Below are 144,179 nucleotides of genomic sequence, written 5' to 3'. Positions count from 1 at the left end.
AAAAATGAACCGCTCCTCTCCTGCTCTTCCCTTGATTCTGATTAGCAACCTTCATGAAAACAACAAAAATTCAAATTCTCCTTCTCCACCTGAGCAGCCTTCAATAAAAAGGGGAAGAAAACATCAAAATCAAGAAAAGTATGAATGAAAGAAAATGCCAGAATTAAAGAAAATGGAAGAATGGGAAACCTTAGTCCTCATCAACATCGTCCTCATCGTCTTGGGGAAGACTCCCAAGACAATAGCTAAATACCAAGAACATTGCCAACAGAAGCACCTAATAACCATCAAAACTAAAGAAGTTGTTTATCCCAAGGGAGGAATATTCTGAATCTTGGGAAGGTACTGGATAAAAAAACATCCTTATAAATTGTTCTGAGTTTTTAAGGACACTTAAGATTCTAGGAGCATAAAGTCTTTCATAAAATTGTGGGTCAAATGGTCAAAAAGAGTCGTGAAGATCCATATGTTAGTATCTAATTGGGAAAGATTTTGGAAAAGTTAGTCAAAGTTAATAGTTTGAAAATTTTGTCACGTTAAATGTAAGGAGTGAGGATTTTAGAAATAAAATTTTGATTTGGAGAAAAAATTTAACCATCAAATAATTGAGATTAGGTTTTGAAAATTTGAATATTAAGTACATTACGGAAATTAATTTAATTATTATCGGGTAATTATCAAAAAAATCGTAGTAAGAAAAACTTTGTAAAAATTTATATTATATCAAATCGTTATAATTGATAATTAAAAAGAAATTGAATTTAATTTTATAACGAATCAATTTTATTTTTATAATTGGAATTAAACTTTATAGAATTACAAAACATTAAATGGAGTTGAATTGAAATTAAATTAAGAGTAAATTATGATATGTTAATTTAAAAAAATATATACAAAAGGGGAAAATTAATTAAATGTGAATTTTATGAATTTAACTTTTGAAATTTAGATGCGATCAAATAATTGGACAAATGAAGTAAATTAAATAAAAGTTATACCAAATGGTTGAGAATTTGATTTTTTTTATAAATTGAATGACTAATTAATTTATGGACTTAAGTTTTAGAATATTACTTAAATTTTTGTTGGTAAATAAATATTGATAAAATTACGGGTTAAGGGTTATTACAAGTTTCAACTTCTTGGTTATCGAAAAATTATTTTATGTATTTAATATTTTTATGAAATTGAATTTTGTTAATAGTTAATTATATCATGTTTTAAGTGAATTCAAAGTAAAAATGTTTTAGGTAATTATAGTCAAATTATACTTTTCGAAGAGTTGACTAGTAGTAAATTAAATTACGAATACGGTGGTATTTTTCGTGAGGTGGAATAATATTATAATTTATATAAAGTGAAATCGGTGAGGGAGTTTAAAAGGAGAAGAAAAAAAAAATAGAAAAAAAAGAAGTAGATGAAAGTTGCAAGAGAGTCATCGGCAAAGAGTGGGAAAAATGGGTCGCCGACTTTGGGATGTCGGTGGACCTATCAAATGATGTCCGTTTTACATAAAATTCTAGAATGATATTTTATTCAATGCGAGGAACACTTTTATGGTGTCCGGTTTTAGTTTCAGCGGTTAGATTTTTCATATTTAAGGTAGGGTGATTTAACTCTAAAACTTTGATTTAATATTTTCTTTGAAAAAAATTACATATTGTGTTGTTGAAAGATAATAGATGTTATTTGTAGTATTTGAAGTGTGATTATTATTGTAAATAATTTTATTTCGTGATTTACGATTTTTCTTGGAATTTTGGTAATGTTTGAGAAGATTAAATATGGAAAAAAAAATTGTATTAAGTATTAGGAATTATTGATGTTGTTGGAGATAAGAAAAATCAAGGTATAATTGTGTTTTGTTAATATTTGAATTGTTGAAAATTTTTCCCGGAATGTTGTGGTAGGTTAATTGTGTAAAATTGTTGTATTGATTATTAAAAATTTTAGAAATAAATAAAATGATGACATAAATTGCATTTTTGTTGATATTTGTATTAGTGAGAATTTTCTTGAATATGTGTGGTTATTTAATTAAAAAAAATGGTTATATTGGTTGTTGAAAATTATTAAGCATGTCAGGAATAAATAGAATTTATGTGGTCAAGGTTTAAAACTATGTTTTGATGCCATACAAATTAATTGTGAATTTTCTTTGATGTTTGTGGTGATTAAAGTGAAGAAAAATCGTTGTGTGGATTATTGGAAATTATGAAACATAATGGGAGTAAATAGAATTATGTCTTGAAAAATTATGAATGTTAAAATATGATTTGATTGCACTTCATATGCATCATGATTGTATGAAGAAAAAGAAAAATTAAAGAAATGGTTGTGTGAAATGGAAATGAGAATGAAAATATCCCAAAGATGACAAAAATGAAAAGAAAAGAAAAATTAAAAATGGAATGACCCCAGAGAGGGTGAATTAAGAAGGGAGTGAGATCCCTATAGTGAAAGACCCAAAATTTTACCCCGAGAAGACTCCGAATGGGAAGTGTATTTGGGTACGAACGAGTATCTTTCGGTGAAAACCCGAAAACGACAGTGCATTGTGTGATCACATGCAAGCATTTGCATCATGGTTGCATTTGGAAAAAGGATTTGTATTATTTATCAAGTGTATGTTTGAATATATTATTCAAGACTAAAATGACTCGTTTATTTTATAAATTTAGAATTGTTGATATGCTAGACATATGATTGAATAAGGAAAATGACAATTTTGATTGGTTTAAAATGACTCCACAAGTGCTAGCTACAGTAGTAAACCTAGTGCTGCATATACTTCTACTTCTGGTTACAATGGTTCAAGAGGTGGAATTGATGCTGAATGTGATAATGCAAGAGGAGATATTTGGGAATATTAACAAAGTCAATATCCAATCAGCCAATTTACCTATGAAAATGATTTCACACACTACACACGAGATGAAGGCCATGGATCTAGAAGAGCTACTCCAGACATATGAGCTATTAGGAAGCCCTATAGAGGAAGAGAACGAACAATGAAACCATTTAATGAGGAGTTACTTTCAGGGAGTTTTGAATAGATGAGTATAGGGACTCAATTTAGTGACTTCTCGAATAAGGCTAACGTCTACCCTCTTCATGTGATGAGTTATGGTCAACCTTCAAGTTCAACCAACGAAGAATATGGTATGCCAAGTTACTCCCCTTCCGCACAAATGTCATACCAAGTTCCATATCAGATGGAAGGAGGATTTGACATTAACACATGGGTGAACCTTGAATATCTTATCCATGTAAAGGCAATGGGCAGGACTCAAGAGACATATGCATGAAATGTTAGAATTTTTAACCAATATTATCGAGGCTCATTGAGTTAGTACCACTATTGTCTCCAACAACAAGATGAGGTTCCTTCATCTACCAATTCCATTGAACCACATCAATCCTCATTTTAGTACTAAAGAGACATTGCAATGTAATATGTACAAATTATTGATATTTAATTAAATGAAGTATTTTATGTAACTTTATAATGAGTGTACAATTACAAAATTAACATTTCTTATAGATCAACATGATATAATTACATCTAATATCGAATATTATATTATACATATATCAAAATCTTCAATAAAACAACTTTAAAATGTTTATTATACTTCTAATTACATTATTATGAGGTTTTTTTTGCATTTCCATGAATTTTTAACAGTTTTAAACCTACCATTTTTTTTTTCCAAAATATCCACCGATATATCCGATTTATCCACAAAATCGAAATACCGATATATTCGTGATTACCGATATTTTTATCCTTGATTATAACAATGTAGAAAATGGTAATAAAATATTGAACGACAACTTACAAATATGGTGAATAAGGAATCCATTTAATGCAAATAAGACACATGTTTATGCATGTGCCTTCTATTTTTACTTTTAAAATGCTTAGATTTTTAGTACAACTTGAACTACTTTCTTATTACTCCTCAAAAATTAATTAGCATGTCTTAACCTTCGTCAAAACCTCTCATCGTTATCTATGTTTGCAAATTGCTTAAATTAAAAAAATATGCAACCACGGGAGACTTTTAAAAACAAAAAACAATAAAGACAAAAAAAAAAGGGAAAAGACAATCAGATGTAGTTTTTGATATTGGGCCATTTTCATAATTTGTTGCAAAAATGACACGTGAATCTTCAACTACACCCTAAATCTTATACTAGATATATTAGTCCATGCTACAAGGATATGAGATGCTATTTATAACAAGAATGGTCTTAATTGTGAGTTATCATTTCTTCTTCTATATCATGATGGATAATATTATTTTTTCTTCTTTTATAAATGTATTTATTTTATTTGTTTATTCGGTTACTAAGCTATTTTATTAGAAATATTGGATTACCTTTAACCCAATTCTTTAATAAAATTAAGCAGACATTTGGTTATATTTTATTTTTCTTATTATTGAAAATGAAGTGATTACCTAGAGTAAAGTCAAATTTATAATGTGGAGGGGATCCCCTCTTCAAAGATAAGGTTCATCTAGTTTATTCCATAGGAATCAAAGGGAAGGGAATCATAAATCATTCATTTTTCTTTTATTTATTTGCACTTAGCATTTTCGAAATGAAAATGTAGGAATAGGCCCATTCCTTCCAAGACCAAGGAGATTCTACTCCAAAAGCAAAGAATAGGATTCCAATAGCTTGAAAATCTAATTTCTTTTTTATCCTAAATTACCTAGATGCCCCTCTCACTAATCCTAAATATTTTGAAAACTATTAAAACAAAAGGTGAAAATCATGGGTTCTTCAAAATCAGGAAGAGAAGAAAGAAAACGAAGGAAAGGAAAAAGACAAAAGAGAGAAAAATGAAGTTACAAAAAGGAGAAGGGGTTATGGTTTGAATGGTTGAGGTTGAAAGTTCTCACACCTATAATAATTTTGGTTTCTCTTAAATTGACTTCAAATGTGAATTTTTATTTCTCCTTATACTAAGGGAAATGATGTGTCATTGTGATGCTATTAATTCTATTTCACAGAAATGAGAAAACAGTAAAAATGTATTGTATGTATGGAAACCCGGAAAATGGTATATTTGATGTATGCTTCACAAAGAAACGAGTGGACTTGGGGAGGAGGTTAGGAGCGTCAAAGATATAGATAAATAGAGAGTGAGGCACCCAAGGAAAATGCGAGCGAGGATGAGAGCTGTGGCAGTAACGGCTCCTCATGCCCTGTTCTCGTTACCATCGACGCCATCAGCCAGCGCTAGCAGCAGTAGCACTGCCATTAATTTTGATTCAGTTTCACGTTTCCGGCGCCTGGGGTTGTTCAGATTCAGAGCAAGAGTCCGTCACCGTAAGCCAATTCTGAATGCCGCGTCTTCGGCGGGAGCGGTGGAGGTGGGGTTCAGGGAGATTCAGGAGAAGTGCAGCAAATGGCAGTGGAAGGGCCATACCATTAGTTATCTTGTTGTTCATCCTCCACAAGCTCGCTCAAGTGATCCCCCTGTTCTTCTTGTTCACGGCTTCGGCGCCTCCATTGCTCACTGGCGCAGGTTTCTTTTGCTTATCACATTTCCGCTATTGAATTTGCTTGCTACATTTTGCTGTTGTACGTCTAATAATTGGGTTTTTTTTTTTTTTTTTTTAATTCACAACTCCTGATTGCTTATTTCCTGTTTTTACTTAGTGACCTTAGTGGCCTTCTCCATGTTTCTGTACCTTCATTTAACTTGAATCATATCTGCCAAGGGACTACACAAGAGAGGAAAGACATGTAAATGAAAAGGAAAAAAAAAAAATCTTCCTTTGAAAATTTAATTCTTTCACAATGGGCGAACTTTGGCTGCAACTCATCTTGTTTTATTTGTATTGACTCCAACCACATGTCTTTGCTGCCATCACCTTGCTTAAACTAGCGCCACTAGTTCACTGGAGCTAAAATAAGGCCTGAAATAATTTCTTGGTCAATTTTCAATTCAAAGATGACAAGTCCTGAAATTAGCCAAGTCAATCTTGTTCCCAAGTGAACATAGTGCATATGCGATCCTGAGAAAATGTATTAGCCTAGGACTAGGGAATTCGAGCTCTAAACCATGTGGGTTGATCATGCCTGGTGATAGTAAAAGGTGGGGAACCCTCTCCTGTACACTCTGCCTAACTTACCTTAGAGGGCTTGAATAATTCCACTTTATCAAGGGTTGTGCAAATTAGAGAGCCAAATCTAATTTAAGCTATTTGATAATAGGTTAAACTAGTAGAAAAGTAAATATGCAGAAAAGTAAAAAAAAAAAAAAAAACTAGAATAGTGTGCTGGAATTTGAAGTATGTAAAAAATTAAAATAATTGGAAATGGATGATTGACAAGCAATTAAAAATTGCTTCCAGTAAAGTTGCTTCTAGTGATTTGAAAAACGTCTGGAGTCTGTGATTGAAGTCCTAAACCTTTCTGGCATAACCTCTAATCATATCTATAGCCTATGAAGAGTCTTGATTTTAATAAGTTGCCTAACAGGAAGCTGCCCCCTTTCTTTGGTGTTCTAGACCATGAAGAGTCTTATCTGAGCCTGACCATGAGTTCTATGGCTATTTTACAGCATGGATCTGCTATTTGCTGGCAAGGGTCTGCTAAGGTCTTAGACTCATTTCCAAGAGAAACAAGATCTCAATTCTGTTGTTTTTTTAAGTTTTATAACTTAGATACTGAAATTACCTTTCTTATGATTTGTTTTCTTCATCAAATAGCTCTCTACCTTGCCAATTGGAACAATCCATGTATCAATGATACATACTAAGTTTTTCACTTGTCCATCTGGTTTAAAAGCAGCCTGTTGCCACTTTTGCTTATTTTATTTTGCCTATAAAGATTCCTCTAGAGGAAGTACAGATTACTGTTGATGTCTAATTATGTTGTTATCGTGTTAGGCTAAACTTCACAGAATTCCTACTTCATAGAGGTCAAGTCTAATTAAAGTCATGAGTTGATGCTCTTCTTTCCCTTTACTTGTGCCATCCCATACATAAGGCTGTCCATGAACTTTCTAGCACAATGATGGTTCATGCCCTCATCTATTATTCTTATCCAATCCTTCTACACAAGATGTTTCAGAGTCTCAGACATAATGATTCATGATCATCTTCCTCATAACTAGAGTACCCTTTGCAGGTAATTCTGACCACATTTGCCAATGTTCTTTGGCCCTCGAAGTATAGATAAGACAGAAAAAAACAGATAAAATTATACATATCTGGAACATTACTCGCATCTGATTGCTTGGGCAAACTTTGATTTAGATATTTAAGAATCAAGGAACTATTTTCCTAAAGAAATGATCATTCTTTTCAACCAAGAATATTGCACTTGAGGATTTCTTTTTCTTATTTGTTTATTATGCTTTACAGAATCAATATTGAGTTTACATTTACTAGATTTAGACCCCCTTCTGGAGCTAAACTCAATTCTATTGACATTAATTATTATTCAACCTTTGCAAAAATGTGAAAAAAACCTTTTACTTATGAAATATGAGCGTCAATTATCTCCACACATATGGGAACTGGGCTTCTTTCATGTCTTTCTATCTTTCAAAAAAAAAATGGCATTGTTGTCTTCAAATGTTCATAAGGTGAGTGTAGGGAAGATCATCTTTGTTCAACTCTATTATTAAACTATTCAAGAACTTGATTCCTTTTCACCTTGTGTCTGTTTCAGGAATATTATGATACTGGCTGAAAGTCAGACTGTTTATGCCATTGACCTTCTTGGTTTTGGTGCATCTGATAAGCCATCAGGCTTTGCATATACAATGGAAATATGGGCTCAGGTATATCTTTGGCCAAACTTGAAGTTGCATTTTGTCCTATACATGTGCAATTGATGCCTTGACATTGCAGATCTTCACTACTGAGACACTGAGTTATTCTACAGTTAATATTGGATTTCTTGGATGAAATTGTTCGTAAACCAACTGTGCTGATAGGGAACTCTGTTGGGAGTCTTGCTTGTGTCATTGCTGCCTCAGGTATGCTCAATTTGTCTTGTGGCTGAAGGAAGAATCAGTCTTTGTTTGTGAAACAACCATTTATACCTGTTGCATCATTTGACACATGGTTTTCCTTGTGTCAATCACATTCCTCCAACTAGAATCTACTAATGCCTTGGTTCGAGGGCTTGTACTATTAAACTGTGCTGGTGGCATGAACAACAAGGCAGTTGTTGATGATTGGAGAATCAAGTTGTTGTTACCCCTGCTCTGGTTGTTTGATTTCTTATTGAAGCAACGAGGAATTGCTTCATCAATCTTTGAGCGTGTCAAACAAAGGTAGTGCTCTTGGTCATGGTTAGTTTTCCTGGAATGCAAGAATGTGAGAATCTCATGGTTTCTGGCTAATGCAGAGATAATCTGAGGAACATCTTATTATCAGTTTATGGGAATAAGGAATCAGTGGATGAAGATCTGCTACAGGTATGAATGGGCCCTCCTGTTAATGTGGTTTTGTTTCTAATGAACTTCTAGTTACAGTTCATTTTTACCTGAAAACTGCAGATCATTAAGGAACCGGCGGATGATGAAGGGGCACTGGATGCTTTTGTTTCCATTGTCACAGGCCCACCAGGGCCCAACCCAGTGCAGTTAATGCCAAGACTCTCCTTGCCTATTCTAGTCTTATGGGGCAACCAAGACCCATTCACCCCTCTTGATGGCCCTGTAGGTAAATACTTCGCTTCCCTGCCTTCTCAGCAACCCAATATAAGCCTCTTTATATTGGAGGGAGTAGGACATTGTCCCCATGATGACAGACCTGATTTAGTCCATGAAAAGTTGATTCCTTGGTTGGCTTCTCTTCCTACTTCATGAGAGTCGTTGCTTTATTGATAAAGTGTTCTGGAAAAGGAAATGCAAAAGATTGATCCTTGAGGACATTATCTTAGCAGCGTGTCTCCAACTAAATGTGTTTCTTGTGTTTACATTTAATAATTTTCTATGCTCCATCTCCTAGGGGCTATTGTTGTTTATTTATTTGATAGTTCCTGTCCCCCCTCTCCCCCCTCTCCCTCCTCTTCCTCTCAAGTGTTGAACTCAGTTTGACCTGGTTTAGTTTGCTGTCTACTTGAACCAATCTGTTGTCTACTCACAAAGGCTATAAGCTGCAATTACTTAAAGAGAAAAAAACTGGGAAAGGAAGGCAAGAGACACGTGTGTGAGAGGCATTTAAGCTAAAACTGAAAAAGATGGTAATGCCACCTTTGCTCTATGTCTGCCACTGTGGGTTGGGTTGCCTGCTAAGTGTAGGGTATGCAAAGGTCCAATTCAGCCGTTTCAATTCATAACTCCCCTCTCTCTCTGTCTCCACTACACCCTCCGCTTTTCCTCTAATCACCCCTCTCTATGCCTTGTCATTTATTTCGTCCATATCATTGTAGTTAACCTTTGCACCATCCTCCCAATGCTCACCATCCTCGGTGCATTCTCATGTATCTCCCCTTGATGCCGTGCCCATTCTCACTGTTGCTCCTCTTGATCATCACTTGAGAGTTCATTTCATGTGGGTCCCGTCAGTATATTGCCATGTTTGCTTTACTTGTTGCATCAAGTGATACGCAAAGATGCAGACCCGTCACCAGATCAGCATGATAATCATTGGATAGAGGCCAACCCATATGAGTCAACTTGTTCCGGGACGCCACTTGTTCTCAAACCTAGTCTACAACTCAAATTAGATGGATTAATGGAGGCTTGGGTTTAATACCAACAGTCCCAAAACCACTCTTCTCTATCTCTCTGTCTCTCAACCTTCACACAAGCCTAAACCACTGCTCTCTCAACCTTCACAACCCACAATGATGAATCATTCATCATCCCAATCCCAATTGCAGCAGCAGCAGCAGCAGCAAGAACACAAGATGAGTCCTACTAGCAAGCATTACATGGTTCTTCTGTTGATCACCTATTTTTCGCTCTTTGTGGGCAGTGTGTCTTCAACCCTGCTTTCAAAGTTCTATTTCATCCATAAAGGTTCGAGCATATGGGTGTCAACATGGGTTCAATCTGTTGGATTTCCTCTCCTCCTCCTCCTCATTTACCTGCCCCACCATCTCTTCAAATGCACACGGAGGCGACCCTTCACAAGTTTCACTCCGAAGCTCCTCCTCTTATCAGTTTTCATAGGACTCATGTTAGGCCTGAACAACTTTCTCTTCTCCTGGGGAACCTCCTACCTACCTGTATCAACTGCATCTCTCCTTCTATCATCCCAACTGGCCTTCAATCTCATACTCTCTATCATCATCGTGAAGCAAAAGATCACATTTTCTAACTTCAACTGCGTGATTCTTCTCACCCTCAGCTCCATCCTCCTGGCCTTGAGTTCCAACCATGACAGACCAAAAGACTTGACCCATGCCAAGTACTTCATAGGCTTCTTCTCCACCATAGGAGCAGGCCTGCTCTTTGCTCTCTATCTCCCAGTGATGGAGATGATCTACAAGAAAGTTTACTGCTACGAGATGGTGATTGAAATGCAGCTGGTGATGGAGATGGCAGCAACGGCCTTGGCCACCATTGGAATGGCAGCCGACCATGGGTTTTCAGAGATGAAGAAGGAGAGTGAAATGGTGTTTGATCTGGGTCCAAAGGCATACTGGTTGACACTGGTATTCAACATGGTGACTTGGCAGTTTGCCTTCATGGGAACCGCAGGGCTGGTGTTCTTGACAACTTCTCTGACCGGAGGAATCTGCATGACTGCCTTGATGGCCGCGAACGTGCTGGGAGGTGTCTTGGCGTATGGAGATAAGCTTGGAGGAGGGAAGGTGGTCTCCACCTTGCTCTGCGTCTGGGGCTTTTGCTCCTATGTCTATGGCATGTATGTTAAGATGAAAGAAGAAGAGAAAAACAACAATCAATCAGTACAACTGCCTGAGCAGCAAATGGTTTGATTGATCCATCCATTTTACTGTTTCCTTTGTTCAAGCCTTCCAGATGTAATGAATAATATGCATAGACATTTCAAATTTCCTTATCATTGCCTGCCGTCAACACAAAGAAACAATCTACGGATAGGGACTCATTTTCATATGACTCGTCCACATTAGGCTTAAAACTCCACCTTTAACCCTCATCAAGTTCATAGCCCGTTTGGGAGCGGATGCTTTCTCGTAAAAATTGATTGTTTATAATATTTAAAAAAATAATAATTTTGTTTTCTCATAATAAAAAAAATAGAGTGTTTCATCATTAAAGCAATTCTTTTACTACACATATCATGATTTTCAGTAGAAGCACTAGCACTATCAGTAAAAGCGCTTTCATGTCTTCACTAGGGAAATGATTTTAAGAGGCCTTAAAACATTCATTAATCATGAAAGTATTCTTTTCAAATATGTGGTATTTGATAAATTTTTTAAAATTTTAGATAATCACTTGATGTGGACCATCATTTGATAAATAATTTTTATTTATATGATATACTTTTATATCCAAACACAAAGCTTTTGTTTGTTTGTTTTTTTTTTAATATAAAATTCTATCAATGAAAGTGTTTGATGCTAAAAACGCTTTAATTAGAAATAATATAATGTCGTGACGCCGTTTTTCAATATGGGTGATGCCATGTTTGGATAAGCGTGAATTTGACTTTATTATATGGAGGTGGGGAGAATTGGCATAGTCTTAATGGGGGTGATTGTGGGTCATTATTATCATTTACTTTTTGGATTGCATTGAAGGGAAAGGAGAGGGAGATTTAGAAATGTTTTAATGTGAATAAGGACACAGTGGTTTAATGGGGGTGATTCCCTCTTAAATAAGTGGTGATATCATTTACTTTATTGCAGAGGAATTGATCGGAGGAGAGATTTAATATGGTGAGGTAACTTTTGCCCTTTTCCTTTTTTTCTTTTTTTAAATAAAAAAAATAAAAAATTGTTCTTTTGGGATAAGGATTGATTATTTTATTTAATTTGGAGAGAATATTAAGATTTTTTTTTCCTGTAAAATTCCCGACGCTTCAAATTTGAACCATTAATGTTCTCCAATGAAATTCAAGAACTTAATACCATGGAGAAGTGAACATGCACAATAAACTTCTTATTTGTTTATTATTTCATAGTTGTTTTTATCCTTTTATTTTAATTAACTAAAAAGGATTTCAAAATCCTTCCATTTTAATTAAGGCACTTTTTGAATTATGACATCCTTTTATAGACAACTTTCAATGAATGAGAAACACTTTTACAGTTCTTTTAAAGGGAATTTAGAATATATTTGCTATAATCTTAATTAAGAAAAACATATTTTATATGTAAACGCACGTCATTTTTGGAATGTTTTAATTTGTTAAAAATTCACCCAAATTTGAAAAAAGAGTGTTTTCTAATTATTATTTCTAGAGCATGAAAATAAAAGGGAAGATGATCATCCTATTTTTTAATTTAATTTTTATAAATATGATTTGAAGGCATTATTTAATGTTCATTAATTCCCAAAATATTTATTAAATGCTACTATAAAAATAAAGTATTTGAATCCAAATGCTTGAATGAAAATCTTATATTTATTACATTCTATGAGTTCATTTTCAAAAATATTATTTTCATTTCCAAATTGAAAATTTTTTCATTTCCAAATTGAAAATTTTTTTCTTTATCAAGAGTAAACATTTTATTATCATGGAATAAGGAAATACAAAATCATTGTCCTAATCATAACCATTATGATAATAAAAAAAATAAAAAATAAAAAATAAAAAAAAGAGAAAAAAAATGCGGATATAAATGAAAATAGACATTCTAAAATAAAGATGATGACATATAACATCATACTTAAACTTAGGAGAGTAAAAAAATCCCTTAAAAAGTTAAATATAGGTTATCAAAAGTTAATTTAGGAATTAGCTAGTACATAATATGAAATTAGAGACACTTTTTTCCAATGTTTTAAAAACCGGACCGGTGATCGAACCGGAAAAGTTACCGGTTCACGGTTCACTGGTCGGACCGGCGGTCGAACCGCTATTGAACCGGTGATGTAATAAATAATTAAATATATAATTTATATATTATATAAAATTAAAAATAATTATAAAAATTAAAAATATATAAAATTACAAATTTTAATAATGTTTGATTTTTATATTTGGTATATTAAATTAAATTAAATGATAAAGTTTAATATTTTAAATTTGATTAAATAGAAATATGTAATATTTAAGAAAGAATATATATTTAAGATAAAAAATTTTATAATATTTAATTTTATCATTTTGTCTTTGTATTTTATTGTTTTAAAATTATTGTATTAATTAATTTATATTATTTTTTATAATTATTATTATATTATTATTATAAAAATAAACATGAATTTAAATATTTACATTTTTTTTAAAGATTTTATATGATAAAAATTTGAAACAAAATCAAATTCCGTGCGTCCATGCCTCAAGAGGCAATGTTTTCCTCTAATGAGTCTTATTCCCAATCCCACATCGGAAGCACATGAATTTTATGTGCTCCATGTGCTCTATAAATAGCTTCCCATTTGCCTACAATTCCATGAAGCCAACAAGCTGGGCCCGGAAGCATGGCCCGGAAGCATGGCCCATGTTGAAGTTTTATAGTAAAATTAAAAAGGTCAGCAACTTGGGCTTCTTTGGGCATGGCCCATATAAAGTGTTAATTTTATCTTTGGACAAGGTCTAGGGGCCTGGAAAAAGGAAAACCTTAGATTGGGCCTGGAATGGGCCTTTCATGGTAAACAAAAAATTGCTTTTAAGGTGTAACCGGTTTGCAAAAAACCGGACGGTTTGTCCGGTTCGACGGTTCAACCGTCGGTTTGAACGGTTCAATCCCGGTTCGACCACAAACGGTTCATTGAAACGGACCGAACCGGAAAGTTCACCGGTCGACGGTTTGACCGGTCGGACCGGCCGGTCCGGTCCGGTTTTTAAAACCATGCTTTTTTCTTTCTCTTACAAATAAATACATCTTAATATTTTTTTCCTTCTATGCTTAGAGAAAGGTATACTATATTTTTTTTTATTGTATTTAGTAAAAGAGGATTTTTATAGTAATGTTTTAATGTGAGTAAATAATTCTCACCACTTTAAATCTGAATCATTAATATTTCCCAATGAAGCACAATAGGTACTATGATAATTTCAATATTTAAAAAACGGTATAATATAAAAATTTTTAAATAAGGGTATTATGACTCGATACACAAGAAGAATGGGATGGACTTCAAGGGTGCACTAAGAAATTTACAAAATTTGATTAAATGCACTTAAATGAAGAGTTTAAAAAAAATAAAAGTGTGGGGGCAAGATCCCACGTGTCCACCCACGAATACTGTCATGCATCTGTCCATGTGACATCATCCCAGCTAGGCCACATATCACCTTTTTCACCACTGCTTGGACATCCTTCAAGGCATCCGGAGACATCCTGTTCAGACCATTTGCATTGTTGAGCAGCCCACATCTCCCTGATGGCCTCAAATCTTCTCTGATTTGTGAGGCCCTGGTTAGCTAACACCAAATTGACTGATGGGATTCTTCATATCCTCATGTCTACTTCAGTAGACAGGCACGTCAAGTCTCAAGTCATCAGTAAGATTGAAAGAACAACAAACTGTGTCATGACACGCCATCTAACACAGCCCCCAGCTGCCCTGCAGAGGTGATGATTGCCCTATCGATAATGCGCAATCATCACCACAAGGGCCTGCTCAGCACTATTGAGCCCTTTTCCACATTTGAACACTATAAATACCCTACTGAAAGAAAACAGGAGGAGGACACTATGAGCTCTCTTTCTATCTCTTGGGGTTTCTAGTTCATCCCTGAAGGTTGACTTAGGCTTTGGAGGGTGTGTCCAAACAACCTATCCGAACATCTTTGTGCAGGAAAACAGAAATCTCAGATTCTGGTACCGGAGTGGGAGCTTTCACTGCCACGTCTAAGGGAGGAGTCCATCCTCAGTTGACCTAGCATCAACATTGGCGTCGTTTGTGGGAAACGAACGAAATAAAGATGTCAACACTTTCTAGAAGTCAACAGTCGGCCATGGGTAAAAACTACTTCAACTGGCATGAGAGTATGGAAAGACGCTAGCGTGAGAGCGAGAGACAGATGCAAGCCTTGCTCCATAAGACAAGGACACTCAGGGAAGAGAACGAAGTGTTGCCTATTCAGGTGTCCTCATCGGGCCCTCCTTGTAGTCAATAGCCTAGAAGTCAACGCACGAACTCCAAGCAAAACGAGGAGGCTACTTACCCTGGGAATGCAGAAATCCCCTATAATGAATAGGAAATGTAGCCTGAGGAAAGATCCCCGCCAACCTACCACGCACAGTAGGATGAGAGCTCTGATTCCACTCGCTTTTCAGCAAAAAGGAGACACGATAGGAAGTCCTAGCTATCGAACGCAATGCACACAAGGCTAAGGCCTCAAATGCTTGGCATGGGGGGTGGGGGGGGGGAAACCGCACTTAGTGACGGCCCAAGAGGCATGTCCTGGTCCTTCAGCTGCACCGGCCATAACCTATTGGCTCCCTTTTCTGCCAATACAACAACCAATGGGGGATTATGTTAATAAGGGTCTCCTCGGCTCTATCAATAGCCGACTGGACGACATGCTCTCCACGCCTTTCAACCCTCACATCATCAACTACGAACCTCCAAGGGGGGTTCATGGTTCCAAAATTCTCCACATATGATGGAACCAAAGATCCATTTGACCATATCATGCACTACAAACAACTCATGACCCTTGACATAGGGAATGACGCTCTATTGTGCAAGGTCTTTCCAGCCAGCCTCCAAGGCCAGGCTCTTTCATGGTTCCACCACCTCCCAATGAACTCTATGAATAACTTTCGGGAGTTATCGGAGGCCTTTGTGGGACAATATCTATGCTCAACATGCCATAATCAAAATATCAGTACCACGCAAAACATAAAAATGTAGGAAAATGAATTGCTGAGGGAATTTGTGAAGCGGTTCGAGCAAGCTGTACTCCAAGTGGAATCTTACAGCATTGACATTGTCCTACACATCTTTAAAAAGAGTATATGTCCGGGTACACCCTTTTTTGAATCTCTCGCCAAGAAGCCTCCAACAACTATGGATGATTTGTTCAGACGAGCAAACAAATATTCCATGCTTGAGGACAACGTCTAGGCAACTACCCAATAGGTCCTAGTCACCAATCGACTTGCCAGAAACAACTTAACCCGGAGCTCCAAAACCACGAGCCAACGGAGGCAAGTGGGTATAGAGCGAGGTGGACAACAGCAGTCAAACCAAGCCGGTCTCACCCCCCTCAACATTTCATATGAGAAGCTCATCCCCATGATCCGCGAACTATCAAATTTCAGATGGTCGGAGCCAATAAAGACGATTCCGGCTAAGAGAGATTGGGTTAGAAAGTGTGTCTATCACAAAGACCATGGCCACACCACGGAGCAATGTAGAAGCCTCCACTACTTGGTGGAGAAGTTAATAAGAGTCAGGCATCTGAAATAGTACATCCGCTCAGAGAAAAACATGGGAAAGTAGCCCGAAATCTAGCCACCACGACCCCCACAACTTTAGCGGCTCCTAGAGCCATAATTAACTACATTCATGGGGGACCCGTTGATGAAAAATACAACTCTAAGCGGAAGAAGCAAATGTTCAAGTTGTCTCCGTACGAGAGCAGGCTAGCTCCATTTAACCTGGTTTGCCTGTTGGGGGCACTCACCCGATAGATGGTGTAATCATCTTTCCTCCAATAGACCCCAATCGGGTGCTACAACCCCATGAAGATGCCCTAATCCTGACTTTAGTGATCAACGACTTTGACGTAAGTTGAATCTTAGTTGATCCAGGCAGTTCAGCCGACCTGTTACAGATGTTCGCATTCAAACAAATGGGATTCCCGCCATCTACTCTAGAAAATCTCGGATGAATACTATCAGGATTCAATGGAGCTTCAACCACTTTTTTGAGAGACGTCGTGCCACCCGTCCAAGCCGGGCCAATTATCCAGAATGTGCAATTCTCAGTGGTGGAAGACCTATCCCTTTTCAACACCATCATGGGGCCCACATGGCTGCATGGCATGAAGGTCATCCCCTCCACGTATCACCAAATGGTAAGTTACCTAACTAAGGACGAACAGATCAACCTCTATGGAAGTCAGTTGGCTATACGCCAATGTTATCAGGTAGCACGAGAGGTCAGATCCGCCAGTAATGGCGAGCCGCTTACGGAACCGACGGGTGTGATGGAGCAATAGAAATTACAAAGCCCGACGGAGAGAGATCCATCAGAAGCCGACCCCTTGCAAACCATACATCTCTTAAAAGAAAGTGACCACTTTACCTATGCCAGCTCTCTCTTAACACTGGAAAAGGTGCAACCCCTCGAAGGAGTGCTTCGTTAGAACAAAGACGTTTTCACATGGACCCACTCTGACATGCCCAGGATCCATCCTTCAATAGCCTCGCATTGGCTCAACATTATACCTTCATCACGACCTATCCGTTAGAAGGTCCGACGCTTCCATCCGAACAGGCAAAGGGTCATTCAGGCCGAATTAGAAAATTGCTAACAATCGGGTTCATAAAAAAGTTTGAATACCCGGAGTGGCTGGCAAATGTGGTGGTTGTGCGAAAAAAAATAGGGTAAATGGCGAGAGTGTGTCGATTACACCAACTTGAATTATGTTTGCCCAAAGGATAGCTTCCCACTGCTGCGGATAAACCAGATAGTGGATTCCACTACCGGTTATGGGATGCTCTCTTTGATAAATGCGTTCTCCGGTTACCATCATATTCTAATGTTCCAGCCAAACGAAGAGAATACCTTCTTTGTGACACCACGCAGGTTATACTGCTACAAGGTCATGCCATTCGAACTTAAAAACATTGGAGCTACTTTCCAAAGGCTAATGGCAAAGATTTTTAAGCTACTAATCGGACAGCCTATGGAAGTGTATATCGATGACATTGTGGTAAAAAACAAAACTAGGAGTGAGCATGCTCGACATTTAAAATAAACATTTCGTTTGATGAAAGCATACAATATGAAGTTGAATTCGGCCAAGTGCGCCTTTGGAGTTAACGCAGGCAAGTTCCTAGGATTCATGGTTACACAAAGGGGAATAGAAGTCAATCCAAACCAAATCAAAGCCGTCATGAAGACATTCCCCCCAAGTTCCAAAAAAGAACTACAGTGCCTCATAGACCACCTAGCTGTGTTGAGACGCTTTATAGCTCGTTTCATAGACAAACTAAGGCATTTTGCCTTGCGTTAAAAGGGGTCAGCACGACCGGATGGATAAGTGACTGCGAGCAAGCATTTAGAGAGATTAAACGTTATCTTACACAGCCACCCATTCTGAGTAGTCCTCAGCCTGGCAAAGAACTGTACATGTATTTAGCAGTATCTGATTGTGCTGTCAGTGCTGTACTCTTTCGCCACGAGAAATATAAAAAACAGAGGTCCATCTACTATGTAAGCAAGGCCATGGTTGACGCGGAAATACGATACTCCAAGATAGAACATATCGTTTTAGCCTTAAAGAGTGTTGCACAGAAGCTCCACCCTTACTTTCAAGTTCTTCAGGTAACCGTGCTCACAAATCAACCACTCAGAAGTATTTTGCATAAACCTGACCTGTCTGGAAGAATGCTAAAGTGGTCCAAAGAACTAAGTGAGTATGGAATCAAATATCAGCCTAAGTTGGCCATAAAGGGACAAGTCATGGCTGATTTCATAATTGAGATCCCTTAGAAGCCGTCTCAACTCGCAGGACCTATTGAAAAGGAATAGTGGATTCTCCACGTTGACAGAGCATCCCAAGTCTCAGGGTCTGAAGTGGGCCTCCTCTTACAATCACCAATCGAATAACAGTTGGAACAAGCTATCCGGATCGGGTTCCCAGTCTCTAATAACGAAGCTGAGTGTGAGGCCATCATATCTAGATTGGGCCTTGCTCTTGCTCTATCAGCATCTAAGCTCGAAATATGCAGTGACTCTCAACTAGTTGTTAGGCAAATTCAAGGAGAGTACGAAGCCAAGGACGAACGCATGGCTCGGTACCTTTCTAAGGTACGAAATACCTTGGATAAATTAAGCAAGTGGGTCATCAAGAGAATCACTCGCACAGAAAATGTGCAAGACAACGTCTTGGCTGGAATAGTTGTTACACTCCCTATAAAGGAAGTCATATTGTTGCTCATCCACCTCCAAACTACTTCATCAATTGCAGTTGCACTTGTATGCAACACTAGTGAAACAAGCGTTGGTTGGATGCATGAAATCGAAACCTACCTCCAGACAGGGGATCTACCTAAAGAAAGCAAACGAGCACATAAGATCCGGGTACAAGCTACCCACTTCACTCTGATTGAGGATAACCTCTACAAGCGATCCTTTGGGAGTCCGTACCTCAAGTGCTTAAACAACGCGGAGGCATAATATGTATAGGCAAAACTACATGAAGGTGTATGTGGCAATCACATAAGGGGACAAACCCTAGCACATCGTGCTCATTCGCAAAGGTACTATTAGCCCACTATGAAACAAGACGCTGAAGGCTATGTCAAGAAGTGTGATCGATGCCAAATGCATGCCCCCATTCCTTGTATGCCATCTAAGATCCTTAATCTGGTCACGAGCCCTTGGTCTTTCATGCAATGGGGAATGAACATAGTTGGCCTCCTGTCCGCCGCTACCGCTCAAAAAAAGTTTCTGTTTGTAGCCATTAACTACTTCAGCAAATGGGTAGAAGCAGAAGCTTATGCTAACATCAAAAACAAAGATGTTTCCAAGTTTGTTTGGAAAAACATCATCTGTCAGTTCAGAATCCTACAAGTTATCGTAGTTGATAACGAACCATAATTTGACAGTATTGCCTTTAGAACTTTTTTATCGGAACTGAAAATAAAAAATCCGTATTCCACTCCTTGTTACCCTCAAAGCAATGGACAAGCAGAGGCAACGAACAAAACCCTAATCTCTGCACTGAAGAAACGGCTCAAAAAAACCAAAAGAAGGTGGGTAGATGAACTATCTGGAGTCTTGTGGACCTAGAGAATGACACCCAGACGACCAACAAGGACAACTCCTTTTGCTCTTGTATATGGGATGGATGCAGTTATCCTAACCGAGATAGGCATGCCCACAGCCCCGGACAACCATTTAGGGCTAGAGAGATGAAAAACAAGAACTTGAAAGACAGTTGGACTGGGTAGACGAGGTAAGAGGAAATATAGCCATCCGAATGGCATCCTACCAATAGAGAGTCATTTCCCATTGCAACAAAAAAACTCAATCACACACATTTAGAGTTGGGACCTTGGTCCTCAGAAGGGTATTTGAAAACACAGCAAAAAGAAGAGTTGGGAAACTCCAAGTAAATTGGGAAAGACCCTGTGTTGTATCTAAGGTTGGAAATTAGGGAATTACCACCTACAAACACTAAAAGGAACACCCCTGCTCTGCCCATGGAATGTATGTAACTTGAAGCAGTATTATCAATAAATTGAACGAAAAGAAAGAAGCTTCAACAAGAAGACACAAGTAGAATAAAATGAATATGTATTAATAAGTGTAAAATGTCATTATAATCTGGACAAAGCAAGACGGAAGAATGAATAAGTGCAAAATAACAAATCACTACCCAGAGGGGCCAACAGCATCTGGATTTTTGTTTCATTGGGTCGGGCCACTAAGTGTCGTCTCTTCTTCCTCATCAGAAGGATAGTTGGGAATATCTTGTGTGATTTTGCTTTTCCTCATGCATCATTGGTAGCCGAAAAAGAACATCTCATCAACTTGCTTCTAATAATCTTTCTTCAACTCTTTCTTGTCAGTAATGAACCCAACTCGGAGCTCCTCAAACTCTTTTTTCTGAGCCTTAGATGCTGCCCGAAGCTCCTCCAGCTCCTTCATCAATTGGTCTTTCTCCTGTTTGACATCTTTGCACATGGCCTCTGCAACCTCTTTTTCCTCTCCCATCCGACGAGCCTCGACCTTCGTCGCCTGCATCTCCTCTTCTGACTCTTTTAGCAGCTTCTCCCCATCTGCGGTGGCTTTCCGAGCAACAACCAATTCGTTTTCTACCTGCACAAGCTGAGCACGAAGTTCTTCATCGTTATCTATCCGTTGGGTAAGAAATGTTCTCATGGTCTTCACGACCTCCAGCCATTTAAGGAGCGAGCTTCGCTGCCGCATCAAATTATGGATAGCAGTCACTCCCTGAAACAACATTGAACCGGTGTCAGAGTCGGACGCTAAGTAAACTTAGGCAAAGAGGAAGCAAACTTTACCACTTTCGTCGTCTCTTCGACAGTGTACTTCTGCATCGGATAAGTACAGACTCCGGAGTAACATGGGAGGGGCAAACCATGCCAACAAGGCGAGTGTCATCGGGCAGCTCAACAAAATGACGAAGGGTGAAAGAAAATAAGATATTTACGCCTGATGTTGGAGGCTCGAGCGCAGTAAATCAAGGAACTGTCTTCAATAACGACGTTATCTCCTCCCAGATTGAATGATAGACCGGAGCGTCTTTCTCATTAGCATCGCCATCCGGAGTGGCTACAGAGGTCCCGTCTTCCATCGAGAAAATGTCCTCAATAGAAGGACTTGCAATCAGTTCCTGTTCGGATCTCACGACATCAGAATGAGGCACTTACACCATAGGAACATCCAAAATTGGTTCCTCGTGAGAAACCTGGCGAGTCTTTTTAGTAGGTGGAGGTGTAGTCGGAAGTGCTTCAGAGAGGCGCTTACAATGCCTCTCCTTGAAACCGACCCTCAAGTTCGAGGCCATCTGGGCTTCTTCTTCTTCTTCTTCTTCTTCTTCTAGCTCAAGGATAATGTAAAGCACCACTGGCCCAAGTTCTCGATTCGGACTGTCTCCCACCAAAGGCGATCTGGTTGAGTTCCAGTTGGTACTGGCGTCTACAAAGAGTGAAGAAGAAGAAGGAGACGGAAATAAGTCCAAGGTCTACTCAGCATGCCGAGGAACAGACTTCTTTTTGGAAAGGGGGTAAGCAGTAGAGCTGGTGGCCGGACGACCCACGCTTAGCGCCTGCCTTAGAGTCCCATCTTGACATTTTTTTTCTCTTTGATCAAGCTGGTCCTGCCTTGCCTTTGCGTTTGCCGCCCGGGCTTCCTCATAAAAATGGAGATCCTTTAATACGTGGTGTTCGTCGGGCACCAACACTTTGGGCGCAAAACGAGGAAAGGTAGAGATAACATACTGCTGAGAGTCCTGGACCATTACTTGCAAATTCTGATAAGTCAGCAAGGTCTCATGATTCCGCTCACTAGTAAAAATCACAAATAACTTGTTCAGTCGGTCAAAGGAAGTCTTCTCCACCCAATCTACCAGCCAGTCTCTCCTCCTCTTTCCTGTAAATACACCAAGTGATGCGTATCAGCAACAATCCAATAATTATAAAGGAAGTGACAAGAGAACAACAATATACTCTACCTAGAATCCCTAACGAACGATGTGGTTCAAACCCTAGAACCGGATGCTCGTATGAGTCGGCCCAAGGGCCCAAAACAACAATGTGTCCCTTTGTCGCGCCCTTGGTAGAATTTGGAAGTCCGATCACCAACTGAATAGATGGCATGTGAGTGGACAAACTGGAAATCTCTTTCCCGCTCATCTTAATAGTATAAATAAACAAGATCTCCTACAAGGAAAGATCCAAGTGGTATAACATATTTAAAATGCTACACCCCATCAGTATCCTAACTACATTCAAATGGAGGAAGGCTGTGGGAATCTTTATAAAGTGGAGAAACTATTTGAAGAATGAAGGAAGAGAAAAACAGAGCCCAGCATTGCATTGCTCCTTGCTAAAAACAGTGGCATTAAAGAGCTTCTTCTCCGTTGACACTGGGTCACCGTCCATCAAGCGAATAGCAACCCCATACGGAATGCAGAAACACTCCCTAAACTCTCGTTCAGTAAGAAGTTCGATGGACTTCTCCGCATCTGTGCGTTTAACACCTTCTCTTGGTCAGACACCCTTCTTTGTCCTTACCAACCGCGCTGGTAGAAGCAACACCCCCTTGTGATGACATTCTGAAGTGGTGGGTCGAGTGAGATTTGCACGACACAACGACCGAACATTAGAAAGCAGTCATCCAACCCTCCTACTCATGAGCAGTACCTCAATTATACAAGGACCAGCCTGCCCGAGCCTAAGGAACATAGCTAGGCGGAGCCCTTGGCCCAGCCTGTAAGGCAAACCCTATCCAAGGGCCTTCCTCTTAACTATACCCCACAAGGGTCTTGACCCTAATAGAAATCAAACTACAAAAACCCTGGTCCTGATAAGACCATTACCAAACCTGCCACCAACGGCAGTTTCCCTTCTTAGAAAAGTACCAAAAAACCTTGCATTCTACACACCACAACACCTATATTGTACCCAATAAAGCTACTAACTCAAAAACAATCCCAACAAGAACTAAACATGCATGGGAAGTAAAAAGTCAATGCAAAGGGATAGTGGCTTATCAGAACTCAGATAAAACACTGCTGACAGAAGCTGAGCTCTCCTAGACCAAAACTAGTAAAAATGGCAGGACCACTGGGAAGATGGACGGCCACCAGAGTTGCAGTAATACAGAATACAAGAGCTGTTGGAGAAAGTGGGCAGTATGGCAACGGGAAGACGGTGACTCAAGATTGCAGGATGCAGAGTGTAGAAGGGATAATGGCAGGAGGAAAATGTTTAAGAGCAAGAAATGTCCTAGTGAAATCCCAAAAGGTTTGGGGGTTCCCTATTTATGGGAGACCAAAACCCTAGGGGTCCTAAAAGACATTCGTCATAAAACACACCCCGAAACGACACGTCGCCTAACAAAACGCCTCAATGGAAGTGTCCCTCATACAAGCAATTGACACGTGTCTCATTCACATTGGGGAGACTCCAGGGGACAATTTCAGCCCATCTACCCTTGCCCGAACACAAGTGCACATGCTGAATGAGGCATTATGGGGGCCAGATCCCACTTGTCCACCCACAAATATTGTCACGCGTCTGTCCACTTGGCATCATCCCAACTAGGTCATGTGTCACCTCTTTCACCACTGCTCAAACAACCTTCAAGGAATCCGGAGACATCCTATCCGGATCATTTGCGCCATTGAGTGGCTCGTATCTCCCTGATGGCCTCAAATCTTCTTTTATATGAGAAACCCTAGTTAGTTGACGCCAGATTGATTAATGGGATTCTTCCCGTCCTCATGTCTACTTCAGTAGATAGGCACATCAAGTCTTAGGCCATTAACAAGATTGAAATGACAACAAGTTGTGTCATGACGCGTCGTCTGACACAACCCCCAATCGCCCTACAGAGGTGATGATTGCCCTATCACTAATGTGCAATCATCACCACAAGGGTCAGCTTAGCACTACTGAGCCCTTCTCCACCTTTGAACACTATAAAAACCCTAGTGAAAGAAAATAGGAGGAGGACACTATGAGCTCTCTCTCTCTCTCTCTCTCTCTCTCTCTCTCTCTCTCTCTCTATCTATCTATCTTTTGGGGTTTCTAGTTCATCCTTAAAGGTTGACTTAGGCTTCAAAGGGTGTGTTCGGACAACTTGTCTAGACATCTTTGTGCAGGGAAGCAGAAAGCCTAGATTCTGATACCGAAGTGGGAGCTTTCACTACCACGTCTAAGGGAGAAGTCCATCCTCAATTGACCTGGCATCAACAAACAATAAATATATATCTAATTAATGGAAGTGTTTTCTACTCAATAAATATAAAAAAGCTCTCTAATTTATAGGAAACTACTTTGAGCACTTGAAACAACATAAAAAGATTTCAACCAGAGAGCTTTAGTTTGTTAAATTTATCTAATTAAATGCTTTAAAATTGAAACATATATGTTTATCATTTTAAAATTTTATTTTAATTCAATTTTTTTAAAAAAATTGAGAAAATGTTGTCCAGATGTGTAGTATTAGATGTCTGGAGAAGTGTTTAGAAGTATAGTAGCCAACTTTGTTAAGAGTATCCAAAAGCATAGCTAAAATGCCTTAAGGATTCCTAAAAATATAATGTTATACAATTTTAATATGTCCGAAACTTGGAACACCTTTAATGACACTTTTTTTTTTTAAGTTAAAAAATTGCAAAAATAAAAATTAAAAAAGAAAATTAACACATATCTCTATATTTCTTGTATCATTGAAGATTATTATCTGTTTGTTCATTGTGAGAAACAAAACTTTCTAAAAAAATTTTGTTAAGGTTATAGACATATTAGAAATGAATAAGTAAAGAAAAGAAATAAGAGGGAGATGAAATTAAGAAATTCTCAAGGCTCCCTCCAATTTTTTAAGTTATGAACTCTTTGAATAAAATTAGTCAAACAATTATAAAAGCTTTTGTTGAGTTTAGAAAAAAACATTTTGGATGTCACACTTAATGATGGAGTCATAGTAGTGTAAGAAAAAAAAGTGATCGATAGAAATAAATATGGCTCCTACATATTCCCAAATGATTAGCACCGTAAGCTTAGATGATGAGGTTTTTGAGATTAACAATGATCTCTTAAGAAAAGACTTCTATTCTGAAGCCAACAAGGAGAGAATAGATCGGTTCTTTAGCAAAGTCCCTAAGGTCTTTAGAATCATCTACCAAGAAGAATTTTATGCTTATTTAAGACAAGAAAAGAAAAATATTAAGTATTGGACCTGGTTTGAACTCTTCAAACAAGGGGAACACCCAGATTACCCCGGTAAGCGTGTTAATAATACATCCACCAAAACTAAAATATGGAAAACTTGTGACAATACTATCATAGAATCCATTCACCCTTCAGAAGCTAAGATAGAAAAGAATATTAATGAAACTATAATAAAAGCTTCACTTTTTAAGACTAAGCCTGAGAATAAAGGAACTGCTAGTGCAGCAGATTTTAGAAGAATCATGGAACAAAACAACTACACTAACATGTTTCTTAAGACTATAGGTGATCAACTCAACAAGGTTGAGGAGATCATTGAAACCCAAGACCACATTAAGACATTGTTTGTTAAGAAAGATAATAAGCCTCTATTTAAGCCATTTGAATTCTCTAAAAATTGCAAGAAAATCCTTATATTGATCAAACATTAATAGAAAGGATTAGCTAAAAAGTTAAAGATAGTTTAGTTGTCCCAAAGACACCTCAGACATCTCATAAGAGAATCAATGTTATTAAGGAAGAAATTAGTTCTGAAGCAAAGGCCAATGAACTAATCAAGATCTTTGAGGAACCACCAGATCAAAGAGTTTTGAGGATTATCCATAACCAAGAAGCCCATAAGACTAGGAATTTCTACCCTAGGCCAACATTTCCTGATATACAGTATGAGGAAATAAATCAGTATACTCAAGCTTCCTACACTAGTGGTACTATCTATGAATGGAACATAAATGGCATGATTGAGTATAACATACTCACTAAGCTTCAAGAAATGACCATGGTTAGTACAACCTATAAGTTAAACAATAGACTGTCTTATCAAGATGTAGCTCAGACACTTGTTGATGGGTTTACAGGTCAACTAAAAGGATGGTGGGATAACTATATCACATTTGAGGATAGGAATGGTATCTTAAAAGCCTATAGGATTAATGAGAAAAATGAAGCGGTTAAGAACGAAGAAGGACAAGATATAGAGGATGTAGTGGCTACTCTAATCTTCTCAATACCAAAACACTTCATTGGAGATCCTGCAAAGATTAAGGACAAGACTGCAAATCTCTTAACCAACCTTAAGTGTCCCAAGCTTCTTGACTTTAGATGGTATAGGGATGTTTTCTTAACCAAAGTCATGCTAAGATCAGACTGTAATAAGTCCTTTCGGAAAGAAAAATTCATCTCAGGACTACCTAGACTTTTCTATGAAAGGATTAGGATTAAAATAAGGGAACAATTTAATGGTCAAATCCCTTATGATAAGCTAACTTATGGAGAAATTATAAGCATTGTCACAACATAAGGGATTAACCCGTGCAATGACTTTAAGCTTAAGCAACATATGAAAAATAAACAAATGATCTACAAGAATGAGTTTGGTTCATTCTGTAGCCAATTTGGATTTCGCTAAAAAGAAACTAAGTTTCCCTCTAAGCAACGCAAGAAAAAACAAATAGGAAGAAAGCCTAGTAAGCAAAAGTTTTATCACAATAAAAGAGGTACTCATGGGAAGTACAAAATGAATGAAACCAAGAGATCAAGACACATCCAAAGAAAAATGAACAAGGAAACCCATAAAAAGTTAGAAGCCCCTTCACAATTTAAGCCAGTTTATTTTAAGTGTGGTAAGGTAGACCACTATAAGAAAGATTGTAAGATTAAAAAGAAAATTAATAACTTGAATATCTCAGAAGACTTAAAAGACATGTTGTACGAAGTAATGTTAAACTCCTTAGAGTCTGAATCAAGGATTGATTCAGATAATGAAGATGATAGTAATCAACTAGATAGTGGTGATGAGATTTCAAGTTATTAATTTTCTTTTTAACCTTACAATCTTTCTTATAGTGGCCTACCTTAAAAACTTAAAACAAAACCCAACTTCCCTTCTCGTGGCTCTGATACCATAGACACCCAGGACGAGGTAATATGCAATGAAAAAATAAATTATGTCAAAACTCAAAATCTCCTTAACTATAGTAATCAAGGATAAATTTGTTCTTAATATTGTTGCTTTGATTGATTCAGGAGCATCTTTGAATTGCCTCTAAGAAGAGCATTTTCATTTAGGTCTCTAATTAGGATGAAGGTTTGCTTAATGCAAATGTCCTGGTTACAAATGTGAGTATTTGACAACTTGTACTTAATGGTAAATCTTTTACCATTGGCTCCTGAAAGAGTTTGCCTAGTTTTCTCATAAAACTGGGTTGATACAAGGCTTTTTTGTAGGCAATTCAAAGTTGTTCCTGAATCAATCAAAGCAACAATATTAAGGATAAATTTATCCTTGATTACTATAGTTAGGGAGACTTCCTACCTTTGGAAAATAACCCTGCTAATAGTATTCAAGTATGCATCTGCCACTTCATCATTAGCTTGTGAAGATTCTAGAACATTTTCAAGGTCTTCCTGGTTATCAACAAGGTTTCCTTGGTTAAAAACAATCTTGTTAATTTGTTCTTAGAGATCTATAAAACCTAAGCTTGTGAATTGTCTTAATTCCTTAATTTACCTTCTTATACTGTCTTAATTCTTCTTAAAAGTCCTTAATGGTTAAGTCTTTGGGAGACTTCTGATTAAATCTTGTCAAGATTTCATTTAGATTATAAGGGCTTACTATCTTCTTAACTTTTGGCTTACCAATAGATTTCTTAAAGACTTCAAAAAGTTATTTCTTAACTTTTTCATTTTCTACTTTTCTTAAAACATCTAAAACTAGTTCTTGATCCCGACTTATGACATTTATAGTCTTAGGTTGGCAATCATAATTACCCTTAATGTAATCATCTTGATCACTAGAAGTCTGGCTTGAAATCTCATCACCGTTATCTAGTTGATTAATATCATCTTCATTATCTAAATCAGTCATTGATTCAGACTCTGAGGAGTTTAACATTACTTCGCGTAACATGTCTTTTAAGTCTTCTGAGATATTCAAGTTATTAATTTTCTTTTTAACCTTACAATCTTTCTTATAGTGGCCTACCTTAAAAACTTAAAACAAAACCTGACTTCCCTTCTCGTGGCTCTGATACCATAGACACCCAGGACTGGTATCAAAGTGCTCCAAATCCAACACTTGTGGTCATACTCTTATAGGCAAACCTTGTGATGATGGAAATAGGACCGTTTCCTTCCTTAAACTTAAATTCATGGGTCTTAACATGGAGGACAACCGAATCTAAGATGTCAACATCTCTTAATCTAACCATGAAATTAGGGTAACATTGGAAATAAACAAGACCATCATTTAATCATGCTTGGACTGCTCCAATAATAGAATCTCTATAATCAAGATGTCCATTATCCCTTAAACACATGACGATTGAGGTGTTTAGACCTATTCTTGTCAAACCATAGTTGCAACTTGAATCATACCAAAGTGTATGAAGTTGTAGTCACACTTATGTCTTTTTATGGATCTACTATCCAAGAGTCTTATCACTTGATCTTCCTGTTCTAAGCTTATGGTTTGTTTAAGTGTCTTAATGGTGTAGTCCATAAAGAACTTAAAGGTTCATTTTTTATAAATTTCTTGATTAGATACCTTGGGTAACTTCCAATCATCTAAATCATTTTGGATCTTAGGATAATTGATCTCTTCACTGTTTACTACAACATCTTGAGAATCTGTGGATTTCCTAGACATGGTTCTGAAAATCGAACTCATTTTAAGGTCTTAATCTAGAGCCTAATAGCAGAATGGCAAACCTAGTGAGTAATCACTCCAACCCTTTTATAACCTTAAAAACGCCTAACATCTACTGACGACGGGCTCAACCCGACAAGGATCATTTCAGGCAAACTGCTACTTTTCCTAAGATAGATTAAAAACTTAAAACAAAACCCGACTTTCCTTCCCGTGGCTCTGATACCATAGACACCTAGGATGAGGTAATATGCAATGAAAAAAACAACTACATGTGGCTCCGGGTGTCTATGGTATGAAGGTATCGGTATATATTGTTAAAAAATAAGTTTTGGAGAACAGATTTTGTTTTAGGATATATTTAGTTCCCAAAAAATAGTAAGAAAAGAAAAAAAAAATGTTAAAGAAAATGATTTTCTCATATATTGGTTTAATAAAATAAAAAAATAAATATAATTAAAGTTAGTAAAGAACATACATATTTCAAAATTATTTAACCTTTATATAAAAGATTTAAAATAAATAAAGTGAGTTTGAAGTAAGATATTAGACTCTAAATTTAATTTTTTTTTTATCTTTTTTATGTTTTTTCTATTTTTTTTTTTCACTTCCACATTTTCCCTGCAGTGTTCTGGGAATTAAATAAATATAGTCTTTGGGCAAGATAAAATTTGAGGGAAGAAGAAAGAAAAGATAGGTGTGGAAGAAAATAACGAGGCAGGGATTTTAGGTTTTATGGTAAATTTATAGGTGATATGTTAACAGGTAATTTTGGTAATTGGATTTTTACATTAATCCATGTGTATAAATAACCTTTTTTTCAAAAGGGCGGTACAAAATATAAAAAAGCCAAAGGCAATCTATCTCCATTACTGGCCACGAAAAATACACACTGCGCAACTCAACTGGTGAGAGCTTTGCCGCATTGAATTCCACTGCTCTTCCAATTTTCCAGTCAAATGAAGGTTCAGTAGCATTCAACTGGGATTTTCGGATTTATGATGATGATGGCAATGGGTTCGTTGCAACTCCTCCAATTCCACCCACTTGCATCGTCCTCTTCTTCTTCTCTTCCCCCCCTCCTCCGCCACCACCATCCGCCGTCGACCACCGTTTCTCGCCTGCTCCTCCATTACCACAGCCCTCCCATCAGGAGGAGGACGACGACGACTGCGCGGGGACCCGTGTTCGTGGGCAAGGAAGAAACTGAACTGCGTGTTTCATCCGACCAACAAGAAGACCCAAGCCCCGAGGACCTCGAATACGTTAGCCAGATTCAAAGAGTTACCTCCACTCCCTCTCACCAACCTCGCTTTCTATTATTGCTTTTTCCTTATTTTCTGTTTGTTTGCTGAGACAATCGAAGAATTTAGTGCATAGTTGTTAATCGTAGTAGTGCTATTAGTTTTGATCGATTGGGGTTCAGAGCTAATGAAATGTCTAACACTTAATTAGCTTTTAGTTACTTTTCTTTTCCTACATTTCTCAGAAAACAAGCAGAATTGTTACTCATGACCGCTTTGCATGATCGTATAGGTTTTGGAGCTTCTTAGGAAAAACAGAGATATGATTTTCAGCGAGGTATTTCTGTTTTTGTTTTCTTCTATTGTAGTCTAAAGTAAACTTTTTTTTGTTAAAATAGAAATAATATTTATATACACTTGTAACTTCTTTTGATAATACTAATTGCCATTTTGTCTTCCATTTCAGTTGATTATTCATCTATTCAAATATTTCGTGAAGCAGTATGATTTTATATTTCTTTTTTTATTGGTTCATTTCTATGCATTCCTAGTCACTGCTGTGGCCAAAGGATGAAAATATTGGAATTTCACAGAATGATGATTGGATTTTGCGGAAATATTGAAAATATTGACTGTAAATTTCGGGAAAAAAAATTTCAACATGAAAAAGAAAAAATTGTGACAAATTTGTATGAAACTTTAATAAATGGTAAAGCATTGATGATACATGTATTAAATTGGTTTTTAAAGAAATTAATGTACATATGATAAGTAGAATTAGAATGGATATTGGTATCAATACCAGGAAATGAAGTCTATATGACCATATATAAGTATTTTGATTTCTTCTCACTGCTTGTCATGAGTAGGAGATTTTTTGGATTTCTCATTGTCCTATCTTTGAAACTCTATACAACGTGTGTAGAGGAGGATGGTTAAATATTGATGGAATATTGATGCCCCCTCTTTTGATATTGGTACCCCTAAATTACAGATATTTTGATGGAAATATTGAAAATCTCATGGATGTTTTCATCCTTAGCTATGGAAATTAGCATTATTATTATTTTTTATTTTGTAGGTGAAACTGACGATAATGATTGAGGACCAGAGAGAAGTTGAGCGTAGGAGACTGCTTGGCATTGAAGATCCTGATGCTCCAACAAGAGAAGACTTAGTTGAGGCTCTAGAAGAAGTAAGTTCTTTCTTCTTCTCAGTTCAATGAATCTTCTAGGAAGGACCCAATGGCCACACAAAATAACCTTTTATTAATGACATGGTCAATTGATATGATCTAACAGCATAGCATATTGACTATAAGAATTTGTTAGATTTCAAAAAAAGCTTTCCGAGGCATTTGAAGTTCACACTCTGATGCATGCAAGATTTGAAAATTGTAGGTACTTTGTATTTTCTTTTTCTCTCTTTACCAGATTGAACTCAATGGTGTAAAATCATAATTCCATCTCCTTTTTATAAGAGGTACTAATATTATTATATAAAAAAATAATTAAATTATAAAGAAAGATAAGAGATCCTTCAAATAAGAAACATTCCTTTGTGTGCAGATGTAGCTGCAACATGACAAAAATCACCTTTACATCTTTCAGTCACAGAAAAAAAAAAAGGCTCTGCTGTAATTCATCAAATAAATTATCTCAATGCTTGAATTGAGGCAGAACAAGATGAATGAATTGAGATAGGTTTACAGATATTGGTGATAACAGTTCAACCAGTAGCACATATGTTCAGAAGGCTATCCTGTATTTATTGGTTCCTATAATTGCAATTGGCAATGCAAGAATTGTGAGTAAATAGCTACTAAGTAGGTGGCTCCTATAGTGTGCTCCACTATCACCCACGAACACAAGCCAAAATGAGAATCAAACGCAGTGCCCTTGAGCCAAAATGTATCTTCACCTTGTAACAAATCACATATTAGTTTACTAGTCAGGTTAAGTGTAAGACTTGCAATTTTCCCTAGCTTATATTATTCATGGATGTTAAATTTATGGTAGCTTGTTATATTCTTATCTATTGGCATTTGAAGGTCTAATTCATTTAAAGACAAAGATGCAGTTGATGAATCTTTTAGATATATTGTGGATTTTTCTTTGTTTAGTTTTTAATGTTCAACCCTAAACATGTGTGATCTTTGGGGAAATTTTCTGATATGATGATTGAGGTGGAATAGTTAAATTGGAAAGAATTATCCCTCATGATCGGTCAAAGTATGAGATATGCCTATCCAAGCAAGATTCATATGCAAACATTGAAAGAAAACATGGAAAGCTGGATGAGAACTTGGTGAATGACTATGAGGGCTAGGAGCTTAATTTTCCATGCCTTGAACTATTGTTGCATAGCATCATCAATGAAGATTTTAGTACATTTCTTAGTGGAAAAGGAAATGGGGAGTCATGAATATTGTAAGCCTGTATATGATGAAGCCCAACAAATTGATTAGACTTCACACAAGAGGTACTTACCATAAGTATCTCTAATCACCTCAGCAAATTCAGTAAAAAGTTTTTGTCCATTGGTGAGTATTCCCATTAGATTCTTGGATGCAAATAAATCCTTATTTGTCTATTCTTTGTTTGTGGTGTGGGAATTTCGAAGTATTGTATGTCAAGAGTATGTTGTAATAGCCTTCTCAACAATTTGCTGACAAGAGGTTTTGATTTTTGATGCTTGTGTAAGAGATAAGAATATGAAGGTATAGACCCGTGATAGTAAGATAAGATCAAGGTTGAAGTTTAAATTCTGGTTAAGCATTTTCTCCACAAATTGGAATTTCTTTATTGAAGTTATGGTATAAATCACAGGTTTTGCATGAGACAGCAATGATTAGATAGTTTTAGCGCTTTTGTTTTTTATTTTTTGGTTTATTTAAAAGAAATAAACAAGAAGCACGGGTCCAGCATTACATGGTTGATGTTGGATTTATTGCTCTTTGTCCTTTAATATGATGTAATTTTTTTTTATTAATTACGGATTCTCACAGAAGTTGGCTACTTTTCCAACTACTAAATGCTCTATAGCCTCTATTAACTGTTTGATGTCAAAGGCTAGGTTAAATTGTGAATAATTCCATATTACCAGTTGGACTACAAATCTGAGCAAGCTGAGACTCAGCTAATTGTAGCTCTGTTTTCTCTTATGTAATAAAAAGTGTCATTGGTGTTGTTTGAACTTTGAAGGGATTTTGGTCATTCCTCTCTTATTCTGTTATGATAGAGAAAGTACCAATCTAAATTGGAGACTTCGGTCTTCTTCTTTTTCTTCAGCAAGACCATGTTTGGCTAGTCAGGTAGGAGGTCCAGGTGAGATATAATTTTCCAAGGATATGATATATATAGTTAATGTTTGGTTTCTTTTTTTCTTGGAATAAGGATGAGATTGGAAAACACGTTCCACCTATTTTGGGAAAACATAGAATGAGATGGGATTCTCAATCCCTTGGATATGTATAGCGCACCTATTTGAATGGGATTTTCAAATCTCACCCATAGATGATTAGAAACACTGACTGGGTGACTTATCTAGACCCTTCTCCCATTCTATCCACATCCAAACAAGGGAGACAAACACAGTCGAAGTCCTTTAATGAATTTCAGTTGAAGGAGATTGTTATTATTTTGGATCCCCATCGGTTGTGTGCCAAAATCTGCAGATAATTTTTTGTCAACAATTGCTAAAATGTTTTTCTGAGCTCTGTTTATATAGAATCATTGTCAAAACATTAGGTTTTTCAAAACTAAAAATTTCCAGTATGACAAAAGAACTAATTTCCTCACAAGATTCAAAATAACCGTTCCTGGAAACTATTGAATAAATTCTGTATCTAACTATAAAAGCTTCATAATAAAATAGGAACTCCTAGGGAGACTAAGAATTCCAAGTTGAAGTATATACTAAATTAGAACTCTCAAATCCAAGACCGATCTAACATAGCTAAAATGGATAATGAAGTAAATGCTGAAATTTGAATTTTATTAATTTCTAAAAATGAATTGCTATTATAGATCCCATTGCCAGCAGATTTTGAAATCAATGATTGCAAAGTTGAGTCAGATGGGAAGAAGATCCAATACATATAACTAAGTACTCGATTTCTATTTGCATCTTCATAATGGAAAGAAGTTTCATTTGTGACCAGGAATTATGGTGTGATTCCTTATTTATGTAGGTAAATGAAGGAAAAGTCCCAGAAAATCGAATTGCTCTTCGGATGCTGGCTGAGGAAATGACCCAATGGCCTAATTTAGAGGTACCATTGTAGCTTGAGCAGATAATAATTATCAATGGTAAAAATGATATATTTTATACATGCTCTATTATAGGTAAACAAAACAATGTTTGCTTGATGCTCAATTCTAAATATAGATGAGAACTAAATTCACAAAAATCTTTGTCAAATATACCATAAAAGCCCATTCAACTACATAGGTAATTCTTTAACAGAGTCCAGTGAAAATTTTACTGCCTGTTTATCTCTTTCTTTCTCTCCTTCTAATTCATGTCCATGGGCCATTCTTCTTTGAGGTTGTAATTCATGTCAACATGTTTAAAGGGGTTCCAGGCCTAACCCTCAACCTCGATACCTAGATGAATTGCTGCTTTACAGCCCCAAAGATGTACTGTTAATTTTTTATGTGACTTCCTAAAACTTAAGAACACCTTTGCATTTTATTGAAAAACAGAACTGGACATGGAGATTTTATCATTCGAATTGATCATGTGATAACCACTCACCTGTCTTTCTGATTGATGTATTGTGCTTTGATCTGATCTTTTAGGTTCAGCTCTGAAGTGTCATGTAAATAGAACTGACTCTCAAGTTGTGTTAGTTCCCTCAGAATTTTCCTGCATGTTGTGTTTGTTGTATAGGTTGAAGCACCAAAGAAAAAGGTTAGCAAATCTCTATATGCAAAAGCAACAGACACTGGAGTTGACCCCCGAGAGGCTGCTAAAAGACTTAATATGGATTGGGATTCGGCTGCTGAGATTGAGGATCCTGATGTCAGTGATGAGACAGAAGTTCCTCCAGCTGTGGTTTGTTTCCTTAGCTCTCTAAAAGAATTTAAAAAGCATTCATTCATTTATAGGAGAATCAATATCCACATGGTAAATAGCTTTATGCTGTTAAGTTTTAACTACAAATGATCTTTAATACCATTTTACTAATGCTAATTAATTTCTTAAACTAAATACTCAACTCGTAGTCTTGTTGTTGAAAACTAAATAAAAGTGGAAAAGATGCAGAATGGCAACACTGAGGCTATGTTTGGTTTCCGAATACCACAAGGAAAGTAAAGAAAATGCTAAGAAAAATGATTTTCCTATCTTTAGATATCATGGAAAAAGGTGAGGTAAAAAAATACTTAGGAAAAGAAGGAAAATGCTAAAAGATTTTCTTCTTATTTTCCTTGGATAAAGGTGAGGAGAGTTTGGGAAAAGTGAAATCATTAGATATTGTTTGGATACACTTTTTGTTTTTTGTTTTTAAAAATAGAAAATGATAGTGACTCTTATATAAAATGCAAAACCCTTTGAAACTTATCTTACAAAGATGATGACTTTTAAAAACTGTTTAAAATTTTGAGATATTAAAAATTGTTTAATACCTCAAATTTTAAAAATAATCTTTTAAGTATATGAGTCAAGTTCATACGTTTTACATAAGAGTTACTATATTTTATATAAAAGTTATAACTTAAACATGAAACACTTAGCAATTTAATTTTCTTTTTTCTCAAAATTTTCATAGACAACCAAATAAGAGAATTTTGATAAATTTTCTCTACTTTTCTCCTCTCTATTTCCTTTCCTTCAAACTTTTTCAGGGAACCAAAAATGATGGCCACATTCTTCATTATCTTCTATCATAACATAATGTGACATGATTTCCTTGCCCTACTCATTGGATTCATAGTAGGGAGCTGAAGGCTACTCATGCCTTTTACCATGTCAATATCTATTTATAACCCACAGTTTGAAACAAGGAATTATTCTCTGGGTTTGTTACCAAGGATTCTTCTCTTGCAGGGATATGGAGCACTGTACTTAGTCACTGCTTTTCCGGTGATCATCGGTATATCTGTAGTATTGATCCTCTTCTACAATTCTCTGCAATAGAAGTTTTGTATTGCCATCTAGTGTTGAAGCATAATCTCTACGCTTTGCAAGTGCAATGGATAGAAGAGTTCCAATGGTCTTCATTGCAGTTGTTTTTGTACATTTCACTGAGACATGAAACTGATTGTTTCAATGAAGGTGTCATGTGCGGCAGTGGCAACAATTTTGCAATTGAGAAGCTTTTCTTGCAATGTCTATATGCTGTTACACTATGCATTAGTCACTACCACGTTTTGTACAGAAGCTAAGAATCTATTTGGCATTGCTTTTGGGAACAGTTTCAACCAGTTTGGATCTCTAATATGAAAAAAGTTTTATTTTGGATAATGGTATCCTCTTAATGCTACTCAAGGCCTTAAGTGAATATCGTTCCAAATACAGCATTTTATTTCTCAGGTTCCACTATATCATCAAAATGTACCATTAATTATGTGGTATCACATGTGCAGAAGGGGGTTTGGTCTCCTCGCTCTCTACTTTCATCACAATACTTTCTACTACTTGTTCTCATTTGTTTGTACTCTATTTTCATATGTTTTTACCTTTATTCAAGTACAATTTGAATGGTGCACTTCAAAGGTTTGGTATAGTATTAAATTGGTTTATTAGATTTTATGTATCTTAACAGTGTTCTTTTTTTCAAAATTGGAGTTTAAATAAAATGTTTTTGAGCTTCTAATGATCAGCTAAAACTAGGAGTGAGAATTAAAGGTTTGGTGTGGTATACATAAAGAAGGTACTTGTTTTGAAAATGGTTATTATATTACAACTTTGAAAGTATCCAAGAAGAAGGGAAAATTGCACTAATTAATTAATTAAAAATAAAGAATAATAAAAATTATATAAATCATTTAAAATAAATAAGAAGATTAAAAAGATATATATAAAAATAAGTTTTAAGTTTTAACAAAAAGAAAAAGGAATGAAATTATCATTTTATTTTTAACCAATATAGAATGTGTTGAGTAGGGACTAAATTTGGTTTTTGACCCGAAGTCCAGCCCAAGTTCGTTGAATTTTCTTTGGCCCAAGCCCCATCAAAGCCATAAATATTATAAAGGGAGAGAGAGTAGAAAAATACAAAAATAAAAAATAAAAATTCCATGAGGCCATTTTTTTATATTATACTTTTATTAATAAATGTAATTATATATTAAATAGTTGGGCTTTCCCGGGCGAAACCCAATATAGAGGGCCTGGGCACTATTTTATTTATTTATTTTTATTTTATATTTTATGCTACGGCCTCTGATCTCTGTTTACACAAAAGCTTTGTATGGTTCCTTCTCCAAACGCTGCCTCTCGGTCGACCTCTGAGTTCCAAGGTACCGTTTCAATTTCTGTTCCCAATTCAATAAATCGAATTCCACGTTGGATACAATCGTTTGGATGTTGAGAAAATGATGAAAATGAAAGAAAATTTGAATCACCATCCAGGGTTGGAAAATTCAAAATTGCACTTTACCTGGAACAAAGTGAGAAAGATAAGTAATCAAAATGTGATTTTCTTTTATTTTTCTGGTAACCAAACAAATGGTCGGATTTCACTCTTTATAAGTTGGGAATGCTATTGCTGGAAGCTTGAATTATGGGGTTTCTCTTTGAACAGCCGTGGGAGCTATTGCTGATTTGGATTCCTTAAATTTTTGTTAGATTTTTTTATTTTTTATTATTTTTATATTTGAGAATGTTTTTATAAAAATAGAATTGGGTTAGATACAGATAAAATATGGCAAATGTAATTGAACTTTTGAATTGTTAAATATTCGCCTACCATGATTCGGGAATACAGATAAATGCCACTTTTTACCTAAGATTCACACAGATGAGGGCCTCTCATTGCTGTATTTTCATTGGAAACCAAACAGTGGGCTAGGTTTTATCTTTGAATGCTTTTAACCTGTCAATGTCATTGTTGAATTTTTTAATTCTAGGATTTCATTCTGGACTACAACTCAAATTAGATTTTTTATAAAATTAATTATCTGAGAAGATTATCTTTTACAATTATGTATAAAACAAGATCTGGTTTGAATGAACGGTCACTAATTTTACCATGGAAACATAAATGTACCTATTATGCTGTTAATGAATCCCAATGTAAATGGAAGCCTTTTAAGAAAAGGAAGAGGAAAAAAATGTAAAAACTCTTTATCCTAGAAAAAGAAAAGGAAGAACTTTGAAGTGCAAAATAAATAAAATGAATTTAATTTTATCAATTATAACTAATAATAATAAAAAAGGTTGGAAGAATTTTAATGTGCAAAATAATTGAGAAGATTTATGGTGGGGAAATCAACCATTTTGTTCATAATTTTTAGGTCTTTATAGAGTTATCGCAGTTAAAAATCTCACCATATCAATTATCCTTGGTAACTCTTCTTTTCTTTCTTGGAACCTTAACTTTCATCGCAACCTAATTGAGAAACCTTGGAGGACTTATGCCTTTACTTGTTCTTAGCAGTTTTCCCCATTTGTCAGGTGATGTGAGGGTTTAGTCTTTATCCTTTTTCGGCTTCTTCTTTGTAAAATCATTATTTTTGGCTTTGTCCAATCTATTGAATCAAGTTCATTTTCCTTTAACCAATTTTTTATGAAAATTTGATGTCCAGGTCAAGGCCTTTGTTTGGCTAGGGGTGCATAAGAAGGTAAGCATTGATAACATGCAACAATTGAGAAGATCTTTCAAATTCTTTAGTCTTCATTGGTGCATCTTTTGTATGGGAAGTTTAGAGTTGATTGACTATCTCTTTTTACATTACTCGATTACTTTAGGGTTATGGCACAAACTATTCAGACTAGTTAGGATGGATTGGGTACCACCTAGGATAGATTGGGTACCACCCAAGATGGATTGGGTACCACCCAAGATGGATTGGGTACCACCCAAGATGGATTGGGTACCACCCAAGATGGATTGGGTACCACCCAAGATGGATTGGGTACCACTTAGGAGCACATGGGACATGATGACCATTTCATACATGGGTTTAGGAAATTCCATTAGAGGTAAGACCTTTTGGAAAATCACTTATCTCACATTGCTTCGGATTATGTGGCGAGAGAGAAATTATTTTCTTTTGAAGTAAAAGCTTCCAAGATCATAGATTCAAGAGCAACAAATCAGATGATTGATTGTTCAAAATTATTTTCATCATATACTCCATGTTCAGGTAGCCAAAAGGTAAGAAGCTAATGGGTTTTCGTCCTTAGTTGCAAGAAAGGGATTTATTCCTATTTCTAAAACACTTGTGCTAAATTTGATTTTACATGTGCCTTACCTTTCTTGTGATTTGTTTTCCATCATTAAGCACCATCGAAGACAATAATTGATAGCTGAATTCTTTCCTACTTATTGTGATTTCTAGAACTTGGCTTTGGGGATGAAGATTGACAATGCTAAAGAAGATGATGGATTGTACTGCTTTACTGATAATGTTGTTGTAAAGAGACAAGTTGAAGTAGTAAATAAAATCTCTTCTCAAACTATTGAGAATAAAATAATGTTATAACATTATGGATTAGGGCATCTTAGTTTTTATTATTTGAAAAAACTCTTTGCTTCATTGTTTAAACACAAAAGTCCATCTTTATTTCAATGTGAGGTTTCCAAATTGGCCAAGCACCATAGGTCTCATTTTCCTTTACAAACTTATCAAGAATTTGCACCTTTTGTTTTTATTCATAGTGATGTGTGGGTTCCCTCATGTGTTACTAACATTTCTGGAACAAAATGGTTTGTCACCTTTATTGATTATCACAATCACATATGTTGTGTGTATTTACTAAAGAGTAAAGGAAAAATTTGAGGTGGAAAAAACTTTTAAAGACTTTTGTGCTATGGTTCAAAACCAATTTCAAGCAAAAATTTGGGTGCTTAGAACAAAAAAGGGAAAGGAGTATTTTTCAAATATTTTAGGAGAATATCTTTTACAAAATGGAATCATTTCCTAATCAACATATTTTGACACATTACAACAAAATGGAATTGCTGAAAGAAAAAATAGACATTTATTGAAAGTTGCACGAGCAATTATGTTTGCCACTAAGGTTCCAAAATGTTTTTGGGGAGAAGCTGTTCTTACAACCTCATGTTTGAGAAATTGTATGCCTACAAGGATCCTAAATTTTTAAATTCCATTGGATGTTTTTCAACAATTCTATCCATACACTAAATTGTTTACTTCATTACTTCAAAAGCTGTTCGGTTGCACTATATTTGTTCATGTGCACAACCATCTCAGAAGTAAATTAGATCCTTGTGCAATTAAATGTGTGTTTTTAGGTTACTCTCCAACAAAAAATGGGCATAAATGTTATGATCCTATTTTAAAAAAAATTGTCACTTTTGACATTACTTTTCTTTTGAAAAAGAAGATTTCTTTCCTTAGAATTTAAGTGAAGATAAGTTTTGGGAAACTTTGCCTATTCCCACTTTTCAAACTGTGCCCTTTCAAACTAAGAAGGTCAAAATTAATCCATGAGGAAACCTTGATCTTATAATGCCTAGTACTATTGTTGGGAGACAACCAACAAAGCTTCGTGTATACTCTAGGTGACAAAGGTCAGAAAAAGATAGGTTAAGATTCTTCAAAGTAGGGTTGTAGTTCAAACCATGAAGCTAAGGAAATGGAAATGAGAGAAATCCATGAGCCTCTTGATCTTAATTCCTCATCTTCTATGGAGGATATAAATGATCTCAATGTGCCAATAGCTATTAGGAAAGGAAATCGATCATGCAATCTTCATCCTATATCAAATTTTGTGTCTTTTCATAGAGTCTCACCATCTTTCAAAGCTTTCACTCATAATGTAAGTGGGTTTTCACAGTCAAGTATAAAGCTGATGGAATTATTGAAAGGTAGAAGGTGAGACTAGTTGCAAAAGGCTACGCACAAATATATGGTATTGATTACCAACAAACATTTACACCAGTGGTTAAGATAAATATGGTTAGAGTCTTGCTTTTTCTTACAACTAATCTTGGTTGGTCTCTTTATCATCAAGAATGCACTTCTTAACAAAGAACTTGAGGAGGAAGTTTACATGCTACTGCCCCTAATTTTTGAGAACTCTAAAAGAAAAGGAAATGTTGTAAATTAAAGATATCTCTCTACAACTTAAAATAGTCATTGACAACATGATTTGATAGATTTTCAAAGTCCATTTAGGCCTTTGACTTCTCTCAAAGTTTGATGGATCACACCTTATTCTTCAAGCATTCTATGAATGATATATCCTCACTGGAAATGATGAAGTCAAGATTGGACAACTTAAAACATTGCTAGCAAAGAATATGAGATAAAGGACTTGGGTCCTTTACGATATTTTCTTGGATTGGGGATAGCTTGATCAAGTAGAGGAATTTTAGTTTCACAAAGAAAGTATCTGCTTGACTTGTTACAAGACGTAGGAATGCTTGACTACAAATTGGGAGCTGTTCCAATTGAACTGAATCTGAAACTTTGACCATCCGAGAAGAACAAAATAGTAGATAGGGAATGTTATCAACGACTAGTAGGTAAGCTTATCCATTTATCACACACGAGGCTTAATATAGCATTTTTTGTGAGTGTGCACACATGGAAGCTATATGTAAAATACTTGGGTATTTAAAAAGAACACTTGAGAAAGATCTACCCTTCAAAAGGGATGAACATTTAAAAGTTGTGGCATACATTGACATTGATTGGGCTAGAGCTGTTAATGATAGAAGGCCAACCTTAGGTTTCTGTGCCATGATAGGTGGAAATCTAGTCATGTAGAACAGTAAGAAGCAACATTTGTGGCGAGAAGTAGTGCATAAGCAGAACATAGGGTTGTTACTCAAGGAATGTGTGAACTTCTATGGTTAAAGAGGTTATTAGAGTTGAGAGTAAATATGGAAGCTCCAATGAAGCTTTATGATGACAATAAAGCTTCTATAAATATAGCCAACAATCTGGTGATTTTTCTCTGGGGAGGAGGGGCCTTAGAGCGGAAACCCCATTTGGTTTGGTGGGTAATAACTTGCTTTGGTAAAAGCAAGGGAGGGTTGGGTGTGAGGCACCTATCGTTCCTCAATACAACATTGTTGTGCAAGTGGAGTTGGTGTTATGTAGTGAATAGGGGGGGCTTTTTGACAAAAAGTCATCAACGGAAAATATGAGGAAGAGGATGGCGAGTGGAGATCCCGCGAAGTGAGAAATGGGTATGAGGTTGGCCTTTGGAAAGCCATAAGGAAGGAGTGAGACTTTTTGAGAAGGAGAGTGGCTTTTTCTGTGGGTAATGGGAGGAGGGTGAGATTTTGGTTAGACAAGTGGTGTGGAGATGAACTACTAGGGTCTTCTTTCCCTTTTTTATTTGCTCTAGCCACTTCCAAAGAGGCTTAGGTAGCGGATGTTTGGAGCCCTTCTTTTGGTGGGGGTTGTTGGGCACCCCATTTCTCTAGGGGGCTCAATGATTGGAAGGTGGATGTGGTCGAAAGTTTCTCTTGAGATTGCAAAGGTGGAGGGTGATCAATGATAAGGAAGATAAGTTGGTGAGCAGGAGAAAAGAATGGAAAATTTTCTATTAAAGCTCTATACAAGGTTTTGGAGCCAGGAGGTCCTTTGAATTTCCTTTTTGTTGCCATTTGGAATTCTTGGGTACCGCCTAAGATGACCTTCTTTGCTGGGAGGCTACTTGGGATAAAGTCTTAACTTTGGATCATTTAAAGAGGAGAGAGTAGTTAGTGACAAATAGATGTTTTCTTTGTTATGAAGAGGAAGAATCGGTTGATTACATTCTCATCTATTGTGCTAAGACACGTGCTGTATAACATCTTTTGTTTTCTATTTTTAGTATGTCTTGGGTGTTGCCCTTTTTAGTGAGATAAATGCTCTCAAGTTGGCATTGGTCATTTGTGAGTAGGAAAAGGAAAAAAGTTTGGCGGATAACTTCTTTGTGTCTTTTTTTGACAGTCGGGAAGGAAAGGAACAGTAGAGTGTTTGATAACAAAGAGCTTTCTAATCAAGGAACTAAACTTGTTTTCCTTTGTAATCTTTGAGCATGATCCAAATTGTTTATAGCTCTGAGCTTTTCCTCTATTGTAGATTTTGTGGATTGGATAGGGGCTCGTTGAGGAGTGTTGTTTTTTGTTAGTCCTCTTTCTTTTTTCCTTTTTTTTTTTGGTGGCGTTGTTGATGCCCTTTGTATACTCCCTGTGTACTTTGGAGCCCTTTTTTGGCGTTTCTCTTTTTAATACACGTTTTCTCATTACCTATCAAAAGAAAAAAAAAAAAAAAACATTTGACTACTTGACTAGCAAGCTAGGCATGATTGACATTTATGATCCCGTTTGAGGGGGGTGTTGAAAATTGCATTAGTTTAGGAGATTTGATTTAGTGAATTTCTTAATTTTAGGAAGCTAAATTTCATTATTTTAGGGAGCTAAATTTGGGATTACGATTTGCAATTCAAATTTAATTTATATTCTAGATTAGGTTGATAATTGTATAGTTTCCTATTTGAATAGGTCTTGTATAGGCTATAAATATCATATTGTACTCTTCAAATAATATAGAAAAATTACGGATTCAGTCCATATCTGTTTACAAGAACCATTAGCAACTTTAATTCTCAAACCATTGGAATAAGGTGAATATGTTGAGAACAAACTAGCAAAACCGGTGATAAGTTTAGATGTCCTAGAACTAATGATTGAGGAGACTTAGATTCAGCAAAAAGTATGTAAGGCATTCAGTGAGTTACCTTTTTGGGCCAATGAGCAAGAGGGTGATGGATTTTGAGAGAGCTGGGACTCATTTATCAACCTGTACAAGTACCCTAGTTGTTCCTTGCTGAATGGGTAAGGATCAATATATCCAGGTTGGTTTTCAGCTACTGCTTGCATTCCTCAGCCATTTCTTTCATGAAATATGTTGTTTTTCAGATTTGGAGGTTTCCAATGAAGTTTCCAGCAGGTCTCCTTATGGCTTGTTGAATAGTTGCACCACACCTTCCCTTTTTCTTCACATCTCTTTTGAATTTTTGGACTGCTAGCAGCAGTTGCAGTAGTAACCGAAGCTAAGTTTTCAGTTGTGGTAGAAATAACAGAATTTCCCATCATAACATGTCTCCTGCTTGCCTCTCTCCTAACTTCAGAGAACACCTCTCAGATCAAGGGAAGTGGCTCTTTGCCAAGGATTTGACCTCTCACTTCATCTAGTTCCTTGTTAAGCCCTGCAAGAAATTCAAATGCCCATTCCTTTTCCAACATTTTCTTGAACCTGGCACTATCATTAGCACAAATCCACTCAAATACATAAAATAAGCCTAATTCTTGCCAAAGTCTAACTTAGAGTGTTATAGTATGTAGTTACATACTGAGTTCCCTGCTTAGTCTCATGAATTTTGGTTTTTATTTCATGTAATTGTGCAGAATTTCCCAAGTCAGTTTATGTTTCAGTCACTGCATCTAAGAAATCATTTATTGTTGAAAGAAATAGATATGCCTGACTGAACTCTGGAATTAACCAGCCATGATATGATCATGGAATTCTCTGAATCCATGTAGAAAATGTTGGATCATCTTCCTTTGGTGCCTTGATTTCACCAGTCAAGTAGCCAAATTTCCCATGACCTTTGATGAACAGTTTAACTGATTGAGATCAGCAAAGGAAATTCTGTCCATTCAGCTTATGGGTGGTGATTTGAATTGTTGGATTATCACCAGTTCGATGAGTGGTATTCTGAAGTGGTTGTTGTCGAAGAGGCGTTGGCCTTGACTATCCAGAAACTTCTTATTCGATCACTCCAGACGTTTGATCTGCTCCCATTTTTCTTGGCTAAACTCTGGACAAACCAAATAGAGAAGAAGTTCTTTCTTTGGTTCCAACAATAAAAGGCAAAAAGGAAAGGACAAAAAAAAGAGGGTTGTTTTTTTTAAGTTGACTTTAGAGTGCGTTTGGTAGTGTTTCTACTTGAAGTGTTTTCTCTAAAAATGTTTTTAGGAAAATTACCTATCAAGTGTTTCTCCAGAAAACACTACAAGTGATTTTTTAGATATTTAAAAGTGTTTCTTAAATTTTGCAAAACACCTTTTAAACTAAAAGCTTCCTAGAATCACTACCAACAGACTGTTAGTAGGGAACCTGGCTCTGATGCCATGCAGAGAAAATCTATTGTCCTCATTCAGTAAAAAATAAATGGTGTACAGAGGTATTTGAAGAGTACATTAAATATACAAGAAAAGAAAACAACTGCACAGAGAAAATCTAGGCCTAAACAATAGGAATGGAATAAAATTTGAAATTTGAAATGTAGCAATGATCTATAAAATCTTTGTTGACTTATTCTCTGATTTAATTTTCCTCTAATTCAGCAGCAAATCAGACTTGAATCTACTCTTGATTTTTGTGACAATGATAGTGATGAGGAAGAGGAGAATATGGTTGTAAGGAATTTTATGGTTTCCTACAGATTGTAAAGGAAAATAGTAGGCCCTCAACAACACCCAGGCTTTCAAGCAATTGGTAAATGTTGAGGATAGGTTAACCTGCCCCAAAATAGAATGGTAGCCCTCTATTCCTTCCAACCAAAATCTGACGCACAGTTGGAAAAAAAGAATACTTACTCTCCATGAGGCTACCAGTGGTATAAAAAATCAGAAGCTTGAATCCTAGTATTGTATACTTATATTCCTTATGGTAATGACCACTTAATTCATTCAAAAAAATTGAGACATTTGCCTTAAATCTCAAGAATAGCTTACATGTAACTGCATCTTTTCTTTGTTTGCAGTGCTGCAGCCAAGAGATAATAATAACATTGATGAAATAAAATAAGAAGACAAAAATATCATTTGAACCTAATATATGTCATTCTGAAGCCGTGATATTCCACTTGTTGCCCGCTCTCGAGTTATGTGGTTATGAATTGTTTACCTTTCTTGTGTATGATGATGACATGCTTTGCAGATTGCAGAGATAAATCTTATCTGCATAGTGACCAGTTCAGGAATTGAATGTGTTTGTAATGATGCCAATGGCGGCTTAATACATTCTTTGTTCAGCCACAGTCCATCTGTTAGTGGTGCTTGTCTTTCTGAATCATGTTGTGCATAGATTTTCATATTATACTTCTTGGCATTAATATTGAAGTTAGAATTCTATTCTCTAGTTCTTCGTTGCTTAGTTCTTGTTGGAAATTAGGATTAAACTGAATGCTGTAGAGACGTTCAATCTCATTTTAGAAGTCTTTTAATGTAAAGAATTTTCTTTTGTTATGGCTTTAAATTTTTAGTTACATGCTTCCAGATTTAGCCCTATTCTCTAGCTGAATTCCTTTTGTAAAGCTTGCGGGTCCTCCTCTGTGTCGAAGAACCTGGTGAAGCAGTCTGCTACTCTATAAGGCCTTTCTCTTTGGTGATTGAAGAAGGGTGGAATATCCCATTCCAGCAATGGCTGCTCAATCCCTCTGGAGATTGTTTCTCAGAGTTCCAAGCTCAAGCCCAAGCTTGACAGCAGTAGCAACAGCAAGAAGAAAATTTGGAATGAGCTGTCGTATGTTATTCAGCAGTGAAAACAGCAGCAGTGGCAGTGGAAGCAGAGAATTCCTAGGGTTGTCAGACGAACAGTTGATGAAACAGTGCGAAATGAGTACATTCAAGTCTTCTGGTCCAGGTGGCCAGCACCGCAACAAACGAGAATCTGCCGTCCGTCTCAAGCACCTCCCGACCGGCATTATTGCCCAGGTTTCCCTTTTTTTTTTTCATTCAATCTTAGGGTTTCAATTTCCACAAATGACTAGCTTGGTAGATGATCCAATTAATGATTCTAAATTTAAGGAAACTGAATTACAATTTGAAATCTAATTATAATTCTCATTGTTTTTAAAGGCTGTTGAGGACAGATCACAGCATAAAAATCGAGCATCAGCCCTAGCTCGCTTGCGTACTCTATTGGCTCTAAAAGGTAAATTTGCTAATTTCAATGGGCATTTCCCTATATTTGGGTTCTTGGAAAATTTGAGGGAAAAGCAAGAGAAAGAAAATAAAAAGAAAAACTGAAGGAAAGAGAAAGTAAAAGAAAATAATAAATAAATTTAATTTAATAAATTATTTTTACATGCTTTTTTAAACCCATTTCACTTATTTTTCTTCTCCTATGTAAAGATTAAATAATTTTGAATGTATTAGTCTCTAACTAATTAGAATTATATTTGATTTTTTTTTTCAATGTTTTCTATTATGAACGAAATATGAGAAAATCATTTACCTTATCAATTTTCTTCCTTTATTAGTATTTTTCTAGAACCAAAATTAGGGTTCAGGTGTTGTGTTCTATGAACGTGAGATGACATTCCGTGTTATATTATTTGTAAGTCTCTAACTAATTTGAATTATATTTGATTTTCTTTCAATATTTTCCATAATAAACCAAACATGAAAATATTGTCTTTGTTACCATTTTTTTTTTCCTTATTGTTTTCCTAGATCCAAACATATTCAAGTGTTGCATTCTGTGAATGTGAAACTGTATTCTGTGTTATATTATGCTGATGGGTAGCTGTGTTATTGTTTTGAACTAGTCAGGAACAGTATAGATCTTGATACATATTCACCTCCTCTGGAGCTTCTTCAAATTCTTCCAGCAAAATCAACAATCAGAACATCAGATTGTGGTCCACAAATTGGCCCAAACAATCCCAAATTCGCTTTGGTCATTGCTAGCCGTCTTTTTTATTCTCAAAGCTTTAAAAGTTTCTTCCTTGAAATTCAATCATGGATTGTTAGAATCCTTGTTCATGTTTACCTTCTTTTGTGTACAGGGAATGCTAGCTTTGTTGGATTTAATTTTTGCAGTGGAGGGCTCTATATCAGATGCAGCAAAGTTGATGGGGTATATGATATTGACCTCTGAATTTACTTATTTGTCTGTAGATGGGCCATCATGAAATGATTTAACACTCCAAACAAGGGTCTTAAAAGTTGAGTTCCCTCTTAAAAGTTGCGGTCCCCTCAGTTTGCAAGTAGAAATATGTTTAAATATGTTTGAAGTTTTCTTACACAATAGGAAGCATCAGGATAAGGAGATCGATTTTCATTCGCAAGTTTATGGTAGCTGAAACTATGGAATGGTAATGGGACATGCTACTTTAATTAATGGCTTGGCTAAGGGGTTGTTTAAGGGGGTCCAGGGGTTGTGATGAAGAGATCTTGTCTCCTTATTCACTCTAGTGTTGGATGTTCTCAGAAGGTTCATTCCTCCCAGCTGCCATCCTACGCATAATTCAAGATCTTAAAGTGGATAGAGAGTATGTTTGGATTTCCAATATTGACAATTTGGATGGCACTATATTGTTCTCCTTGAGTGAGGAAGATAAAGTTGCTTATCAGATCATCATTCTACATATTTTTGGAGATGTCCTGGGGCTAAAGATGAAACTCAATTAAAGTGCCATTGTGGGGAGCAAAAATTGATAAGGATTGGTCAATTAGGGCCTATGAGATTCTGCATTGGCCAGTTACATACCCAGTTCTTACTAGTGGTGGAAACCTAAGAACTCATGAATTTGGGAACTTAGCCTTGGTGGAAATTTTTAAATATCTAGATGGTTGGAGAAAAGCATTTTTCTTTTATGAGTAAAAATTCCATATGCAGTTTATCTTGTTTACCATCTTTAGAATGCTCAAGAATATTATGGACAGAATGAGGGAATCCAAGTAGAAGTCTTCTGGACGGGCCTTGGGAACATAAGTATGGTGTTCAACCAATCAGTCGGATGCTAATCCAACTTTGTGGGAAACCTATCGCTATCCTTTGAAAGTCATTTATCGGGTTTTTCAGGAGTCCAGTTGCCACAAAAGATTCATTAATGGAATGCTTTTATGCTAATTACTCAATTTGAATCCACAAATGTTGATCACTTGCACTCTCAATCTAAGAACTCTTCACAAATGGATGCTCGTCTTGCAGATAAAATCGAATCTTGATCTGCAGTAATAATAATACAGTTTTAAAGATTGTGGAATCCTCTAGATTTAACTCCTCTATGTCCTCAAGCAGCACTCAAATTCATGAACAATAAGATGTAGGAGAGGAACTCAGGACAGGTGAAAATCAGATTCAGAATCCAACTTGAATTCTGCCATCTTTGGTTTATTAATTGATTGACCCATGTTTTTTTTTTTTTTTTTTTTGACTGGCCCAAGTCTCTCAAAGCTGAATTGATCAAGGAGTTATGTCTTCAATCTGTCCAAAGAATTGTGCTTTGATCTATTGAATCAAATGCTCTTATCAATCAAGCATCTGTTTCTCAGATGTTCTATTTCAACAGTTTTGAGATAAGATTCACTTAATTAAGATTGAAAAAGAGGCTATTGAGGATTTAACCATCGTGTGAACCTATGGTCTCTAGCTAACTTACCATGCCTACATGTGCATGAGAAGTTGTTTTTTATGGCCTTCAATACACATGCAACACACAATAAAGCATATTTGAATTGGGCATGCATGCTACAACTTCCCTAAATTTGTAACAAAATATGCCAACACTAGAAATTCTTTCCATAGTCTCTTTAAGGTTAACTCTTGTTTGGTGGATGACCTTTTGCTTATATAGTCATGAAATGTTACCCCTTAAAGTTGTCTTTATTGAATATTACAGATTAAGCACCGGGGCTCTATCACGTTTGATTCTCTCTGATGATTCTCTTCGGATGGCAGTGAATGAGCTGAGGACATCAAAGGTAGAACTCCTCAAGCTCTTTCTTTCTTCTCTCCTAAATAATAATTCTGGAATCATGAACTTCATGGTTGTGTTTCCAGATTCACTGTTTTGTCTAAATATCAGTAATAGGTCCACACTTGTAATTCCTGAGTTATGTTGTCTATGTAAATTTGGTCGACATGATGTCTGTCATCGGTGCACAGCCCCACCAATGAAATTTGAAGGACGGAAGGATTATGATCCATTTTTGATATATTCAATCCTCCTGCTGACTAGAAGTAAGTGATTAACAAGGAACTAGTATACTGAACTAGTATAGTTCAAACTGCCAGATTGTTAAAAGACACAAAACGCTCAGTTTTAGTAAGTTGCATTGGGTGATAATCTATATGGAATATTAATCCAATGAATTGACATGGTATTTTGCTCAGTCAGAAAATTCAGGAACGGGAACCCTTTCTGTACCCCAAAGGACATGCAAACTGTATGGTGATTGCTAGTCTGAGAGAATCCACTAAGACAAGCTTTACTATTTGAGGTTTTATGTCTTCCATATTCATGGAGAGGAACTTAAGAAACCACCTGGATTTAGTAGCTCCATAACTACTGAATACCAACTGTGTAGGACCTAAAAGAATCTTAAGAAGGGCCAGCAGAAAAAAACTGGGATCTAGCACGGCTTATTGAAGTCACTTGTCTCCCAAAATATAGATCTTTTAGAGCTAATTCTTTTGTAGTCTGTTGGCCCATAACTCTTGGGAAAGAGTTTGGTTTATTAGGACAGTTTTTACTGGTTAAGAATATTATGTGAATTTTGAAATTACTCTTTGATTATAAAATGCTGGGGTGTATTTTCTATTCCTTCCATGTTCTCTCTAGCCAATTATTTATTCAGAACTTACTATTTAAAGCACACATCCTTCTTGTGTCTTGCTCTCAATTTTTTTGGAACTAAACTGGCTAGAATGCTTGGGAAAGTTACCAGGAGCAAGACTTCTGCCACTGACACACTGAAATTCTGGTTAGATGGTGGCTTTTCTGCTCAATGAGTGAAAGAAAGATAGCTACATCTTTATTCGGTTTGAGTTTAGGATTTACATAATTGAAAGTAACCAACTAGGTTTTTGATGAAACCTAGAAATCACTGGAGGGAACTGCAGCATGGAGAATGTCTGGTCTTGTTGCTAGGCTCATTTTTAGTTGTGGGCTGTAGGGTGGGCTTCAGGCAGGCATCTCTATCTTTTGCATAGACTAGCTATGTGTCATTAAATACCAAGGAATTATTAGGCTCTGGGATGGCATGTTTTTAGGAGTTATAACAGTAAATAAATTAGTTCTTTCATTTTGTTGAAGAAGTATAAGAATGGCATGACAGAAACATGGAAACGAGAAGTCTCACGTGTTATGGAGTTGCAGTATCATATCTGAATTTCCTTGTTGGCTTGACACCAATTCATTAGAAGGAAAATAAATAAATAAATAAATAAAAAATTGCAATATGTTTGGAAATAAAAAAACCTAGCCTTAATATAACTAAAATGCATTAACTAATGAAAGAAATTTCACTTGCCTGGGCAATTAAATATAAAGGGTTTGCAAGTAAACGAATAGAGGACTGGTAAATAAGAGGAGTTTAAGTGATCGAAGATGTAGGGATAAATGGAAAAAGAAGCCAAAAGTCTATAGGAAATCCGAAAAAGGAGTAAGAAAAGATAAGTAATGGCATAGTAGCATCAAACTAGTAGGGTTCTAAGATTAAGGAAGAGAAACAATACACATTGTGGGCTGAGAGAACACAAATCCTGCATCATAGATGCTCGTCATTTTAATCTCCAGGCAAGATAAACAAATAACAGCAAAAACAAACACAGGCAAATAAGAGAGAAGATTTTCAGTAGCTTGGTTTTATATATGAGATTGTGACAAAGAGGATAGATCTCACTGGGATGGTTCATTGAAGAAGCTACTATTGATTTGAGCTGTGAAGCATTAGAAACTGTCTCTAGAGAAATCTCATTTCCTGACTAACTGTGAAAAGGATCTACTAATTAAATCAAGTGATATTCTGATATGAAGTCTCCCTAAACAAGGTAAAGTATTGAACAAGTTAAATATCGGGGGTTCAATTTTTTACATGTTTCAATAGCATCATTAATTAAACTTTTGAAGAATTTAATTCTCTCACCATGTCAAATTTCTTGCTTAGTTATTCTTTTAAAAAATTTCATATATCTTATGGGGTAGATTGACCCTTGGGAACTTTCTGTTAGTGCAAGTGAGATAAGTCTAAATATATATTATATGGTCATAAAAACAAGATACAAAAGAAGCACACAATATGATGAACATGGAGAGTGGTGAGAAACAAAATTAGAAATAAGATGTTGTATAGATGAATTAATCCCCTTATTAAGAGGTGATCAATGAATTTTGTCATATCAAAACTAAATTTATAGCCTAACTTAATCATGCTAAAGTAAAATTGCTTGATAAAAAATGGTTTTTAACAAAAGTTACAGTAATATAGCAGCTTTAGGTGTTATCTATTAGGATGATGAATGTGTTTGACAATTAAGAGGGAACATAATGAGAATTGAGATGATGATGAAAAAAATGAGATAGTGAATAATTATAGATGAAAGTTGAGAAAATTTGATTGTAAGTAAAAAGATAAAATTGACCAAAATTAGAGCAAAATCTATTTAGGAAAAGGTTCTTGGATTCCAAATTCACTAGAAATTAATTTCTATGGTGAAAGGGTCATCAAGATCTATTTTTCATCAAGTTAGGTTAAAGATCTTAAAATCTTACCTAAACTGATATTTGATTTATCTTTAAATCTAGGTTCATTAAAATCTCAAATTAGGAATCCTACTAATTTCATTCATTAATTATTCACAATTAAGCTCAGTTCATCTTTAACTACCTTCTAATAGATCTTATAATGAAACTACATGATCTCACTAAATCTAATATTAAGCATTCAGTTAATCAATTGAGATTTCATTATATTCCTTATTCAAGGCAATTAAAAGATAAAATTTCTTCATTATCAATCAATCAATTCAATAAAAATTACCTTTTAATTAATTGACTAATCCACCATGGATCTTGACTCTAGATCCTTCTTCCTATGAGAAAATGGAAATCTTCTCACTCATGTTTGTGAGATCTACTCTACACAACATGTTTGGCTAGTGAGAAAATGAAAGTAAATGTAAAAAAAAAAATTAGTACGAAAACTTTCTTACAAAAGATCTAAAAATGGCTAAAAACCAAAATATATAAAAGCTAAAAAGAAATTTCAAAAAATCTAAAAGAATCAAAATGAGAGTTTCAAACTCCTACTTATAGGCCAAGGTGAAGTGGACATTTGGCATCATCTCATTGGCCTTTTAGAATCTTCCAATTTCAAAAATCTGAGATTTGGTGCCAAAAATCAGCAATTTCACACAAAGGATCTAATTTTGCATGACCATGTGAAAACTAAAGTTGATGGGCAGCAAGTTGGAATTCTCTCTGGACCATTTGGCATCCTCTTGTGAGATTTCATATGATGGTGCAGACTCAAGTCCTCAACTGCTTGCAACTTCCCGCAACTTAACCTCCTCTGGCTCATTTGGCATGATCAGGCTAAATTTCGAATGACCATGTGAAATGGCTATTTCCTTCTCCATTTACTGATCTCATTCCTCCTTGTCCTGGTTTCATTACTTGCGCAAATTTAAACATTCTGTCCATCACCAACGTCATCTTCACTATCTTCTCATGAGCTTATTTTCCTTTATGCACATTTTGACATCAATCACACCTTAAAATCACTGGTAACCTTTGCAAGAACAATAATATGTGAATTGCGTGTTTCAGACATGATTTCTACCCAATAGGTGTAAAATATACAAAAATTAACACCTATAATATGCACTTTTTTAGTAGTAACCAAGAGTTATTGGTAAATCGTGGATATCCACCTTTGGAAGATTAGGAGGATCATCGATGGAAGGATTACAGCTAGGACATGGATTTTCACGTGTAGCTGAAGGAGCTGAAGAACTTTGGAGGTTTATGTCCTTAGTCAATGACTTGTATTATTTAGAATAAACGATGAACTATTAACTCCTCATATTGGGATCCTACCAATCTGCTTGTGATGATTCTTCATGACCCACAATTTAGCAAAAAAATTTTTGCTAGTAGACATTGTACTGTTTTATTTGCACATATAGTAAAGCATACTCAGAACCTTTATCCATAATAATGGAACAACAAGGCTATGAACAAAATTCATATTACTATATTGTCTTGTATACAAAAACTACGATTTTAAAAAAGATTAATGTTATTTGATGTTGCTATGACATGTGTGCTTTTAAATCATGAGTTGTGTGTGTCTCTTGTTATTCTTTCTTCTCTTCATTTAGTTTATGACTCATAACTTGGAAAGTAACTTTGACAGCATGGCCAATGATTGTTTCATGCATAATCTTTCTTGATGTCTGTAATTTTCCTCTCAAGAGGTCCTCAATCCTTTTTTTTCTTTTAAATACCTATATTACAAACATGTATGGCCATCTTTTCAAGAAATCTGTCTTCAATTTGGCTCAAATTGTTGTTGCCCCCATGGCTTCCTTTTGCTTTCCATTTCACCAAAATTAAAAAGAAAAAAAGAGTCTAGTTATTGAAACTTTTATTGGATATGTGCAGGGTTTGAAGCCTCTCAAGTAGGATTGACAGATTGGGAATACATGCTTTGGGTACAAGTTGCTGTTGATTTATGTTTTAATGTCAATATTCATAAGAGTACAGATGACACATCACCTGTTCTTCATGGGAACTGGTTTTGAACCTCAAACAACCATCCCACCTTCTGCATAAAAGGTGGGCTGGCTATCATTGTAATGAAAAGGAAGGCTTCTTCTCAACCATGTTTCAGAAAATTATAAAGAAAAAAGAATGTTGAACTCAAAACTCTTAGACATTTAGCAACATTATTTTATGAATTGGTCTATTTTCTTCCAATTTATCAGTCAAAATGAATAGAACAGTTCTTCTTAACCTCCTTTCTTGTTTTTAGTTCTTTTTTTTTTTTTTTCTCTCTCTGTTGACACCCCTCTTTAATATGCTATGCATTTAAAAGTGCAGGAGTGCAGAATATCATGCTATGTAGGTTTCAGTTGTTCCTTGATTGGGTTTCTTGACTTGCTATATCCTTCTCAGGGGATGTGTGATTAATTGAACTAGGGTGCGTAGTTCAGGGTATTGATGGGTAACACCATAGATGTAATGGCTCAGTTTCCCCAAGAAACTACCAAGTCAGTCCTTGCTTTGGAAAGGTTTGAACTTGTACCGTCACCCCATAGATTTATGTTTTTATGAATAGAGTCTGTACTCCAACAACACCAGCTCACCAATATCCTACCCTCTGCATCAACTGATCAATGTTGAGGATCTTCACCCAAACCGTTTCCCAGGCAATGATACCCCATGTTGGTCTGAGCAGCAGAACACTAAACCATTGAGTGGGAACAAGAGAAGGATTTGGGGAGATCACCTCTGTGAATGCACACCATGAAATAACACCATCTCAAGCTCTTGATCATTTGAGTCTTCTGACAAAACAAGGTCTCCTCTGACTTTTACTGCCAACCAAGATTCACCCAATCTGCTGCTTGAAGCTCCTCAAATAATTGTCCCATCAAAAAGACTTGGAAACTAATCTGTAAGAGACCTCTCTCCACACCAAACATCATGTTAAATTTTGGTTGCCCATCAATTCCCTAATGACATACTACTCAGTAGGCCTTTTTGTCTAAAAGCTCATTAGAGCTGATTATGTAAATCTCAATAAAATTGCCATTACAAATAACTGTTCTACTATGATTTGTTTGAATCTCCAAGAAATAGTGTATTGGAATTTGTAAAGAGAATGACATCTTAGATATCTAGAAATCACAATATAGAAAAGAGCTGAATTACATTGCATAGCTGCTTAATTGTTCTCTGTACTAGGATGACATCCCAATGGACTTTTGCGCTATGTTGATCTTTGTTGAAGTTTAAAGTAAGATTGAATTTCCTTTGTTTGGTCTGTTATTTCATTGATTTGTCATTTACATCACCAGTACTTCAAAGTCCAGAGGAAGGTTGCATTAAACAGACTGTCCGCTGCAAACTAATCCTGAAACCTTCATGAACAGGATGCAAAAATAGATACTGATAGAACCAGTAAAGAGTGACTTCACAATAGAATAGAGGTGTTACAGTTTTGAATGTTTTTAGGAAATGCTGCATCACTTGGGCCTTATTTGGATTTGGCTTATGAGAAGCTGAAAACTCTTTATTGAACTCAAGGAGAGTTTCTGGACCTGCTTGGGTAATTTGTTGAAGAACTTATGACTTTAAAAGGAGCTTAACATAGAGGCTCTGAAGATATTGTTTCATGAAAAAGTTCAATTTTGGCTCATGCAATAAACTATTTCATGTTTAATGAAAACTTTTACAATACTAGTATTACATATTATTTTGGCTGTATTCAGCTTCTACTTCAAGTCCAAAATAAAGAGCTATCTCAAATAGGACCTTAAATGAGTTTCATGGATAGGCGAAACTGTTTATCTCCATGCTTCTGCTACAGGTGGGATGAGAGACAATGAAGTTGTCTAGTGCTTATGGTATTGTCTTGTTATCTCTTTGAGCGTGTGCAAGCTGTAGTTACTTGTTTTGAGGAGAAAAATTGAAGAGAATAATTATAACTACTCAATTCATGAATTAAGCAGAGTGATGCACAGATCAATATGGTCGATGATGTATATCATGCTTGATACGATAATGTAGTAGCTTCTTTTAAGGAGAAAAATCAAAGAGAATCATGACTTCCATGATGGATAAATATGCCTGATGAAATATAGCATTGTCAATACAATAACATCTAAGTTCAATTATTGTGTAGCTCTAGTTGCTTGTTTTGAGGAGAAAAATCAGAGAGAATCATTGGTTTTCCCAATGAATCCATGAATTATAACCAATGAAACATACATTGCTCTACAAGATAACTTCTCTTTTAAATTATGTTTAGCTCTAGTTGCTTGTTTTGAGGGAATAAATCAGTATGGCAATGCACAATATGATTAACATTTCTTTTTAGATAATATGCAGGAAAGGAAGCAAATCTGCAGGGGATACCGACCGATGATATGAATCGCATCTTCAAGAATTAGAGGGGACAGAGATGTTAGCTCTAGGAATAGCAAAGGATGGGCAAGTTGGGGCTTTGTCAAAGAGTGTTTGTCCAAGTTGAGGGAGGAGAATATTTTACTCCAACCATCATCTCCACCACAATTCCAAAGCAGGGCATTGGAGGGGACTTTACAACACATATCTAAGGTTTATGATCATTATCTTAAGGTATATATAGAATATGAGGGGGCAAGAATTTTAGATTGATACAAGGGGTCTTGACTTGTGTGGAGATAATGGGTTTTATAATAGAATATGACAAGCCTTTTTTCTCTTTTAACTAATTTCTATGCAGGGTGAGGGGGGTGGGGCTTCAACATCCATAAAGGAAAGGAAGTAAAGAAGAAAGGAAGTTTGAATGATAATGAAGGAGGAACCACTGAATGAGATAAAAGAAAAGGTGTCTCAAAGTCAAAGAGGTTTGTATGTTTGCAAATGGAGAGAGATTTTGATGCAGGAGAATGAGAATCCTATTCCCAGGGAATGAGGTTCTTTCCCCCACCACTCAAACACCTTTCTTTGCTTGGTTGACTCTTCCAAATATATTATATTCATTTGTACCCACAAACTCAAAAGTACTTACAAAGAAAGCTTCTAAAGCACTCTTTCTTATTCCCCTTTTCATATTCATAACAATCAATTCATCCTTGAAAGAGGTCATGCTAATGAACACTAGTTGTATATTTAGTATTTTAAAAAAGGGAATCCAAGGCTATAGTGGGTGAGGGCAATCAACACAAAACCCTATTTCTCCCTAACCAGGCCCCCTATAATATTCATCTCCCTTTATTCTGATTTCAAACTTTGTCTACTTACCTGCAGTCCTTTTCTTTCTCTCTCTCACATGCCGCCTATAACATGGATTGACTTCCCTCCCCCAATGCCTATTTTGTTATCCCTGTTTTTCTTTTTCATTTGTCCTCTTATGTTTTTTCTCTAAAAGACAAGCTTTATGACAAACTTCAAAATCTAAGCTGCACAGGAGTTCACATCATCTTCTTGGGAGAGAAGTTCATGATACTTTCATTTAATTTATGAAAACAAAATGAAATTTAAACTATTTAACTTATAATTTATCAGATATTATCCTTGTTACTTTTAATATAACGACACTATATCACATGATCACATCACCCAAAGAAAATAAATAAATAAGGCGATTAATCTAAAGAATTTAAGCCGTGTCAACTCATCTGATGCTCTATCCCACTAATCTCACTATAAAGTATTGAGGGGATGAGGAAGCATGGTACAAAAGCAAGTATTTTTACGTGTGAGGACAAGGAGGATAAGAAAATATATATAGAAAAATGCAGTTACTTTTTTGTTGTGAGTACATTACACTATATTGTAGTACAAATGTTGATGGTGCAAAAGTTCATCAAACTGCAATGCTGAACAAGTGGGTCCTACGAAGCCATCCAATCAGATAAATCCCTCGTCTGACCCATCTAAGGCATTAGCGCCAAGGATTTTTTTGGGTAACAACCAAAAAAGGATGCACTAATAATCAAGTAATGTCATACTTAACTGAGAACCATTACTTCCTATCCGAGTTCTATTACCTTGTACCTTGTGTACGACCCTATTACTTTATACTTTGATCAATATATTTATACCAGATTTCATGGTATATTTAAAATGTTCCACTTATTGTTCATTTTTTCCTTTTTCTAATAATAATCAAAGTAAATGCAAGAATTTTGGTGTAAGACAGATTGACCGAGTTGACTTGCATGTGAATCACTTAGTACGTACTGTACAGCTAGCATTATTATAGTACTGTGGTTTGCAGACTTGGACATATCCATTTTCACACAGAACATTCTGACCCATATTGTCTCCTTCGTATTTCAAATTGTTTGAGCCTTGAGGCCACTTTGTCATGTCCTAAAAAAACTAGGTTTTTGATTCTTAATTTTGAAAAGCAAAGGCTCACACGGAGACAACACACCCTTCCTTCCAAGTCTTTATATACATGTATATGTATATATGTCAGCCTATCTGCAGCAAAGCTCTCTCATCATAGTCTGGGCTTCTTCCTTCATAAGTCCAACCAGGAGAAGACAGAGATGGGGGTGGACGTACAGGGCAAGCTCCGGCGAGCTCTTGGCTCAGTGAAGGACCATGCTTCCATTGGCAAGGCCATGATATACCATCATGATGGCTTTTCTGACATAGAGGTGGCGGTGGTGCGAGCAACCGGCCATGATGACAGCCCCATTGATGACAAATACATGCATGAGATCCTCTTCCTTGTCTCTAACTCTCCGTCCTCAATAACTTTTCTTGCTGAAAGAATCTCTCGCCGCCTTGGAAAGACCAGAGACCGCCTGGTGGCCCTCAAGACTCTCGTGCTGATTCATCGCCTTCTGCGTGGAGGCAATCGCTGCTTTGAGCAACAGCTGCGCGGTGCCCATGTTTCAGGGCATCTCCGGATGACTACTGGGTGGTTCCTGATGAGTAATACCGAGCCTTCAGTTTGTTTCCTACACAGGTATGCTGCTTATCTACAAGAAAGAATGGGCTGGGTCATTAACCAAGCTGGAAAGCTTGAACCTGTCATGTCACAAGCCTTGGAGTTGCAGTTCTATGAGGAGAAGTTAATCCATACCGTGTTGCGTAGATTGCCCAGATGTCAAATCCTTCTGGATAGGGTCTTGGATTGCTCACCCTCTGAGATTTCGCCTTCAGACAGCTTGGCTCAAGTGGCCATGAGCAACACCCTGAAAGAAAGCTTCCAAGTTTACATGGCTTTTTGTGAAGGGGTTGCAGCTCTGGTAAATATGTTTTTTGAATTGACGAGACCGGTGAGAGCTCTAGCCTGCAACATACTAAGGAGAGCTTCTCAGCAGAGCCAGGAGCTTCATGATCTGTATGAACATTGCAAAACAATAATTGGGAATAAGAACTTGGAGTACCCATCGGTCCAAATCATATCAATCGATCATGTTCTGGCATTGGAACAACTCTTAAGCTTTACACCAACTCCATATGGTTCTGTACTGACCACCAAAGCAGCTGGCTCTAAGCCGCCTGCTATTTTGGATTACCTTACAAGGTCAACCAAGATGCAGTCGACAAAGACAGGAACAGAAGGCCAAGGCGAGAAAGATGACCACACAAGTGAGAGTACTTTATCACCAACTCTTTTTTCTTGCACGCTAGAGACCAAGATAAGTAAAGTATGGGTGGTGTTTGATGAAGAAGAGTCTGCTGAATCACAGGTCTCTATTGAGAGACTCTTCATCAAAGGTACTGTCAGTAATCTCTCTCAATGATTTAGAACCCTTGTAGTTCTTTTAACCCATTCACTGCATCTGTGGATACAAGCATGGTTTCAAAGGTATTAGATTGGATTTAACAATTTGGGGTTTATAATATGAGTATACTTAGCACTATGCTACTTCCAAATTTCTTACTCCTTGTAAATTACATCTGGGATGTAAGCTCATGATGTATGTTATGAGAAAGAGAGTTTTTGTGTGTAAATGTATGATGAAAGAAGATATGTGATCATGGGGCAATCTTGCAGCTAGTGGGGTTTGTGTTATTTTCACTCATGCAAATAATAATAAGAAATGAAGAAAAAATTACAATCTATCAGCCGATCTTTGTTAAGCTTGCTTGCTGTAAGACATTTAAATTTGATAAATCTGGTATTTACTTCTCTAATTATGTTTAGATCTTGAATTAAGAACCCACTCAGTGGCCTATATATTAGGGATGGGCATAAATAAAAATAAATAAAAAAAGGCAAAGAGAAAAATCTAAGAGCTTCACTTACATAATAGAAGTAAATTTACCCCTTTTATTTTTCATTTTCCAGCAAAGAACTATTTAAACTACAAGGTTAGAAAGCTTCAAATCTCCCCAAAGAAGGTACATTTCATCTATACCTCAGCATATATAAATGAATTGTTAAGTTGGAATGGTATTGATAAACTTCAAAGAGATCTCCAACCTGCATACCAGATATAAACATTTGTGACCCTTAAAAACAAAGGGGCCTTGGAATTTGTGATGTAAATGATGTTAGCACAGTTTGAATGGCAAAACTGGCCAGCTAACTGATTCAGAGTAACAGTCGGGTGAAGATGGACAGAAATACAAATTTGAAAGAAGACAAGGGCTCTTTTCAGGTTAAACCTTCAAGTAAGGATTTGTTGGCACGGAAAAACACTTAAAAGCAAGATTTTATCATGGATAGCTGTGTCCTGAAAACCAGTCACAAATTGAATTTACGCATGCTAATGAATGTAGCCAAAGGAATCGCATTTTCTGAAGCCAATTGTTTAGCAAAAGGTTTTACCATTTAGGTAACTCCATGTGTCCAAAGTCTGGTTTAGGGGATTATATAACATACAGTAATATCCAATCAGGAACTGCAAAATCTCTCTTAAGATAGCTACTTGGTAAACCTCATTTTGATTTAGAAATTTTTAAATGATTAAGATGTTTTCAAAAGTTTGAAGAATGGGATCTATAGTCATAAGATGGGAGGCATTTTCCCTCTTTCAATGAAAGCTATTTGGCTTATCAAGTATGGAGCATTATCATGAATCATGGCAGTTATCAGCTGGATATTAAGTATTGGAAGAAAAACTGATCAATCAACAAGTTTGGCAGATGTGGAATGCTAGAACTGAAGCAACCCCTTCTTGAGGGGAAAGTAATAGGATAATTGGTTTCCTAAGTAAATTCATGCCATCATTTAGGTGAAATTAAAGTCTGGGAAGATCATTCCATTCTTGGTCTTATGACAATCATCAAACAAGATCTATATAGTCAAGCCTTGCAGTGTAGTGCCGTATGATAACCTTTCCCTCAACCAAGAAAAAAGAAAAGCACTAAGCTTACCTAGTCATGCTAGTGTCTAATCATGAATGCGCACAATCATATAGCTTATACCATAAGGATTAAAATGATTAAAACAAGACACCGATACAAATTTTATCTGTGACCTAGGAGTGTTAAAGTAATTAATCCAATGAGGACATGTATCAAAGCAACACACAAACATGCCTTTTTTTTCTTTTGGCAATTAACATGCTTTTACTTTTGCAAACCAGGTTGGTCTGAACAACCTTTAACTATGGTCGCGTGCAAAACCAATCTGATTTTCAAAACCCATCAATGCTTAGTTGTGCATTGTTCATTACTTAAAAGACAAGGATTTTCTCTCTGTTCTCACTCGTGACCAAAGGCATATCTTAATCAGAGCCCAAAGGCATATCAACTATGAGTCCAATACCTTCCAGTGATCAATAGCAGAAAGTGAATCAGCTTGAGGATTTATGTTGCAATGGAAATTAAAGGGTTACCTTTTCTAAGTAAATAGTGGCACTTGTAGCTTGACATTGCTTAGGAAATAGATCTATCTCGTTAGATGTAGCATAGGTGATCAAGTATTTGTGTTGCCAATCCTTATTCAGACTTGCATTGATAGAATTCTTAGCCTAGCGGTCAAGGGAAATGGCTGTGATAAAAGAACATAGTCATTATTATGAATACAAAATAAGGGAAAAGTATACAGACATTGAAAGACTGAACCCACCCAAAAAGATATTTGATAGATGAAGAATATATCAAGAATAAAAATGATGCATACCTTCCACTGTGTTGCTCCAGCCATGTTCAACCCCACTTGGCATCTCCTTGGCTGTCAAGGCAAAGGCCTTGGATCCAAACCCACTTTTGCAATCAATGGAAATTAACACACTAATTCCAAGAATCTAGTAAACTCCCTCAAAGTCAAGTTTTAGTTTAATTGGAAGTCCAGATAATATTAAGAAAAGAACTTTATGGCTCCAATTTTGTAAAAGTTTAGACTGATCAGTTCTAACTCTCAAGCTAAGACATCAAATATCCTGTAATTTGAAGAACTAAAAGAGTGCCATGAAGTAAAATTTATATCCATGTATGCATGAAATGAAGTATTTACTAAAATAGAAGGGGAAGAAAAGGCAATATCTTTATCATCATAAACCAATTATACTTGAGGCTTGAAGTCAAATTTTCTGTATAATAATTGGCCATGCACACTGAAGATCCATGAGCGCACAAATATATAGAACTGTTACAATCAGTACATGTGACACCCAGTCCACTTCTATAAAAGTATTATGTTTGAAGAAGGTGAATAATCAAGTTACAAACATGAAGTATCATCCAACAACGTAGAGGTCCAGGCACCAGGTCCAATAGCCTGACAACAATGCTGCTACAAACACATTGACAGGTGGCCAACAATTTTGTTTAGCCGCTGCTGTATTCAAGTCCTCTTAAAAACTATACATGTATGGAAAAAAAACAGAAGAAGAAAGAACTTGTTTTCATCTGCCCCATTTTCAATCTTTCGTAGCTTGGCTAATGCCCACAGTTCCTTGTCATGCCCTACAACATTGAATAAGAAAAGAGGACACAACCGAATGAACCCACAGAGCAACAGAAAAAAGAATACAGAACATCAGCTTACAGAGCAACATAAAAAGGAACAGTAGATAGAGACAAGTTCAAACCACCAATGCCCAGAATATGTTATCAATAAGCTCCAAGATTTGTAAAAATACTCATAACATGTCCCAAGTTCCTATACATTGAAAGTTAAATAGAATACCCTGAGATATGAGTAATACAACCCAAGTACATTGAGTTTCTTAAACCAATTATGAAAAGCTGTGACGCTTAGAGCAAATTGGTAAAGTGACAACTCTCTTTAGGCTGAAGAGAAGCATACAATAGATAACCAAAAACCTAAGACTGCTGTTTTCCAAAACCTGTTAGATCCCATCTCTCAGACTTCAAATTCTTGTTAATGGGGTAGAAGAGGCTTGGATGCATCAGGAAATTTGTCTTAGGAATAATCACAATGTTCTTCTCATCAAGTTAAGTAAAGGACCTTTATTTAATTAACAGTAGCTTGAGTGCTTAGACTTATATGATCTAAGTCATAATGAAACAACTTTATGCATAATTAAAGGAATCTCCCTGAAGTACCAGAGACGATCATTGTAGCACATGGTTATTAAAGTATTTATGGTTTACATTCCAACTGATGGGATGTGAACATGTGGTTATATGGTTGCACCACAGCCTGTGGTAAGCTTTTTTCTAAGGCTTCCTTGATTTTGCTTCTTGCATTTGACATTCGGTTTGAAATGGTTCAGAAAAATATTTCTAGAAGGATCTGTTTTGGGAAGATCAGCCTCTTTGCCTTACTAGCATCTATCTTGTTTCAAGATCTAGATGTCCTCCTCCATTGTTCTTTACCACTCTTCATCTTTTAGTTCTCAAAACTCAACTTCTGGCATACCTTAACATACCAGAAGTGACTAGTCCCTTGCCTCTTAGCATTTTTTACTTCCTGTTTATTAGTGACAAATCTTTTATTGATGAGAAGATTCAGTCCTTGGCACCATGCATGGCGGTTCTCCTTGATATCTTTCTTCGGTTTCCTGTCCAGCGATAATTCTTCATATATTTTCCTTCTGGCTAATTTTATTTGGTAGTCTAAAGCTCCATCTAAAGTAAGAGCATTCATGTGGCTAGTGGCCAATGAAAGTTCAAAATTTATGACATTGAAGTCAAGGACTCCTTTCAAAGCCCTTGGCCCTATTGATTTTGTTATTTTCCTGGGAAATGGTGAAACATCTTACTGTCTTTATCTTCCACTATCTAGCGGCTATGGGAGCCATGGCACAAGTTGTTTGTTCTTGGCTGGTATCACTTTGGTTCCCCATAGAGATTGTTGCACATGTGACGAATGTTACTGATGAAGGTTTGGAGGAAATTCCAAAAGAGAGAGCTTTGCAAGGGATTACACTTAACATCCTTCGCATGATTAAGATACAGAAGAACTCCAATGATGTTTTAGAATAAGTGAAGGTTTACAACTATGACAATAACTGCTCACTTCTTCCTGGGTGGCAAGTTTGCACAGAATTTCTTGGCAAACCCATGAGTCTAATTATGTAAGATTGGAGAAAGCCAGTTTACTCCTCTAGTAGGACAACAAATGAGCTAAGGGTGGTTGAACGGCAACTGCCTTGTTTTGCATGCCTTAGATCAATTTTGATGGCTAGTTATAAGGTTATGCAGGGCAGATGAGAAGTGGTGTGGCACTTTCAGATGTTATTGTGGTAGAGGTGTTAGAGCTTTCACCAAGCTAACTGGGATTAGATTAATAATTAAAGCAAAATCTCACCCTTGTTGGCCAGCTTGAATGAGGTGTTATCTTTGGGAATGAACTATGATCGTAGTTCATTGGGTTACACAAGGCAGATGAGAAGCAGGGCCATTTTCAGACATAACCATGGTAGAGGGTTTGGAGCATTGGGATTAAATTAACCATTGAGGCAAGGTCTGAGCCTGTCGGAAGGCTTGAATGAGATGCTATGTTTGGGAATTCACTATTCCATGGTGGATGAAGCTCAACCAAGATCTGTTTTCCCAAAATTTGAATACCCAAATCCAGCCTATATAATGGATTTATTTTGGAAAATGAAACCATCTCTATATCTGAGAGTAAAAACTCAAGAGATTATTACAAAATCCTAATAAAGGGGAGATTCTTTATAACAAATGGAGACATTTTACATGAAGTGCAAATTAGAATGATTTGATCTATACATGACATCTAAATGTTCCTGAGTGTGCTCTTGATGCTATCCACATATTACAACATGAAAAGTAGTAAAGAAGAAGAATCAGAGATCTAGATGAAGCTATAATATTCTCAGATCAACCACACTAGAAGCCCTAAGAAGAGGGAGAGCAAAAGCCGCAGACACAAACTAAGATTCATCCACAACTTATCTAAAAGCTATCATGTACAAGTTTGAATGATCCCTCCATGAGATATTTGGTATGCCACAGGTAAGGTGCAAAGTCAGCCCTTCATTTAGTTTTAATCCAAGGACTCTTGTTTTCTGTTAAAATAGAAATGGCTTAAGTAAGCTAACCATCCTTGAGTCATGACATGAAACAAAAATAATTACATTACCTCTATACAAAAATTCAGAATCCTAGTTAGATTTAAGGCTACTGACAAACAACTGAACCCCCAAATAGCAAATAAAAACTGGCAGCCTATAGGTGCACATCGCTCCAACACTCTCCCAACCCATTCCAAGTGACACAAAGTCCTTATTTGTGATAATTGTCAGTGGGTTTGGAATAATGCACCTTGACAAGGCAAGGCAAACCAAAAATTGTGGTGAAGAAAGAAATAGTAACTAGAAAACATTATAGTTAAGGGGTGAAAACTGAAGTAAGTTCTTACTGATTAGTTATCCATAATGGCGTGACGAAGAAAAGCCTTATTTTACCTTTCAACAACCATGTGTCTTGCCAAGCAAGCCTCTTTAGCCTGCTCCAAAATTTTGATTAAAGGCTTGCTCCCACATGCTCGGCCTTCATCAAGAGGAGTTCTTCCGTATCTATATTTAAATAGGAGAAATAATGTGTATAAATAAAAATTTATTCAAATCTATCCCACTACTGGAAGCACAAATTGACAATAGAATAGGTATAGTAAATATATGCTCCTTGAGCTTCTAGGAATAAAAGGCAATAATAGAAAACTAGAATATATTGATGGTGCCTAAATCCACAAAACAGAGAATCAATTTTGATTTACAAGGGGAAAAAATCAGCGAACATGTACACATAGGTATGACTGGGTTTTTTCTTTTCTCACATAGGCTTCTCATCACAAACAGGAGAAGCACAAGTTAAGAAGTAGCAAACTTCTTGAACAATGATAAGTATGGCATCATTTGGAACTAGTACAAGACATGAAGCTACCAAACTTCTCTTGAGGAACCTGTTTCAAACCAGATAGGCTTTTTATGTCTACAAAATCACATTTTCCCTCCCAATCACGACATACCTTCATGGCTAATTCATATAGAGATTCCCACCTTCAAATCACCATATCAGAAAACAGTTTTTTCATTCTACTGTTCCAAATTAGCCAATACTTGCATATATTTTGGAAACATCAAACACATCATTCTTTTGGCAACAAGTACACCCACAATTTTCTAGCAGCATTATCAATGAACAAAAAGAAGCAATGAGAGAAAGCCACTAAGAAAGGGTATCAATAGAGAAAAGGAGAAATGAGAGAACCACCCAGAAAGGGTACTTGGTCGATTCCCACACATGATTTTTTTTTCTTATAGGAGACATGAATTTATTAATAAAGTGGCTAATAGAAAGAAGGTGCAACCCAAACATCAGAGGTATATAGAGGACATCAAAAAGTGAAAATAAAAATGAAACCAAAACCCTACAAGAGGATCTCAATGAATTATAAAAATTCTAGCAAGGAATAGAAGTCAATGCCCAAAGACTTTCTGGACTAAACGAAGAAAGAACAAATAAGAGGCTTCTTAGTTGATTGCTCTCAATGCTCTAAGACTACAAGAAGGTTCAACTATTTTGCTCCTAGCAAGTGGTCTAAAACAAACATAAATAAGCCTTTCTCTTTACCTTATTTCATTTCTTACCAATAGTGCTCCCATATCACCTTAATAAGACCTTTCCTACCGACCTCAGAAGTGTTCACAAAATATACATTATGAGTCTATATCCTAATAGCTTACACTCTTAGGAAAGTTGGTGACTTAACATGGTATAGGTGTTATGGATATATAAAGCTCTTGAGTTTGAGTCTCTCTAACTATTTATTCCCTCATCTATTTATCTATAATCCATAACTCGTGCAGGTAGGAGGCTGTAAGTGAGATAGGGTGTTAGCCTCAGAGACATTACATTTTAGGTCCATATGCTGACAGCAGAAGTTATAAAGAAATTGATAGCTTAACAAGAAGCATCCAAGGAAGGTTAAATAGAAAGAAACAATTGTCACTAACTCTTAGCTTTACCACAATGGATTATCATGTGGTTGACTGATTCTTCATCACTCATACAAAGGCAAAACCAATTAGTTAAAGACTTCTATTCTTCTAAGTTAGTCCATTGACCCATACAACCTTTCCAAGAAGAGAGAAAGGAAAATTAAAACTGCATTTGTGGGGGTTAAAGAACCCCAACTTCCTTTGCAAGGAAATGATCTCATGAATTAGTCTCCAAAGTGTGATAATAAGATTTCACAGAACTTCCAACTCTATCCGCACCTTTGCACCACCCTGTCCTCTCAATTCCTAAACACCTATTTTTGGAAGTTGCATAGGGAAAATTTCCATATTATCTAACTCCCAATCATGAAAAAGCTATAAAAGACAAAAGTTCCAATGCCCACGATAGAACCTCCTTCTAAACATCAAGACTCCAAGCACACTTTGAGGTAGCTATAGAAAATAAAGAGGAACAGAAGGCACTCAACTGAGACTTACCACATCATATCATACCTCATGCAGCCTTGATTTTCCTGCCATCTCCTATTAAATGGTTTTTTCTTGGAAGAACCTTTGCCCATTCTCTTCCTCTGGCCTTCACAACTTAACACAAAACCCTCCTTCCCCTGACTAGAGCACCAACCACCTCCCTGTCAAAGGACAGCTTTGCTGTCTCACTTCCTTCATTATTTTAGCCCACAATTGTTTCCTTATTTCTCCATTTATTATTCTGTACAGTTAGCATATATTATTTGACAAATTATAGTTTACATGTATAGGGCTAGAATCATGCTAGAATTTATTTGCTTTTATTTGCTTTCCATGTAAAGCATCCTTGTAAAGTCTATATATAATATACAAAACTCAAGGCCAAGGTATTCGGTCATTCACACAATATTTTGACACTCCCTATTCTCTAAATTTACCTAGGATAACCCATCTCCAAAGACTATGTTTTTTTGTCTCCTCAAAGAACAACATTGACCCTAGCCAAAACTGGAAACCCCCTTCTTAAACTTGAAACCTCAGTAAGCCAGAGATCAATCACCCCCATCATTGCAATGTGATTCCCTCTTCCATAAGCATTGACCATTCTATGAAAGAAATTTGTGTTTCTGTGCCCTTTCTTGAGACATAACTCTTTCAATTTACCCTTAAGAAATCTCTTCCTAGATGAACCAATGTTTATACTTGTCCAATACAACTCTTCTAGCCCTTTCCCTTTCTAACTTTCCTTACTATCCTAATGCTTAATTTAATCCAATTTATAAGCATCATGCAACACCACATTCTTAAAAAAAAATTTGTTCCAAATCTTTTTAAGATTGCAACCTCGGGGCAAGCATAAAACTAGAAGTTCCTCTACTCATGTTTTTCCACTAAATCACTAGACTCGTCCACCTTCAACCACATGTTATTAAAATGAAATGAAGTTTTTCCCCTTCTCATCCCAACCTTATCCAGCAAAATAAGATAATGATCTGAGACTAATCTCAGTGTGGCCATTGTACAATAAGTCTAGACAAATAGGCCCCACCTCTTCGCCACCACACCATGTAGGAAGTGTTACCAAATAAATGAAGATTTAAGAGTTAAATTCCTTATATTAAGGAAGTAAAACACCGCATAACTTAAGAAATTTGAGAGCAATTTCATTTTTCATGTGGAAATCTTGACAAATTGAGATGCAAGATGCCCCCATGCACTAGAGTCCTTCCACAAGCCTCTAACATCCTCCTAACTCTTCGTAACAGGCTCTATGTTCACTTCCTAATATCAGACTGTACACCCTAGCATTCAAAGTGGTAGGAAACAGAGTAAATACCTTCCTCCACCCCCTACAAACTACGAAACCCTGTTAGCCCAAAAACCAACTGCCTTCCAGTTGTTTCCCTTGTATCCATAGCACCCCCACTCTAAAAACCTGCCCATTCCTAGACTTCTAATTAGCTCCACTGTTACAGGATCTAATTTGGTTTCTTGTAAACAAACCAAATCAGTTTCTGGAGCTTGAATTAGAGACTTAACAACCTTTGCTTTTTACCATCATTCAAATCTCTAACATCCTAGGAGATGATCCTAATTTTCAATGGACACCAAAAGATAAAATCTGGCCTACTTTCCCCCCAACCTTAGCTAGTTATGAAAAGACAACTACTAGCAAAAGCAAATAAAGTGAAATTAGAAAGGAGAGAACAACACAGATTCACATGGTTTCTTTGAACTTGAGGTACTTCTATGAGCATCATGGATCTTTAACTCTAAGCCCAAAGGAAAACAAAAATACAATGCACAAGTGTTTTGGTGGCTAGTCATCTATATTCTCCAATTAATTAGGAATTATGTAGAAATAAAGGAAAATGCATAAGATGGTTCCTCAAAGTTGTCAAAACACTGTTCCTTCTCCTCTTTTCTTCATCATCTTCTTCTTTTATATAGAATAGGTGACCTTTGTCAAAGACAACAACATATATACATAATGGATCTATGCTCTAAGGCAAAAGGAAAATAGAAATACAATGAAATAGTCTTTATGTGGCTAGCCCAAAAAATAAAATGCAATAGCCTTTTGGCCGCTAGATATCTATACCCTCTAAGTAATTAGGATTCTTCCTGTTTCTACAGAATATGTGACATTTGTCCAAGACTACAACACATATACTCAGTGGATCTTGCTGTGAGGCAAAAAGAAAACAAAAATATAATGCAATAGCCTCTTGGTGGCTAGCTATCATACCTCCCAAGTAATATTTAGGATTTATGCATAAAGAAAGGAAAATGCCTAAGATGGCCCCTCAAGGTTGTCAGAATGTTTACATGTGAGGAAACAAAAATGAAATATATTCTATATGGTGGTCAATAGAAATGATCAAGGCCATTTGTTTAAATGAGAGGTCAGCGCAGTTTCTTCAGAGAATGAATGATTTAGACAAACAGAGCCCATTATAGAAGGAGGGAACAATAATACCTGTCATTGGATAGAACATCTGCTCCAAATTTGATCAAGATATTTGCCACAAGGTGCAAACCTTCTGCTGCTGCAAAATGTAGTGGTGTTCGTAGGTCATAGTTCCTGGAGTTTGGGTCAACTCCATTCTCCAACAAACGCTTTAATAAATCAATGTTGCTACCCATTACAGCCTTACAAAGGTACCATCCAGCATCTTCCAAATTCAAGGTTGCACCATCCTTGATGAGAAGCAAAGCAGTCCTATCATGCCCAGCCTTGACAGCCTCAAAAAGAGGTGAATTTCCAAAATTATCTGCAAAACATGGGAACTGAACAAATGAGCAGCCAGCAACCAGAACTGTCACTCTGTAGGGATTATCTAGTTGATCACCTATGCAGTTAGTGTTGGCTCCATGTTGAATGAGAAACCTCACAATTTCTTCATAACCTTTTGCTGCAGCCAAGTGCTGTAAGAAACAATAAAGTTCAGCAAAATATGCACTTTGACAGTAGAACCTAAAGGAAGTGCACAATATGTATAGCTGCAGGTAAACTCCTTGGACAGGAGAAAACAAAGTGTCATGCCCAACAGAAATATTTAACCAAATTATGTCTGAATTTCTTCCAAGATTATTCACTTTTTCTTTTTTTTCTCACAAAGAACTATCTCTAATCAAATAGTTAGTCACTTGCTATGACAAGTGAACAAATTGACAAACTTAAAGATCTTCAGGAATAAATAAGATAATATAAGTTAGAGTCCAAGAATTAACACAATACACCAACATAGATTTGGCAAACCTTCAAGATCAAATTAATAAGATCTTAAGTAATAAGAATCAAAATATTCCAGAATCCTCAAAAGTTAATGAAGAATTATAAGACTCATACATCAATGCTATAAACAGGGTCATCTTTCAAAAATGGAATGTTTCCTTAACAATTGTGATTAACGATGAATTTATCATTAAAACTGTTGCCTTAATAGTTTTAGGAGCAGCTTTAAATTGTATTTAAGAAGGATTAGTCCCAACTAAGGATTCAGTCTTCCAATGTCCAGTTTAGAAGAATGCATTTCACAGTTACCCAAATTGTGGCCAAGGTAAACCTGATTTCAATAATTTATTATTGAACGAAACCACTCAGACATGAGAAGAACCCACATCACAAGGCTGACACATGCATAAAAAGCTCAGCAAATCCTAGGCTGTTTTCCTCTTACTGATAAGCATTTTTTGCAAGATCTGAATCTCCAGATATATTCTAATAACTAAAAGGGTTCAGGTCCATGATTGATGAGCCAGTGATGATATCTGTGGATGGTTTCTGACCATGGAGCAGCATCCAACTGCTCCAAAACATCAAATGCAAGTAAATGAATGCAATATCCACATCAAGTCCAAATTAAAAAATGTGAATTAATTTCAAATGAGCTCAGAAAAGATAAAGGCAGGCAAGAAGGAAGTATAGTTAAAGAACTATAGCAGTTAAAGAAAAAAAAAAGAAATTGAAAAAGAAAATACGAGTGCACATCGTCCATCATAATCAGTTTTGCAAGGATCTGCTCCGGATTTGATCAAGTCCTTCAAATGATACAAGTCTCCATGATAAGCTGCACTATTTACTCGTAATGCTAGCTCAGAGTACTGCTTTGTAATAAGATATGCAATATCGGATTCCAGCTGTTTAATTCTCAAATCTGTATCCTTACCCTGCATGACAGCATAGTAATACACCATATAAAAAGCTAATAATGGATATTGAAACTACCCTTAAGTGGGGAACAGGTATTGGACTCTCAATTATCTATGTTTCACTTGCTTAGAACCAAAAAAATTTACTTCACTGGAATCTCCTTTTATTACAAAACATAATAATTAATTTTGTAGTATTTAGTTTTTTGTTATGTAGAGCTTTAGCGCACGACCATAGCATGTAAACTTTGCATATATATTTTAAGTTTCATTCAAGAAGAAATCATGGTCTGCATCTAGGCCCATGCCATAACAGACCAAGAAAACAAATCCAGGACTAAAAAAATTAGGATAGCAGAGAAGAACTTGTATTTAAAGGCTTTTCTAAGACTTGCACCATGAGTATATATGGCTATTAACATGTCAACCATTAACTATGTGTGCCAGCACAGTGGCTTCAAAGATTCACTTGATACCTTTAGGAGATTATTCAGAATCTGGCGGCTGTCTGTGAAGTAAAGTTGCAAGATACCATTCAAAGATTGTTTTTCAATTCTTAGAAGTCTGCATAATTCACATACACGAACTGTATATGGCTGAGGAATATTGCAAAAGACTGCAACTTCACCAAATATACTGCAGGGTTCAAGATTTGCAATCAATTCTTCTGATCCATTTTCTCCAATAGCAACCTCTTCCTACACTTGAAACCAAAAATCTTTATTAGGAACTTGGCTTTTGGTAAAATGAAAGTAATTTGATTAAACTTAAGTTATACTGGTTTTTTTCTTGGATATGTAAGTAGTATTAGGTTTTATATCAAATATATATGTGTATCTCCAAATGATTAGGAATAAATTCACCAGATGCAGCACAAATGAACTCCCCAGTAGATAAACCTTTATGGGCTAATTAATAGTATCAGTTGTCACTTCCTCAAAAGAAGGGGTTTGAGTGAATGCCTGCAGTTGATATAAGGTTCTTAGTAGGGGAAGAAGTAAGGCAACAGGAAGGCTGAGAGGAGAGAGTAAGTGGAGAGGGTTGGCAATAGCCCTAAAACATGGTTGGAGCTCTTGGATCAAGTGGTGTTTGGAGAATGTAAAGATAGGCTCAAAAGTTTTGGAGATGGAAATTCCTTTCTTTAAAGTGAGCGCACTGCCCCCACCTCCTGAAGATCATTTATGTTGGATTCAATGGCACAGCCCAGCTGGTGAGAGCAGGCTCAGCCAGTAGGAGGCTTTTGAACAAGGCTAAGGCCTCACATGGAGTATGCCCAATTGATTAGTAACTTTAAACTGATAGTGAGTGACAATGTCCCTCAAACATGACTGATCCCTCCTTTCCTCTAAATTAGACACTAATAAGTCTGACACATGTTTGTAACCACCTTAATGAGCTTCTAACCCTATCCCTGTTAGCCAAAACTTTCAAATCAACCTTAGGTACTGATGAGAGGACTAGCCCATCACTAAGATGGACCAAGTCTATGTAGGAGCCTCCTAAACCTTACTCCTGATTGAAGCCACATTATAAAGCAATATGTATGTATGTATGTATATATATAGGAGATTGCATAATGGAATGTTATTATTATTATTATTATTTTGATAAGTAAGCATAGAATTCATTCATAAGAGGCGAATTAGCCCCAAAGTATACAGGGAGTATACATGGCAACTAAGACCTTACAAGCAAAAAACCAAAAACTCACTGCCCCTTATCTGGAGGCTAACCACTCCAGAAATCCTATAAGGGAATGCGGCTCCTCACCAGTATACAATTTAGCCCAACCTCAAATGTTCCATACAAAAGAATATTTAAGCCTCTAAATTGCTAACTCCCACCACCCCCCCCCCCCCCCCCACCCCAAAAAAAAGCTAATCTATTCCTTCACCAATATATAATTTAGCCCAACCCCAAATGTTACATACAAAAGAATATTTAAGCCTCTAAATTGCTAACTCCCCCTCCCCCCCCCCCCCCCTAAAAGCTAATCTATTCATTTCCTTCCAAACCGTCCAAAAAATAGATAACGGAATGGAATTCCAAAGTTTTTTCCTTTTTTTCCCCACAAAAGCACCCCCCCAACTAAATAAAACCTCCTTTACAGTTTTAGGAAAAGCCCACTGAACCCTAAATAAGCCCAAAACTAAGTCCCACAGCACTCTGGCCACTGTACAAGGAATAAGAATGTGATTTGCATTTTCCTCTTCACAAGCACACAAAAAATAGCGATTGAGAAGTTGTCACCCTCTCTTCTGGAGTCTATCAAGAGTCAATATCTTTCCCTAAGTGGCATCCCACGCAAAAAACATAATTTTAGTTGGAACTCTCTCCACCCAAATTTTATTTTTAAGATCTAACTAATTCAATTGAGTTACACCTAAACATTTACATCAAACTAATGGTAGTTGATGAGTGTACTTCAGAAACAAAAAGAGTAAAAGTAAAATTCGTTTTGCTTATTCTCGCATCTCTCAATTACAATAAATGCAATTAGAGCTAGTATGAGTTGGCAACTAGAATGTATATGGATAGAACTCATAAAGGAGGTGGTTACAAACACATGCCAAACCCATTATCGTTTAGCTTACAAACACATCTTCACAACCCCAAAATCTAACACCACCACAGATTGCCTACTACTTACCTAGGACTACTCTTAGGTCCCCTTTTAGATGTGAGCTAGGGTTTAAGAGCAGTTTGAAAGTAGTAGGCTTCATGGAAGAAGAGTATTCGTCCAAGACTAGCTCTTGTCAAGAGCTTCCTCTCTAGTTTGCCCATTTGTATATGTCCTTATTTGTTATTCCAAAGGCAGTGAAAACTCATTATGAAAAAATTTAGCATGGCTCTTCATGGGGGAAAAGTCCTCAAGGAAAAATTTGGATCTTGTGATGTGGGCATAGTTGCGAAGGAAAAGAAGAATGGGTGTTTAGGCATTAGAAGGTTGGAAACCTTAAATAAAGCTCTCCTTGGGAAATGGTTCAAAAGGTTTGTAATGGGGAACAACTTCCTTTGGAATCAAGTTATTGTTAGCAAGTATAGAGCAGTTCAGGGTGGATAGTGTCCCAGAGAAGTGGGAAAGTGATGAGGATGAATATTCAAGATATATATCAAGAAAGGGAATTAGTATTAGTTGTAATTAAAGTAGGATTATTATTACTTGGAATTAAATTAGGATTAATATTTGTTGGAGTCTAATTAGGATTAGCTAGTTGAGTTATAATATAATTAGAATTTGAGTCATGATAGGTTATTAGAGTCCTAGTAGACTTTGGATGTTATAATTAGAATTAGAATCATAATAGGTTATTAGAGTCCTAATAGATTTTGGATTTCTTAGAGAAGCCTATAAATAGGCTAATCAATGTAAATCAAAGGAATGAATTTGATGAATATTATTATACTTTCTTTCATTGCAAGGTTGCAACCCTCAATGGTGAGACTTCATTGATTTTCTTCTAAGTGAGACTCCTAGAAGGCCTTAGTGAAACTCTAAGGTTTTCCATCTTTTCTTCATTGTTTCTTCTTTCTCTCTATTTCTTATTTTATAATTTTCTCTACCATAAAATTTATTCCTTGTTCCTCTCCTTACACCCTAAAAATAAAACCCTAGCCCACCTACCCTTGAGTGTAGGCAACCATCCTAGGGTTGTCCTACATCAGAAAGACTTTTGGTGAGACTAGCATCTTGGTTAGGATTGGACCAAAACCCGATTTTTGGTTAAATAGATGTTGCACATAATTTCTATTGAAAGATCACTTTTCCCTTATTCAGAATAGGCTCCAATAGAACTGCTAGAGTGAGGAGGATGGCAGGGAGGTGGAAACCCTATTTTCATAGAAGCCATCACAATTGAGAGTTAGGGAGACAGAGAAGTTTCTTTGAGCACATTCAAGCTATGGATATCCAGGTACAGAGGAAGATAGTTTGGCATAGAGGGGAGAGAAGAGCAGGAATTTTTTTCATCAAGTCTTATTTAGAATTTCTAGGGAAGAAGATGTAGGTTAAAAGACTTTCCTAAAAACCTTGTATAAGGGGACTGACCTCTCCCTAATGGATTTCATTGAGAGCTTGTGTAAAGTTTAGTCTATGCCTTCTCTATTTTGGTTTTAGTGTTTTTTCAATGGCTTTTGCTCTCTGCAGATACTTCAGCGTATTGGAGGGTTGTGCACAATTTCTGTTAAGGACCTTTAGTCTAATTTTCTATTTGACAATATATATTGGGAAAGGAAGAAGTTTCACTTCCTTATTATCAGTTGTAAGATGTTCAATCAGGATTCATTTAAGTGATCCTCATTTCATTCCAATCATCCGAGTAATCAAACATAGGATGATAGGAAATTTATTTTCATAAACAGAATGAACTTCAAGAAAGTGAATACATCACTACCAGACGTCCATGAGATACAATATAAACTTGATCCACAGCACTGCTTTGTTCAAGGATCACTTCACCAGGAAGAAAAAATTCTTCATTCAGCTTCATAACCTGCATTTTTTGTTACATATCATTAGAAACCACCAAATATAGGTATATATATATATCACAGAGTATGACATTGGACATACTATCTGCTTTAAGAACTCATCACAACATCCTTTGAAAAGCGGGACTTTCTGGACCATCTCGATATATAAATTCTCAGAAATCTGTGCCAATATTAAAACCAATTAGCTAATGAGAATTTTTGGAACATAATCCTTATAAAATGTGTTTATCTTATAAAGCTAACCATCTACCATGACATCACATCTGAATAGCAAGGAAACATTTTCCAAAAAAAAAGTTAAATACAAACTAGAAGATTTCGCAATGAAGAGAAATTGCTAGATTTGCTCCCCCTTCTAGGTTTGCTCCCCTTTTAGGCTCTTTATTAATTAATTTCAATTTGCCTACCAAAGAAACAGGAAGAGAAATCGCTGAAAGTTTAATCTCATGGATTTTCAAATTCATTTTTTTTTTTATAAGCAATTGTATTAAGAAAGCCTAAAGAAGTACACTTGAAAGTATACACGATGTATACAAGGCAACAAGGCCAAAAAGAAAAGGGAAAGCAAAAAGTCACCCCCTTACATCCCAACTAATCAATGAAATCGAATATGGACCACAATCTACAATCTACTTGCACCTTAAGCCAATCCAAAACATGTATAGAAAAGACCGTAAAATAGTTTGATCCACTAGTTTGGTATCTTCAAAGGCTCTTCTGTTTCTCTCCTTCCATAACGTCCAAAATAAACATAAAGGGGTTGCATTCCATGCATTTTTTCTTTTCTTCCCAACAAAGAAGCCGTGCCAACTAAGGATGATTTCCTTGATAGAATTGGGCATAACCCACTAAACACCAAAAAGAGCAAAAATAAGGTGCCAAATCATGGCTGCCTTGGTACAATGAACAAGCAAATGATTTGCTGATTCTTCTTCCACTTTACACAAAAAGAACCTGGTCAGTAAAAGCTAACCGCTCCTTTTTAGTTGATCCATAGTCAGAATTCTCCTCCAAATAGCTTCCCAAGCAAAAAAAGCTGACCCTCTATGGAACCCAAGGGTTCCAAACTATGCTTGAAGGGAACATAAAAAAAATTAGAGCATTGTAGCTCTATAAATGCAAAAGAGGAAGATAGAACTTCAGGCACATACTGTTTTTGGAATGAAATATTGTAGATCTCTCTTATAGGAAATAAGGATTATTACTGAGATGCACATGAAAAATGCTAAGGGAAATCAGGCTATCAATAATAAATAATCATGCATTCCATGAATATGAAACTCATTGAAGTGGCTTGTAATTTTGAGCACGATATAGCGACAAGGAAACAAATCATGTTTGTAGGTTAGATTAAGAGAGAAACTAGGGATATGTGTCTAAAGCTTTTAATAGCCCACAATAGATATTATGATCCAGTTCAATGATCAGCATTTAACATGGAGTTTATGCTCCTTTCTTATATTTTATTCTTTGTCTCTCTCTTCTCTCTCTTGGTCTCGCCATTCTAACATCATTCAAATAGCTTAGAAGCAAGATTCAGGAGGGTTTTTTATTTTTTTATTTTTTTTTTGTTGATAGGAAAAAGAAAGGAGTAAATTAAAAAGGCCTAGAAAAAAGGAAGCAAACCAAGTAAAGCATGACTCAGAATAGGCAGGCAAATTATGTGGAAAGATGGAACATCATTAAGGAGCAAGATAATTACCTTTGATCGGAGAGCTATGGGAATATCATCAAGAACACTAGCTTTAGTATAGGTATTCTCATACTGTAGACTCAGATGATCTTTTATCTGTGACCTAATATCTTTATTGAGCTTGTTCTGATTCATATATTTTATAAGATCAGTCATTTTATCCCGAAATCTCTCTGTCTTGGAGCCTTTGACAGTCAGAGCTGTCATATTACCAATCAAATATGCCCCAAGAATCATGTCAAAAGAGACAAAAATCATAATAAATATCATTTCCCTCAAGTTAACTGCATGAATATCCCCATAACCTGCACACACAAAAAATGCTTAAAAGGTAGAACAATCCCAAGTTCTTAAAGCTTTACAAATATTACCATCTAATTAATTACAAAAACTTTCATGAAAAGTACATCAAATCAAAATCTAGGCAAACATGTCTCCAAATGCTTGCGAATAGATTTACACTGGCAAGTTTCAGATCAAGGAGGCAAAAGTTCAAACCCGAAATTCAATAATTTACAGATCATCAATAACAAAATTTCAAGAGCTAAAAAAGCAACAACCCCAGAAACGATACATCTGAAGAACCGTTCAGTCTTTCAATATCAATAGATTGACTGATCAAATCATAATAGTTTTCTTATTCTTCAAAAATTTTAGCTCAACATTAAATTATAACAAACCAAGCAATCCCCGTATGAATCTACAATGTCAAGCAGCACCACAAAGCAATAACGTTGTTTGGTTGCTAAGAAAAGAAAATAAAGCAGCACAACATTGAGATTACCTCTTCTTCTTGACGAATTGCCAAAACGGGAAACCATGTTTATGGCTTAAAACACAGCATTTTGAAACTACTTTTCTTGCTTCCAAAAGCAATTTCGAAAATGGCCATAGATCAAACCTCATGTTTCTTCTGTATCTCTATCTGAATCAATTAACAAAACAAAACCTAAAAAGAGCCGTTGGCGTATCTGTATCTGAAGCAATTTATTAGAAACCCTAAAAAGAGCTGTTAAAAAGGACTAAAGGAGATTTCTAAAAGCTCTAACCGCCTCTCTCCTTCCCCGGGGAGCCAACTAAAAACCAACTATTCAAATTAATAAAAAAATAATATATATAAAAAAAAAAAGAGAGGCATTTTCACAAATAATTATTTTTTGGAATAGTTTTTAAAAACGCTTTTTATTTTTATTTTTTTTAAGAAGAAAATTTTATTTAGAAATTAATCTCTCCTTATTCTATAGTGTGTAATAACGTGCAATACAATAGTTGTTTTGTCTATTCATCACTTATCAGTCAAAATACTCTCAAAAAAAAAAAAAAATCAAAACAATTTAAATTTATTCTCAAAATCCATTCTAGGGAAAATTATTAAAAACTAATTACCAAATGAAGTTTTTTTTTCTTCAATAAAACTATCCAAATATATTGAGCAAAAGCCAATCAAATTGGAGTCTACAACCCGATTTAATTATCCAATTATCTTTTATTTTAGTTATAGCCCAAGAAAAAACATAATATAATTTTAAAAAGGAAATAATATCATATGAATTATTTTATTTTAGTTATGAATTATCTTTCATTTTAATCTAAAAAAGAAATTTTAAGGCTTTGTTTGATTCTTGAAAAAAAAATTGAGGAAAAATATGAAATAATTAAAATAGAGAGAAAAGGTCAAAGGAAATAAAATAAAGAAAAATATCAAATAAATTTAAAAGAAAGAAACTATTTTTATATATTATTTTAAACTTATTTTATTCTATTAACACTTTTTTTTGTAAAGATTAAATAATTTAAAAATAGATGAATTTTTAACTAATTTTGATTATATTTGATTTTTTTTTTTTTTTTTTAGTATTATCATAGTAAAACCAAACATAAAATGATAAGGGTTATTTGATTAAAAGGGTGATTCAATACCCATTTTTGGAAATATAACCCTCCATTTGTTTTTTTGTCTCATTTTGACAAAAATATTCTTTAAAAAAAATCTTTTTTTTTTAAACCTTATATTTAAATACTTGAAACAATAAAAATATGAAAAGAGTTAAATTCATAATTTTAGGGTTATTAATTTAACTCTTGTAATTAATTAATTCAAATAATATTATGAATAATATTATCATGCTTCTAGTGTTAAAACTCTTCAGCTATTCACAATGCTAAAAAAACATATATTTTTTTTAATACCCTATCCAACAATGTAAACTAATTACAAAATGTGATATGCTTGAAAATGATCATATCACTTTATTTCTTCTTTTGGTCTCAATCTTTGTACTTGGATCCCCTAGGTTTGTACCATTTATCCAACAATCCAAATTTATTATGTACTTCAATAAGTCCTAATTGCATCTTATATGCTAAATAGGAAACATAGCATTTTCCTAAACTCTTTTTGAAACCTAAAATTACCCAAATACATCCAAAAACTCTCTTCCTTGAAATAGAGTTTTGACTTCTTGAAAGAATCAAGGCTTAAATGAGTTTTCAAATTAAGTAATAATAATTTAAAAAAAAAAAAAAACCACCTATAGTATCGATTTATTAAAATTTGGACCTTAAAGGTATAAATATATAGGGTTGAGGTTCCAAGAATTGAAATTATAGTTCAAAATAATAAGATTAGATATAAAGTAATGAGAACAAATATAAAGTAACGAGACCACGTGCAACATGCAAAATAATATAACACAAACCCCAAAGCAATAAGACTAAGATAGGATCAAGTGCACATAAAATACCTAATCGGTGGTAACTTTTTATCTTGGTACCATGGCCAAAGCCTTGATTTTTTTTCCGACCTCGTGAGCTTGCAATTAAGTTGGGTAATGAAACTAGGGAGAGAGACAACTTACCAACTGTGGCCATGGTGACAATTGCAAAGTAGAGTGAAGTGATATATCTGGTCCAAAAATCAATCTCTCTGAAATTGATATACTTATAATCTCCCATAGTTAAGCTTCCAATCCATGTATACCCCTCTTCTGCTGGTGGCAATGTGGTGGCCAAGTAGTAGAAGATGCAGGCAGCCGTGTGTGTGCAGTACAGCTCCACTGTTATCAGCTTCACTATCCTAGTGAACAGGTAATTGATCCTCACATCCTTCTCCATTCTCTTGAAGAACTGTGCCACCTTTCTTGCTCGATACAGTCTGATCCAAATCATATATCTCATCACTTCCCTTCTCCCTGAGGCCTTGTAGATGGCATCCCATGGCACACACCCCAGAAAATCCACCAAGAAACTGCCCTTTGCATAGCTGCATGTGACGCCCACAAGCACAATTGTCTTCAATTAGTACCCAAGTCCATGATTTTAAGTCTGACATTTGTAGAATTGTAAAGATATGCTCCTAACCATGTAGATATTTTCATTCTGAATCCAAGGAATCCTTAAGACTTTAAAATGCATGTGCCTATAAGATTAGGAGTATATAAGCATATACTTTCAAAAACTTTTTTCTCCTGTTCCATATGAAATATTATAAAAACAATACTCACCGTATGGCAATGCTTTTTCTGTTATACACCATGTTGTAGGAATGAAGGTCTTTGTAGGCGACGAAGAACTGGAGGACTACATCAACTAGGAAGATGATCTGTGCGCTTTCAAGACTGACTAGATGGCTTGGCAGGCCTCTGAAGAAGCAAAACTCCAAGGGTGTGAAGAAGGATGAGAATATGGACCATAAGAAAATGATCTGCTGCCAACAGTTGCAGAATCTGCAAATGGGAGAATATTAATTAATGAGTGGTTCACTTAGAATGGGAAAGCAAACATCTCAATGAACCCTTGAACACTAAATTAGTTGATAATTCTGTGTCATATTTGATAATTGATTTTTTTTTTTATATAAAAAAATTCATCCTCCAAGAAAGAAAATAACGAAACATTTTCTATTCTTAAAAAACAAAAAAACATGATATTTTAAAAAAAAAAAAATCTTTTAATTGTTTTCATATTTTCATTTTTTAAAATTATTTTTAAAAATAATTATACAGGAATAAAAAAAAACATTGCATATAAAATTTATTTTTAAAATATATTTAAAAATACAGAAAACATGTTAAAAATATTTTTAATTTTTAGACATTAAAAAATATATATTTCTAAATTATTCTAAAATATTATTTTTCAAGAATTATTTTTAAAAACACTTCTCAAACATAATCTTCTTTTTTATTTTTAGCAACCGAAAATCATTTTCTATTTTCTAATTATTAAACATGTATTTGACCTATTTTTTACTTTGGATAGCAAAAAAATTGTTTTGAATAATAATTGTCAATCACACATTAGTTTTTATATCATTTTTGTTGAATAGTGTGTTAAATCCTATAAACATCCGTAAAGATTTAATATTGTAGGAAAAATTATTAGATATTATAGATCACGATAAGAGTTACAAAATAAAGATGGGCAAATAGTGTAAATTCAAGAACGAAAGAAACATGAGATCCTAAACCTAACAATTGTTATGTTTTTTTTTTCTCCTTCTATCGTTCAGATTATTATATTATTTTTTATGATATGGTCGATTGATTTTTTCATCTGAGGGTGTAGATTTTACTGAGCAAATCACATTAAAACCTTATATAGTTTTATGTGGCATTAAAGTTTGCCCTTACACAAATACTCTACGTGGCACACCATTTTTGGATATATTACAACTCCTTTAGTTAAGAAACTGTTTTGTCCATATCTTGGTCAGTTGGATGGTTAAAAAATGAAAATGGAAATCCATATCAGACCACGCCTAAAGTAACATTCTAATGGATTTGGAAAGGAATTAACCATAATCCAAAGTTTTGTGGCTACCTTCTTCTAAATATAGTGTGTATTGGCCTCTTCTCTATAGATCATAGCACAATCTGCAGTTCATAAACAATCTAAATTACTCTTATCCCTTCCCATCTATGCTTCTTTTCTTCATCAACAAACCATAATCCAGTAAACTTCATTGAACATATCTAAAAACTTCATCTCTATCAATGGGTTCATCAGCTAACTAGCTCAAGTTCCATGGATGGCACTGTTACATTAATCATTAATGAAAATGGCACTACTGTACTGCATGAAAGTGTAGAGCAAGAAGAGAGGATATCGATCGAGTACGAACCTTGATCTAGGATCGATGACAAAGCCTCCACGAGCGCAGAGGGTGGAAGCAGTCTTCCTGAGTCCAAGCTCACTGGAAATCAGACGCATTCTGCTCCCAACAGAGCCTGTGATGGTATCTTCCACCTCATTCATCTCATATTCTTCTGGTCTCCTCCTCCCCATCTTTTCTTCACATTAGCTTTCTCAGAGAGATGGGAAGTTATATGCGTTTCATTAATTAATGAATTGATAGACCTAATATGGGAGGAGGGTAGCTCAAAATTTATGGGATTGAGTTGAAGTTGGCCACGCACAATGGTCACTCATGTGAAGTGGGTGGTTAAAGGTTCATGAGGGGTCCGTTTAGTTTTGTCATTATCTTTCCCTTAGGCGGGACATACTGACCTCTAATTTTCCGATGGTGATAGATTTCAGGTTTACTTTTGTCCCTTTTTGTCAGAAGCCTCTTTCTTAAAGCATGAGATTTTCATTCAACAAACAACATCAGCAGAGGAGGATTACATTGTTATTAACAATACTAAAATAGAGTTTTCACAAACTTTAAAAGTTGAGTAAGAACTTATTTGACATTGATTTTAGAAATTAATAACTTTTTTTATAAAAATTTTAAAGTGTTAAAAAAATTAGAAGTGGAGTACAAAATCATTAATGTTTTCAAAATCGGACCGGTGATTGAATCGAAAAAGTTACCGTTCATAGTTCATTGGTTGGACCAGTAGTTGTACCGCGGTTGAATAGGTGATATTATAAATAATAATTTATATATTATATAAAAATTTAAATAATTATAAGAAATTAAAATTTTTAATAATATTTCATTTTTATATTTGGCATATCAAATTAAATGATGAAGAAAAATCTAAATATATTAATATTTTAAATTTTATTAAATAGAACATATATAATATTTAAATATAAAGATATATTTAAAATGAAAAAAATTATAATATTTAATTTTATTTGCATGTCTTTTGTATTTTATTATTTGAAATTATTATATTAATTAATTTATATTATTTTTATAATTACATTGTATAAAAATGAATGTGAAAGGGTTTTATACAATAAAATTTTGAAGAAAAAAAATATTAATTTTGTCATATATTTTGATTTGCAAATATAATATAATGAAGAAGTTTCATAACCTAATGGTTAAACTTCAATTTTTACACCTAAAGGTCTTAGGCTCAACTCTCCCGCTTGCAAATTTTTTTTTTCTTTCTTCTCACTAACTAATCCTAGAAATGGATAAAAAATTTATAGGGATTGTGGGGGTATAAAAGGCATACAAGAATCATTAACTTGCAAAACTAAAAACTTAATTGAGCTTGATAACAAATGGGTTGGATGAGCTCCTAATGGATTTAGGGCATCAAAACTTTTTTTTGGCTTAAAAAAATGACTTAAGAAAAAAATGAACCACCCGATTGTTTATTGGTTCAACTCGACCTGTTGGTCCGGTCCGGTTTTTAAATTATTAAAAATCATTGTTAAACAGGCTTTAAGTATTAATCCTAATTGATTTTGCAATGTCTATATATATTCATTATAACATAGTATTATAGCATTGCAGTTACTTAGAAATGTTAATATAAACATATATTTTAAAGCATGGGATTTCAATCCATAACAAAACAAGATCAATAGAAGAGATAATAAATCATTATAAATGGTATTAAAGTCAATAGTTTACAAACTTTAGAAGCTTGAATAAGTATCTTAACTTGTCTTGCAATCCCATGGATCACTTCTCATGAACTTTTCTCAATTATATAATTTCTTTTTTGAAGTTGTGAGGGCTCATTAGATTAAAGTACCTAATATCTATATAAGAAAAGTTAATTCATTGTTTGGGAGATTATTATAGTGTAATTACTTAAAAAGTTTAAGGTTATGTTTGATTCTAAAAGAAATACTAAAAAAACAAAAAATATTAAAGAAAATGAATTTTTTTTATATTTTGTTTTAATATGAAAGAAATTAAAACATAATTAAAATTAGTTAGAAACGCATGTATTTTAAATTATTTAATATTTATGTAGAAGAGCTAAATAAATTAAAAGAGTTTGAAGTAGGATATAAAAATAATTTGTTGACTTGAAGTCCAATTTTTATTTTCCTTTTATTCTATTTTTCCTTTTTATTTTCTTTCCTTCACATTTTCCGGTCTAAATATAAATTTTAATATAGCACAATTAGAAGGTTATCAAAACACTAATTCCACTATTTGAAGTATTGGATAAGGGATTTTTCCATGGTCTAAGAAAATCTATTAGAGGCCTATTTAAGCAAAATTTCCCTTATTGGATCTTAATATCAATATATCAGGATATTTATTTATTTTTAATGGTATTTCTTTCTAATCTACTTAGTTATTAGATAACAACTAAACTTTTTATTTTTGATTTTTTTGGAGTGTTTAAATAGAACTCTAAATCATGAGTTTCACACTTATGATTTACTCCTATTTTGAAGAAACAAGAGACTTTTACTTTTTCTCAAATATGATATAGGAAATATATTTTTATTTAACTAAAATGTTTAAAATATCATAATTAACTTTAGTTTTAATAAAATTACTTTTGAAATATCATTTAGCGACAAAGCAATTACTTAATAGTAAAACTTAATGAATTTAATAGAGGATAGGGATTTAAATGATGCAATGTGAGTGATTTCTTTAACCCATTGAATGGCCCATGAGGTGAGAAAGAGGTCCTCCTAAATAATTGCAATTTTTTCTTTTGGTGAATCCTAAGTAAAGAACAAGATTATAGTTGTAAAAAAATTAATAAATAAACAAAAAGAAAAGAACAAGAAAAACTACAACTTGATTTTGGATAGCGAAATAAGCCTCCAAATTTGGCATGCCAAATTCACGTGTACGGATCAGGTGAAGGCGGCCCACCTCCACCGCGCGGCGCACGCCATCATCCTCTCATGGCAGCCGCTGCCGCCGGCCGGACTGAGAAAGCAATGGACTCCCAAAAGGGGTGGCTTGCAATTGAAGATTTCTTCCCGCGATTCAGCTTACAATGCATTCAAATCTCTGTTGGAGAAGTAGGAAGATCCCACCACCACAACCCAAGCTCTGTCTTCTTGTCCGATCTTCAGAATCACTTCTACTCTCATTCCGATTCTTCTTCCTTCTCTCAACTTTCCCTCCACCATCAGTCTTTGTTTCCTGTACACTAATCATATTTCAAATTTCAACATTCTGTTTGCTTGCCCTGTAGTGAAAAATGGAAAGATTTCCTCACTCTTGTGTAGTTCATTCTGATTACTAAATGTGTTGCATGTGATGTTTACTACCACATCCATTGAACCAACTAGCAAGAGGAACCTGGGTATTGAAATACCATGGCCATCAACTAAGAGCTTCAATGTTTGAGTCAAATGGGAAGCTTAGATTTCTGTTTTTCTGCAATTTCTAGGCAACCAAACATGATGGGTTTGTCTTTTTTGTTGAGTAGAATATGACGAGAGGAGGAGGAAGAAGTTGACAATGATGGTGATCCCAGCATTTTTATACCAGAAGACAGAAGACTGGTCCTTCACTTTCTATGAAGGTTTGAACAGGCACCCTGATTCCATCTCCAAGGACAAGACTGTTTCTGAGTTGGTTGTGGAAATGGTTGGATATCGATTGCCCTATCTGACAAGCGGTCTCCTCTCAAGGTCACAAAACTTGACTGTTTACTTAGATTTCAACTCATAGTCTTCTTGTTCACTTGGTGAACCTGAAAAAACAGAGGTTTCCCTTAACTGAGCTTAATGCATTTATCAGTGGGTTGAGGATGATTTCTGGTTTTGCAGAAACCATAAATTCATTTCACGTTTTTCTTGCCAAACAGGGGTTTAATTTAGCAATTCTTTACAGGTTTGTGTCCTTGATATCAATCTGAGAACAATAAAAGTGGCAAGAATAAATCTGTATTTAAATGCCATAGATGAGAATGGGCAACTTATCTATGATAATGAGAATGAAAGGTTGCTTGATAGAGTGTAGTTCATGAATCCAATCTGCTTTCTTATTGTAGAAATCGTGGAATAGAGCTGTCATAAATGAATCAAATGTATCAGTGTATAATCGATATGCTTATCAACATTTTGACATTTAGGATTATTTCTTTTAATTCCTTGTATTCAAATGTAATTGAACATCAATATTAAAGCATTTTGAGTTCTCGGAAAATCCATGATATTGAAAAGAACTTTTTTTTTTTTTTTCCCAACAGTCACTGAGATCTACTGCTTTTTACTGGGGAACCGGACATTGTTGACATTACAATGTTGAATGATTTTACTAGCATAATGTTTGTTTTTTCCTTTGTTTAACATGCATGGACAAATAACTGTGAAAGTAATCAATTTACCGGAGGAGACAACTGGCAAGCCTTGTGAGATGGCCTTGTAGTTACAGAGGCCCTACCACAATCAGATTTGATGATAGAGTTGATTGAATGGTTCAAACCAATGGTTGTGCTTATGGGAATGGCTTGTTTTGAGGCAGTTACTAGTTCATCCTTTCAACTTAATGAGCCTTATTAAGTTGATGCATTCTAAACTTCCCTAGGATTAAACAAGATACATAGTACTGTTAGATATGCAATGAAGAAGTTGTTAGGCCTGAGAGAGCAGAAAGATGGGAGCTTATTAGAGGCTGTTGCAGAACAGAAGAGAGTTCTTGGAAACAGATCTTGGTGCTTAGAGGAGGTAAGATTGTCACTGTTGTGGAATCTTCAAGAAAAATTTTTATTTTCCACATTACTTTGTGCTTATCATGTTCCTTGTTTCTAATCCTGAATTCTAACTAAAGTCAGGCTAACTCAATTCGAAAAACTTGATGATGATCCAAAGTTGTCCTCCATTGAAAATAGAAAATTGAGCTCTCATCTTCATCAATCCAATTGTGGTGCATTTGCATTACATCTTTGGGCCAATAGCTAGATAGAACATATTTGGAGTAATGCATTTAGGATATCGTGGATGGATATAGAATTTATTATCTAAAGGAAGAAGATGCTAAAATCATATTTTAAATACATAATTATTTTTTTGTTCACTAGTATCCTAAGATTTGGGGATCAAACCATTGAGACACCGAGAAACACCCTGATACTTCAAACAATCCCCAAGGTCATGGATAATGTCTTATTCTAAAGCTGTCTCATGTTAAATTTAATGCTGTCTTGAGTTTAACCATGCATACAGCACTAGAATAATTTGATTTCTTGTATTAACTGTTAGACTACCAACTTAGGAGAGTTGGTAGCTTAACACGGTATTAGAGCCATATGATAAAGTAAGATCTTGAGTTCAAGTCTCTCTTACTGTTTATTCTCCATCTATTTATGTACAGCTTCTACTGATTTGTTTCTCCAAGTGTCAGTGTGCAGCCAAATTACAAATGATTCATGTGATGCTGTTTAAGATATTGGAGTATGAACATCTTTTTTTTCCTTGTTTTTCACCTGTGATATCTAGGCAAAACTATGAAGCTACAGGGACTGTCAGAAAACAGAGATGGACCTAGTGATTCAGATAATTACAAAACCAAGCTAGATGACTCTAACATCAGGGAGGCCATTCTTAGGGCCACGATTTTGTGCATTAACAGTGGCTTGTGGACTGGAATTCCAGGCTATTGGCAATTCATATTTCTTTAGGAGACATGGAATTTGAACAAGCATTGCATCACATTGTCAAATTCAAGAAAGCTTACTCTCTAATTAGAAAACTCTCCATTTTTTCCTTCAGTTCAGATGCCACCACTGGGATTTTGGAGTTGTAAAATATGTTGTTTGTGTGATGAGTGTTGCAGAGGCCAGCCATGGTCTTCAGAAGGACACAGGTGACTCCAACTGGGTGTTGCTTCATTTCCCTTTTTGCCTAGATGTGGCCAGGAAGTTCCAAATTTTCAGTTTCTTCAGTGAGGTGCAGAGATATCAAGGTCATATTGAGATATTTTGATATCACTCTAGTTATTAAATTTGTTTAGCAACATGGTGACAATACCAATGATAATTGCATATCAAAGGCGCATTTTAATTATCCTGCCCTTTTCAGTGGCTAGTTTTGGCTTCTTTGAAAACTTACATGTTATATGATATTTTAATGTGGAATTGTATGTTATTATCCCTTTTTCTGCATGGGCTCACATTCATGTCTTTATTTCATTTATGTAATTGACCTCGAATAAGGCATGTTCGAAAGTCTCATTTAAAATTCCCATGTTTAAATATGAATTTCCCTCACTTTTCTAGATGGAAATCATGGTTGAGGAATTGTTGAGATCTCTCTCAATATCTATACTTCAAAACCCTTGATATCTCTCTTGTTATCATTTATAGACATTAATTCCACGTTATTATGTTAGTTTTTAGCTTCAATAGCAAGTAGTTGTAGCTGGGCATAGTGAGATAGGAGAGGGAGATGTCAAAACAATTTATAGCTTCCCATTCTCCAGTCCTTGGAGACTGTTTGATCGTTTTATTCTATGCTTTCGGGACCTTTTCTTCTTAAATAGATAAAGTTAGAATTGTGAAACAATCTTCCTATAGGAAAGTACAGATGAAATCAAGATTTCTGTACAATTGATTGAAATATCAGAAATAAACATAGAACTGAAAGTATAGCACATTATAAAAACAGATAAAATGCATCTGATTTGAGCAATAAATCTGTAATAGCTGCAGGCGTTGAGGGCTTAAAATTTTCATTGGCTGGTAATCCTGGATTGCCCCATGTCCGAAAACTCATAATAGTCAAAATCATTGCTCCCAAGGATTTCATCTAATGTCCATTCAGGTCCAGTTGCCAAATGGATTTCACCTGAGAACATGGCTACCATGTCTGAGGATGTGGATGCAACTTCTGTGGTCATTTCTGGCTTCTTCTCCCTATCCATTGGGAAGTTGACTGAAGAACTATTTGAGTTTGGCATATCGAGAGGGTAGGTTCTGCTGTTGCAGCCAGTTCTGTAGTTGTTAGTTACGGATTGAAGAGCAACTTTGATTCCTGATATGACAAAACGACGGTGTGACGACACGTAAGAGTTTGTTGAATGAGTTGAAACGTCACAGTTCTTGCAGAGTAATGCCCTGTCCTCCAGGCAGAAAAAATACCCGCTTTTCTCCTGCATGTACAATGCACCAACCCTATTCACCACTTGGTAAATGTTCATTGTAGTTTACTCAGAAGGGAAGACAAGAATAGAGAACCATGTCAAGTATAACAAGAGTAATACTCATATAGAAGGCAAGGGCATTTTCATCCAAGGAGTTTCTGGTTAGGCGGTGCTACCTTGTTAGATCCAACTATAGGAAGCTGGGGCTTACCAGATCCCAAATGCTATTTTATCCAATAGGAGCAGGAGACAGCTGGTTACTAGTGTGAGCTAGCTTGTAAGAACACTTTGCATGTATTTAGATATTTGTTAGTATATAGGTTTGGACCAACAAAGTGAAAGATAAACTTTCCCCAAACCAAGGCTTGAAAGTTCCACGGCGCTCTGACTTAGCTAGAATTAGGCAAATCCCAAACCTCTTCCCCTGAAGTTGACAGTGATCACCTTGTTGGCATCCCTACTTTGATCAAATAACTGAAAGAACATTATCAGATTGGTCCAAGTTAGGTCTTTTTGCATTGATTTTCATCCATGCTTTATGTTAAAATGCACGTGACCACTTATCTCTCAATTTGAAAATTTCCCTTGTATGTCAATCCATGAGCATAATTGCTTAGTTCAGTTGACAAGCCAATGAATCAAAGGCATTTCTTCATCTCAATGCAAATGTGTGAACATTAGTGGTGTAAAAAAGGAGATAGTTTTGCTGGTCCTGGGGAGTTCTAGCAACTCATCACTTTTTCCTTTATTCTTAATCTGGATCCCAAGAATACTTCTATCACTCCAGCACTTTCCAAGTCCATTTATTTGGAACACTTGCAGTGAAATCATTTCATTAGTGTTTTACTCTTCATCAGAAACAAAACACAGGAAAGCCTTATATTTAAGATTCGAGTGTGGGCCATCATATTGAAATGAAAAACAAGAAAAGGGTGGAAAGAAAAGAGCCGATGTCATGGGAAATGAAAAAGAGTGTTTTCTCATGTAGATGGAGCTGCAACAACAGCATTTGACCCAGAATCAGAAGCTTTTGTAAAGGGAATGGGTAGACATGTGAACAAAACAATGGTACAGTATTTTGTTTACTTGATTCAATCCTAGTTGCCGTATTTTGATCATGGCTCAAATTCCCCCATTTCTTATTCTAGGAAATCGATACTCACCCATGACTTGTAACTTGTACTACTTATCAGGATTTCTGGAGCAATTACTCATCATAGCATTAAAATAATTCATACCTACTTCCCCGTGCATGAATACAGAAGTTTATAGTATTGAAAAGAGATCTTTGCTCATTAGTCTATAGCTAACATTTCATTTATCAGAAATGTGCATACAGAGAGAGCTCAAGACACAGAGAAAGCTGAAAAGAGGTGTTGGGAATGGAGAGAGCAGATCTACCTGGCAGATATCACAAGGAGGCAGCTGAGAAGAGGAAGTGGAGGGTGGGTGTTTGAGAAGACGGACACGTTGATGCTTCTGGGACAGCTTGTTAGCTGTGTGCACCCTTTCATCGCATCCCCAACAGAGTACTGCCTCATCGGCACTACATAGAACCTCAGCCTCCACATTCCCACATATATCACACGGTATCTTCATCTCAGGTTCTTCTCTTATTCTTCTGCTGGATCTAAAACTGAGGTTTGAATCTCTCAATTTGTGCTTCCACTTCTTTCCTTTCTGGAATCTATTGAGCCTGTAGATGTTGGAGATTTATCCTGTCTTTTATATCCTCCTACAAAGGAGTCCCTAGAATAATAGCTTGCATGGATCTCTATATATAACCCCTCCTCTCTTTATAAATGAGGTATAAGATTTTGGAAGGATTTCCATATGGATCAACGACCAAAAGGACTCGTTTCATTTTCACATGAGGTGGGAAAGGAAAAGGATTAAGTTGGTAACATTGTCAAGGAATGATGTACGGTGGTCCCAGAATGATCAGTTGATCTCACAAGAAATTATGGTGCCACTGTGGTCCCATGTGTCGGTATGAAGAGCAAAACATCATTGATTTAACCAGTTTGTCCTATATGGTTAAGACATTCCTTTAGGGATTCCAAATGGCCCCTTACTTATCATGAAACGTTCCCAATTACTCAGCATCTACCCATAAGTCTCAACCATTAGTTATAAACTCCAAGTTTCCCACTTGTGAAGCTAGGGTAAGTTGCAGAATAGGCTGCATGGAACTTCATTATATATCTGTATTCAAAGAATTAAACTTAAGTTCTGGTATAATAACTACTAAAATTTCGGTTTAGGATGAATCCTGCACCTTCCTGTTTTACTTTCCTCCTTTTTCTTTCCCGCTGTTGTGACACTCAGATGATCTCAATGCTAGCTTATCATAAATTGCTTTTGCTATTTAGTCTTACGCATCAAGTCCTACAATGCCTTTTTTAAGTCTTGGTTTGCTTTCCTTCTGTCAATAGGCCAATGCTTTTATGACTTCAAGAAAGAAAAGGCTAGAGATTCATGCATGTTGCCCTCTACATCCTCGTATAAATATAACCGCCTTAGTTCATGGCGTCTCATTACATGACAAGTTGACTCCCACACCAATTTGAATGCCAGCTATGCATCGTCTTAGATTGGGTTTTGATTATCTTATCAGAGCTCTAGAGAGCTCCAAGAATCCCTCCCCTAACATAAGGCTCCCTATGACTTAAACCCATGACCCTTGATTCTGATATCAATCCAATAATCTCATTTGAAAACCAATTGATATTAAAAAAGGGTAAATCAAGCATTTTATGACATTTGACATCATTATCATTCCAATATCCCATTCCTAAGCTTAAGAGCGATATTATCACACCCCAACATTCTCCATTTGCTGGTCACCCTGAGGTTGTGCTGGTGCTGATATAGGGGCAAAATACTTTCATCGAGTTTTTACTTAGCTTGATAGCACAAATGCAATGTTTTATGAGAATGCTTGGGAGGGGTCAAGTTGTGTAGGGTAATTGATTAAGATATTTCTGGGGAGAAGGGTAGGTAAACAATAAACATAAGGAATCAAAAACAAATCTTCTTCAAGTTATGGACTGTAGCTGCGAATCTGACAATAAATGGAAAGCTTCTCTATCTTCACAACAGGCCAAGGACATACTCCAGTCCAGAAGCATCTCTTTCTTATGGTAAGTGATGGGGTGTCAGCTGACAAGTTGGTCCAACTTCCATCTTGGACAAGTAGCATATGCACAGAAATGGAGAATTTTATAGCGTGAGATGGACTGGAAACCTGAGGTGGCAGCCACTCACTGGTCAGCATACAGCTTGTGGACAACCCAGAAAAGAGAAATCCATTTCTCTCTCTCAAAAAAAAAAAAAAAAAGGTCATTGTTACATCTATTAATGTATATGGCGATCTATCTCTTTTGGCTCATTCTGAAGGTTAAGTGCACAACATACATCAAAAGAGAAGATGATTCTGCACTAGGTAGTCATTTAACTAAAAATGAGTGATGGCTTTGAAAAGAAATATAAGTTATATATTATACAAAAAAAATTTTAAAAAAAAATTCATTGTCATGTCAATTTATAAACTCAACAAGATCACAAGCTGCAAAGGATTGGTGGGAGAAACCTAGAAGAATCGAAGGTTGCCATGCATTTATCTCCTCCATACCCATAACTAGGGCAAGTGGCACCACTTGGACTGACAGTGGGAGAGGGACCAGAGAGGCTAATGGTGGGACCATTCACAAGTTTTGGAGTGAGGGGTGAAACCCATGAGCCCCATCCTCTAGAGTTTTTCTTCATTGTTTGGGGCGTGGGAAATGAATGACATTCAAAAACCCCCCATCCCCCCTCTTGGTGCTTATCCTTGATGCTTTACTCCCTGCCAAAACATGTCCTGCTTGCAGTGCTCTTGAGACTTCTGGAGCTCACGCTTGATCACCATCACTGTTTATGCCCATAAAACTACTTGGATGTATCATGCATCATGTATGTGATATTTGAGATGATTTTTCAGCACTCGTTACTTTAGTGCAACAGAATTCCCCATTTGTGAATGACTAATAAACTTAATACGGCTAGTTTATTATGTATTTAATGTCTTGAGAGAGTTCTTGATATATTTGGAGAGAGTTTGCATTATACCTTACTCTTATTAGGATCCCTGGCAGCGGACTGCATTGCCTTGTTTGAGTCATTTAGGAATCGGGTTTTCAGTTTTGATGTGTAAAATGACTATTTTGTTCCTGGGTTAAGCTGCCGGGCTGTCAGAGGCTGCCCACGTAGTTTAATTATAGGCAGAAAAGGACAACCCTATGATTCTCAATGCCTTAGGTGGTAGGAAAAAAATCTATGGTATCGAACTAGTTAATTAAGTTTGGATATGAGTCATATAAAGTGTACAGTGAAATTTGGGTCATTGAATGAGATACAAATATATAGGCTATGTTTGGTTCCCGGAAAATTTGAGGGAAAATGCGAGGGAAAGAAAATATAAAGGAAAAGTAGAAGAAAAGAAAAAATGAAGGAAAATAAAAAAATAGATTAAAAGTTGATAAATTATTTTTTTTGTTACTTCAAACTTATTTTATTTATTTTAACTCATCAATATAAAGATTAAATAATTTAAAAATACATAAGTTTTTAATTAGTTTTAATTATATTTGATTTTCTTTGATATTTTTCATAAGACAACCAAACATGAGAAAATCATTTTCCTTAGCATTTTTTTTCTTTCCTTTGTACTTTCCGGGAACCAAACATAGCCATAGAATCAAGGGACTTTTTATAATAGTACGGTCATTTTAAAAAATTATTATAGTAGAAGAAGTTATTACAAATATACGGTAGTTTTTACTATCTAGGAGAAAGGGTAAACGGATAAATTTTTTTTTTAACCAAAATCATCTTTTCAAAAGACGATTTTATTTTCATTTAAAAAAAAATTTTCAAAAGGGGAAATCGTCTTTTGAAGAGACGATTTTCCCATTTAAAAATAAAAATAAAAATTCAAAAGGGAAATTGTCTCTTCAAGAGACGATTTCCCTTTTGAAATTTTTTTAAAATTAATATTATAAAAATAATTTAAAAAAAAAAAATCTCAGAAAAAATTAATATTAAAAAAAATTGGAAATTAATTTAATAAAAAAAATTCCAAAAGGGAAATCGTCTCTTGAAGAGACGATTTCCCACTAAAAAAATTAATATTTTTTTTAAAAAAATCCCAAATTATAAAAATAAAATAAAAAAAATTCCAAAAGGGAAATATTCTCTTGAAGAGACGATAAAAAAAAAGGGAAATTAATATTTTTTTTAAAAATCCCAAATTATAAAAAAAAAAAAAAAATTCCAAAAGGGAAATCGTCTCTTCAAGAGATGATTTCCCATTAAAAAAAATTAATATTTTTTTTTTTAAAAATCCCAAATTATTAAAAAAAAAATTCCAAAAAGGGAAATCGTCTCTTGAAGAGACGATTTCCCACTAAAAAAAATTAATATTTTTTTTTAAAAAATCCCAAATTATTAAAAAAAAAAATTCCAAAAGGGAAATTGTCTATTCAAGAAACGATTTCCCATTAAAAAAAATCCAAAATTAAAAAAAATTCCCAAAAACGATTTCCATTAATATAAAAAAAGAAAAAAAAAATTCCAAAAGGGAAATCGTCTTCACATTAAAAAAGATTAATATTTTTTAAAAAAAAATCCCAAATTATTAAAAAAAAAAATTTATGAGATTTCCTTGAGGATTTTTTTTTAATTTGGGATTTTTTTTAAAAAAAATATTAATTTTTTTTATGGGAAATCGTCTCTTCAAGAGATGATCTCCTTTGAGGATTTTTTTTTTCTTTCAATAATTTGGGATTTTTTTAAGAAAAATATTAATTTTTTTTTAATGAATAGACGATTTCCCTTGAGGATTTTTTTTTTTAATTTGAGATTTTTTTTTAAAAAAATTAAAATTTTTTAATAGGAAATTGTCTCTTGAAGAGAAGATTTCCCTTGGGGATTTTTTTTTAAAAAAATATTAAATTTTTTTAATGGGAAATCGTCTCTTCAAGATAAGATTTCCCTTTTGAATTTTTTTTTAAAATGGAAATAAAATCGTCTTTTGAAAAGACTATTTTGGTTAAAAAAAAAAAATTATTCCTTCATCCTCTCTCTTAAGTGGCAAAAACTATTATATATTTGTAATAACTTCTTCTACTATAATAATTTAAGAATAATTTTTTTAAATTACCGTACTATTATGAAAAGTCCTAGAATCAAGATAGGATTCAAGTTGCATATCTAACACTACGCGACTGATGATGCTTTTCAGTTGCTTGACGATTGACATGCCAAAACTTTCACTTCTTACAATGGTTTGCATCTCACACAAGATGTTTTTTGGGTTTCAATACTTGGGACCCGGCCTCAGATTAAAATATCAAACCAATATTGGGCCTAATCCTTAAAGTAGGTCATCTTCAGATCCCCAATATGGGTTTGGCCCAGTCAGAATTGATCTTAATGGACCAAGCTAAGCAGGGCCAGAAACATGATTGGGCTGACCTGACTGGTATGAAATTGGGTGACTCAGCCCAGTCATGGCCCCAGGCGGCATCACGCAAGAAGCTGGAAGTGAGGGTAGTAGCCATGTAAAAGAAGCCTCTGGAACCTGCAGGAACATCATTCTAATGTAAGCCAGCTGCTCTTTCCACCTCTTCATATTGCATAGATCCATCTCAGAACCCCTGGAATCTTCTTCCCATTTCCATTCCTATCCATTCTTCCATGTACCAGAACTTTCAAGAACCCACCCCCGCCTCTATAAGTAAACGACATCAATACGCACCAGATCAATACAACATCAACATCAACATCAATATCCAAAATGAAACACTCTCTTGTTTCTTCTTTGCTGCTATTGCTTGTGTTCTTCCTTGCAGCTGGGTCGACCCAGGGGTCCCTGTTGGACATCTGGTCGGACCGTTTCCCAGATCCATTCCGAGTTCTGGAGCAGATCCCCTTGGGCCTGGACAGGGATGCGGACCTAGCCCCCTCTCCAGCCAGGGTGGACTGGAAGGAGACACCTGAGGGACATGTTATCATGATGGACATCCCGGGTCTGAGGAAGGAGGAGGTGAAGATAGAGGTGGACGAGAGCCAAAGAGTGCTGAGGGTGAGCGGGGAGAGGAAGAAGGAAGAGGAGAAGAAAGGTGACCACTGGCACCGGATGGAGAGGTCCTATGGCAAGTTCTGGAGGCAGTTCAGGCTGCCTAATAATGTAGACTTGGAGGGTGTTAAGGCCAAGCTTGAGAATGGGGTGCTCACCTTGTCTTTGCCCAACTTGTCGTCTGATCGGATCAAGGGTCCCAAGGTGGTCAGCATTGCTGGAGGAGATGAGGAAGAGAACCCCAAGCTCAAAAGTGAAACCTCCAAACAGGAACTTTGACTTGACCTGAGAGAGGCTGTCTGGTGAAAAGCTTTGTTTTGTCTCTGAGAATAAGTTTATAGTTTGATCTTCCCTGTGAGTTGTGACTATGATGAGTCAAGGTGTGTTTTCTCAAGGCAGTTAATGTAAACATGAAGTTGTGATATGTTATTTCGTCTTTCCACAAAATTCTGTTCCATGAGAATATTATATACGTGCATCTCCACAACCAAGTAGACTGAAAAAAAAAAATTGAGAACAGGGATACTTCATAACCAGTCCTATGCATGAAGTTAACAAGACGTTCTGAAACTGCTTGTTTTCTGAAAGAATCTACAGATTGCAGATGATATTGAACAGCTTATTTCTGGTCTGGTCGCACAGGGTGGTGGTGACTGGTCGGATGACAGATCCAAAGAACCAGTACTGACTGATAAGATGTGTTCATTGATGCTCAACTATCAGAATTTAAGGTCACAGAAAATGTTGGAAGGCTAATAATTAGAACATCATCTTCTTCTGTGGTGTGCAGTTCATGGAGTAATCCCGCCCAGGGGGTTGAGAAGTGAGGTCAACATGATCCGCCCCTGCACTGATCTCTCAATAGTCAGAAGCTTGGCATTGTTGTTGAATGTAACAAACAATTTGCTGTCTTAGAAAATTATAATCTCGTCTTTGATTCATAGACACCAAAATGATGGTACAATAAAACAATGATGCTTTCCCTCAAACTTAATAGGAACCTCGGGTTCATAAAAACAAGATGAAATAAACAGGATAGGAAATACTAGCAAAAGAAAAAGTGAAGAGATTGACTCCAGGCATGGGACATCTGATTTCCATATAAAGGAGAGAACCAACCCTCTTTCAACTTCTATCCTGATGACTAATTAATAAGATCTTTCATTATTCAGGTTGAAGATGTCAGCAGAAATCTGAACAGCAAGAGGGAGGATATCCATGGAGAGAGAATGGAGAGAAAATTTTCCATATATTACTTTAACATTGAGCCCCTATCTTACCTAAGAAATATTTAGTAATGGCTGTTGCATGGTCCCAGAAAAAAGAATCATGCATGCAGGAACAATTTTCTCCACTAGATGAAGAAGAGAAACCATTCAATATCATTGGAGACCAAATTAGCTTGAAGGTTGGATGTATGAAGGAAGAATTTCTACGAAATGGGTTTTAAGATGATAACTATCAAATTCTCCCACACCCTACAAACTCAAAATCCAACAGTTTTCTTATTCAGAAGTTTAATCACATTATGATTCTTCTCCTCTCCCCCACCCAACCCAGCACCAAAAGTTTAAGCAAACATGAATGTATATAACAAAGACAAGATTTTCTCAACAGACTCACAACCCAGTTAATTGAGTTGTATCCGTAAAGAAACTAGGACAAATTTGAAGTTCAATATGACACCTGAATTCCAAAACGCTACACACATTATATATATCAAACTGATACATTATGACATGTTGGTTCTAGATTATTACCACTTCAATCATTTTTTTTTTATAGAGAAACACAATACAGACATCTAATCATACTAGGAAATCGGGAAATAATATGAAAAGAAAGATGAACAGATGAGATCAACAAGCATAGAAACTTGAAAATAATTTAAGAACTCCCACAAATGGGAGTTGAGAGCTTAGAGCTGTACCTGAGAAACCCGGACTTTACTTGTCTGCCACATACTCTCACCTTCCTCCATCAAATTCCTTGTGGAGAATGGCTATATAGCTAAATTGATGAACCCCATTTCAACCATTCCGAACTCATCTTTGCTTCAAACCCGAGTTCACTGTATGAATTAAAAGACCAGGATGAGGAGTAAAATTAGGGGATTAGGAAGCTCCTATATCTTTACTATCTATCTTCTTGTTGAGTCAAATAGAAGTCCGGAAGTGATAATGACAAAACTCCAATCAATCTCCACAATGTCAAAATGAATAGATAACATAAAGTTTTCTTCATTGAATGACACGAGGATTCAAGGAAATGAGATGCCAACTCTTGGATAGAAAGGCAGGGTACGTCACCAAATGGGGTAATAAAAACAAGAAGAGTCAGAAGATTCTTACCAGGAATGATGCAAAAACCGGCATTGTGGATTTGGAGCCACAGCAGACTTGGCTTCAGCACACCATGAGGAATTGAAGGGCTTGCCCACCAAGTCAGAATAGATGTTTAGCTATTACAACCATGCTGTCGGCATGTGAAACATTTAGTTTGAGAAGTAGGGATCAAATTTGAACGCCTGCAAACTCAAAAATTTATCTTTTTAAACTGCTCATTTTTATGATTACATGAGAAACCCCAACACCTAAGACTCTCCAATGTATTGTATATCTCCTCTGTTCTAGGATGTGTTTTATCAACAGAATGAACTGATGAACTTGGTTGTCAATTTCAATCCAACTGCAACCAGGGGTCTTGCGAGCATTCTGCTCCTTCAACACCTTCCGAACCTTCTGAACCTCATCCCACTTGCCTAAACCCCCATATATTTGCCAACATTAGACCACAACCACCATTATTTGGATCCAGATCAATCAATTTTTGAACAGAAAATTCAGCCAAATCTGTGTGGGCTATCATGGATGGGCCTGAGCAGAAGGATGGCTACTCTTTAGAGTTTGATTCTTCAAAAACTGGACCGCAAATTCATGGCTTTCTATTAGGGAGTGATGCAATTCTGGCTGAAACAAGGGAGCAGGGGGAGTATATGTGTGGGCTGGTGCCTGACGTAGGCGACAACGGTTTCGCTCTCTGTCTTTGTTTTTCAAGTAGAAAAACTTGAATCGGAAGAGGTAGCCCCGTCACAAGCAGCATTATCAGTTAGATATTTGAGACGTCAAGTTTATGACTTCACCGATATTAAATGCAAAAATGAAGAATTCCCTATGCTTGTGTTCTCCCAAGCTGTCATGTGAGCCTTTTATTTGAAATCACTTCACTGCACACTAACACCAAGCTGCCATGAACAGTTTTACTTTCACTAAAACTACTTACCTGTTGTAAGTTGTGACTAAACTGCTACCATTTCTCATCTATTTTAACTGTTATTGATACTCTCTTCATTTGAATATGACAACAGAGGGAGATTAGCGCACAACACATCCACTGGTAGTGGTGAATGTTCCAAGTACGTTATTTGTCCTACTTTTGGGCTCGAATTATTAGTAGGCATATATGTAATTAATTGAGCATTTTTATATATTTTTTTTTTCATGGATATTGTTGGGAGCCTTCTTTTTTCCTTTTTCATGATTAGAGATAATACTTAATGGAACAACTAAAGTCATCGTCGTGTTCTTTCTCTAGGGGAGAAGCAAGGAGAGAGAAAAGAAGTTGATGAAGGGCAAGTAGTTTCAACCCATGGGTTGTCTTAGTTATGATTTGATTCAATCAGTTTTGTGCGCAATAACTGATCTCCTGACTGCAATGAGTTTTAAATCGGTCAACGTCTTGAATTGAAAACTTTGCGATGAATTCTAATTGTTCTTTTGTTTTGGGTTGAAAACTTTGCAATGAGTTTTAATTTTAAAAACCTTTTTAAAAAAAATTAAAAATTAAGGATACGTGTGGTTGCTATTTTTTAAAATTGTTTTAAACAATAGTTTTTAAAAAACAGTTTTTTTTTTTTTGTTTTTTTTTTTTTAAATGTGTTTGGAAATTGAATTTTGGAAAATATTTTTTATTCTCAAAAATAAAAAAATATGTTTGATTGAGTTAATAAAAAAAAAATTAAAATAAGTAAAACAAAAAAACATGTTTGAAAGTTATTTTTAAAAATTAAATATTTTTTTATTAATTTGATTTTATAAATATAAATAATTTTTATATTTACCTTTCATTAAAATTTAAAGAAATTGTATCAGTTTTTAAACTCACTTGCATCATTTTCATTTTTTAAAAAAATAATTGTAAATAATGGAAATGCATTAGAAGAAGTTGTTAGGAATTTGAGGCTAATCCAACTTATAGTAATCACTCTAGAGGGGGGGTGAATAGGGTGATGGTCTTTTTTCGCAAATTTAAACAAGTGAATGCAAGAGACAATTATATGCAAGTATATAATAATCAATATATAGACAATTACATATAAATTAAAGAGTAGGGAAGAGAGAATGCAAACACAAGAGTTTATAGTGGTTCGGCACAACCCGGCCTACATCCACTCTCCTCTAGCTTCAATCCCGAGTTTGAGGTTCCACTAATCCAAGACTTCCAAATTAAACCTTCAAACAATACAATTGGATTATGGTTCCAATTCACCATCTTGGATTTTTGGCTCCAAGCACCCTTTACACTTCTCAAGAGATATCCCACTCTTGAACAATCCCTCAAGTGATACCCCACACTTGAGAAACTTCCTCTCAAAGATTTACAAATGAATGATCTCTCAAAAATCCTAACACAAAAACTTTAAGCTCAAATGATATAAGAAAAACTAGGATTGATATGGCACACTAAAGATATGCAAGTTTTGAAATAATGGTGCACTCCAAAATACTCTTCCAAGGCTCAAATATAATCAAGAAAGATTTGTGAAGGTTAAGCTTTTGAAACAATAAAGATTGAAGCCTTTTTATAGAAGAAAAAAGCCAAACTAGCCATTGGGGGTTCGACTGGTCGAGTTAGGAGTTGATCGGTTGACTAACCGTTAGCATTTAATGCTTGGCAGGTGACCGTTGGGCCTCAACCGGACCTCGACCGGACCTCAACCGGTTGAAGTTGAACCTTGACCGGGAAGAGAAGGTCATTGGGAGAGAGAAAAACTTTTTAGCCTCCCTCAACCGGTCCTCGATCGGACAAGCACAACCGGTAGACTGGTTGAACCGATTGAGCCATTTTTTGGCTCAACACCCAACCTTTTTCAACTTAAAAACCTTTTAACACAAGTTTGAAAATCATTTAACACAAGGTTTTAGTTGAAAACATGAAATCATCCTATTCTTAAGATATTTAAAACAATATTACTCTTGAATGATTTTGGTGCATAAATAAAGAATGAAATGCATGATAGTCCTAGTGCACCAACAACCTTACAAAGAAATCTTATGAAGCTTTGGTCTTGAAAAACTCTTCTCTTTGAGGTGGTCTTCTTCTTCATAATTTCTCTTTGGCTTGATTTGTCTTTGTGATTACCACTTTGGAAATCGTCTTGCCTAATCACACTTGAAATATGATCATTAATTCTAAACCTTATTTTGTTATTATCAAAATCAAGATTAACCAAACCTTGATTTCACATAGGCATATTAGATGTCTCAATAGAGATATACTAGTGGGGACATTCTCAAGGTGCAACACATTATTCAAAGTCACGGTCTTTATTAGAGTAACAGGGTATTCTTTGTAATAACTCAGTCCTTACATAGGAAATTACCCTTTGTGTTTTTGTTTTTCACAATTTAGATATGCTGAGCTGTATTGTTGGTTAAGAGAAAGTTTCAGAACTAATATATATATATATATATATATATATATATATATATATATATATATATATATATATATATATATATATATATATATATATAGCTCCTTTTTGTACTCTGTTTTTTTTTTTTTACATAGTTCAAGAATGAAAAATAGAGCAATTTTTATGCTATTATGAATATTCATTTTCTTTCTCATTTTCTAGTTGAAACCAATAATATAGTATCAGAGCTTTCTCTTTTGCTCGCCTCTGTTTCCATCTTCTTCTTCACCTAATGGCTCGGGGCAACCAGTCGTATGCCCATGCCATAGTTGGTTCCTCAGACCCATCGCCAATGGAGGATTCTAACAATCCATTTTATCTCCACAATGGAGATCATCCCAGGCTCATCCTCGTTTCACAGCATTTATCTAGAAGCAATTACAATACTAGGAGTAGAGCTATGATGATCATTGACGGCGAAGAATAAGGTGGGATTCGTCGATGGTTGCATTTCTCGGTCTGCATTCGACGACCTTCTCTTCAATGCCTGGAACCGCTGCAATAGCATGGTAATTTATTAGCTCTTGAATTTTGTTTCCAAAGAAATTGCAGAGAGCATCATGTACATTGGCAGTGCCCATGAGATTTGGACAGATCTATGTGACCGTTTCCGCCAGAGTAATGCCCCTCGCATCTTCCAACTTAAGAAGCAACTTATTATGTTGCAACAAGGAGCTCTCAATGGAGCTCTCAATATTAATGCTTATTATACACGATTCAAGATCCTTTGGGAAGAGCTTAAGAATTTTCAACCCCTACCTATTTGTCATTGTGGTGGAATGCAAGCTTGGTCAGATTATCAACAACAAGAATATGTAATCCAGTTTTTAATGGGGTTAAATGATTCTTCTGCACAGACCAGGGGTCAAATTTTGATGATAGAACCTCCTCCACTTCTTACGAAAGTTTTTACACTTGTGATTCAAGAGAAGCGACAACGGAATATCAATTATGGATTCTCATATTTTGGGAATCCTCTAGTTCTGGGTGATTCCAATTCAGCTTCAGCAAATGCTCATACTAGTAGTGTTCCTTCTAAAAGAAAGCGTGAGCGTCCTCAGTGTGTCCATTGTGGTCTTCAAGGACATACAATCGACAAGTGCTACAAGCCTCATGGGTATCCCCCTAGATACAAACCTCAATCGAAGAATTCAATGGGTGAAGCTCAAGCCCATCAAACCACTTTTGTTTTATCCGACGATATAGGTTCTGCTTCATCAGATGCAACATTGGGTGCTCTTGCCTCCAGCCAATGTCAACAAATTATTGCTTTGTTGAGTTCACAACTGCATTGAAGCACGACTGTCACTTCAGAATCACAAGAGCAGGGAGCCTCTTCAGGCTCAAATTTCCTTGGTAAATATTCTTTTTCATCTTCATTTTCTCATAATTCGATTCCTCCCAATTCCTGGGTACTTGACACTGGTGCTACACATCACGTGTGCATTTCCTTGCACTTGTTTAAAACCTCTCTTCTTTCAAGGAATTCTAATGTCACTCTGCCGAATGGTCACTTTGTTCCTATCACTCGAATTGGGTCTGTTGAGTTGTTTACTGCTCTTGTTGTTGATAATGTTTTATATGTACTTCAATTTCGATTCAATCTTTTTTCCATTAGTGCTCTCACCCAATTTCACCACTGCTCAGTACACTCTCTCTGAATCTTGTTTTATTCAAGACAGTATGCAAGGGAAGATGATTGGGATGGGTAGCCGCTTCGGAAATCTCTATATCTTGGATCCTGCCAACCTTTTCCCTATATTTTCTCGCATCTCAGCTACTTGTAATAATGCCACAAAGTCTAATCATCAGCTTTGGCATAGTCGTTTAGGACACCCCTCTCTTGTTAGGCTTTCACAAGACGATGGGGAATTGCTTGAAGACCCAAGAGTGCATAGACGACTGATTGGTAAGCTTCTTTACCTCATAAACACTAGGCCTGATCTCTCATACTCAGTCTATTGTCTCAGCCAGTTCCTTGCTAATCCAAGATCTAGTCATCTTCAAGTTGCTTATCAAGTTCTGCAATATATCAAAGGATCAGTTGGACGGAGTCTCTACTTTCCTTTCTCTTCAACAACTCAACTCAAGGCCTTTGCTGATGCGGATTTGGTAGCTTGTAAGGATTCGAGACGATCTATTAGTGGATTTTGTATCTTTCTTGGGAACTCTCTGGTTTCATGGAAATCTAAGAAGCAAAATACAGTATCTCGATCATCAGCTGAAGTCGAATATAGAGCAATGGCAAATGTGACTTGTGAACTTGTGTGGTTATTATCTCTTCTTCGAGACTTTGGCATTGAACACAAGCAACCAACAATTTTATACCGTGATAATGAAGCAGCCCTCCACACTGCAGCCAATCTGGTGTTTCACAAGCGGACCAAGCACATTGAGATAGATTGCCATCTTGTCTGAGAAAAAATACAAGCAGATTGTCTCAAAACACTCCATGTCTCTTCTCAAAACCAGATTACAGATCTTCTAATCAAACCACTTTTTCCAAACCAGTTCAAGTTTCTTTTTCACAAGATGGGAATTCATAATATTCATTATCCACCTTGAGGGAGAGTATTAAAGTAGCAGCGTATTCTTCGTAATAACTCGGTCCTTACATAAGAAATTACCCTTTGTGTTTTTGTTTTTTACATTTTTAGATATGTTGAGCTGTATAGTTAGTTAGTAGAAAGTTCCAGAACTTGTATATATACCTCCTTTTTGTACTTTGTTTGTTTACACGGTTCAAGAATGAAAACAGAGCAATTTTTTTGCTATCGTGAATCTTTATTTTCTTTCTCATTTTTTTGGTTGAAACCAATAATAGTCTTTATTATATTTTTTTTTTTTTGAAAAAGTTGTTTTTAAAAATAATTTTTTATTTTGATTTTGTAAAAAAGAAAATTATAAATTTAATTTATATCATATAAAATAAATCTAATTCAAGTTTTATTAAAAATGTAATTTTTAAATTTTTAATAAAATATGAATAATAATATTTTAATAAAATCAGAAATTATATATTTTATAAATATCATTGAAATAGATTTATTTTATTAAAATAAATAATAATTTAAAATTAATAATTCCTAATATTATTTTTAAAAGTTATTGAACTTATTATTTTATTTTAAAAAATTGTTTTTCAACAACAATAATCAAAGAGTGACATTAATTTTTAAAAACAATTTTGTTATCACAAACTCAAATAGGTTGTTAAATTTTTTAAAATTCTCTTTTTTATATTTATGACAAAGCCATAAATAATGAAAAATTTTAAAATATATGAATTTTTAAATAATTTCTTTTTATGTTTAGGTTTTTAAATTTTTATGATCATTAAAGCGTTAAATTTAAATTTGGTTCACTGCTCTTTTTCTCCTAGTTTCTTTGCTTTTTGGCTTTCACTTTAATGATCAAATTTTAATTTCATGCAAATTTAAATCGAAAGGTTGTAAGATGATGAGAGACATATTTGATATAAATAGGGATGGCAATGGGGCGGGTTTTTTTCGGGTACCCGCTCCTCCCCACCCCTAATGGGACGGGGTTAAATTTTATTAAACGGGTTTGGGACAGGTTTGGGAATGGTTTAAAAAACCCGGAGCGGGTTCGGGGCGGGGGCGAGTATTGCCCCACCCCGCCCCGTCCCGATCCTCCATCACACTTTTGCCCTTGAACTCTTCCACCGTTCTGGGTATGGCAGCTTCTTGTCGCCGGAAACCAAAGAGCTTCTTCTCCACTTCCAAGACTCACTAGAGAGGACACGAAGAGAAGAACCGGAAGGGGAAGCTGACCAATCCAGGTTGTGATGTCGTCAGATTCAACAATCGGAGATCTGATCGCGGCGGCACTGTGGCAGTACGTGAAGGAGGGGCGGCGGCTGGCATTACCCAGGGAGATCTGATCGCTGCGGCACTACGACAGTAAGCGAAGGAGGGGCGGCGACTGGCGTTACCCACGGAGATCTGATCGCGACGGCACTGCGACAGTACGCGAAGGAGGGGCGGCAATGTTACCCACAGAAATCTGATCGCGGCGGTTCTGCGGTAGTACGCGAAGGAGGGGTGGTGGTTGGCTTTATCCAAGGAGATCTTATCGCGGCGGCACTGCGGCAGTAAGCCCTGTCTCGTCGATTTCAATGGTGAATTCAAAAAAAAAAAAAGTTAAACGGGGCGGGCGGGGCGGGTATAGGAATTTATCGTACCCGCCCCGCCCCGCCCCGTTTAAGTTTTTAAATGGGACGGGGATGGGATTTGTTTTAAATAAACGGGGCGGAGTTGGGATGGGGGCGACCCGTCCCGAACTCGCCCCATTGCCATTCCTAGATATAAAGATGATGAGAGACATATTTGATATTGACTTAAAGTTGGCCATGTTTTAAAAAAAACACTGTTAGCCTACCTAAAAAATGCTTTAGAAAAAAAAAAGTGTTTTATAAAATTTAAGAAACATTTTTAAAACTTGAAAAATCATTTATAGTATATTTAAAAAAAATACTTAAAAAATATTTTCATTAAAAATATTTCGAATAGAGACACTCCCACCTCAAATAACTAAGAAAATACCAATAATCATTTTTTCAATGGTTGTACATTAATTTATAATTTATCATGGACTAAAAGTTGAATAAATATCAATTGGGTACCATAGATTTTTTTTTTCTTTTATTATTTTTTTGAGTTTTCAAAATTACTTCAATTTTTTTTTTCTCATAAAAATGCAAATATTTTATAATTATTGAAACTAATGGAACATATGCCATTACTTTTATCATCAAAAATGAAAATTTTCAATTTTATCATTAAAAATGAAAATTTTCATGTATAGAGATATATATCGCACTCCAACAAGTCTTCTCGTTTAATTGTAGATGACAAAATCTATTATCTTGGAGTTCATTTATATATAGTTTTTTTTTTTTTCTAAAAATGAAAACTTATAGATAAAAATTAAGAAAAAAAATAGTGTTTCTTTTATAATGTGTAATAGCCTCGAAATAATCATACAATTCAAAATTTTTTTTTTTTTCTCTATCAAAAAAGAGGTCTTACCCTTCTACGACATATCTAATCAAATTCAAACTCTAAAACCTAGTGGGATATAAGTAACGAGAGAATCAAGAAATTTTATCAAAAGCATGACAAGATAATTAAATAATGTATCATACTCACCATTTATATAAATTGTAATATGATTAGCACTACTTATTATTATTCAAAAAATTATATAATTTTAGATATTGATTACCACAATATATACAATTAAACAAGAAAATCACTAAAAAACATTAAAAAAAATGTTTTAGATTATATAAAAAAAAATTATAATTTTCAACAAATATAGAAAAATACTAAAAATTTCTATAACTTCACTAGAAAAAACCAAGGATAAAAATTTGGGGAAAATCCTTCAACGGATATTTCCTGATTTTTTGCGAGATTTTTCCCGATTTGATAAATAGTCGGTGGTCATCCGATAACTACCAATATTGTCGGCGGTCAACCGATTTTTTTAAGTCCAGAAATTTTAAATTTTTTTGTCGACGTGTGGGACTCGAACTTGTTCTATTGGATAAAAAAACATATATTACATATTACTGGTAGGAGTAATAACATATTCATATATACTTTAACTTTCATCTTTTTTTAATACAAAAATGGAAATAAATATATTTTAATATATTATTATCAAACACAAAATATTAAAACAAAACTTTAATAAATAATTTAGTTTTAACAATCTTATACGATTTAATTGATTATTAAAAATATAATAATAAAAGGGAATATGTGATCTTTTCCTTGTTTGCTTTCCGAGATAATACATCAATTTTACATTTTCTTCGAAAACTAATAAAACTTTTCCTCACATTTTAATAAACTATTTCATCTCTTTGCCTACATCTTCCCTCATACTTGTTGAAAGGGTTGAATCAGTAATGTTGCTGGTGTGGGTTGGTTGTCGCCTACTTCACTAGTGTATTCTAGATTCTTTAGATCTGTAAATTGGTTGCTGGTTCTTATAATTTCATATTCTTTTTTCAAGTAACATCTTTGTAGATTTTGTGTTCCAATTTTTTCCGTGCTATGTTTATATTGAGAAAGTGCCATCGGTGTGTGTAATGTGGATAGAAAGAATAAATTATCTAATTTTATAAATAAATAATCCATTTTTTAATAAAAAAGAAATAGTATATATTAAAGAAATATGAAAAAAAAAATTGGAAGGTTTTGAAAAATATGGCAATATAATATTAAGTATATGAATATATTATTTAGTTTTTTTATAAAAAATAATATATGTCTATAATCTTATTCAAAAAGTCATATTATCTTCTGAATCAATAAACAAACCTAAATTATTAAAAAAAAAATATTAAAAGGATAAAGATACAATAAAAAGGAAACAAATAAATTAAGTGTGATATATTATTTATTTATTTTTAAATTTGAGTTGAATTGGTAATTGTCATTATTATCTTTTAATATTTTAAAATTAAATCAATATTTTTTTAAGGGGAAAAAATTTACTAGGATTACAACTAGTAGGGTTTTGTCCTTCATTCCCATATATGTAAATATATGCATTAGATTTTGCTCATATGTTAAAAAACCCAATTCTTTTGATCATCTTCCTCTTCCCGGAAGATTACCTCACAACTAGTACTATAGTATACATTATAATGGCGGCTTTGTCCTCGAATTCAAGTTTAGATTGGGCATCACTTCCCATGGAAGTTTTCCATTCGATTTTAGATAAATTACAGTTTGTGGCGGACTGTATGAGTTTCAATGCGGTTTGTACAGAATGGCGAAACGCATCTTGTGAAAAACTTGAGCAAGTGCGAGCTAACCATAAACGTCATTGTTCTGACCACCAACAGCTCCCATTGCTCATGGTTCCTACCTCAGATACTACTACTAGCAGGGAGAGGTCTGCTTTATTATATGACGTCACACAAAAAGGTGGCTGCAAGTTTTATTTACGCCTACCTGAAGCAAGGTGTCGGGGATCTTCTCATGGCTGGCTGATTGTGGTTGATCCTTCTTTTAAGGTAATCCTCGTCAACCCACACTCTCGAAAATTCATTCGTCTTCCTGTCCTCCAAAGATTAGTATTTGAAACAGGTTCCAACTATTTACTTCATGCCCTTATCCCTTTTAGGTGTGTATTGTCTGTCGATCCTGATGAGAACCCGAATGAGTATGTACTCATGGTAATATATGGTTCGCAAAATAGGCTAGCATTCATCAAATCTGGTGATACACATTGGAGTTATATTGACAAAAATCATTGTGATGATTTAAATTTTTTTACGACTACTGATTCTGACTCCATATTTATTGATAGAGAGTCATGGAATTTAAAGGATATTGTTTATAAGGATGGGTTATTCTATGTATTAGAACAACAGGGTCAGCTTTTATCCTGTGATGTGAGTGGCACTTTAAAAGTGGAGAGGGTTACTCCACCCGATACACTCCACTGGACTAACAGGGATAAGACATATTTAGTAGAATCACCTCAAGGACATCTTTTCCGGGTTATAAAGGTAGTCGACGATGATAGGACCACGGTGGGATTTGTGATTTATAAGTTAATATATTCTTTGGGGAATCCCAGATGGACGGAGGTTAAGAGCTTGGGCGATGTTGCCTTATTTTTGGGAGATAATCATTCAATTTCTATCGTTGCATCTGATTTTCCGAGTTGTCAGCCAAATTCTATATATTTTTGCGAACATTACCATGAATTCTATTCTTTACCTGACGACCGATATGATGTGGGAGTCTTCAGTTTACTTGATGGGACTATTACACCAATTTATCCATATTCTCGCAAGATGATGCAGCCACGCAGGCTGATGTTGTGCTCATTTTGGTTTTCGCCGTGCCCTGCTCACTTAAAATCTATCCAACGCTGTAAAGAAGAAGATGTCCATTATTGTGATATATTTGTTTATGCTTATCGTTTCTTCAACTGAAGAATTCATTAAAAACATTGGTTATATTGTTTTATAATTTATTTTGCCAATCATTTGTTTTTCTATATTTTCTTCTTCATACTGCTATGATTTTAAAATAAAATATAAACAAGATATTAATATATTTTTTGTTAATTTATATAAAAAAATTTGCGACAATAAAGAAATGATTTTTCTCTTTTTTCCATTTCTGACAAAACCATAAATAATGAAAATTTTGAAAATATATGAATTTTTAAATAATTTCCTTTTATATTTAGGTTTTTAAATTTTTATGATCATTAAAACATTAAATTTGACTCACCACTTTTTTTCTCCGGTTCCTTTACTTTTGGCTTTCACTTTAATGATTAAATTTTAATTTCATAATTTGATAATTGATTTTATGTAGAACTCATGTAGGCTATTGTTTCAAAAATTGAAGAATATTTTTGTGGATTATCACACAAACATTTGCTTTTATTCAAGGGTCCCAAGGTGGTCAGCATTGCTGGAGGAAGATGAGGAAAACCCCCAGCTCAAGGGTGAAACATCCATACAAAAGCTTTGATTTTAGCTTAGAGAGGCTGTCTGTGTGAAAGCTCTGTTTTGTTTGTCTCTGAGAATAAGTTTTTGGTTTGATCTTCCTCGTGACTCAGATGAGTGAGAGTGTGTTTTGCCAAGGCGGTTAATGTAAACATGAAGTTGTAGTATATTATTTTGTCTTTCCACAAAATTCACTTGCATGAGAATATTCTACATATGGATCTCCACAACCAAAGGACTGAAAAAAAAGAGTGAAAAGAGGATACCTCATAACCAGTCTTTTGCATGCAGTTGACAAAACCTTCTGAAACTGCTTGTTTTCTGAAAGAACCTGCAGATTACAGATGATATTGAACAGCTTATTTCTGCTCTGGTTGCGCAGGGTGGTGGCAACCAGTCGGATGACAGACCCAAAGAACTAGTACTGACTGATATGATGTGTTCATTGATGCTCAACTATCAGAATTTAAGGTCACAGAAAATGTTGAAAGGCAAACAATTAGAAAATCATCATCTTCTTTGGTGTGCAGTTCATGGGGTCAATCCAGCCCAGGGGGTTGAGGCGGTTGAGAAGTGAGGTCAACATGATCCATCCCTGCACTGATCTCTCATAGTCAGAAGCTTAGTATTGTAGTTGAATGTAACAAAAAAATTTGCCATCTTAGAAAATTATAATCTCATCCTTGATTCATAGACACCAAAATGATGGTGTAACAAACGTGGATGCTTTCCCTCAATCTTAATAGGAGCCTCAGGTTCATAAAACCAAGATGAAATAAATAGGATAGGAAATACTAGCAAAAGAAAAAGTGAAGAGAATGACTCCAGACATAAGATATCTGATTTCCATATAACGAAGAGATCCAATACCCTCTTTTAACTTCTATCCTGATGACCAATTGATAAGATCTTTCATTATTGGGGTTGAAGAAGTTAGTAGAAATCTGAACAGAAAGAGGGAGGAGCACCATGGAGAGAAAATGGAAAGATCATTTTCCCCATATTTCTTTAACATTGAACCTGTATCTTAACTAAGAAATATTTTGTAGTGGATGTTGCATGGACCCAGAAAAAAGAATCACACAGGAACGATTTTCCCCACTAGATGAAGAGAAACTATTCAATATCATTGTAGACCAAATTAGCTTGAACGTTGGATGTGTGAAGGAAGAATTTCTAAGAAATGGGTTTTAAGGTTACATCATTAAATGATAAACACCAAATTCTCCCACTCTACAAACTCAAAATCCAACAGTTTTCTCATTTGAAAGTTTAATCACAGTAAGAACAAACTCAAAATCCAACAGTTTTCTTATTCAAAAGTTTGATCACATTAAGATTCTTCTCCTCTCTCCCCCATCCAACTCAGCACCAAAAGTTTAAGCAAACATGAATGCATATAACAAAGGCAGATTCCTCAACAGACTCGCAACCCAGTTGATTGAGTTGTACAGAAAAGAAACTAAGACAAATTTGAAGTTTAATATGACAACTGAATTCCAAAACCCTACACACATATGCCAGGGGAGGGAGGGAGAGAGAGTTGGAATTCTTGAGAGAAAAAACATCAAACTGATACATTATTATATGTTGGTTCCAGATTATTACCACTTAATCTTTTTTTATATAGAGAGAGAAATACAATACAGACATCTAGTCATACCAGGAAATTGGGAAATAATATAGAAAGAAAGATGATCAGATGAACAGATGAAAAGATGAGATCAACAAGCATAGAAACTTTGAGAATAATTTAAGAACTCACACAAATGGGAATTGAGAGCTTAGAGCTGTACCTGAGAAACCCAGACTTACTTGTCTGCCACATACTCTCACCTTCCTCCATCAAATTCCTTGTGGAGAATGGCTATAAAGCTTAATTGATGAACCCAGTTTCAACCATTCCAAACTCATCTTTGGCTTCAAACTGGAGTTCACTGCATGAATCAAAAGAGAGGATGAGGAGTAAGATAGGGGATTAGGAAGCTCCTATATCTTTACTGTCTTCTTGTGGAGTCCAATAGAAGTCCAGAAGTGATAATGACAATAAAACATCAATAATAAAAGCCAAGATGACTAAAAAAAAAAAACGAAGAAAGCAAACTCAGATTTACATGAAAAACTCTTAAATTTTTTAAGGGATAAAACCAACAACTCCAATAAATCTCCACAATGTCAAAATAAATAGATAACATAAAGTTTTCTTCATTGAATGACAACAGATGATTCAAGGAAATGAGATGCCAACTCTTGGATAGAAAGAGGAGGCAATGTCACCAAATGGGGTAACAAAAACAAGAAGAGTCAGAAGATTCTTACCGAATACGATGGTAGCAAAAGCCCCAAGAATGAGCAGGAATGATGCAAAAACAAGCATTGTGGATTTAGAGCCACAGCAGACCTGGCTTCAGCACCACTTTAATCCTTCATCCCTCAACTCTTTTCTCTTGTTCAAGAAGAAGTTTAAACATGAAAAATAGAATAAGAAAGAAAACCTTGGCCCCTCATCAACCACTTCCATAAGGACTTGAGAGGGTTACCCTCCAAAGCAGAATAGTGCTGTAGGCATGTGAAACATGTAGTTTGAGAATTAGGAATCAAATTTGAACTCCTGCAAACTCAAAATTTTACTTTTTAAACCGTTTTTATAATTGTGGGAAAAACCCCAGCACCTCTAAGCTAGTACAGACTAATCAGACTCTCCAATGTATTGTATATCTCCTCCGTTCTAGGATGTGTTTTATCAACAGAATAGAATTGATGAACTTGGTTGTCAATTTCAATCCAACTGCAACCAGGAGTCTTGTGGGCATTCTGCTCCTTCAACACCTTCCGAACCTTCCGAACCTCATCCCACTTGCCTAGCTCCCCATATATATTTGCCAACATTATACCATAACCACCATTATTTGGATCCATATCAATCAATTTTTTAACGGAAAATTCAGCCAAATCTGTGTGGCCATGAATCTTACATCCATTAAGCAAAGAGCCCCAAATAACCTCATCAGGTTCAATTCTCATTCCCCTTACAACCTCCATAGCTTCTTCAAACTGACCTGCACGACCAAGAAGATCTACCAAGCAACCATAATGCTCAATCTGAGGTTCTATCCCATAATTTTGAGTCATCAGCTCAAAATAAAGCCAACCTTTTTCAACCAAACCCCCATGGGTACAGGCATTCAACAAGCCAATAAATGTAACTTCATCAGGTTTTACACCACTTCCACATGTCATCATCTCCTCAAACACACTTATTGCATTCTGACTTTGCCCATGGAGGGCGAGACAATTGATCATGGAATTCCATGATGTCAAGCTTCTCTCCAATGTCCTATCAAAAACCCTTCTTGCCTCTTTCAAACATCCACATTTCCCATACATATCCACCAGAGCATTAGATACAAATGAATCCAAACCAAGCCCATTTCTGTAAACATAACCATGTATCCATTTACCAAGCCGGAGCATACCAGTGTGACCACAAGCTGAGAGTGAGCACACAGCAGTAACCTGATTTGGCCTATTTCCTTGACCCCAAGCTCCCGCCTCAACGGCAATCATTCTCCTGAAAAGTGATAACGCCTCCATGAACAACCCATTCTGTGTGTAACCAGCAATCAAAGCGTTCCAAGACGGCACATCCCTCTCGGGCATTTCCTCAAACAACAATACAGCATTCCCAATCTGTCCAAGCCTCGTGTACCCAGAAATCATAGCTGTCCAAGACACAACATTCCTCTCAGTCATTTCATCAAACAAGAGACGCGCACTTTCCACATCAGACCAAAACCTCAAGTAGGCATCAAGAAGAGCTGTTTGCACAACTGGGTATTGTTCAAAACCCGACCTCAGCACCTGACAATGCACCATTCTCGCACTCCCCGGCCCCACGACCTGGGTGCACGACTTCAAGACATGAGGGTAGATAAAATGGTTGGGCCGAGGCCGACGGCGACGAACCATGTTGCGGTACAAAAGAAGGGCTGAAGTGTGATCAGAATGAGAAGCATAAGCAGTGATCATTGCAGTGTAGAGGTAGACATTGGGGGATTCGACGTGGTCGAAGATGAAGCGAGCGTAGGAGAGATTGGAGAGGGCTAGAGTGCAGAAGCGGAGGAGCTTGAAGGCGTAGAAATGAGTCTGGCCATGGCCGAGAGTGATGAGAAAGGCTTGGAGCTGCTTGAGATGATTGAGATGAATGCATCTTTCAAGGAGGGCTAGGACAGAGTTGTGCAGATTGAGTTGATTTTGGGGAGAAGCCATGTGCTTGAGTTCTTCAGAACTGCTACGGCGCTTTGAGCTCCGAGTTTGTAACTGGACAACTGAAAGTTTAACTGAAATGGGCCCTGCTTTGGCTAGCTAAAAGTCAAAAAATGCATTACATGAATCATGATGTGTAGATTGCGTAATGGAAATCATAACCCTTACGTGATTTATGTTTTTAGACAACTTTTTCTATAACAATTTTCAAAAGATAGAATTTTCGTTAAGGGAAAGTGACCCTGTATAACAAGTGACAACTGTTTTTAAATACACTTTTCCTTATTTTCAAAACAAAAAATTAGGAAAATTAGTTTCATGACAATAAATAAAAAATAAAAAAAAAAGTTTTCGAGGAATGGTATTTTTAAATGCTTTCAATTGTTTTCACTTGTTGTTCTGAAAAATAAAGTGATATTGATAAAAATTATTTTTTGTTTTTAAATACACTTTTCCTTATTTTCAAAACAAAAAATTAGGAAAATTAGTTTCATAACAATAAATAAAAAATAAAAAAAAAGTTTTTGAGGAATGGTATTTTTAAATGCTTTCAATTGTTTTCACTTGTTGTTCTGAAAAATAAAGTGATATTGATAAAAATTATTTTTAAAGTATATATATATATATATATATATATATATATGTGTGTGTGTGTGTGTGTGTTTTAAAAATAACATTTATATAATGTATAATTATTTTTTAAAATAATTACAAAAAAATGAAAATAACTTATAACAATTAGAAGATTGTTGAAATATTATGACCATATTTGATAATTGTTTCTGAAAAATAATTTTTCAAAACAATAATATTTTGTAAAAAAAAAAACATGTTTCAGAACTTAAAATGTTTTAAACTTGTTTTTAATGTTTTAAAAATAATTTTTATATCTAATGTTTTATTTTTAATTATCTTACATATTTGTATAATTGTTTTTTAAAATAACCCTCTAAAAACAATTAAAAGATATTCCCAAAACACTTTATTTAAAAACAAAAAATAGTTTTTTATTAGTAAACGTATTTTTTTTAGAAATAGAAAATTGTTTTCAAAAATAGTTATCAAATAGATCTCATATTTTTGTTTTAATAATAAAAAAACTTGTTATATTTTCTGGTTATCAAATATGTTTTCTTTTTTTTGTTAGAAATAATGAAAAATTGTTTTAAAAAATAATTATCATGCATAGCGTAAGTTTTTAGTATGGTTTTTTAAAATATAAATTAATAAAATTTTAGTTTATTTGAAAACTAAAATATAAGAAATGGTTGTTTTTAGGAATATAATTTATTTTAAAGCCAACATGTTTTCAAAACAAATTCTTTAAAAGAAAAATACTTTCAATCAAAAATATTTTTTGAATTAGAAAATTAATTTTTGCATAAAGTACAAAGAAAAATTATTTTTAAAAGCACTCCCAAAGCTTGCATATTCAAAAATGGTTTTTCAATATCATAAAAAATGTTGCAAATTTTCTTAAAGCTTATTACACTATGTCTAATATATACATTGTTCAATTAGTTTGATTTAAATCAAACTAAGCTGATTTAAATGGTTTTCATGCATCAAGGCTAAATTAATTAAACTTAATGAGAAATTGATCTAATTAATTTGGTTTGGTTTAATAAATTTAATTCAATTTACTTCATTTTGGTTGGTTCAATTTGATTTAAAAACATAAACCATTTTTTTTCTTTTTTTTTTTCTTTTTAATTTGAGCCAAAAAAAAAAAATTGTGTTGTAAAACAAGGATAAAAGCAATGCAAATAAAGTAGTATAGATAAATTATATATTACTTTGATAATAATATATAATAGGGAAGAAGAAATCATAAAAGAGAATTGAGAAGGTTGAGAGAATGAAAGACAGAGAGGATGAGAGAAAGTAAGAAATTTCTTTCTTGCTTAGAAGTTCATATCACAGAGGATAGGAAACCCGCTTTCCAAATGCTTTCCATTAATATTCCCATTAATGAATATTAATGGAACTCATAAATAACATTAATGGTTTCCATTAATGAGTATTAATGGAAGTCATATATAATATTTAATTAACATTTATTATAATTAATGTGGTGGCATTCATTACTTCAGTTATAACACAGATGTCCACCACATTGACGAATATGTTTCATTAAAACCTTGTTAGTAAAAAAACCCTATGGGAAAAACCTAGTGAAGGAAAAAAGTATAATATTCTTATAATTCTTTAAGTTGCTTTTGGTATGTTAGGATTGTCTCATTAAAAACCTTGTCAGTAAAACCCAGTAGGACAAAATCTGAATGAAGGGAAAAAAAGTTACAATACACTAACACCCTTTTATATGCATACTTTCCCTCATGTCGATATCCTTGAGTTGACCCATTCCAATCTTGTGTATTAACTTCTTGAATGTTAAGGTTGACAATGATTTTGTGAATAAATTTGCTAGATTATCACTTGAACATATTTGTTGCACATCAATTTCACCACTCTTTTAGAGTTCATGTGTATAAAAGAATTTTGGTGAAATATGTTTAGTTCTACCTCCTTTAATATAACCCCCTGCTATCTGTGCATGCATGCAACATTATCTTCAAATAATATTATCGGGTCACCTTTGATAGAGAAGAGTCCCCATGATTCCCGAATATAATGGATCATAGATCTTAGTCATATACATTCATGACTTGTTTCATGAATTGGTAGTATTTCTGAATGATTTGATGGTGTGGTCATTGTTTAACAGATCTCCATGAAATAATAGTACCATTACAATTAAACACATACCCTGTTTGTGACCTACCTTTATGTGGATCTGAAATATATCTTACATCTGCATATCCAAGCAATTGTTGCTTTGATTCCATTGAATAAAATAAACCCATATCAGTAGTTCTGCGAAGATAACGCAATATATGTTTGATACCATTCCAATGTCTTCGAGTTGGAGCGAAATTGTATCTTGCTAATAAATTGACAGAAAAAGCAATGTTTGGATGTGTACAATTGGCAAGATACATAAGTGCACCAATAACACTAAGATATGGTACTTCAAGACTGAGTAATTCTTCATATTTTTCGCAAAGACGAAATGAGTTTTTTTCACATCAAGTGATCGGACAACCATTGAAAAACTTAAAGGATGTGTTTTATCTATATAAAAACGCTTCAAAACTTTCTTAATGTATGTTGATTGTACTAAAACTCCATTTGGAAAATGTTTGATCTGTAGGTCGAGACAAAATTTTGTTTTTCCAAGATTTTTCATCTCAAATTCCTTTTTCAAGTAATTTGTTGTTATTGTGAGCTCTTCAAGAGTTCCAACAAGATTTAAGTCATCAACATACACTGTAATAATTGCAATTCCGGTTTCTGATTTCTTAATAAAGATGCATAGGCATATAGGGTTATTCACATACTCTTCTTTTATCAAGTATTCACTAAGGCGATAGTACCACATGCATCTCGATTGCTTTAATCCATACAAGGATCGTTGTAACTTGATTGAGTACATGCTACGAGGCTTTATACTATTTGCTTCAGGCAATTTAAATCCTTCAGGAATTTTCATGAATATATCATTATCCATAGATCCGTATAAATATGTTGTAATAACATCCATGAGACGCATATCTAGTCCTTCTGAAACTACCAAACTAGTTAAGAAATGAAATATGATTGTGTCCATGACCGGAAAGTATGTTTCCTTGTAGTTAATATCAGGTCTTTGCAAGAAACCTTGTGGTACTAATCGCGTTTTATATCTTATGATCTCATTATTCTCATTGGGTTTTCATACAAATACCCATTTGTACCCAACAGGTTTTACATCTTTAGGTGTATGGACTACAGATCCAAAAACTTCTCATTTTATTAATGAGTTTAACTCTGCCTGCATGGCTTCTTTACATTTTGGCCAATCATTTCTATGTCATCATTATTCCACATTTCATGGTTAAGGATCTTCATAATTTCTTATGATATCGGAGGCCACTTGGAAAGTGAAAATATTGTTAATAACAATATTATTTCAGTCCCATTTTTCTCCCGTGTGTGCATAACTTACTGAGATCTCACAATTTTTAGGTACATGTGCCTTTTCAGAGGCTTTCTGCATTATTTGTACTTCTTCTGGGGCTATAGATTTATCAATTTTAAACTGATCAATCATTTTGATGGTCTCTTTTAGATTGTCAAGTTTTTCTTGGGTTCTCTTCTTCTGGGGAGTTACATCATTTGAGCCGACAGGCCTACCATGCTTCACACATATCTTAGATTTATTTGTTAACTATCATACAGGGACATCAATCCATGTTGGAGTATTTGTTGTCGGGATATATGACTTTGTCATATTCTTTGTATCAATGATGCATCTGGTAATTGATTTGCAAGATTTTACAAATGAATGATCCTTTGAACTTCTAGTTCACATTGGTTTGTATAAGAGAGAGGCGAGGGGAAGAAGGGGGGAGGGGGAGTTCTGCATGGTCGGGAACCGGTCATTACAAATGGTATCAGATTCGATCTTCGACCTCGGTGTGAGGGTTTGTTTGGTCCCGTAGGGATGTTCGTCTGTTTGGCTCCGCAATCCCATGGGACACAACGAGGACGTTGTGTCTGCATGGAGGGGGGGGGAGTGTTTATGACATCCCACATCAGATAGGGAGGAAAGTTCCTAGCATTATATAAGTATGGACTCCTCGTAACACTGTAATCGCGTTTTAAAGCCATGAGGCCCCTTTGGGTCCAAAGTGGACAATATCTACACGGTTGGGAACGAGTCGTTACAAATCATTTTTCATAAGCAAAGAAAATGTTCAAACATATTTTTCATACAAAACATATGTTTGATCCATGCATGGGAGTAAAAATAACATTTTTATACTTTTCAAAATACAATATAAAAGAAAATTATTTCATTTTACAAAATCTGCATTACCGCACCTAACCATGTAAATATTGTCCGCTTTGAGCCCAAGGGGCCCTTCACAGCTTTAAAACGCGTTTACAGGGTTACGAGGAGTCCATACTTATATAGCGCTAGGAACTTTCCCCCATATCCAATGTGGGATGTCACAAACATCCTCCCATGCAGACACAACGTCCTCGTTGTGTCCAACGGGATTGCAGGGTCAAACAAACCCCCACACCGAGGTCGAAGATCAGCTCTGATACCATTTGTAACGACCCGTTTCCAACCATGTAGATATTGTCCGGTTTGGACCCAAAGGGGCCCTCACAGCTTTAAAACGCGTTACCAAGGTTAAGAGAAATCCATACTTATATAGTGATAGGAACTTTCCCCCCTATCCGATGTAAAATGTCACAATTGTAGCCATTGTTGTTTTCTTTATAGTTTGGTCTGTTTTGAGAGGTATTGACAATGTTGTTTTTGCTTTTTTTTATTGTGTTGTTTGTGCGGATATTAAGTTGTGATGAGGACATCAACTTTTGTTGGATTTGGGCTCTTAAGACTTGTTTCATAGTCTAAAGCCTCCAGACTAATTCTTTAAACAAGATGGGTGACTTTCTGGCATGTAAAGCACCTTTAAGCTCTTTGTACCCATTAGTGAGACCATTAAAGCATGTGAACCATGATTTCTTCATCACTCAAATTATGCCCAATCATAGCAAGATCATCAATAATGATTTTAATGGACTACATGAATTCAAAAATGTTTTTTCCTTCTTAACTAACCTTAGTGAGAGAATCAATGAGACCAACCATCCAAGTATTGGAATTGTTGGCATAAGTAGTTTTGAGTTTGTTCCAAGCCTCCTAAGCACTTTTGCACTGTGACACGAGTGGCCCCACTAGTCTAATAACAATCATTTGGATTGCAAGGAGTAGTAGTTGATCCTGATGAATCTAATTTTTATACTCTAGATCATCAATTGGTAGGCATGGATAGGTTCCATCCACAAATCCCATGAGATCATATTTAAGGAAGAAATTCGTCATTTGCAAGTTCCACATTGAATAGTTTCCTCATTTCAATAGTTTTTAAGGAATGAGAATGGTTATGTTGATCGAGATAACTTATGAAAAGAAATGGCTTGAAGAAGAATTTGCATTGTTGGACATAACCGTGACTTCATTTGATTCAGCCATGGTTGAGAGTTTAGACAAGATGAGAATGGAACTTAGGGCTATAATACCATAAACAGATAAGGTAATTAAGTTGAAAGTAATTGGTTTTTTTTTTTTTTTTGTGTTGATACCAAGCTTAAAATATACAGCTGAATTACCTAATAAGATAAAAAGAAATCGATCTTAGATTTTAAATAAATATACACGTAATTGAAGGGTGAATATTACATATTAATTTCAACATGTGCCCATATGCACAAATTTCAAATTTCAACCAAGAAGTGCAATAAGACACATTTTTCTTCACCTTTAAGTGGGCAATCAAGCCATGTGAAAAGAGGAAATGTTGGAATTATGATATCATGATGAACATATATGTTTGAATCACCAACCTGCTTGCGCCGATATTTAAGTAACCAATGAGGGGCAATATATAATGGGGGAAGAGAATGAGAGGAATGTGGGAGAGTTATTAAAGCATGTAGACTCTAGCCAACTATTTCATGCCTCAAGTCTCAAGATGACTAAGATCATCCGCATTATGTGCACAAACAATGACTGAATTCTCTACTGTTATAGTCATATCCTCAAGCTCTTCAAAGTCATCATCTTGTCCAAAAAAAATAAAGAAAAACAAATGTTATTCTAGCATCACAAGTCAAAAGACAATTTCATTGCCGAAAATGGTATTCTAAAGTCCCTCAAACTCATATCGCTATCCTTCAGGTAGCAACATCAACATCCATAATTTCATCATCTTCCTTGCTTTCACTATCTTCACTGCATAAAACAAATGCATCAAAAGTACAAAACGGGTTGCTACATACTACTCAAAACAAAAATGCATACCCAATTCTTTCAATCACAGTTAGTTTTTTTTTTTTCCTTTCAGAGTATAACATTTTTCGCATATATTAAAAAAAAACAAAATAATAGCAATAAGTAATATACTTCGTTACAAGAATCCATGGATAACCCAAATGCCAAATTATTATAATAAAATGAATCCATACATATATGGACGGAAGGTATGGCAAACATGTTGGTAGGACTTTACTTTGAACAAAGCTAAACCAAAGAAAAACATGGGATCAAGTAGAATAAAAATGGGAGACAACATTTCCAATCTCATGACATATAAAAGAAATAAGAACCTCATTCCAAGAAGAAATAGCATACAAAACAAATCATTCAGAGATCTTTTCATTACTGGTAAGATATTTTCTATTGTCTTATTTAAGTAAACAACTGGTTCAAGCCAAAGTTTAATCAAGTAGAATGGAGACCTATTAGAGGTAGGAAAGTAAATGATTGGAAGAAATATTGTTGACATAAATTTCCCAACAGTGGAAAAATATAATCACCTTAAAAGACAATGTTCTAGATTCAAACAATTTACTTTGTGTAGATAAATGTATTAAATTTGGATTATCCAAACTTGGGTACTTACTTTGTGATTTTTTCAAAGGTGTGTGTGAAAACACATCTTTCACAATTTTTAACTGGGGGAAATGAATTCCCACAAAAAAGACAACGATTAAGGCTGTGAAAAAATCGAAAAAGGTTCTACCATGAAAGTTGGAAATTATAATTTTTATTTTATTTTTAGAAAACAAAATTGAGTACAATTTATACACTACCTTCTAGACTAAAAATAGGAAACTAGATAATCCAATCAAACCCCTATAATTATACAATAACCCAGAAAAATACTAACTACAATACTATACAATTAACATACACAATCTGGATAGAAGAAATAAATTCATTGATTTCCAGTTCCTGAAAGTCCATGTTTTCTAACAATAAACAATATAAATATATTTTCGATCATATTTTGCAGTGCTTCCAACACTGGTAGTGCTTGGGATAGTGCCAAGAAGTATATTTAGGTTAGCAGTTGATTTAATTGTGCAAATAATCTCTGTTCAAATGAGTCTATTTTTATGCAGTGGATAATAATATGGAATTGACTTTGGGTTTATAGGATAACGCAATGTCCCTTGGTCTAAAGGGATCGGACACCTACAGGACAGCTCTGACAAGTGACACAGGAGACCCTATCCAGGACACTTATAGACAAAAATAGAGGAAAAAAAAAATAATATTTTCCTCAATGGACAAAACTAGATAGTTCAATTGTCTTTTTTTTTTTAATCCTGAAGCCTCAACAATTAAGTCAATGTTGTACACCTTTAAGCCATTCCAATAGCATGTTCAAAAAAACTATAAGCCATTCAAATAATCATCGAGTTCTTTGATCAGCATGAAGGGAATTAAGAAGCCATGCCATAAATTCAATCTGGTCAGACTCTACACCCATCTGGTATCGGTTATTACTTGCTTAGGTAACTGCATTTAGAAATGCTTATGGCCTCAACCGCAGACAAGCAAATTTTGAAAACTATGAATTTGAAATTTCCATAACCATAATTAAAAGAGATTATAATCAAGGCCAAACAAGGATAGACATTTTTTCTATAGTTCCATGCATGCCAATACCTTCGTGTAAGTTCTCGAAATCGATGAAGGAGTGGAGAATTGCAGTGTTTGTAGTTTTCAAGTATGAGGAAAAAGTTCCTCAAGGGTATGACCCGCATTAAACACTGGATTGTGACACTTACATACTCATTTCCTCTAACATGCAGTGGCCTCTGAAAATTTGCAAAGATCAACTGTCAATAACTAACACTATGAAATGATAGATAATGAAGACAAAACTAAACTTGAAGGTTGAGTCATTAAGAATGAGAATACATACCACCCAACTAAGGTCAGCACTATTAAGTGCCCTACAAACGGAGAAAGAGTCATCTAGCAAATGAAGGTTTTCTCTAGTAACACTATTTAATTTCACACCCAAAAAATCAATATTAAGGAAATTGGGGATAGTGGGTATTTAATCACCCAATTGAGAAATAATGTGGAACACCATATAAAGATGAACACCATAATGCAAACTAATTTAGAGACTCATTCTCTCTCTCTAAAACAGTCGCCATGCAGGAGAATCTCATCCCCTCCCAAACATATCCCCCTGCAGTGGTCCCATTCTCCTTCATAAAGCTACTAGTAGAAAGCACGTGCGTTGCACGTGGAGATGTATGTAGGTGATGATTGTAATATATGAAATTAATGGAATGACATTATACTTCTAGAAAAATAGATGAAATATAAAATTGACATACACGATCTGGATGGAAGGAATAAATTCCTTGATTTCGTGTTCCTGAAAGTCCATGTTTTCTAACAATAAACAATATAAATATATTTTCGATCATATTTTGCAGTGCTTCCAACAGTGGTAGTGCTTAGGATAGTGCCAAGAAGTTTATTTAGATTAGTAGTTGATTTAACTGTGCAAATAATCTCTGTTCAAAGGAGCCTACTTTTATGCAGTGGATAATAATCTGGAATTCACTTCGGGTTTACAGGAGAACGCGATGTCCCTTGGTCCGAAAGGATCGGACACCCACAGGGCAGCTCTGACAAGTGACACAGGGGACCTTATCCAGGACACTTCTAGACAAATATTTTTGGGGAAAAAACAGATAATATTTTCCTCAATTGACAAAACTAGATAGTCCAATTGTCTTTTTTTTTTTTTTAATCCTGAAGCCTCAGCAATTAAGTTAGTGTTGTACGCCTTTAAGCCATTCCAATAGCATGTTCAAAAAAACTATAAGCCATTCAAATAATCATCAAGTTTTTAGATCAACATGAAGCGAATTAAGAAGCCATGCCATAAATTCAATCGGGTCAGACACTACACCCATCTGGTATCGGTTATTACTTGCTTAGGTAACTGCATTTAGAAATGTATATGCCCTTAACTACAGACAAGCAAATTTTGAAAACTATGAATTTGAAATTTCCATAACCATAATTAAAAAATATTATAATCAGGGCCTAACAGGGACAAACCTTTTTTCTACAGTTCCATGCATGCCAATACCTTCGTGTAAGTTCTCGAAATCGATGAACGAGTTGAGAATTGCAGTGTTTGTAGTTTTCAAGTATGAGGAAAAAGTTCCTCAAGGGTATGACCCGTATTAAACACTGGATTGTGACACTTACATACTCATTCTCTCTAACATCCAGTGGCCTTTGAAAATTTGCAAAGATCAACTATCAATAACTAACACTAGGAAATGATAGATAATGAAGACAAAACTAAACTTGAAGGTTGAGTCATTAAGAATGAAAATACATACCACCTAACTAAGGTCAGCACTATTAAGTGCCTTACAAACGGAAAAAGAGTCATCCAGCAAATGAAGTTTTCTCTAGTAACACTATTTAATTTAACACCCCAAAAATCAATATTAAGGAAATTAGGGATACTGGGTATTTAATCACCCAATTGAGAAATAATGTGGAACACCATATAAAGATGAACACCATAATGCAAACTAATTTAGTGACTCATTCTCTCTCTTTAAAACAGTCGCCATGTAGGAGAATCTCCTCCCTTCCCAAACATATGCCTCTATAGTGGTCCCATTCTCCCTCATAAAGCTACTAGTAGAAAGCACGTGCGTTGCACGTGGAGATGTATGTAGGTGACGATTGTAATATATGAAATTAATGGAATGACATTATACTTCTAGAAAAATAGATGAAATATAAAATTCACATACACGATCTGGATGGAAGGAACAAATTCATTGATTTCCTATTCCTGATAGCCCATGTTTTCTAACAATAAACAATATAAATATATTTTTGATCATATTTTACAGTGCTTCCAACACTGGTAGTGCTTGTGATAGTGCCAAGAAGTATATTTAGGTTAGTAGTTGATTTAACTGTGCAAATAATCTTTGTTCAAAGGAGCCTACTTTTATGCAGTGGATAATAATCTGAAATTGACTTTTGGTTTACAGGAAACGTGATGTCCCTTGGTCCAAAAGGATCAGACACCTATAGGGCAGCTCTGACAAGTGACACAGGGGACCTTATCCAGGACACTTCAAGACAAAAATAGGGGAAACAACAGATAATATTTTCCTCAATTGACAAAACTAGATAGTCCAATTGTCTTTTTTTTTTTTTAATCCTGAAGCCTCAGCAATTAAGTCAGTGTTGTACGCCTTTAAGCCATTCCAATAGCAGGTTCAAAAAAACTATAAGTCATTCAAATAATCATCAAGTTCTTATATCAACATGAAGTGAATAAAGAAGTCACGCCATAAATTCAATCGGGTCACACTCTACACCCATCTGGTATCGGTTATTACTTGCTTTGGTAACTGCATTTAGAAATGCATATGACCTTAACTGCAGACAAACAAATTTTGAAAACTATGAATTTGAAATTTCCATAACCATAATTAAAAAATGTTATAATCAGGGCCTAACAGGGACAAACATTTTTTCTACAGTTCCATGCATGCCAATACCTTTGTGTAAGTTCTCGAAATCGATGAACGAGTTGAGAATTGCAGTGTTTGTAGTTTTCAGGTATGAGGAAAAAGTTCCTCAAGGGTATGGCCCGCATTAAACATTGGATTGTGACACTTACACACTCATTCCCTCTAACATCTAGTGACCTCTGAAAATTTGCAAAGATCAACTGTCAATAACTAACACTAGGAAATGATAGATAATGAAGACAAAACTAAACTTGAAAGTTGAGTCATTAAGAATGAAAATACATACCACCCAACTAAGGTCAGCACTATTAAGTGCCCTACAAACGGAGAAAGAGTCATCTAGCAAATGAAGGTTTTCTCTAGTAACACTATTTAATTTAACACCCCAAAAATCAATATTAAGGAAATTGTGGACAGTGGGTATTTAATCACCCAATTGAGAAATAAATTGGAACACCATATAAAGATGAATACCATAATGCAAACTAATTTAGTGACTCATTCTCTCTCTAAAATAGTCGCCATGCAGGAGAATCTCCTTCCCTCCCAAACATATCCTTCTACAGTGGTCCCATTCTCCCTCATAAAGCTACTAGAAGAAAGCACGTGCGTTGCACGTGGAGATGTATGTAGGTGACGATTGTAATATATGAAATTAATGGAATGACATTATACTTCTAAAAAAATAGATGAAATATAAAATTGACATACACGATCTGGATTAAAAGAATAAATTCGTTGATTTCGTGTTCCTGAAAGTCCATGTTTTCTAACAATAAACAATATAAATATATTTTCGATCATATTTTGCAGTGCTTCCAACATTGGTGGTGCTTGGGATAGTGTCAAGAAGTATATTTAGGTTAGTAGTTGATTTAACTATGCAAATAATCTCTGTTAAGAGGAGTCTACTTTTATGCAGTGGATAATAATCTGGAATTGACTTTTGGTTTACAGGAGCATGCAATGTCCCTTGGTCCAAAAGGATCGGACACCCACAGGGCAGCTCTGATTGGTGACACAGGGGACCCTATCCTGGACACTTCAAGACAAAAATAGGGGAAACAATAGATAATATTTTCCTCAATTGACTAAACTAGATAGTCCAGTTGCCTTTTTTTTTTTTAATCCTAAAGCCTCAGCATTTAAGTCAATGTTGTATGCCTTTAAGCCACTCCAATAGCATGTTCAAAAAAACTATAAGCTATTCAAATAATCATCAAGTTCTTAGATCAACATGAAGCGAATTAAGAAGCCATGCCATAAATTCAATCGGGTCAGACTCTACACCCATCTTGTATCGGTTATTACTTGCTTAGGTAACTGCATTTAGAAATGTATATGACCTTAACTGTAGACAAGCAAATTTTGAAAACTATGAATTTGAAATTTCCATAACCATAATTAAAAAATATTATAATCAAGGCCTAACAGGGACAAATCTTTATCCTACAGTTCCATGGATGCCAATACCTTCGTGTAAGTTCTTGAAATCGATGAACGAGTGGAGAATTGCAGTGTTTGTAGTTTTCAAGTATGAGGAAAAGGTTCCTCAAGGGTATGACCCGCATTAAACACTGGATTGTGACACTTACATACTCATTTCCTCTAACATGCAGTGACCTCTGAAAATTTGCAAAGATCAACTGTCAATAACTAACACTAGGAAATGATAGATAATGAAGACAAAACTAAACTTGAAGGTTGAGTCATTAAGAATGAAAATACATACCACCTAACTAAGTGCCCTACAAACGGAGAAAGAGAAAGAGTCATCCAGCAAATGAAGGTTTTCTCTAGTAACACTGTTTAATTTAACACCCAAAAAATCAATATTAAGGAAATTGAGAATAGTGGGTATTTAATCACCCAATTGAGAAATAATGTGGAACACCATATAAAGATGAACACCATAATGCAAACTAATTTAGAGACTCATTCCCTCTCCTTAAAACAGTCGCCATGCAGGAGAATCTCTTCCTCTCCCAAACATATCCCTCTGCAGTGGTCCCATTCTCCTTCATAAAGCTACTAGTAGAAAGCACGTGCGTTGCACGTGGAGATGTATGTAGGTGATGATTGTAATATATGAAATTAATGGAATGACATTATACTTCTAGAAAAATAGATGAAATATAAAATTGACATACACGATTTGGATGAAAAAAATAAATTCGTTGATTTCGTGTTCCTGAAAGTCCATGTTTTCTAACAATAAACAATATAAATATATTTTCGATCATATTTTGCAATGCTTCCAACATTGGTGGTGCTTGGGATAGTGCCAAGAAGTATATTTAGGTTAGTAGTTGATTTAATTGTGCAAATAATCTCTGTTAAAAGGAGTCTACTTTTATGCAGTGGATAATAATCTGGAATTGAATTTTGGTTTACAGGAGCATGCGATGTCCCTTGGTCCAAAAAGATCGGACACCCACAGGGCAGCTCTGACTGGTGACATAGGGGACCCTATCTAGGACACTTCAAGACAAAAATAGGGGAAACAATAGATAATATTTTCCTCAATTGACTAAACTAGATAGTCCAGTTGCCTTTTTTTTTTTTTTTTTTAATCCTAAAGCCTCAGCATGTAAGTCAATGTTGTATGCCTTTAAGCCACTCCAATAGCATGTTCAAAAAAACTATAAGCCATTCAAATAATCATCAAGTTCTTAGATCAACATGAAGCGAATTAAGAAGCCATGCCATAAATTCAATCGGGTCAAACTCTACACCCATCTTGTATCGGTTATTACTTGCTTAGGTAACTGCATTTAGAAATGTATATGACCTTAACTGTAGACAAGCAAATTTTGAAAACTATGAATTTGAAATTTCCATAACCATAATTAAAAAATATTATAATCAGGGCCTAACAGGGACAAACCTTTTTTCTACAATTCCATGCATGCCAATACCTTTGTGTAAGTTCTCGAAATCGATGAACGAGTTGAGAATTGCAGTGTTTGTAGTTTTCAGGTATGGGGAAAAAGTTCCTCAAGGGTATGACCCGCATTAAACACTGGATTGTGACACTTACATACTCATTCCCTCTAACATCCAGTGACCTCTGAAAATTTGCAAAGATCAATTGTCAATAACTAACACTAGGAAATGATAGATAATGAAGACAAAACTAAACTTGAAGGTTGAGTCATTAAGAATGAAAATACATACCACCTAACTAAGTGCCCTACAAACGGAGAAAGAGAAAGAGTCATCCAGCAAATGAAGGTTTTCTCTAGTAACACTGTTTAATTTAACACCCAAAAAATCAATATTAAGGAAATTGAGAATAGTGGGTATTTAATCACCCAATTGAGAAATAATGTGGAACACCATATAAAGATGAACACCATAATGCAAACTAATTTAGAGACTCATTCCCTCTCCTTAAAACAGTCGCCATGCAGGAGAATCTCTTCCCCTCCCAAACATATCCCTCTGCAGTGGTCCCATTCTCCTTCATAAAGCTACTAATAGAAAGCACGTGCGTTGCACGTGGAGATGTATGTAGGTGATGATTGTAATATATGAAATTAATGGAATGACATTATACTTCTAGAAAAATAGATGAAATATAAAATTGACATACACGATCTGGATGAAAAAAATAAATTCGTTGATTTCGTGTTCCTGAAAGTCCATGTTTTCTAACAATAAACAATATAAATATATTTTCGATCATATTTTGCAGTGCTTCCAACATTGGTGGTGCTTGGGATAGTGCCAAGAAGTATATTTAGGTTAGTAGTTGATTTAATTGTGCAAATAATCTCTGTTAAGAGGAGTCTACTTTTATGCAGTGGATAATAATCTGGAATTGAATTTTGGTTTACAGGAGCATGCAATGTCCCTTGGTCCAAAAAGATCGGACACCCACAGGGCATCTCTGACTGGTTACATAGGGGACCCTATCTAGGACACTTCAAGACAAAAATAGGGGAAACAATAGATAATATTTTCCTCAATTGACTAAACTAGATAGTCCAGTTGCCTTTTTTTTTTTTTTTTTAATCCTAAAGCCTCAGCATTTAAGTCAATGTTGTATGCCTTTAAGCCACTCCAATAGCATGTTAAAAAAACTATAAGCCATTCAAATAATCATCAAGTTCTTAGATCAACATGAAGCGAATTAAGAAGCCATGCCATAAATTCAATCGGGTCAGACTCTACACCCATCTTGTATCGGTTATTACATGCTTAGGTAACTGCATTTAGAAATGTCTATGACCTTAACTGTAGACAAGCAAATTTTGAAAACTATGAATTTGAAATTTCCATAACCATAATTAAAAAATATTATAATCAGGGCCTAACAGGGACAAACCTTTTTTCTACAATTCCATGCATGCCAATACCTTTGTGTAAGTTCTCGAAATCGATGAACGAGTTGAGAATTGCAGTGTTTGTAGTTTTCAGGTATGGAGAAAAAGTTCCTCAAGGGTATGACCCGCATTAAACACTAGATTGTGACACTTACATACTCATTCCCTCTAACATCCAGTGGCCTCTGAAAATTTGCAAAGATCAACTATCAATAACTAACACTAGGAAATGATAGATAATGAAAACAAAACTAAACTTGAAGGTTGAGTCATTAAGAATGAAAATACATACCACCCAACTAAGGTCAGCACTATTAAGTGCCCTACAAACGGAGAAAGAGTCATCCAGCAAATGAAGGTTTTCTCTAGTAACACTGTTTAATTTAACACCCAAAAAAACAATATTAAGGAAATTGGGGATAGTGGGTATTTAATCACCCAACTGAGAAATAATGCGGAACACCATATAAAGATGAACACCATAATGCAAACTAATTTAGTGACTCATTCCCTCTCTCTAAAACAGTCGCCATGGAGGAGAATCTCCTCCTCTCTCAAAGATATCCCTCTACAGTGGTCTCATTCTCCCTCATAAAGCTACTAGTAGAAAGCACGTGCGTTGCACATGACGATGTATGTAGATGACGATTGTTAATATATGAAATTAATGGAATGACATTATACTTCTAGAAAAATAGATGAAATATAAAATTGGTATAAACATATTTGTAGCATAATCTATACATTTTGTAATCCACCATTGTTGAGATGTATAAAAATCTAAAAATAATATGATGTTATTACTTATAATATAAAGAAATCAAACTATTTAAATAATAACTCATACCTAAAATGGATTTTTTTGGTAAATTTAGTGAATTTAAAAAGAATTATATTAAAATTCCCATTGTCATTTTGATAATATTAATTTCAAACAAAATATTATGAAAATTTAAAAATAAAAAATTTGATTCAGTTTTAGGTTTAGGTTGGGTAGGTTTGATATTAGAAAGGAAAAAAATTGATTAAATGTGGTTCGACTAAAATAAGGAACCGATAAAACAAGTAGGTATGGGTTGTCACTGAAGTGTATGGGAAGGGCCGTTACATTGATGAAGATGGATGGTTGAGATTAGAAGGTGGATTGGGTCAATGGAATAGCGCCACATAGTGAGAAGGATGAGAAATGATGAAGGTGCAGCTCATGGAATGGTAGTTTTAGAATTTCTCACAAATTCAAAGGGTAATTATGAAAACACCAAAAATTGAAAAGATTTTTAATTATTCATAATTTTAAGGGTATTTTTGTAATTATCCATAATTTGAGTAATTTCGAGGGTTTTTTGCATCACTATTAATTTAAGTAATTTTCTTGAAAATACTCATAATTTCAAGGGTATTTTTGTAAATATTCATAATTAGAGGGTTTTTTTGTAATTACTCATAAATTTATGGTTATGTGTGTAATTACTCATAAATTGAAATGTTTTTGTCCAATTAGTAATACTTTTAGGGGTATTTGTGCAATTGCACATATTTTGAGGGATATTTTTCCAATTTTTGAAAATTAGAATGGTTGTTGTGCAATTACTCATAATTTGAAGGATATTTGTCTAATTACTTAAAATTATAGGGTTATATGTGCAATTGCTCAATTTGTGAGATTTTTTGTAAATACTCATAATTTAAAGAATAATTTTTCAATTACTCATTACTTGAGGGTATTTACATTATTTGAGAATTAATTGTGCAATTACTCAGATTTTGTAGGTACTTTTTAACATAACTCATAAAATGAGGGGGTTTTATGCATTTGCTCATATTTTAGGGTTATCTTGTAAATAATAATAATTGAGGGACCTTTATGTAATTACTCATAATTTAAAGGGTATTTTGTAATTACTAATATTATTGGGGCTGCTTTTGTAATTACTTATAATTTGATTATTTTTTATAATTAATGAATATTATTGGGATTTTTTAAATGCTCATAATTTAAGGGTATTTGTGAAATACTCATTTTCAATGTATTTTTTTAAATAGTCGAAACTTGAGGGATTTTTGTGTAAATACTTAATATTTAAGACATATTTATGCAATTACTCATATTTTTAGGATATTTCAAAAACTACTCAAAAATTGGAAGGTATTATTGTAGTTACTCATGATTCAAATGGTACTTTTTCAATTACTCATAATTTGAAGAGTACTCTTTTCAAAAAATACCGCTAAACATACGAGTATTTTAAAATACTCAAATTATGACTATTTCTAAAAAATACCCTTTTAAATTTTATTAATTACAAAATACCCCTTAAATTGCACAAATATATCTCAGAGCAAGGATAATCTGCTTTTCCATTCCTTTCTCTAGTTTTCTCTTTCTTTTCTTACACCTCAAGACTCATCACCTCTCTCTAAAACAGTCGCCATGCAAGAGAATCTCTTCTCTCCCAAACATATCCCTCTGTAGTGGTCTTATTCTCCCTCTTTATGAGCTACTAGTAGAAAGCATGTGCGTTGCACGTGAAGATGTATGTAGGTGGCGATTGTTAATATATGGAATTAATGGAATGATGTTGTACTTGTAGAAAAATAGATGGAATATAAAATTGGTATAAACATATTTGCGACATAATCTATACATTTTGTAATCCACCATTGTTGAGATTTATAATTTGAAATAATTATCTTAGTTGTCTTCCTTACAAAAGTTTGGAAGAATTATGATGATTAACTACTTGTTTGTCTTTGCAATAATCTGGGATATATTCCTTTCTTTTTTACTTAAACAAAAAATTACACATATTTAAAAAGAATTAGTTGAAATAGAAAAGTGATGTTTCAAAAATATATGGCCAAAATATTTCTACATAATGTAAGGGTACATTACCTTATATTATTTTTTGATTTTTTTTTTGTTCATTTTTCTCTCGATGTTTAAAAAACTGCATAATTTGCATTGAAAAAATAAGTTTTATTATTATAAAATGGTAAACTGTGAAAGTTACATTCATTTGTAATGATACCAACATATACTTACCTCACTAATGTTCTCTCTTTCATGTTTCTTTTTCTTGAAATGGATTGAAAATAAGATAAGTTTTGGTTGTAAGATTTCAATTTACTTATTTGGGGAAAAAATATATAATATATAGGGCATACCTATTAAGAAAGTTAACATCTCATGGTCTTTTTGATGAGTTTGTTTGATAAGTTTGACCTAACTAAAAATAGTATAAAGATAAATTTATGTGTAATTTTATTAATATTGTTATATTATCGATAAAGAGATACGTACCATAGTCAAATCAAATTAAAAAGATGTAGTAATTGTATTCTTGATTAATGTAAAAAAAAAAAATGAAATTAGAGTTATTATAAATGATATGCTAATAAAAATTAATTAATTTTTATAAGTTGAGAAAATAAACCATTGTTTATTTTGTTTTGTCAAAATGTTTTTGACCATCATCCATGAGTTGGCAGATCAACTTTGACTGTAGCACCCTATTCTGGACTATAAAGTTGTAGCTTCAACTAAGGTTAGTAATTATAGTATAAATTCAAAACTTAATATTTGAATATTATGTGTAAGATATAATACCTTGTTATTAGTCATTAATGATAATCCTTTTATTGTATGAAAACCAATCTGGAAATTGGAAATATTGAAGTAAAGTATAAATAAATAGAAAGATGATTGTAATTTATGATGTTGAACATAGATGATATGGCGAGAGCCTTAAGTAGATAAATTCAAAGATTACCATATAATAAGAATTCCAACATGATTTAGTATCAAATACTTTATATCTCTTGATTTTGAGAATTAAAACGTAGATAATGTAGATAAATAAATATATACATACATACATACATACATACATACATATATATATATATATTATTTAATCCCTTAAATTCATATTTTTCATATTCATGTATAATGAAAGAATAGATATTATCAACAAATAATCTTAATATGCTTAAAATGATCAAAAATTATTATTACATGTTATTTTGTTGATAAAAGCTAATTTCATTAAATATTTACAATTTCATCGAATTGTTTTATTCAATTATTTTGTATTGGGTTTTTAAACGTTTATACTTGTAGGGTTTGATACACAAATATCTAGTTATTCATGTGCATGTTCTTTTCTAAAATGTTTGATTTTCAATTATTAGTGTATAATTATTTTCATGAAATAATATTTAAAAATTAAATAAAAATAGAATAAAATAAAAGTATATTCTCAAAAACATATTATTTTCAACATTGTGAAAGATAATACTATTGTTGTAAAAATTTTTATTGAATATTAAAAAATATATCATGCAGTTTGAAAATTTTAAAAGAAAAATAGTTTAATAAAAATATATGTGTAGATGTATAAGTAATCTTGTTAAAGTAACTTATAACTTTAAAAAAAATTATTCTATTTAAAAACTAATCTAATGATAGTAATAAAGAATTGATGAATTATCCAAAATAATTAAAAATATAAGATTTAAAACTAACATTTTGTTCGTTAATTATAAATTAGAAGGCATGAAAGTAATACATAATAAAAAAAAATAGATATTATTAACAAATAAATACCTTGATATGTTTAAAATAAGCGGAAAATAATTTCTTCAACCAAAATGCTTCATCATTTTCGATATCTGAGTAATAACACTAAGCAAAACAAATAAAAATGAAACAATAATTATTATTAGTATGTAAAAAATTATTATTATATGAACCAATGCTTTCAGAACCGGACTGAACATTGAACCGAAAAAGTTATCGATTCATGGTTCACTAGTCGGATTGGTGGTCAAACCGCAGTCAAACTGGTAACGTCATAAATATATAATTTATATTTTATTAAAATTAAAAATAATTTTAAATACATATAATTAAAAATTAATAATATTTGTAATATTATTTATTCATTTTTATATAAATGTATTAATATTTTTAATTTATTAAACAAAACATATACATTATTTAAATATGAAAAGAAAATAGTAAAAATCGTATTTAAATATTAAACATATTGAAAATGAAAAAAAAAATTGTATCATGTAATTATATATATATATTATTTTTTAAAAGAACCTATATAGTTGTTCCTTATTAAATTTCAACGTAAGGGTGGTTGTAGCAGAGTGGATAATATCGTATTAGGAAACCTAGAAGTCTATGGTTCAAGCTCTATGTTTGCAACAAAAAAAGTCTTCCCATCCCTTGCAAGTAAATTGGTTGTTGGGTCGGCCCATAGGGCTCATTATATAATTGGCAATTTTGCCAAGAAGACTCATCATAGGAGTGGACATTGGGCCAAGGGAAATTAGGGCTTGCTAAAAAGAAAATGAAGTGGTGGAGTCGACCGGTTTGGTTCTTAAAGAACCACCCGACTCGCCCAGGTCACTGGTTTAATCGGTTCGAGACTGGTCCAATTGGTAGACGGTCCAAAAAGGATAACTGAACCAGAAAGCCCTTCGGGCGGCGGTATTGATCGGTCCGATCCGGTTTTAAAAACAATGACATGAACTACATTTAAAATAATGTTAAAGATAAAATGTTTGATCAATTATTTTGTTTCAACCTATTTGAGTAAATGATAGATAACATAAATAAAGCATAGAAAATAAATAAAATAAAAAAATCTCATTTTCAAACTATCAATTGTTTAAACATTGTGTGGTTAAAATGACAACATATAAAACTATAAAAATTTGTAATACAAGTCATTATTTTGAACTCTATCACTTTGTACTCTCTAAGATCTCCAATAGAAAACACCATTTGTTCTCGAACTTCTCTAAGGTCGATCTTTCCCAACCACAATCCTCTCTCTCGTGAACAATGACCCATGTGACTTGCACTACGAAGATTTGGATGTATCGATAACGCAACAATTCGTTTTGTAGACATCAAAAGACGTCATTCCTCTAACAATTCAAGCTCACAAGCTACATCAAAGAAGTTCTTCACATATCCAACTTTTATTTTATCTCTCATGTCAAATCTTGCACAACCCCATTGGTCAGGTAGAGATTGTTGAGGCATTCGATTGATAGTTCATTAGTAAGTGGAGCACCCCATGTTTTAAGGTCTAGTCTCATATTATTCATTGTACTTATGTGTACCATCATGGTATGCCTTGGATTCATCTTATAGTTTAAATATTCTTTTCTTGTAGTCATCTACAAAAAAAAAAACATAATAAATCAAACAAAAAACAAATTCAAAAAATGCATCATTTCATTATATTTTAATATTAATTTAAACACTTTTAAGAGAGACATTATTTAAATAAATTATTATATTTAATTTGGAAAAAGAAATATATAGGTTGAATGAATCAAATAAAATAGTTATAGGATGTAAGTGTATATAAGCAAGATGGGAACACGATTCTACAGAAAAAAGTGAACAACTACTTCAATCTTTTATATATAGTAAAAATAATTCGAGTAAGATTTATATAAAAAATCAAACTCTTAAAAGTTTGTTTTATATGCTGTCAAAATTTTTTAAATTATAGATAGGTAAGAAAGAAAAAACATTCATGGCTCATATCCTAAAATAAATTTTTTAACATTATCATATTTTTAATTTAATATAATGCCCAAAACCGGTTTTATATCTTAATTAATTACATATAGTAATAATGATAGGATATAATTGTACATAAGAGAAATGATGAGGTTTTTTTTTGGGAAAAAAAGTGTTTAAACACTTCATGTACGTAGGGTGACGAGTGTTGATATATGAATATAATGGAAGGACATGTATAACGTCTCGAAAGATAATTAGTGAATAAATTTAAATTTATTTGATCTAAAGTATTAGTAAATAATTTAACAGTGATTAAAATAATAAATATAGAATTATACAAGATACCTACAATTTAATTAATTCATAAATAATAATGATATATAGATATATGAAATATATTATCGCATATGATTATAGTAATAGATAATATATTATTTTAATATAAGAGGGTGTTTTAGCTTGCTTTAAATTTTTTATATTTTTTATAATTTATTAATTAAGTTAGATATGAAACCTATCTTAAATATCATATATTTGTTTTTTGAATCGAAATTATTGTCTATTAGAATTTCAAATAAATTATTTAAATAGATATTCATTACTATGATTGTAAGACGATATACTTGTAGAAAAATAGTCACAATATAAAACTACAACAAACATATTTGTGTCATAATCTATATGTTTTGTAATTCACCGTTGTTGTGATGCATCCTTTGAAATAACTAACTTAGTTGTCTTCTTGCAAAAGTTTGTAAATTATGTAGGGAAACATTATAAGATTGTTTACATATCATGTGAAGATAAAAGAAATATGTCTAAATTTAGAGAAGTTTCACAAGATTACACTATTTTTGCTAAATCTTCAATTTTTTTTTGTTGGAGGTAATGCTGAGTTGTTGAACTCATCTTCATTATAAACTTCTTCTAAAATGAAACTTCTTGAAGTTTGACCACTACCACTGATTTAGTTGATTCTTTTGACGAAAATATATGACTTTCCATAACAATGAATCAATCCTTTGTAAAATTTGTTGCTCATCCAATGCTGTAAAATATATATTTAAAAAAATTAACTTACAAATTAAAGATAGAATTTTCATACTTCTTATTTGAAGGGAGAAATTTATAAATTTTTTTTACTTGTTATAAATTTAGTTATAGGACATCCAATAATCTTTTCAGCTGCATCAAACAATGTGACTGTTACTTTTTTGGTGCCTTCAACGACAAGAACTCTTATCTTTCTTGGAGTATTGGCCATTGATTTGTTTACCTCTGTGATAGATTGCGATCTATATATTATAATATCTAATCATATGAGATCTGATAATTGAATATGTTAAATAAATTAAGACAATTTTTTTTATACATACCATTCTTTTAAATTGTTAACTTGCTCTAAGATTAGATTTATATGAACTGTTGTGATTGATAATGTAAACAAAGATACTTCACCTATTTAAGGATTAATTTTTTTAGTAATTGATATAAATAATAATAAGAAAACAACTTAAATTAAAATCAAATAATTTACATACATACCTTTATATGTCATCACTTTTGTATGTGATAAAACTATGAATGGTTTCATGGCCACCAATTGCTCTAGTAATTTTCCTTCATTAGTTGCAAGATCTTCCTACAATGTTATCATAACGGTGTCATTAAGTGAGTTAGTTCGGATAATGTTTCTCTTAAAAGTATCACCATTGATTCCATTTGACTTTACAGGACACTAGTAACAACACCCAATGTATCTGTAAGATAATTAAGGAAAGTATTTATATTATAATAAATTATGTATGATATTTAAATTCATAATAAAAAATCTAAACAATGATAGTTTTTAATAATATATATATATATATACATACCAATAAGAGTATTTGTGTTGATATAATTTCTTATTTCAGTAAATTGGAGGAAGTTATAAGTAGCCTTTGATATATCAATATCAGTCTCAATCTCCTCAACTCTAGCTTGTCATGTACATTCCAAAAATTAGTATTAACCTATTTAACCAACCCATTTGAAATAAAGTATGTCTTCTCTGTGACAAAATCTTTGTCAAATATATCAATTGCATCATTAAATAACACAACTTGAATTCTTTTACCCTAGAAAATGGTAAGCAAAATTTATTTGTTAACGTGCTTAATAATAAAAGTAACAGTTATATAAATGTTACTTATTTATGCTTAAATTGTTTAGCTCACAACATTTTCATTCCACAATCATGGTTGATCAATTTTTATATTGAAACAGAAATAATAATGGTAGTTATTGAACGTAAGATAGTATCCAAACATAAAAATAAAACAATTTTGATTCTTTAAGGATATTGCAAATAATGTATAAATAAATCGAATGATGGAAATATTGTAGTATAAACCTCATAAAATATTAACAATCTATTTGAAAAAAATATTTGTAATTTTTTTTAAAAGATTTACGAATAAGATCATGGTTATAAGGTTTCAATTTGAAGGTTATATAATCGGACCAATGACCATCTTTTTTTAAATTAAAACTAACCTATATATTTTTTACCTCTGAATTTGTTTGATCCTAATCCATATTTAATGGATAAGCATAACAATTTATAATTTAAAATCAATTTATATAACCACTGGGGAAGTTTGAAATTTAAGCTACCATTCACGACCAATGACCATCTTGTTTTAAATTAAAACTGGCCATGTAATTTTTGTTACCTATGAATTTGTTTGTTCCTGAACCATATCTAATGGATAAGCATGACAATTTATATTTATTTATTTATTTATTTATTTTGGACTTCATTAAATTGTATTTTGGTTTTCATAATCCGATACTTCAAAATTATTTCTTTATAATTTTATATAATTATGGTTAAAAAAAAATATTATGTATCTGAACATTAAATTTCATTTTTTGTAAGAAGTAATCTCATTAATTTGGTAATTTAATTATTCTATTATATATATATGTTGACACATGTTCTCCTTATTTATTTATTTTTTTGCTAACATTTTTTTTTCAAGGAAAAAAAAGACTTACATTTTTCGAACACGTGTTGGCCTTCATTATCCACAGAGATGAATTTGATTTCAGAAAATTTAATTTAATTAATTTTAAATTACCTTAATGCTTGAGGGGAATTTTTAATAAACTTAAATATCCATAAAAAAAATCATATGAATATTTAAAGTTTGACCCTCATGTAATCAAGTCGTAGCCCTGATGCAAAGTGGTGTCGCATTTTTGGCATTTATGTGTTAAAGTCTTCACCCATGCAAATTGGCTTCACTTGAATGCATAGTGGTGTTCAAGTTTTAACATTTAATTAAAACTAGAATAATACTTGGTATCTATGCAAACAAGTTCTGACCCTGATGCTACACAGTGTTGTATTTTCAGCACTTATGTGCTAAAGTCTTTACCTATGCAAATTGGCTTGATTTGAATGCATAGTGGTGTTTCAAGTTTTAACATTTAATTAAAACCAGAATAATACTTGGTATCCATGCAAATAAGTTATGGCCCTAATGCTACACGATGTTATACTTTCAATACTTAACACGACTTGAGTGTTAAGGTTTTCACCCATGCAAATTGGTTTGACTTAAATGCATAGTGGCATCTAAAAACTTAGACCCATATTTTATTCATCTTTTTTTTTTTTTTTGTAAGATGGTGTTCTTCAAATGTTTCAAAGAGATGACCGTAATCATTCTTGAAGATGATAGTGAAGATTTTGAGGAATGGACTACTTTGTTAGTGCATAAGTCACTTACTGACCTTCAATCTTTGTCAGTGCCAGTGACAAAGGACCCATTACACATTTCTTCCTGGTCCCGAGTTGCATCTTGCAAGCTTACAAATATCAGCAATTTGAAACTTAATAAGGTGAAACCTATTTCTAATGTTTTGCTGTCGAATTCCTCTCACCCAACTACAATTGAAGTTCATGATGAATTTGGATTGTTGGGTTCTCGTGTTTATGATGGAGAAGCTAGACAGGGAAGCTCATTCAAAGTACTTGGGGAATCTTTCTTTACCAAAGGATATTGGGAATGGGTTGAGGAAGTATTGGGTCGACATAGACCATTTCTTAAATGATGTAAGCTTTACGAAGCTATTTTTGCATCCTTATTCAACTATAATCGTCATGCCTTTGTGATTAGGGCCTTTTGCAAATGTTGGTGTCCTACCACTAACATCTTGCATACATCCATTGGAAAGGTTTCCATCTCCTTTTGGGACTTGTATCGTATTGCTGGACTACCAATCATTGGATCTTTTTATGATGTGATGGTACCGAGCACGGAAGAGTTATCTAATGATGCAACAAAGTCCTTACTCCCACCAAGTTGTCAAAATTTATTCCTTGCATATCATCGAATTTGCTCTGAGACGAAAGAGAAATCTTTAGTTAAGTTAGTCTTTTGAGTGTCATTTTGGTACAAAGGCTCTATGAAGTATGCAAAACCTCCAAAGAAAAGGACAAGGAATAAGGCGTAGAGGCCTAAGGAGACTCATAACCCCTCCAGGGAAATTGATCCTATTAAATCTTGTACTCAATCGAAGATGAAAGTTTTTG

The 144,179-nt window shown here is 34.7% G+C and overlaps 9 protein-coding genes across 20 annotated transcripts; 6 read left to right on the top strand and 3 right to left on the bottom strand.

Moving 5' to 3' along the window:
• Positions 1-5,138: 5,138 nt before the first annotated feature.
• On the top strand, positions 5,139-9,003 carry LOC117907842 (pheophytinase, chloroplastic). Its single transcript, XM_034821501.1, has 6 exons — positions 5,139-5,542; positions 7,699-7,810; positions 7,915-8,008; positions 8,131-8,308; positions 8,383-8,452; positions 8,534-9,003. Exons 1-6 carry the CDS (start codon positions 5,175-5,177, stop codon positions 8,843-8,845), a joined length of 1,134 nt encoding a protein of 377 aa, XP_034677392.1. The 5' UTR covers positions 5,139-5,174; the 3' UTR covers positions 8,846-9,003.
• A 119-nt stretch (positions 9,004-9,122) lies between these two features.
• LOC117907843 (probable purine permease 4) lies at positions 9,123-11,063 on the top strand. The gene has a single exon (XM_034821502.1). It carries the CDS (start codon positions 9,829-9,831, stop codon positions 10,924-10,926), a length of 1,098 nt encoding a protein of 365 aa, XP_034677393.1. The 5' UTR covers positions 9,123-9,828; the 3' UTR covers positions 10,927-11,063.
• A 19,138-nt stretch (positions 11,064-30,201) lies between these two features.
• LOC117907974 (ycf3-interacting protein 1, chloroplastic) lies at positions 30,202-37,220 on the top strand. 2 transcript variants are annotated; one of them, XM_034821665.1, is made up of 6 exons: positions 30,205-30,630; positions 30,884-30,928; positions 31,673-31,786; positions 34,784-34,864; positions 35,485-35,649; positions 36,643-37,220. In XM_034821665.1, the coding sequence occupies exons 1-6, from the start codon at positions 30,346-30,348 to the stop codon at positions 36,730-36,732; spliced, it is 780 nt and encodes a 259-aa protein (XP_034677556.1). In that variant the 5' UTR covers positions 30,205-30,345; the 3' UTR covers positions 36,733-37,220. The 2 variants fall into 2 exon arrangements, with proteins under 2 accessions (XP_034677557.1, XP_034677556.1); XM_034821666.1 differs by lacking the exon at positions 34,784-34,864 and having other exon boundaries at positions 30,202-30,630.
• Positions 37,221-37,978: 758 nt separating this feature from the next.
• On the top strand, positions 37,979-57,910 carry LOC117907446 (peptide chain release factor 1). Of its 8 annotated transcripts, none has more exons than XR_004649998.1 (8): positions 37,979-38,057; positions 47,010-47,446; positions 47,591-47,666; positions 48,283-48,413; positions 48,523-48,593; positions 50,362-50,443; positions 55,129-55,302; positions 57,569-57,910. XR_004649998.1 is itself a non-coding variant. In XM_034820985.1 (8 exons), the coding sequence occupies exons 3-8, from the start codon at positions 47,153-47,155 to the stop codon at positions 55,147-55,149; spliced, it is 675 nt and encodes a 224-aa protein (XP_034676876.1). In that variant the 5' UTR covers positions 37,991-38,057; positions 39,345-39,380; positions 47,010-47,152; the 3' UTR covers positions 55,150-55,481. The 8 variants fall into 8 exon arrangements, 6 of the variants coding, with proteins under 6 accessions (XP_034676879.1, XP_034676875.1, XP_034676877.1 ...); XR_004649999.1 differs by having other exon boundaries at positions 57,580-57,909; XM_034820985.1 differs by lacking the exon at positions 57,569-57,910 and adding an exon at positions 39,345-39,380 and having other exon boundaries at positions 37,991-38,057; positions 55,129-55,481.
• A 1,676-nt stretch (positions 57,911-59,586) lies between these two features.
• Positions 59,587-61,061, top strand: LOC117906430 (putative clathrin assembly protein At1g33340). The gene has a single exon (XM_034819451.1). The coding sequence runs from the start codon at positions 59,733-59,735 to the stop codon at positions 60,939-60,941; it is 1,209 nt and encodes a 402-aa protein (XP_034675342.1). The 5' UTR covers positions 59,587-59,732; the 3' UTR covers positions 60,942-61,061.
• Positions 61,062-63,621: 2,560 nt separating this feature from the next.
• Positions 63,622-84,653, bottom strand: LOC117907519 (potassium channel KOR2-like). 3 transcript variants are annotated; one of them, XM_034821076.1, is made up of 12 exons: positions 84,479-84,653; positions 82,860-83,081; positions 82,215-82,618; positions 79,366-79,661; positions 77,743-77,823; positions 77,564-77,662; positions 73,646-73,867; positions 72,999-73,187; positions 71,867-71,942; positions 71,494-71,788; positions 66,944-67,100; positions 63,622-64,056 (listed from the first exon to the last, which is right to left on the bottom strand). In XM_034821076.1, exons 1-11 carry the CDS (start codon positions 84,640-84,642, stop codon positions 66,986-66,988), a joined length of 2,163 nt encoding a protein of 720 aa, XP_034676967.1. In that variant the 5' UTR covers positions 84,643-84,653; the 3' UTR covers positions 63,622-64,056; positions 66,944-66,985. The 3 variants fall into 3 exon arrangements, with proteins under 3 accessions (XP_034676967.1, XP_034676965.1, XP_034676968.1); XM_034821074.1 differs by having other exon boundaries at positions 66,990-67,100; XM_034821077.1 differs by lacking the exon at positions 66,944-67,100.
• A 6,545-nt stretch (positions 84,654-91,198) lies between these two features.
• Positions 91,199-93,286, bottom strand: LOC117905868 (B-box zinc finger protein 23). The gene is made up of 2 exons (XM_034818726.1): positions 93,011-93,286; positions 91,199-91,618 (listed from the first exon to the last, which is right to left on the bottom strand). Exons 1-2 carry the CDS (start codon positions 93,206-93,208, stop codon positions 91,199-91,201), a joined length of 618 nt encoding a protein of 205 aa, XP_034674617.1. The 5' UTR covers positions 93,209-93,286.
• A 5,146-nt stretch (positions 93,287-98,432) lies between these two features.
• LOC117906245 (22.0 kDa class IV heat shock protein) lies at positions 98,433-99,176 on the top strand. Its single transcript, XM_034819224.1, has one exon. The coding sequence runs from the start codon at positions 98,448-98,450 to the stop codon at positions 99,006-99,008; it is 561 nt and encodes a 186-aa protein (XP_034675115.1). The 5' UTR covers positions 98,433-98,447; the 3' UTR covers positions 99,009-99,176.
• Positions 99,177-113,138: 13,962 nt separating this feature from the next.
• Positions 113,139-117,309, bottom strand: LOC117906282 (pentatricopeptide repeat-containing protein At1g33350). 2 transcript variants are annotated; one of them, XM_034819263.1, is made up of 3 exons: positions 115,316-117,309; positions 114,793-114,933; positions 113,139-113,596 (listed from the first exon to the last, which is right to left on the bottom strand). In XM_034819263.1, the coding sequence occupies exon 1, from the start codon at positions 117,263-117,265 to the stop codon at positions 115,676-115,678; it is 1,590 nt and encodes a 529-aa protein (XP_034675154.1). In that variant the 5' UTR covers positions 117,266-117,309; the 3' UTR covers positions 113,139-113,596; positions 114,793-114,933; positions 115,316-115,675. The 2 variants fall into 2 exon arrangements, with proteins under 2 accessions (XP_034675154.1, XP_034675153.1); XM_034819262.1 differs by having other exon boundaries at positions 113,139-113,591.
• Between the last annotated feature and the right edge of the window lie 26,870 nt (positions 117,310-144,179).

This window comes from Vitis riparia, chromosome 18 (genome assembly GCF_004353265.1).
Source record: "Vitis riparia cultivar Riparia Gloire de Montpellier isolate 1030 chromosome 18, EGFV_Vit.rip_1.0, whole genome shotgun sequence".
Classification (NCBI taxonomy): Eukaryota; Viridiplantae; Streptophyta; class Magnoliopsida; order Vitales; family Vitaceae; genus Vitis; species Vitis riparia.
The sequence above is the reverse complement of the archived record's forward strand: the minus strand, read 5'-3'. Positions and strand labels throughout refer to the sequence as shown.

Excerpts from the sequence above, each read along its gene's own strand:
- LOC117907842 (XM_034821501.1), top strand. The coding sequence starts at position 5,175 with ATGCGAGCGAGGATGAGAGCTGTGGCAGTAACGGCTCCTCATGCCCTG. Across the intron at positions 8,009-8,130 it reads TTGTGTCATTGCTGCCTCAG|AATCTACTAATGCCTTGGTT; the intron begins GTATGCTCAATT and ends TCCTCCAACTAG. Across the intron at positions 8,309-8,382 it reads TTTGAGCGTGTCAAACAAAG|AGATAATCTGAGGAACATCT; the intron begins GTAGTGCTCTTG and ends TGGCTAATGCAG.
- LOC117907843 (XM_034821502.1), top strand. The coding sequence starts at position 9,829 with ATGATGAATCATTCATCATCCCAATCCCAATTGCAGCAGCAGCAGCAG.
- LOC117907974 (XM_034821665.1), top strand. The coding sequence starts at position 30,346 with ATGATGATGATGGCAATGGGTTCGTTGCAACTCCTCCAATTCCACCCA. Across the intron at positions 30,929-31,672 it reads GAGATATGATTTTCAGCGAG|GTGAAACTGACGATAATGAT; the intron begins GTATTTCTGTTT and ends TTTATTTTGTAG. Across the intron at positions 34,865-35,484 it reads CCCAATGGCCTAATTTAGAG|GTTGAAGCACCAAAGAAAAA; the intron begins GTACCATTGTAG and ends TTTGTTGTATAG.
- LOC117907446 (XM_034820988.1), top strand. The coding sequence starts at position 47,153 with ATGGCTGCTCAATCCCTCTGGAGATTGTTTCTCAGAGTTCCAAGCTCA. Across the intron at positions 48,414-48,522 it reads ACAATCCCAAATTCGCTTTG|GGAATGCTAGCTTTGTTGGA; the intron begins GTCATTGCTAGC and ends TTTTGTGTACAG. Across the intron at positions 50,444-55,128 it reads ATGAGCTGAGGACATCAAAG|GGTTTGAAGCCTCTCAAGTA; the intron begins GTAGAACTCCTC and ends GGATATGTGCAG.
- LOC117906430 (XM_034819451.1), top strand. The coding sequence starts at position 59,733 with ATGGGGGTGGACGTACAGGGCAAGCTCCGGCGAGCTCTTGGCTCAGTG.
- LOC117907519 (XM_034821074.1), bottom strand. The coding sequence starts at position 84,642 with ATGGGGAGGAGGAGACCAGAAGAATATGAGATGAATGAGGTGGAAGAT. Across the intron at positions 82,619-82,859 it reads AGAAAAAGCATTGCCATACG|CTATGCAAAGGGCAGTTTCT; the intron begins GTGAGTATTGTT and ends CGTCACATGCAG. Across the intron at positions 79,662-82,214 it reads TGTCACCATGGCCACAGTTG|GTTATGGGGATATTCATGCA; the intron begins GTAAGTTGTCTC and ends TTGTGTGTGCAG.
- LOC117905868 (XM_034818726.1), bottom strand. The coding sequence starts at position 93,208 with ATGAAGATACCGTGTGATATATGTGGGAATGTGGAGGCTGAGGTTCTA. Across the intron at positions 91,619-93,010 it reads CTCCTTGTGATATCTGCCAG|GAGAAAAGCGGGTATTTTTT; the intron begins GTAGATCTGCTC and ends TTGTACATGCAG.
- LOC117906245 (XM_034819224.1), top strand. The coding sequence starts at position 98,448 with ATGAAACACTCTCTTGTTTCTTCTTTGCTGCTATTGCTTGTGTTCTTC.
- LOC117906282 (XM_034819263.1), bottom strand. The coding sequence starts at position 117,265 with ATGGCTTCTCCCCAAAATCAACTCAATCTGCACAACTCTGTCCTAGCC.